Source organism: Pogoniulus pusillus, chromosome Z (assembly GCF_015220805.1).
Source record: "Pogoniulus pusillus isolate bPogPus1 chromosome Z, bPogPus1.pri, whole genome shotgun sequence".
Classification (NCBI taxonomy): domain Eukaryota; kingdom Metazoa; phylum Chordata; class Aves; order Piciformes; family Lybiidae; genus Pogoniulus; species Pogoniulus pusillus.
The window spans coordinates 32,553,544-32,685,391 of record NC_087309.1 but is presented as its reverse complement, the minus strand read 5'-3'; the positions used below and the strand labels follow the sequence as shown (position 1 = coordinate 32,685,391).

Here is a 131,848-nt window from a genome sequence, read left to right as displayed (position 1 = left end):
GTAGGAAAAAAAAATAGAGAGGCAAAAGCCCATTTTGAACTGAGACTGGCCACTGCTGTTAAGGAGAATAACAAATGTTTCTGTAAGTATATTAATGGCAAGAGAAGGGGCAAGGACAAACTCCACTCTTTATTAGATAGAGAGGGGAATATAATGACAAAGGATGAGGAAAAGGCAGAGGTGCTTAACATCTTCTTTGCCTCAATCTTCAATAGTGGGACAGGTTGTCTCCAGGACAGCTGGACTCCTGAAGTGGCAGATGGAGTCAGAGACCAATATAGTCCCTCTCTAATTCACGAGGAAGAAGAGACCTGCTGAGCCACTTGAACCCTCACAGGTTCATGGGCCTGGATGGGATCCACCCTAGGGTGCTGAGAGAGCTGGCAGATGAGCTGGCCAAGCCACTCTCCATCATTTATCAACAGTCCTGGCTCACTGGAGAGATCCCTGAAGACTGGAAGCTGGCCAATGTGATACCCATCCACAAGAAGATTCGGAAGCAGGAACCAGAAAACTACAGAGCTGTCAGCCTGACCTCAGTGCCAGGCAAGGTGATGGAACAGGTCATCTTGAGCACCATCACAAAGCACCTACAGGATGGCCAAGGGATCAGGCCCAGCCAGCATGGGTTTAGGAAGGGCAGGTCCTGCCTCACCAACCTCATCTCCTTTTATGATCAGGTTACCTGCCTGGTGAATGTGGGGCAGGCTGTGGATGTAGTCTACTTGGACTTCAGCAAAGCCTTTGATACTGTCTGCCACAAGAAGCTCCAGGCAAAGCTGGCAGCTCATGGCTTGGACAGATTCACTCTGTGCTGGATGAAGAACTGGCTGGAGGGATGGACCCAGAGAGTGGTGGTGAATGGTGCCACATCCAGTTAACAGCCAGTTACTAGTGGTGTTATGTTATTTTCCTAAAAACCCACCCCCTAAACTATATACAGAAATTAATTTAGTTTTAATTACCAGATTCCGTTCATTTGAGAAAATCTACAGGATACCATAGATAATTTGGCTGGTTTTGGAAGTCAGAAGTTGCAAAAGGCTCAAGTCATCAATGAATAGCATTTCCCACTTAATAATAAAGCTGAGCCAAAATAACTCATGGACAGGCTGACTTGGTCCAGCGGCCTGTGCTCTTGATCTCTCTTCTGATGCCGTATAAGAGTCCTTAAGAAGTACTCAGGTCTGCACAAAAGGTGTTAATAGGTGTAGCAGTCCCTTGGAACAGAGCACCAGGGACTCCTGCTGCAGAATCTATCCAGGCCAGGCAAGGGGGTGGGGGGGGGAGAAGTCTCAGTCAGGCATGAATGCTCAGGCAGGCACAATCCCTAAGGCAGGAACCCCAAGGCGGGAAGTCCCCCAATATTTATACCCTTCCTAGACAAAGAGCAGAGTTACCACTTCCTAGACACGAAGACCACAGCCAATCCCAGCCCGATTCTAAGGCAGGCACTGCATGGAGCACACCTCATGCCGGAAGGGCCCCTTGCTCACCCCCTTCACGCCTGCAGGGCAGGGGGGGAAACAGGTCTTTTGTGCCTTTTCCTCTCCCATTCAAACCACAGAGGGAGAGGAATTTAGGGGTATACAGGACTCCAGAACACCAGTCCCATTCAATATCTTTATTGATGATCTGGACGAGGGCATTGAGTCCAGCATCAGTAGATTTGTAGATGATACCAAGCTAGGAGCAGGTGTGGATCTGTGGAAGGTAGGAGAGTCCTGCAGAGGGACTTAGACAGGCTGGATGGGTGGGCAGAGGCCAATGGGATGAAATTTAACAAGGCCATGTGCAGGGTTCTGCACTTTGTCCACAACAACTCCAAGCAGTGCTTCAAGCTGGAGACAGAGTGGCTGAGAGCAGCCAGGAAGAGAGGAACCTGGCGGTGCTGGTAGACAGTAGGCTGAAGATGATCCAGCAGTGTGCCCAGGTGGACAAGAGAGACAACGGCATTCGGACTTGCATCGGGAATAGTGTGAGTACTGTGCCCAGTTTTGGGCTCCTCAATTCAAGAGAGATGTTGAGATACTGGAACGTGTCCAGAGAAGGGCGACAAGGCTAGTGAAAGGCCTGGAACACAAACCGTATGAGGAGAGGCTCAGGGAGCTGGGGCTGTTTAGCCTGGAGAAGAGAAGGCTCAGGCGAGACCTCATTGCTGTCTACAACTACCTGATGGGAGGCTGTAGTCAGGTGGGGGTTGGTCTCTTCTCACAGGCAACCAGCAATACAACAAGGGGACACAGTCTCTAGTTGTTTTGGGGTAGGTATAGGCTGGATGTGAGGAGGAAGTTCTTCACAGAAAGAGTGATTTGCCACTGGAATGGGCTGCCCAGGGGGGTGGTGGAGTCACTGTCCCTGGAGGTCTTCAAGAAAAGACTGGATGAGGCACTTGGTGCCATGGTCTAGTTGACTGGATAGGGCTGGGTGCTAGGTGTTGTGGAGGCAGGAATTAATGTGTGGCCAAGTCGGGAATTTTTATACAAAAATAGTTATTTTCCCAAAAACCTGCCCCCAAAACTATATATACAAAGACTGGTTTCGTTTAATTAGCAGATTCAGTCGCATGAGAATCATCTACAGGGATACCATCAATAAACTGACTATTTTGGAAGTCAGAAGTTGGAAAAGGCTTTAGCTATTAATTAACAGCGGTTTTCTTACTAATAAAGTTGAGCCAAAATAACTCACAATGAGGCTGGCTTCCTGGTGAGGTTTGTCTCTCTCCTTCTCCTGCAGAAGCTGTCGGAGAGTCATTAAGAGGTATTCAGCTCTTACAAAGGTGTCAATGGGGAAGCAATCCTTTTGAAGCTTTCTATATTCACCTTAGGCGAGCAAGGTGGGGGGGGGGGCTCTCAGGCAGACCCAAACGTCCAGGCATGGACAAAATCCAAGGCGGGAACCCCCAAAGGTGGGAAGCCCCCCAATTTATACCCTTGCTAGACAAAGGGCAGAGTTACCACACCTTAGACGAGAAAGCGCACAGCCAATCCCGGCTTGATCCCAGCGTGAGCACTGCACGGGGCACTCCTCGTGTGGGCAGGAACCCTTTGCTCACCCCCTTCACACCCGCAGGGCAGGCGAGGGTGGGGGGAGAACCAGGCAGCTTTCCTTCTCCCATTCAAGCCATGGAGAAAGAGGAATTTAGGGGTACACAGGACTTCCAGGACACTTGTTTGGACTGGAAGATCTTGGATGTCTCTTACAAACTGGTTGATTCTATGACTCTATGATTCTATGAAGTGTCCCTAATGGTAAAAATGAACCATGACATAAATAAGAAAAATGTCTTGTAATTTTTTTCAGGATGAAACTAAAGTTCAGATCATGTAAGATAACAGAAACTCCAGAAATATCTAATGGGATGTTAAGCAGCAAGAGATAGCTCTTTTGAGAGCTGACAAAGATGAGACTCATTAACTTGCTGTACTTCAAGAACCAGAGAATAAATTCTTTTCCACAAGCAGATCATGATAAAAGCTAATGTCCAATTAATGCTAAGGTGACTAAAGACCAAAACTGCTCAGAAGGATAGAACAACAGTGTTCACCAGTGTTGGCTGGGGACTGACTTACTGGAGAGCAGTGAAGGGGAGAAGGATCTGGGGGTCGTGGTGAATGGAAAGTTGACCATGAGCCAGCAATATGCTCTTGTGGCCAAGGTCAATGCCTTTCTGAGGTGTATTAGAAGGGCTGTGGTTAGTAGGTCAAGAGAGATTCTCCTCCTCCTCTTCTACTCTAGCCTGGTGAGGCCACATATGGAATAGCATGTCCAGTTTTGGGCCCCTTAGTTCAAGGACAGGGAACTCCTTGAGAATGTCCAGCACAGAGCCACAAAAATGATTAAGGGAGTGGAACATCTCTCATACAGGCAGACATTGAGGGAGCTGGGGCTGTTTAGGCTGGAGAAGAGGAGACTGAAAGGTGACCTCATCAATAGATATAAATATGGAAAGGGTGAGTACCAAGGAGGTGTCCCTGCAGAGGGAACTTGACAGGCTGGATGGATGGACAGAGGCTAATGGGATGATTTAACAAGGCCAAGTGCAGGGTTCTGCACTTTGTCCACAACCCCAAGAAGTGCTTCAGGTTGGAGACAGAGTGGCTGGAGAGCAGCCAGGAAGAAAGGGACCTGGGGGTACTGATAGATAGTAGCTGAAGATGAGCCAGCAGTGTGCCCAGGTAGCCAAGAGATCCAATGGCATCCTGGCCTGCATCAGGAACAGTGTGGCCAGTAGGACAAGGGAGGTTATTCTTCCCCTGTACTCAGCACTGGTCAGGCCACACCTTGAATACTGTGTCCAGTTCTGGGCCCCTCAATTCAAGAGAGATGTTGAGGTGCTGGAAAGTGTCCAGAAAAGGGTGACAAAGCTGGTGAGGGGCCTGGAAAACAAGTCCTGTGAGGAGAGGCTGAGGGAGCTGGGGTTGTTTAGCCTGGAGAAGAGGAGGCTCAGGGGTGACCTCATTGCTGTCTACAACTACCTGAAGGGAGGCTGTAGCCAGGTGGGGGTTGATCTTTTTTCCCAGGCAACTGTCATGGAGGGTGGCAAAAGCCCCTGAAAGGTCCCCATGTCATGTAAGATACAGTGTCTCACATTGTAAGCCAACGGCATCCTAAAACCAAAACAATCTTCTGGTCCCCTGAGAAGTTTCCTCCCTAGGGAAGATAAAAGGTAAACTTTGGCCTTGTTTTCCAGTTTTCGGCCTTGGTTCTCATGCACACTGACCACCTGCTGATGGGCCGAACTTTGGATGGTCCTACAGGTTGTCTTGGTAAGAATTGTCCAATTATACAGGTTGATTATAACTCTGTACCAATTTGTAAAAATATTGTAAAAATAGTCAGAGCTGGTGAGCACAGCTCTTTGGAACATTATAAAATGGTGTGTCTGCCTGGATCGTGTGTGCGCTGCCGCTACTGTACCCTGCGGACCACCAACCTACCAGCTACCAAGCCAGCTGCCTGCCTGCAGCCCGTTCCGACCGATCGACCTGCTCCAGCACGCTCACCTGCTTCGCCCTCAGCCCGGCGTAAGACTGCTGACACCCGATCTTTGGAGGCTAAGGGCCTGCTTGGACCCGATCCTGGCCGGGGAAAAGGGAGAACGCCCTAGTGGTGCTCCGAAACCCTGTTAAGCTGCTGACTGTGAGTAGACTGATGAACTCTAGAAATCAAGACTGAGCAACTTCAAAGACTCAAAGAACTCTTTAAGAAAATCACAGACTCTCTTTTATTTACCATTTTCTGAAATGTTGCTCTAGCCTCACCAAAGAATTCATGTGGATAACTTAGTTCTCGGGAGGGGAATCTTCACACTTTAGCAATAAATCACTTGGTCTTTGCAAGCCAGCCTCGCTTCTTTTCCCCATGAATTTCCCGAGAAACTGCGTTCCACAACAGCAACCAGCAACAGAACAAACGGACACAGTCTCAAGTTGTGCCAGGGGAAGTATAGGCTGGATGTTAGGAGGAAGTTCTTCCCCAGGAGAGTGATTTGCCATTGGAGTGGGATGCCCAGGGAGGTGGTAGAGTCTCTGTCCCTGGAGGTGTTCAAACAAAGCCTGGATGAGGCACTTAGTGCCATGGTCTAGTTGATTGAACAGGGCTGGGTGATAGGTTGGACTGGATGATCTTGGAGGTCTCCTCCAACCTGGTTGATTCTATAATGAGAATGGAGCCAGGCTCTTCTTGGTGATGTCCAAATGAAAGGACAAAGGGCAATAGGTGCAAGTTGAGGCATAGGAAGTTCCATGGAAACGTGAGGAACAATCTTTTCGCAATGAGGATGGCAGAACACTGGAATAGGCTGCCCAGGGCAGTTGTGGATTCTCCCTCTCTGGAGATATTGAAGACCTACCTGGATGCATTTCTGTGTGATCTGCTATAGGTGATCCTGCTCTGGCAGGGGGGTTGGACTGGATGATCTTCTGAGGTTCTTTCCAGACCCTTATCTTCTGTCTGTGATGGTTTCGGTGTTCTCCGCCCCCACACACCTTGGAAATCACCCAGACTAGACTCAGCCAGCTCTGGAAATTGAATGAAGCTTATTATTTACAGCTAGCACAATATACAAGCAGACATTTACAGTATATACAGTTATATACAAAAATATACAAGGTAAAAGGTAATACAGAAACACAGCTCCCCTCCCAGAAACCTGAGTGCCCAGGAGGGGCTCTCAACCACCCCTGCACCTTCTCCCACCCCTCTCCTCTTACCCCAAGGTAGAATGGAAGGTCAGCCAGGGGGTTAGGAAGCAAGTGGATTAATCAGAGAGATGGTAGGTGAGGTTAGAGAGAAATGCATCCCACAGCCTGGACAGAGAGTGACTCCCCTATCTATGTTTATACTCTTGCTCCTATCTCAGCAAGCCTATGAGTGAAGTAAACATCACCATTATTTCCCTTTCACAGCCTGTAGTCTAGTTCTTCTCACCAAAACACTCTAGTTAGCTTCAAACTAGCACACTTTGATTCTGTGTGATTCTGTGATAGTGACATACTCTAAGAGAGGATGAAGGAAAAAACAGCAGGGCCCAATCCAAACAGATTTTATCACTGCACTGGTAGCTGAGTTTGCCCTAAGTGTAGCTATGTAGTATGTGAAGAGTGGAAAGCCCAATGATGCAACGTTTCATTACTTTGACTAATGAACTTTGATTTAATTGATCATCTGTGTCTTATACTAGAGGACCTTTCTGCAGTAGCCTGCAGTGTACTTCCACTCACAGCAATAACTGTTGTAATTTTATCCCCAGTCACAAAAGAAATTCGTGTTCTGTAATGCCTCTTTGAACCAAATACTTAGGATTTTATAGCTTTATCTCCTATAGGGAAGGATAAAAAGATGGAACTGACTAATGATATTCCACTAGCACTTACTTAACAATGCATTTAGGTTGGATGTTAGGAACAAGTTCTTTACCATGAGGATGGTGGAACACTGTTACACTTTGCTGAGGGAAGTAGCTGAGGCCCCATCCCTAAAGATATTCAAAGTTAGCTTCAACAAGGCTCTGAGCAAGCTGATCTAATGGAGGATGTCCCTGATCACTGTAATGGTTTTAATTAGATGACTTTTGGAGATTCCTTTAAATCAAAACCATTCATGATGTACCAAGTATCATTCCCTTTATTATTTCTAGAAACAAAGGCTTTGCCCAAAACCCTTGATGAAGACTTTATTTTTCTTTTTCTTGGAGATATCACAATGGCTTCTGTACTTGTGTTTTAGGTTTTTTTTCTGCCTTCCTATATCTCTCTGACAGTGTCATCACTCCTCCCATAGGTGCATGCACAAAGCTTCCACCTATATTCTAGATCTGCTTTCACTTTTCATTCCCCAAGCTATAAAATCTAGACATCTAGTCGATGTGCTCAAATCTTCTCCCTCGAGTAGAGATGTGAACATGATTTATCCAGCAGTCTAATCATGGTGGGGATTTTTTCCCTCTGCTTTTGTTTTTTGTTTGGTTTCTTTTTTTAAAATAAAGTGTGGGGTTGGGTGGTTTTTTTTGTTGTTTTTTTTTTTTGCATTTATTTCCAAAGCTACTGTATTACAATTATTAGTTACATATAACTTGACTGGTGAGAGCAATGGAGAGTTTTAGTTATTTTAACAGCTTGAACATTCATCCTCCTTTCACAATAAACAGAATAACTTTATCTATGTGACAAAGTAGTGGTTAAACATTTTTGTACTTCTGCATAGATATTCAATAACGATAATGGATTTGACATTAAATAATGACTATGTTGAAAGAATTTTTAGAAGACAGAATTCAAAATTACATCAATACAGAAATCTTCTAAAATCCAGTGTGAAATTCAGCTTGACAGACAGCAAGCACCAAAGCATGGTTAAGCAACTATTATATGCCAGGTGGCAGAAAATGTCCCAGGGGCTACAGATACACCACAAATTTTAAACTGTGTTTTATATTAACACTGCACTGTTTTACAGAAGATACAAAAAGTAGAATATTCTGCTCCAGAGTGATCAGTAAACTCTCAGATGAAGCACCGCCTGATTTATCATGCATTAAAGGAGAGGTAGACACATTTCAGAGCAGGAACCACTGTAATGTGGCAGAGAAACGCTTATTTTGGAAGGCTTAAGTAAGTTTCAGAGAATTACAGAATATATCTGGTTGGCAGAAACATCATAGATCACCCAGTCCAACCCTTGACCCAGAATTGAGGAGTCAACATTAAACCATGTCCCTAAGCACCAGCCCATACACTGCCTGAACTCCTCCAGGGATGGTGACTCCAGCACTGGCCTGGGCAGACCATTCCAATGTTTGATAACCTTTGCGGTGAAGAAATATTTCTTAACATCCAGCCCAAATCTCCCTCAGTGCAGCTTACAACCATTTCCTCTAGTCCTGTCACTCGCCACCATGCAGCAGAGGCAGGCCTCTCTTTGCTCCAACCTCCCCTCAGATAGCTACAGAGACTGATAAGGTCTCTCCTCAGCCTCCTCTTCTCCAGACTGAAGAATCCCAGCTGATTTACACACTCCTCATAGGCCAGGTGCTCTAGGCCTTTCACAAGCCTTGCTGCCTTTCTCTGGACACACTCCAGCACCTCAATGTCACAGAATCACACAATCACAGAATGTTAGGAGCTGGAAGGGATTTCAAAAGATCATCCAGTCCAACCCCCCTGCCAGAGCAGGATCACCTACACCAGACCACACAGGAACATGTCCAGGCAGGCTACAAGTATCTCCAGAGCAGGAGACTCCACAGCTGCCCTGAGCAGACTGTTCCAGTCACCCTTACACTGAAAAAAATGTTCCTCTGTTTCCATGGAACTTCCTATGCTTCAACTTTCACCCGTTGCCCCTTGTCCTGCAATTTGGTATCACCAAGAAGAGCCTGGCTCCATCCTCTTGGTGCTCACCCTTTCCACATTCCAGGTCACCTCTCAGTCTCCTCTTCTCCAAGCTAAAGAGACCCACCTCCCTCAGTGTCTCCTTGTAAGAGAGATACACTCCCTTAATCATCTTTGTGGTTCTGTGCTGGACTCTCTCAAGCAGTTCTATGTCCCTCTTGAACTGAGGAGCCCAGAACTGGACACAGTGCTCCAGATGTGGCCTCATCAGGACAGAGTAGAGGGGCAGGAGAACCTCTCTCAGCGTTCTAGCCACATCCCTTTTAATTTATCCCAGAATGGCATTGGCCCTCCTGACCAGAAGAGCACATTACTGGCTCATGGTCAACCTCCCATCGACTAGGACCCCAAGATCCTTTTTCCATTCACTGCTTTCCAACAGGTCAGTCTCCAATTTATTCACTGCCTTCCAACAGGTCAGTCTCCAACTTATACTGATCTTGCCTTGTTCTTTCCCAGGTGCAATATTTTATCTACACTTGCCCTTGTTGAACTTCATTAAATTTCTCCCTGCTCAACCCTCCAGCCTGTCCAAGTCTCATTGAATGGCAGCACATTCTGGTGTGGCAGCCACTGCACCCAGTTTGGTGTCATCATCAAACTTGTTGACAGTGCAGTTGGTGCTCTCATCCAGGTCATTGATGCATATATTGAACAGAGCTGGGGTCAGTGCTGACCTCTGTGGGACTCCACTAGTCACAGGCCTCCAACTAAACTCCATCCCATTGACCACAACTCTCTGACTTCCTCCTTTCAACCAATTCCAGTCCACCTCACTATCTGACCATGCAGATCACACTGCTTCAGTTTAGCCAGAAGGATGCTGTGTAAAACAGTCATTCCTATAGCAATACTTGAGGTGAGGCCTCACCCATATCCTGCTGGCCACAGTGTTTCTAATACAGGTCTGGATGCCATTGGCTTTCTTGGCCACCCGTGCAGCTAATCTCAGTGCATGGGACTTGACTGTATGTCACCTTGAATTCCTTTTCAGCCTCCTATAGACATGAAATTGCACACCGCAAATTTACAAAAAACAAAGGTAATGCAAAATATTACAAACCAGTATTTTAGCCATAGGTCCACTGCTTATATTCTGTCAGCTGATGGTTCTTATGGTATTGAATTTTAACTTCTAAACTTGTATGTGGCTTCAGAGTTGGTAAAGTAAGAGACCCCCTCTTTCTCTGTCATGCTCCACAGCTATGATTTCTATCAGTGGAAATAGCTTAAAATACATTAAATGGATCTGTCTCCTGCTATAGTCCAGATAGCTCTAATGTCTTAATGCTTTAGGTAAGGTGCCAGGTTCATTTATTTTGACATTCACTGAGGTGGGCATATGTGCTAGACTGGAGTGAATTGACTTTTCTTGCCTTCAGTGGGGACTCTATGACTTTTCTGGCTGCTATAAAGAGGCCTTTTATAACTATAATGGCTGAAGCATATATTTATTTGGTGTTGGGAGAGTTTCATTCACTAGGTATGTATAGTTGAGTTCCTGAGAAGCACACTTTATCATATAAAATCTGAATAAATACATATTAAAAGTAGGCCAGTGTTCTGCAGTAATTGAATTTTGCTGCATGTTTTTTAAGGAGATTTGGTCAGCCTTGGAGCACATGGAGTATGAGAACGAATTCCTTACTGTTTAAGAGCTACACACACACGTAGTCTTTGCTAATGAAGGTTATATGGAATTTTCAGAAAAAGAGCAATCTCAAGCTGGTTAAAAGTGGTGGTTAAAAGTGACCTCATGTCAAAAAAAAAAAAAAATTGAACTCATAAACTATAATCCAGAAATGTGATTGTTACCACCTTGTTTCCCTGTCTCTTTAGCTGAAATAAGAGATTGGTTAGTTAATTACCAACAAGAATGAGTGTTATTCTAGGCTACTATCCTCATCTTCATGCAGAAGACTAATCATTCAATCAGAATGATAAATGTCCATTAACTACTGTAAAATCACACCACACATTATTTGGTATAGGACCTCTATATGAAGCTTGTATGAATTTATTCTGATCAGCTTTAATCTACTATCATATTAATTCATAATGTTTGGAAAAGTATTACGAAGCTCTGGAAAACAAGTTCACTAAACAATGTCACACAGTCATTACTGAAGTATAATGAAACCCAAAGTGCTAAGAAAAGACTTACAGTCATAATGAAAGCAAAAGTTGCCATTTTCCTCACCAAAGAAACTACCACAAATACACCAAGCTCTTTTTTATTATCCAAAAATCTTTCTTGGTCGCTAATGAGAATTTTTATTTTAGTTTATTTGATTCTTTTTGGCTGTGACATTAGGACCCAGCCAGGGAAGATGCAGGAACAAGGGCTCTGACATGCTGCTTTAAACATCCATGGACACTGGGTCCTTTTAACCAACTCTACGAGTTCAGCATTTTTGGAAGACTGGTAGGGCAGGACATCTGAGAGGATCCCTACCCTCTGGAGAAACATTTTTCCTGGAAAACATCTGGATGTGTTTGTGAGCTGAGCTAGATTGTATGGTCCTGCTCTGGCAAGGGGGTTAGACTGGATGATCTCTTTGGGTCCCTTCTAGCCCCTGACATCCTACAATCCTGTGAATGCTCTAGCTCTAATATACTTGTCTGCTTCCTGTCTTGTATTCTTCCCAGTCTGTAGGAAGAACCAGAGCATGTAACACACATGAGCTGCTCTGACAACAGAGGTTAGTGAAAGATGATGCTGTGGCCTGCCCCTAGTTATCACAAGCAGGGGAAAAGAAACTTCAGGGGATGCATGAAGAGCCCCCTTATACAGTAAGTGATATACAACTTCTTTTTTCATGTAACTTGGTCTCCTGAATTGAAAGTTGATTTAAAAGTGATAGCTTGTTTCATTTAAGATCAGTCTGTGAGACAGTAGAAAATGTTCCAGAAATAATGAGTCAAAAGATGTCCCTGAGGTAATGCTACCTTCTTACATTTCTAAATCTTATTTTTCAAAAACTGCTTGAGTAGATTGCTGATTTGTTCCAGGAAAACAAAAATGAGCACTGCATCTAAGAGGCTGGTGTCACACTTATTTTCTGGTTTTAGGCATAGTTCTTTTTTATCATTGTTTTCCACTCAGTACAGCACAATATTTTAGCCCTAATCAAGCACATTGTTCCATCAGCTGACTTTCCTGAGGCTACCTTTTTTAGTTTACTCAGTGGCTGAGCAGTTTGTTAAAAAGCAAGCACATCGTGAATCACTGGGTAGGAAGTTTTACTTCTTAAGCACAACACAGCCAGCTAGCTCCAGCTTTCCCTGTAGACCAGAGACTCAGGAACACTGTCAAGATATGACATTTTTGTCACATTTACTCTTAAAATGTCAGTTCATGCTCAGATTTGAACACAGGCAAAGGGATGGGAGTTTGCTGGCCTTTTTCTTTCTCTGTCTCTGTTTGATGTGAAATTACGCATTAATACATACAGCAGCATGACATTTCAAGATGAAATATTTTTCAGCAGCATAAAAAGCAGGAAAGGTCTGAAAAGTGTCATAATTTTCCAAACTTGTCAATAGAGTGCACAGTACATCTAATATAAGACTTTGCCTTGTGCATTTGTCTTGATACAAGAAGCACTTCGTCCTCAGGGGACCTGCTTGGTATGTTCTAGCCCCTTTTGCCTAGAGATGAATCAGTGCTTTTAAAGGAGAGCACAGAGACTGCTTTCTGAGGCTTAGGTCTTACTTTGTTCTTGGGTGCAACTCAACTCACAGAAAGCATCATTCACATGCACAGACACTCACTGGCCCAGGTTTATGATTAATCCCACCGCAGTGTGCTCATACATGTGTAACAAAAATGGTCCCTTTGTGGAACTTGATGGCCTTAAACAAGGAAACAGTATATTCAGACTTTTTTTTTTTTTTTTAACCACTAGGTAAAAAGTTCAAATTCAGCCCAAACTGAAGGATGACTCAAGTTTCATATTTTGACTTTCTGAAAATTTTCTTTAAAAACAGTATATGTAAGAGAGTATATGTGTAAAGGAAAGAAAAGTGATTGCAGGCAATGAGGAGGCAAAGAAAGAAATGGTTCAAGAATTCATAATGCATTTGTACTTCCATTTGTAAGAGCACATAAAATGTCACTTGAATTTAGCATGCAATTTTTCCTTGCCTCCTTGATGTCTTCTGGGAACGCTTCCTTTAGTACCTTAATTTTATTTTCTCTAAACTTAAAAATGTATAGGCAACAGCGATTGCCTAATCTGGTCCAGTTACAATATGGTATGGTGCAGATTTATTATATTGTGACAATACATTAGGAATAAAGGCTTCAGGGAAGCAGTAAATCAGGGATTCAATAATTCTCCAGGTGCTACACAGAGAGTCTAGTAGAGTATCCACAGCACTCCTTTCCAACTACTGATCTACATAGAGCAGGCTATTCTTCCCATTCCTGGCCAGGAGTTGAGCACAGCAAATTTAAACTGCTGGTAAACTCCCAGCCCCACCCCACTCTTTTCTCCTTTCCCTGCCTCTTGAAGGGTTCTGTTTTACCCCTGATGGATTTGGAGTGCTTCCGGAGCACACTGCATCTCCTCCCTGTCCAAAGGAGGTTGCAAAGTGTGCTTTGCAGCTCAGCCCTAGGATGGTGCTGTAAGGTGGGGCAAGATCAGTTCCACATCTCACATGCAAGCTTGGATAATCAGATGCTCAAAGGTGTCAGAAATTCAAAGACACTGCACTGGAACTGAAGTTATTAGTGGAGGAACCAACAGCAAGACAACTGTGATAGCTTTACTGTATGAAGCATTCTACTGATAAATTCAGCATTCAAAAACTGCTAAAGTTTGAAAATCGTAGCATATGTTTCTGACAAATGAAAATAATTGCTATATTGTGACTGCCATGCCTGGCACCCCTCCCACAAATAACTGTGGGTTTATACATCATGTTTTTAATTAGGATGCTGAAGGCAAATGGGTAATGCAAGGATTTCAGTGAAGATACACATGCTTGTTCATCTTCACCAATCATTTTTCATATTGTGAATTTTCTTTGCTAAGATAATTATTGCTGTGATTGATAACCTCCTAAACTAAGATCAGAGGTGCTGGCTCTTGAAAGAGAGAAGAATAAAACAATGACAGTGACAACTCACACTTTGCTTGCATTTGTGACCACATAAAGTCGCATTGAGAAAGAGTAAGAAAAGAAGCAGCATTGTAGAATAGAAAATAACTATATTAGATTTTGTGTGGAAAGCACTAGGAATCATGAAGCAAATGCTTTGCTAGTTTTTTTTTTTAGTGTCAGTAGAAAGTCTTTAATTTTGCTGAAGCTGTAGTAGCCGCTCAGATTTTTTCACTGGGAGACAAGATGCTTTACTCACAGAAAAACTTACTGCTAAGCAGGACTAACAAAGACTTCTGAGTTTAATTTGTGTTCCCTAAAAATAGCAGGTTGAATTTTATTTCGTTGCCCACAGAGCTTCTATAAATTCAGTGGAATGCCCCAGAAAGACATCGATTTATTATCTGAGCACAAAGTAATTCTGTCAGTTTAGCGTCTGTTTTTCAAGACATGCAGACATTGACTTGTAATAGTTTGGCAGAAGACTTAGGTTTGTTTCTTATCAACCCTATTTAGTACCTCATTATGACAGCATCAGTTTAGGTAACAAGTTGTAAGAATCATGGCCATATTCAATTGCTGTTGAAATCAGAGGACGGTTTGCGCCTGGAAAGACTGTAGATCTGAATCCTCTGATTAGCGTCTCATAAGCATGCGTAGTTAAGCCAGTCTCTGTGTCTGATAAATGCATCCTCACTCCTGTGTGAATAACAAACTGATTTTATCAGAATTCCTGTGCCAGAAAAGTTATTAATACTGTTTCTAAAATAATAATAACCATCTTTACTTCTAACACTTTTTGTTCTGGGACCCTCTGAAAGGAAATCTCTCCTTTTGTCTTGGGTGGCAATTCTTGCCTACTGGTGGTGGATTGGATCTCATGTGACTCCTTTCTGGGTTCAGCTGAGATGAAGTGCTAAAAAAAAGCAGGGATGCTACTATGTCTATTTGATCCTGCAATGTTGACCTGATAATTGCGTGCTATTCACCTATTCGCAGCTGGCAGGAAAAAACAGTGGCCTTGAGGCCATTGCAGATACTCCATTGTGCACTTACAGCCAAATCTGATGCTTGGCTACTCTAGGATTACGGCAAAAGATGAAAGGGGAAAAAAATACTACATGAGGAAAGCTGTTATAATACTTTCTAAATGCAGGGTAACTTTCTCTCTGGAATATAATCTATACAATTATTATGTACATAATAAAGGCTTTATCAAAAGCTTTCAGATTTTCCACTGACTTTAGAAATTTCTGGAGGACCATTATCTGTAATTATTAGGATGTCTAAAAAAACATTAATAAGAAGCACTTGCAAGTGTCTACAAAAACTGTGTACTATTCAGGTACCTTTAAAGAACTTCCAGTAGGTACAAGGATAAAACTTCAGAAGTCTGAAGACTGTTGTAAGAGAGGTCATAGCCTTAAAGCAATGGCAAGGCTGTATTTCTCTCCTAAAGAGAAGCAGGTGAAGATCAGAAGAGATCAAAGGTTGTAACTAAGTGACCAACCAACTTGTTATCTACTCAGGCTTCTAAATTGTTTGTAGTTACTCCTTGACCTTTCAGCTGTGCAAAGAAACTTTCATTTTTTTATCTATCAAGGGTCTGGGTACTCAGCCTTTTTCTCAATTAAAGATCAATTCTCCTAAGTTTCATAGATATACAACCTTCAGCAATTTTTTTCCTCTTTTAAATAGCAGGGGTTGAAAATAACATTCTATCATTACATTGTTAGCCACATTTGACCTATCAAAATGCATTAAGGAAGTATAAATTAAAAAATCACCATCTCTCTCCTGTATCTACAGCAACCTGAAAGAAAATGATTAATAGCAAAATGTAAGAGTTAAGGCTCCCAAAATGCAAGAAGTGGCATGATTACATTCCATAGTTTAAATTAGAAATAACTTCTCTGAATACATAAGCAATCAGACAACCATTTATGTCCTGCTTGGAAACTGAAGCTTCAGTAATTGCAGTGGAATCATACATAAAAGGAAAACTTCCTCCAAAAAGCCTAGCTTACAAAAAAAAAAAATCTTAATATTTTGTCATAGTGTTTTCCACATCAGAGCTCTGCTCATGGCTAAATCATCATGGAGAAACACACATATATTTAAACACAGAAAGGATACACTCTTAGTCTAAAAACAGAGCCATAGAAAAACCACTAGGCTGAATACTGATTATTCATATGAATCATTAGTCAAACAGAGGTGAGAATCAAAAATATATGAGTTACTATTTCTATTTATAACATTCAAGTTTGCATGACATTTCTAAGGGCCTTTTTGTCACACCCTGTTGCTCCATGTTGTTACAAATAGAGAGGAAAACTTGATCAAAGGAAAGCCTGTGTTGCTAGGACTCACCTAGTAAACATCCAGTCTCTCTTTTCCTTTCAGTCATATCCTTTTTACACTAAACAAACCTGGGGTGATTCTTGTGTTTTTGCCATTTAGGTCATTACATGATTTCCACTGGACGATGCACCAAAATAAAGACAAACACAGAATAAGAGATTCATTCAGGTTGGAATAGCCTTTTAAGATTATTGAGTTCAACTATAAATCTACACATCTTTTAAATACCTCAAGGGATAGTGACTCCACCACTTCCCTAAACATCCTGTCCTAGAGCCTGACAGCCCCTTCAGTGAAGAAATGTTTTCTAGCATCCAGTCTAAACCTTTTCTGGCACAACTTGAGGCTATTGATTCTGTGGTTCCTACCACCTGTTACTTGGGAACAGGGTCTGATACTGATAGCTCCTTTCAGGTAGTTGTAGAGAGGAATAGGGCTTCCCCTCAGCCTTCTTTTCTCCAGACTGAACAAATAGTTCCCTCAGCCACTCCTCATAAGATCTGTTCTAGAGCCTTCATCAGCTTTTATTTGCTGATATTTGCTATTATTTGGATGTGCTCCAGCACCAGCATGGGATGGACATTCAGCAAGAAAACACAGAAAGCCCCTCAAAAGAAAAAGAAAGAAAAAGAAAGAAAAAGAAAAAGAAGAAAAATAAATGTATGTATATATATATATATATATATATATATATACACACACATTAAAAAAAAGAAAGAAAAACAAAAGAGAGAAAGAGGGAAAAAAGAAAATCAAGAGAAAAAGAAAATGAAGGCACACATTTTACTACACTGGGATTTCACCCATAATTTATACATCTACATTTTATAATCATTTTACAAGTCTGTTTCATATTCATGTGAAAAATGATTTTTTATGACAAGTTATACAATGTGAACATTGCAGTATCTAAACTGTAGAAAAAACTGGGTTAAAAATAATAGGCATGTTGCTAAGCCATGTCAGCAATGAAGGTGGTTTTTAACCTGAATCTTAAAGGAGTACAGTTATTTTCTTCTTATAAGTTTACAGAGTATGATTTATTCTCCACTTACTCGCTTTTGCCATAGTCAGTTATTCTCCTGTTACAAATCGCACACAGTTTATCTAGGAATCTGGGAGAATTTAGACAACAAAAAAGCACTCTGAGGAAAGACAGAAGTGTTAGAAATGTTGAACTCACAATAACAACAAAATACTCAAGTCAGACTTCTATTACCTCTTCATTCACTCCTATGCCAGTGTTGTTGTCTTTCTAAATAAACAATGGTGCATCTCTAATGCCCAAATGCAGCAAACAATTTCCTATTTAACAAAGCTCCTTTGAGTTCATGCTTCATATATATGCCCTTAACAAAATGAATCTTAAAACAAACCTTCTGTGGCTCCCACCTTGCCCATCTTACTGTTCTGCTACCCTCTGCTGGCTTTCTTTCCTCTGTCACATCAAAGAGAAGCTACTTAGTTTTGCTTTGAAAGTCTTTCACAAGGCAGTTTTCAGAAACAGCATTTTGGGCTGGGAAAAGGGGAGAGAGTGAAGTCAGTAAGGTGGCACTGGCTTCTGCCTCTGTTGGCATGATCAAGGATTTTCAGCTAAATCACCAGTTTGGGTAAGTTTTCTTTTAAATCCAGAATTCTCAGGAATACAAATGTACTCAGCCTTCCAATGCAGTGCATATTTACTGAGTTTGATGCTTAAAGATAGTCATTATGTCCATATTTCTGACCTCTAGGGTAAAAATATTAAAATCTTCCACACGTTACCACATCATTTGGATGAGTGCTCCATGTTTCCTTGATTTCCACATTTCTCTGAGTCATCTTTGTCCCACTCATAATTTGTATGGATGTCAGGTGAAAAATAAAAAAAAAAAAAAACACTACATCTCATAGCAAATTAGATAAATTTGACAGCAAACAGACTTTCTATTGCAAAACTACAAGGGAAAAATATAGTTTGCAGCTGCAAATACATCACACTTGAAATCACAGGTAAAATCGTTTCTTTACAGTGTGTGGCTCTTCTCAGAAAATTGTGTTTAGCCTGAAGACTCTCATTATTGAGAAGAGTTGTAAATTGGAGAGAGGTCAGTGCAAAGCCACTGATATGATTAAAGTGGGCTGGAGGCATTGACTTATGAAGAAAGATGAAAAGATCTAAATAAACATGGCCTGGCTGTGGAATGCTTAAAAGGCATCAAGATAACCATTAACAAATAGCTGAAGGATATGAAAGCTAAGCAGAGAAAAGAGATATCTCAGGCACCATAAAGGAGAATAGCTAAAAATAATGAGATGAAAATTAAGAAAGGAAAATCTAATCCAAGTGTCTAGATAAACTCCTTTAAGAGGAATGCATCACTCCATGGAGCACTCCCCTGGGTACAATGGAAGTCCTACTGGCTGAAATAAGTACAATTGGACAGACAAAACTGAAGCGATTGTAACCGACTTTAATTCTGGCTTCACAGAGAGGTAGGCCAAGATGTACAAGTGGATCTTTATTGCTTTTAATAGCTCTGAATAATTGCTGAAGTATCTTAGTTATTAATGCATTTCCCTTGTGAATGAAACTGCCCACATCTCACAGAAAAAGTATGGTCTATGAACAGCATGGTTTCAGAAGGTAAAAACTCTGCAAAGCTCTTGCACCACTCCTTCAGAAATGCTCACATGTTATGCAGTGCCCTGGAAATGGTGTTCCATCAAATGTACCAGACCTACACGGTGTGCCCTGCATGTTTATGTCAATTGAGAACAAAATGGTGAAGCAAACCTGATGTTTTCTGAGTTTGATATAGTTATGCCTCAGTTACCTCTTCTTAGTGGTGGCCAGCGATAGGACAAGGGGCAAGGGCAGAAAACAACACATGAGGTTACATTTAAACATAAGGAGAAACTTATTTACTTTGGGGATGACAGAGCACTGGAACAGGCTGCCCAGAGAGGTTGTGAAGTCTCTTTCTCTGGACACCTTCAAAACCCACCTGGACATGTTCCTGTGCAACCTGATCTAGACATACCTGATTCAGCAAGTGAACCGGACTAGATGATCTCCAGAGGTCACTTCCAACTCCCACCATAATGTGATTCTGTGATACTGCTGCAGTGATTGTCAAAAGTGTTGTGTTCATTGCAGGTGACCATGCCACAGAATAGCCATGTAGTTCTGACTCGGTTTAAATTTGAAAACCTCAAATATTATTAGTCTGCACACAATCTGATTGACTCATTAGGGCTACCAGACATGGAGTAATTGTGGACAAATCTTAAAACTTCCTAAATTTTCATGAGCAACAGACATGTCTAGAAAAATCTTGAAGCCAACACGAAAATCTGAGCCAGGATGACTTTTATTGCCTCTCCTTCCACTTAGTCCCAGTAGGATGTGAAACATAAATAGGCCCTGTTCCGTGTTCCAGGGAGCAGTCCTAACTTCATGCTGGTGAAGCAGGAAAAAATATCTCTGCCTTTCAGTTGTCATGTTTTCAGATGCAGTCACCAACATCTCTAGCTGCAACATTTTTTTATCCCTTTGGGAGACTCCATGTACTTTAAAGGATTCAACTCTAACCTGATGTGATTGATAGGCTGATGGTGCAGGGCCCCCCAGTGACCACTGGAACGGTGGTCAGTCCACGCAGTACCTAGATAAAGATAACTGCCTAAACTGATGTCTGCAAATACAGCAATGAGAATCAAACACTTGGAACTGACAGGCATGCATGACAACCAAAGAACTGTGCACTGTCTGTGCAGCAGTCTTAGATGTGGAACAGCAACATGACTTTTACTCTATTCACACTTGAATAAGCTAAGCTTTCTCCTGTACATATCTGATTTACCTCAATTGTGATGTGTTATTATCATTTCTCTTGTGGTTCTGGGCTGCATTCCCACTTACCTACTCTTTATTACTCATCTACTTGATGTGGCTGATGCCACACCACTTGCTTGCTGTGTGCTATGTGTACTGTCACAGCTCCGAGTCAATTGCCATGATTACAGGCACAACTACACTGCGAGCCTGTCCATGTCTTCCAAAAAAACGATTAAAATGCTAGTTTTGCATCAATTAGCTAAACAGTCATTCTTCCTTGCATAAGAGATCCACTATCCTGAACAAAACATTCATGATTTCAGGTCAAACTTGCACTCTGAAGAATTGCCTCATCTGCAGTAAGCCTACCTGGCAGGAGGAAACTAACATTTAGAAGTAAAACTCTATTACTCACCAATATTGCTCAGACACACATCTTTCCTTTTCACCACCTACCTAGGATTTAGTCTTGGGGAAAAAAAAAATCCATACTAAAAACATAAGAAATAATGACAAAGACTTTCAAGGAGAGGTAAGTTCCCTGGTAAGTAAGTAACACATTTAAATTGAACTTCATATTTTTTTCTCAGTCTGCATATATGAAGATACTATTTCTGCAATTGTATTATATACATGTAACATAAGTTTTGGTAAAACACCTATAAAAATGCTCCTGTCTGAATATTTGTACATAAAATTTCACATATAATACTTTTTTTGTGTGTGTGTGAAGGCTTATTATTTTCTATTCTGTGGCTGGACATATTAATTAGAAGCAGAAATACAGAGTTGTTATTTCTTCTTAAAGTAAATTCTTTATTGTAGTGTTCCTTAGAAATCTTAAGCATCACATCTTAAGCATGACTATGGATACACATGCTCCCAAAGAAAGGCAGGTTCTCCACTCCTTCTCAAAGCAGCTTTCACCAATTTGAGGAAGATCATATTGAGTTACAGGAAAAAAATGTGCAGGTCCATGTGTTACCTGAAACTTTGCAATTATTGATGTTTTAAAGAGTGGACTTGTCACTTGTCACCTGAAAGCGCTCTGTGTGGTTGGGTGCACTGCCTAATCAAGAAAGACTGATGTCAATGTCCCAACATGTTATACCTGCCCCCCTGGTGAAAGTGTAGCCTCCATTTTCCACATGTTCCATCCTCTGGTGGTAATTTGAATATAAAATTGAATTTAAAAATGCAAGATAATGAATAGAAGAATAAAGAAAGAGAAAACCTTCTTCCTATTAGTTTGTTGATAGGAAGTCTCTGAAAGTGGGATTGATGCTTAGGCTGTATGCCAGGCATTTCTTGTGTGAATTCTGTCTTTGCTCTTGAGCTCCCTAACGTGGAGGCAAAGACTGCAGATAGCTCCTTCTCATCACTCAGGTTTCACCGATGTCACCTGTAGACAGCTTGTGCTTTGCAATCAAACACATTCAAGCCATAGAAAAGGCAAGTTTCTAAACTGAAGAAACACAAGAATAATGGCAATTTTCACCAGTAGCACGGGTGCTACTGGAGGTACCACTGAAGCGCACAGGAGATTGTGACCTCAGGAAGCAGTTAACATTGATAGCAGCAAAGTATGAACTGTAACCTCAAAGCCCAGTTATTTATATCTAGGTGTCAGCAAAGCCTGGGCAGACTCACTTCTTTCTGGACTCCTGGTCTTTGAGATCTAGAGTCCCAAGCCATTGAGTCTTCTTGTGGTGCTGGGTGGTGCTTTGAGGGCTGCCATTAGCAGTCCTTGGTGTGAATCTTGGAGCCATTAACTGTGTTTCCTCAGCCCTGACTTGTTCAGGTAGCTGAGCACTGCAAGGATGCGCCTGTGGGGAAATGTCTCCCCAGGGTGGCCATTGTGGGGTTGCTGACTGGGCTCATGGTGCTGGGAGGGTGTCCTTGAGGAGCTTGGGCATTTCTTCTGGTCCTCCCCAGGACAGGGCATGACAATGACTTCTCTCTTTTGCAGTGAGGAGAAGCAGCTGCTTGTCCTAGAAAGCAAACATGTCCTCAGAGATAGAGTGGAGCTGCCCCGTCGGCCGAGATGTGGAGGACGACACTGCTTATGCCATGCCCTGTTGCCATCAGTTCTGCCTGGGCTGCATTCTGCGGTGGGCCAAGAGGAATGCGTCGTGCCCCCTGTGCAGGCAGCCTCTTAGGAACATCGTGTACTCCATGCAGTCGGATGAAGACTTTCTGGAGATGGCTCTTCCAGACATTGCACATCCATCAAATGATGGCTATGGGGGTGTGGAGGAGCTTGTGGAGGTGGTACCTGTAACTTATGTGGGTGGCTTTCAAACAATTTGTGGGCAAGTATCTTCCAAGACTGCAGGGCCTACCTTGAGCCCATGCTCACCTGGGTGGGTGAGGTGCTCAACCAGGCCCAGTGGTGGAACGTGGCTTCAGTACAAAGCAACATCATATTGAGTCTGTGCCAGTATGGGCTGAATGAACAGGCCTTGGTCCAAGGCCTGCAGCCCATCCTGCAAGATCAAACAGCAACATTCATGTGCTGGCTGATTCAAGTTGTCATAAATAGGTGCCACGAGATGATGCTGTGGGAGATGGAGCTCCTGGACTCCAATGCTTCTGAGGAGCTGGAGGAACAGCCCATCGAGAACCCTGGCCACACCACCTTCCAAGGAGAGACTCTTGTTCTCAACCCCAACAGAAAAGAAGGGGTTTTCCCATGAGGAGCCAGGAAAGGTGGGGCAGAACAACCCTCAACATTTGGCCAGAATAGAGACTGCCCACAAAGGGCACACCGCTGCCATCGAAAGACGAAGGCTAGAGGCTCCCAGGCCTCTTCAGCCAACAAGAGGACATGTCATGGCCACCACCAGGATGAAACCAGGGCAGTGACATGTGCGGGCTCCAAAGCATACTTGCCAGCAATTGTCAGAAACTTAGGGATAAAGGTTTTGTCGGTTAGATTAGTGATGTACGCTGGGATAGTTATGTAAGTTGCGTTATGTCAGCTTTGTATATTTAGGTTAGTTACGTGACTTAGGTTAGTTATGTCAGATAGGTCAGTCATGAAAGTAGCGAATAAAACTGTGGAAAAACTGCCAAAAACATTTACTCTGTCATTACAAGCAGGGCAGCTGCTGCTTTTAGGGGCTGCCATTCGCAGCTCTTGCTGCGTATCCCTAAGCCATTCAATGTGCTTCTCCAGCCCTGCCCGGTTCAGGCAGCTGGGTGCTGCCAGGAAGTGTCTGCAGCTGCAGAGGGGAGCAGTGTGGGGAAAGGCCTCCTCAGGGTGACCATGGGGAGGGTGATGGGACTCAGGAAGTCAGTAGGTTGCCCTCCTTCCGGAGCCTGGCAATTTCTTATGGCCCTCCCCAGGACAGCGAACAACCATGACCTCCCTCATTTTGCAGTGTTTGACACCAGTGAGGGCGAGGAACTGCTTGTCCCAGGCTCTCACCAACCTGCCACAGCAACCAAGCATGTCCTCAGAGACAGAGTGGAGCTGCCCCAACTGCCATGATGCAGAGGACAACGTTGCCTACGCCATGCCCTGTGATGCTCCCCTGTTCCCTCCGGGCTGTGTTTTGCGGTGGGCCAAGAGGAAAGTGTCGTGCCCCCTGTGCAGGCAGCCTGTCAAGAGCATCATGCACTCTGTGCACTCTGACAAAGACTTTCTGGAGATGGCCCCTCCAGACCCCACGGATCCATCAAATGACAGCCATGAGGATGAGCAGGAGGCTCCAGTGGACCTGGAGTACTTCTGGGTAAACCTCTCCTGAGACTCTGTGCAGTGCCTCTAACCGTGCTGACCTGCCTGGAAGAGACACTCAGCCAGGTCCTGTATTTTCAGGTGTCCCTTATGAAATATGAGGTGACATCAGCTTGAGGAAGTGGCCTTGATCCGGGACCAGCTCTGTTTTGTGCATGATCAAACTGCTGAAACTTGCACCTCACTCTTGAATCATACTCACTGTGAGCCAGTGCAAAGACTTGCTCCTGTGGCAGATCCTGTTCCTGGGGACCCATGCTGCCAAGAATCAGGAGCACATTAGTGCAGACATCCATGCCCCTGCCACATTTGGAGAGGAGACTCCGACCTGAAATACCAGCTGGCAGAATGTGTTGTCCCCTTATGAACTGAGTCACTGGTTAGGAAGAACCCTCTGCATCTGGCCATGGAAGAGGCTGTCCATGGAAAAGGCCCTGTCTCCTCGCAGTGAGGAAGGCCTGAGACTCCGAGGCCTTTTAGCCCACAAGCAGCCATGCTGTGGGCAGCACAAAGATGCTCCAAGACCCAGCGAAGATGGTGCTGGGACAGCAGCTGAGGCATGGGCTGGTGGCAGTTTGAGCCAGCTGTTAGTGACTTTCTTAAGGAAGAAGGAAATAAAGCTATGAAAACTGCTAGAAATGCTACTGTCTCTCATTAGAAGCAGGGCAGCCGGTAATATGTGCCCTGTTAATGGCAGCTAGGGCCACAGTATCTCATCTAAAACTGCAGGCCTCCTCTTCAAATGAAGACAAATCATGGACACAGAAATTAACAAAGTCATGGAGGGACATGGTAGCTGTCTCTCTTTGGTAAGAATTAGGGTATTTCTTATAATTCAGTCTCTGCCCCTCCTGTTACTTCACTGAAGATAGTGGACAGATCACAAAACTTTTCCCCTTAAAAAGCATTTTTGATTTTGAGTGGCACTTGGACCCAGACCCTCAGAGGTACACAGAAAGTTAACCTGCAGTTCTCAGTTATGCCCTTACAAAAGCTTGAGCTATGTGAACTGTCCAGACTCAAGTGTTCAGCCTATTTCAGATTGAGAACTTTAAACTGAATCTCCCACATGCTGCTACCCTCTAATATACCACCAGACTTCCCTGTCTTTAAAATGAACGATTATCTTGATTTGACTCTTGAAATGTTTAGGTTACTTTGCTTGTTACACACTACATTTATCTAGTTATATTTTTAGAAACAATGATGTAGGTTAAACTATATCCTCCTAACTATAGACAGTGAGTCTTTGTGCTACAATTAGATAGATGATGACTCATTTTTTCATAGGGTATCCATTTTGGAAGGAACACACTTCAAATGCAGAACTGCATAGCCAAAATGGAAAGTGGAAGATGGCAATCTGCCACTCAAATTAAAAAAAAATCCCTTATCTGTTATATATTGAAGTCGTTAACTATTTTACAGCTATAAAATGTATGTTAAAATGTCCCAGTGTGCTCCTAGGAGGGTCATGATTTGTTGGTGCCTGAGAGGCCAGCACAGTGCAGTTTGATAGGTGTTTAGGTCAGGATGAAATACAACACCTGTGCTCACACTAAAGAGCTGGTACCAGTTCTGGTTGATTTACCAAATGAAGATCTATTCAGAAAGTTTTGGGTTGACAGATAAATAGTCCATCCAAGGTTTTTCAGTGCTAGGGCATCCAAGAGATTGACCCATTTATGGCACTTTGTGAACCTACAGGCATTTTAATCAGCTTTACTGGCATTTTTACAAACCAAGTCTGCCTTCAGTGTCTCAGATAGTAAGATCTGTACACACCTTCAAAGCAAAATCCAAGAAGAGGAAAGAAGAGAGAAAATACAGTGCACTGCAGATTTCCCAGTGAGATGAAATTATGCAGAATGAAGGCATCCCCAAGTCAAAGGCAGAAAAAAAAAGTAATGAGACTCTGCAAATACCAACAATTAATTAAAAATTGGTATGTTCAATATAGATGCAGATTTAAATGTTTGGTCCTGCTGCACCTATGTTCACAAAGTCGATGCCTATCAGCCTATCTGATCAGATTCCCAGCTATGTCCCTGTCATCTGTCTCATAAATGTGGTACTCTGAATGAAAGGTAGAAAGATTTGAAAATGTAAAGCATTGCTCAAACTAGGAACTGCATGACTTAACATTTAGCTGTAAGTAACTGACAGTATGTATAGAGTATCTGTTGCTATAGTAGAGTGTGCTCATGAAATGAAGGTCTGTCTCTCTACTCTTGCAGGAACTGGACTGATAATAAGATGATTCTTTTAATGACACAGGGTCATTCGCCATCGTACTGGAGCATCAATCTATTGCTGAAAGAGGAATTTATCAGTGGCAGAAGATAGACTTGCTTTGCTTTTTTTTTTTTTAATTAAGAATTTCAAAGTAGAGATGAGGCTTAATCTTATTTCCTAAGCTCTCTGTGAATAACAACAGAGAGAGGGCTTTCAGCATCTCTGTTTCCATTTGGAATTACTGGTATATGACCTGTAACTAAACTCAAATGCTTACTCCTGGAAAAAGCCACATCAAGTCCAGAGTATTAAATACATCAGTTAAACTAGAAGAGTTAGGAAAAAGGGAGAAAAAAGTCAGCTTAGCTGAGATCTTGATTTTTGTTTTAGGGACTCACGGATTCTGTATTACTTCATCTCCCTTATGCAATGGTCATCTGAAAACCTGACAGATGAGGACACTGTGATCTCCACTGATAAAGATGTGTACTGGTTTGGGCTGGGATTCAGTTAATTTTCTGTATGGTTTGTAAAAAGCTTATGTATGGCTCTACGTTTTGGATTTGTGATAAAAACAGCATTGGTGACACAAGGATGTTTTGGATATTGATGAACATGCTTACACAGCTGTGTTGGATTGACCCTGGCTGGATGTCAGCTACCTTCCAAGCTGCTCTATCACTCCCCTCCTCAGCAGGATAGTGTGGTGGAGAAAATAAGATGTTAAAATCCAATTTTCTGGGTCAAGATAGAGGAAAGGAAGCAAAGGAAAACAGAATATTTATTTGGTACCTCCCATCAGCAGGCAACATCCGCCCACTTCCCAGGAATTAGGGCATCAGTGCACATAATGGTTGCTTCAGAAGAAAACATTGTAAGTTGTGACTGTTCCCTGGTTCCTCCTCCTTTTGCTTAACTGCTGAGCAGATGTACAGGGCATAGTATACCCCTCTGACCAGCCTGGGTCATCTGTCCTCTTTCACTTCCTAAGATCTTGCCCACTCTCAGGCTACTGGTGACTAACTTAGGAGCTATCTCATATCACAGAACATCATGCTTAGCAATGAAAGCTGGAAGGGAGGATGAGGAATGAGGAACATTCAAAGTTATGGTACTTATCTTCCCGAGTAACCATTATATGTGATGGAGCCCTGCTCTCCTAGAGATGGCTGAACCACCTGCCTGTCAATAGGAACTACTGAATTAATTCCTTGTTTCCCCTAACTTGCATGTACATCCTTTGTTTTACCTCTCAAATTGTCCGTATGTCAGCTCACAAGTTTTCTCACACTCAGCAAGTGGCTGAGCTGGGCTAAGCTGCTGGCCAAGGTTAAACCATGACAGAGGTTAAACAAGAAAAATTCCAGACAGACTCTAGCTATGCTCCAGTTGTTAGCACATCAGTATCACCTATTGACCATGTTCCTCTGAGTCTCATCATCCAACCCATTTTTATCTGTCTCACTGTTCATCCATACCATCATGGCCTAACTTGGATGCGAGAACAGTGGCAGCAGTAAGTGCCTTGCTCTAGCCTAGGTGTAGGACACCCATCATTCTCCCCTCATCCACAAGCCAATGATTTCTTCCTACAAGGCCATGAGGCCAGTCAGGTGTGATTTACCCCTGGTAAACTCACATTAAGAGCTCCCAGTGACCTTCTCTATATGCACAAAAATATGTTGAATAGTTTTCCCAGGAACTGAAGCAAGTGACCAACACAGTTTCTGAGATCACTCTAACTGCCTTTTTGGAAGACATATACAACATCTGATTTTCTTTAGTCATGGAGGACCTCTGTGTATCTCCGAGAACCTCTCACCCTACAATGACAGTTGGAGAGGAATAACTCCATGCATGAGTATAGGGTAGGGGTTGCCCTGCTGGAAACAACTCTGTGGAGAAGGATCTGGGAGACCTAGTGGACAAGTTGTCAAAGAGCCAGCACTGTAATCTTGTGGCCAAGCAGGTCAATAGCATTCTAGAGTGCATTAGGGGACAAACTCCACTCTTTATTAGATGGAGAGGGGAATATAGTGACAAAGGATGAGGAAAAGGCAGAGGTGCTTAACACCTTCAGGCATAGCCAGCATGAGTTTAGGAAGAGCAAGTCCTGCCTCACCAACCTCATCTCCTTTTATGATCACACCTTCAGTACTGTGTCCAGTTCTGGGCTCCTCAATTCAAGAAAGATGTTGAGGTGCTGGAACATGTCCAGAGAAGGGCAACAAAGCTGGTGAGGGGCCTGGAACACAAATCCTATGAGGAGAGGTTGAGGGAGCTGGGGTTGTTTAGCCTGGAGAAGAGGAGGCTCAGGGGTGATCTTATTACTGTCTACAACTACCTGAAGGGGCATTGTAGCCAGGTGGGGGGTGGCCTCTTCTCCCAGGCAACCAGCAATAGAACAAGGGGACACAGTCTCAAGTTGTGCCAGGGTAGGTATAGGCTGGATATTAGGAAGAAGTTCTTCACAGAGAGAGTGATTTCCCATTGGAATGGGCTGCCCAGGGAGGTGGTGGAGGCACCGTCCCTGGGGGTCTTCAAGGAAAGACTGGATGAGGCACTTAATGCCATGGTCTAGTTGACTGGATAGGGCTGGGTGATAGGTTGGACTGGATGATCTTGGAGGTCTCTTCCAACCTGGTTAATTCTATGATACTTTGCTCTATGATCAGGTTACCTGTCTGATGAATGTAGGGCAGGCTGTGGATGTAGTCTACTTGGACTTCAGCAAGGCCTTTGACACTATCTGCCACAAGAAGCTCCTAGCCAAGCTGGCAGCTCATGGTTTGGACAGATTCACTGTGTGCCACATCAAGAACTGGCTGGATGGCAGAGCCCAGAGAGTGGTGGTGAATGGTGCCACATCCAGTTGGCAGCCAGTCACTAGTGGTGTTCCCTAAGGATCAGTGCTTGGCCCAGTCCTGTTCAATGTCTTTATTGATGATATGGACAAGGAGATTGAGTCCAGCATCAGTAAGTTTGCAGATGACACCAAGCTAGGAGCAGGTGTGGATCTGTTGGAAGGTAGGAGAGCCCTGCAGAGGGACCTGGACAGGCTGGATAGGTGGGCAGAGGCCAATGGGATGAGATTGAACAAGGCCAAGTGCAGGGTTCTGCACTTTGGCCACAACAACCCCAAGCAGCGCTATAGGCTGGGGACTGAGTGGCTGGGGAGCAGCCAGGAGGAAAGGGACCTGGGGGTACTGATAGATAGTAAGCTGAAGATGAGCCAGCAGTGTGTCCAGGTGGCCAGAAGAGCAAATGGCATCCCGACCTGCATCAGGAACAGCATGGCCAGTAGGACAAGGGAGGTTATTCTTCCCCTGTACTCAGCACTGGTCAGGCCACACCTTGAGTACTGTGTCCAGTTCTGGGCTCCTCAATTCAAGGGAGATGTTGAGGTGCTGGAATGTGTCCAGAGAAGGGTGACAAAGCTGGTGAGGGGCCTGGAACACAAATCCTATGAGGAGAGGTTGAGGGAGCTGGGGTTGTTTAGCCTGGAGAAGAGGAGGCTCAGGGGTGATCTTATTACTGTCTACAACTACCTGAAGGGGCATTGTAGCCAGGTGGGGGTGGCCTCTTCTCCCAGGCAACCAGCAATAGAACAAGGGGACACAGTCTCAAGTTGTGCCAGGGTAGGTATAGGCTGAATGTTAGGAGGAAGTTCTTCATAGAGAGAGTGACTGGCATTGGAATGGGCTGCCCAGGGAGGTGGTGGAGGCACCGTCCCTGGGGGTCTTCAAGAAAAGACTGGATAAGGCACTTAGTGCCATAGTCTAGTTGACTGGACAGGTCTAGGTGATAGGTTGGACTGGATGATCTTGGAGGTCTCTTCCAACCTGGTTGATTCTATGATTCTATGATTAAAAGGAGTGTGAACTGCAGGTCAAGGAAGGTTCTCTCCTACACCTCTACTCTGCCCTAGTGAGGCCACATCTGAAGTATCATGTTCAGTTCTGGGCTTCCAATTTCAATAGAGATAAGGAAGCACTAGAGAAAGGCCATCAGATACTACAAAGATGCTGAGTGGACTAAAGCATCTTTCTCATGATGAAGGGCTGAGAGGCCTGGGTCTTTAGCATGGAGAACTGAGAACTGATATTATCAAAGCTTATCAATATCTAAAGGGCAGAGATCAAGAGGATGAGGCCTCACTCTTTTCAATGGTGCTCAGTATATTACAAGGGGCAATGGACACAAACTGAAACACACAAAGTTCCATCAGAATACAAGAAAGAACTTCTTTCCTGTGAGAGTGATAGGGCACCAGAAGCATCTGCCCAGAGACTTTCAAAACCCACCTGGATGTAATCCTATGCAACCTGTTCTGAATGACTGCTTTAGCAGGGGCATTGAAATAGATCATCTCCAGATGCCCCTTCCAAATCCTATCATTCTGTGACTGTGACACTGATCAGCTCTTAGCCTTCTCAGGTGTAGTCCACTCATCTCATTGGCCCATGAGTGAGGCTGTCTCCAGCCACCTCAACTTGATGTTCTCTCAGTGTTGATTATTTCTGTCCTTGATTCACCTTTCTAAGTGCAGAGGTCTGCATGGAGAGCACTGAGGTCATGGCAGCACTTACTACCTTTGCCTTCTGTGACTGCCATCACATCAAATCAATTAACATCTCAATCACAGCACGAATAACTTGGCTACAAAACAAATGGGACCACAGCAAATTTATTTCTCCCATACAATCAAAGATGAATAGTAATTAAAATACTTCTTAATTAAAGGAATAATGATTTTGGAATGGAAACATACCCACTAAGACCACTAAATGGAGAAGATACAGATCTCAATACATTCTGAACCATTTTTATCTTCAGTTCACTGTATTTTGCAACATCTGGGCAGATGTTCCTTTACTGTTGTCTTTACGTATTTGCCATACATCTTCTGAGCTGTGATTGCTCGCACAAATTTTTTTGGAACTGACAGCTGGGTTGCTGCATATGAAGCTGAGCAATCAACCAGTTCTGACCAAATGAAAGCCATACTTAAGCAGCACAGCTGGAGCATGCATCTCCAGCATGCTGGTGTTGGAAGCTTCATCAGGTCAAGAGAATTTTGACCTTTCTGTTCAGATCTTGATTAAATAATGAGTTTATAAAAACTGGGGTCTTGAAGGGAACATATGAATTAGATTTTCTAATGCAAAAACCCCTCAGCATTCATCAAATGCTATTTACATTTCCTGAAATATTTTCCTGTAAAAGTTCAGTCATACTATTCACAGTCTTTCACCTTTTTTCCTAGTTCATGGATACAGAGTAAGCATTAACTTTCACTTCAAGTGAAGCAATATTAGCACTGTACCTATTTAGTTAATGAACATTTAGGACAGTTAATTTACAGAACATATAGCTTTTAAAAAAAATATTCAATTTTAAAATGAACTTTTTTTGCTTGTTTTTTGAAATGTAACATCATTTTTCCACCCTCATTGTTTCTTCCACTGTAACATTTAAATCTGATTTGCAATGTCCCTTTTATAAACTGAGAACAATGCTTTTTTTTCCCCCATAGAAAATCCGCCTCCATATACATCAGCCTAGTTACCTCGTTATATCACTTGACTTTTCTATCAACTTTTCAACGTTGTAAACATTTTCGGACTTACAGGCTAGCAACACTTTTAATGTTATCTTGGCATGACAAATTCAAAGTAATTGAATTTGCTACAGCTGACAGTTAGCATGATCCTGCATTTGCCACGATGTGTCAGCACTAACTTATCTGCCCAAGAGAGCTTCTGATCTTCAGATTACAATAGCTGCTTCTTCTTAGTGATACAAATGCCTTCCACGCAGAACCTACCATGTATTATCCTATAAACACTTATAAATACTAATTCCATCCTTTTTTTTAAGGGCACAAAACTGCTTGCTTAAAATATGTAATGGTATAACAAACCCCTCTTGATGTTCGCAGAAGTGTGGAAGGACTCAGATTGGAAGGGACCTTAAAGAATGTTAATACTTCAGTCATTTTGAAACATCAAAGAAACATTTTGCCTCTAGCATTTGCCACTTGTTATGTAAACTTGCATATTCTTGCCCCTTCTTGACCTCCTCCCTGCCCCCAGCTTTTTATCAGTTATCTTCATGCAGGTCTCTGGCATCTGACAGCCCGGCAAGGAGATATACACTGCCACTACTCCATGAGGTCTTCTAAAGAATATCAAGTACACTGTGATGATGCAAAACAAAATTGGAAAGACTCTGATGAGCTTCTACTTTTTTTTTCCAATTGGAACACTGAGATCCATAGAGAAACTTCATCTGCATATTAGTTCAGAAAGAAAGTATACATCTTCACAAATAAAAACCAGGTCACTGAAAATCACCAAATTAGGAGAAACAGCAGAAAGCAACCTTCTCTCCCCCTCCAACCCACAAAGAAACGTGCAGTGAAAGGAATTTGTGTAAGATAAAGCGTTCCCAACTCTGCCTTGTGTGGGGTCTGGCAGGGAGAGAGCATGAGCTGAGTGGTTTGCAGCCTTTTTTTTTAGGGGCAATGGCTTTATACTATAGCAGGGTAGATTTAGATCAGACATTAGGAGGGTGGTCACAGGATCACAGGATGTTAGGGGTTGGAAAAGACCTCTGTAGATCTTTGGGTCCAATATCTTTGACACAGTAGGACCACAATCTAGCACAGGTCACACAGGAGTGCGTCCAGATGGTTCTTGAAATTCTCCAGAGGAGGAGACTCCACAACCTCTCTAGGCAGCCTGTTCCAGTGCTGTGACCCTTACAGTAAAGCTCTCATGTTGAGACAGAACTTTCTGTGCTGTAGTATATATCCACTGCCTCTTGTCCTACCACAGGGTGCAAGTGACAAGAGTCTGTCCCCTCCCCCTTGGCACCCAGCCCTCAGGTATTTATAAACAATGATTAGATGCCCTCTCACTCTTCTCCTCTCCAGACTGAATAGCCCCGAGTCTCTCAGTCTTTTCTGATAAGGCAGTGCTCCAGTTCCTTAATAATCCTTGTAGACCTCTGTGAGACTCTCTCAAGTAGATCCCTGTCCCTCTTGAACTGGGGAGCCCAGAATTGCATGCAATATTCCAGACGAGGCCTCACTAGGGAAGAGTAGAGGGGGAGGAGAGTCTCAATCTGATAGATGTACTCTTCTTAATGCACTCCAGGATCCCATTGGTCTTCCTGGCCACAAGGGCACATTGCTGTCCCATGAATAACTTGTTGCCCACCAAGACTCTCAGTTTCTTCTCCACAGGACTGCTCTCTAGCAGATCACTTCCTAACCTGTACTGGTGCAGTTTATTATTTCTTCGTAGGACCACTGGAATGGGTTGCACAGACAAGTTGTGGTCACCTCATCCCTAGAAGTGTTTAAGACCAAGCTGGATGAGGCTTTAAGCAACACAGTCTCATGGGAGGTGTTCCTACCTATGGGGCTTGGCACCAGATGATCTTTAAGGCCCCTTCCGACCCAACTCTCTTCCAAATCTATGAATCCAGAAATGCAAGCAACACTCAATATCTGGGTTTTGGTCATTTGTGCAGTGAAGACAGAGCAAGTCTAAAGCTACAACTAGCTGAGGTGGACTCAGTTCCCATTGACTGTATGGTTTCCACCTCTCATTCTCATCAATACCTATTAGGCTGTCAGAGATACATGAATTTAAGGGAAAGAACAAAGCTTCTCCTGGCCAGGTAAGAAATGCTCAAGATTACAGACAGTCAGCTCCACTGTAATGAAATGCTTCTTAATGATACAGGAGGGAACAGTTTGCACTTTGCCGCTACAATAAGAAACAATTACTTCCAAATGTAGGTTTTATCTTCAGTATGTAAGTATACAAGTCTGCCATACCTCTTCTCAGCAGCATTACTCCTCCTCTTGCTAGCACAGGTCTCAAAGTATTTATTGCCTTTCAATGACCAGCAGGCTGGACTTGATGACTGACAGTTTCCTGGGAGGCAGCTTTGAGCGGCCAAGAAGCCCATGAAGGCTGGACACTGTTCAAGAGGGAACTCTTTAAGGCACAGAAACATGCTGTCCCCGTGTGTCGAAAGATGAGTCAGCAGGGGAGAAGATCATCTTGGCTGAATAGAGAAGTATGGTTGCTGCTTAGGGAGAAAAGGAGAGTCTGGTTATTGGAAGAATGGGCGAACAACTCAGGAGGACTACAAGATTGTTAGGAGGCTATGCAGGGAGAAAAACAGAAGGGCCAAAACCCAGCTGGAAATTAATTTGGCTTCATCTGTTAAACAGAACAGGAAATGCTTCTACAAATACACTGGCAACAGAGAGAGGACTAAGGAGAATAATGTCCTTTATTGGATGCAGTGAGGAGCATAATGGTCAAGGATGAGGAAAAAGATGAGGTTCCCCACATCTTCTTTGTCTCAGTCTGTAGTAGTGACACCAGTTGTTTGCTGGATATCCAGACCCCTGAGCTAGAAGATAAGGACAGGGAACAGAACGAACCCCCAGTAGTCCAAAAGAAGATGGTTAGTGACCTGCTGCATCACTTAACACATATAGGATGATATCCACCAGAAGATACTGAGAGAGCTGGAGGATACGTCTAGAGAAAAAGTCTTAGGAGCAAGGGCTGAAGGAACTGGGATTGTTTAGGAGGCTGCTTTCCTCAACTTCATGAAAGTAGGCTGTAGTGAGGTGGGGGTCAGATGGTTTCTTCCCTCTAGTATCAGGTGACAGGAAGAGAGTAAATGGCCTAAAGTTGTGACATGGGCACCTGTTTCTTTATGGACATAGGTTGCCCAGGGAGTTGGTGGAGTCATCATCCCTGAAAGAGTTCAAGAAACATGTTGATATGGCACTTCAGGACATGCTTCAATAGCAATGGTGGTGTTAGATCAATGGTTGGACTCAATGTTCTTAGGAGGTCTTTTCCAAATAAAACTATTCCATTTTTCCATAATATTGTATGTCTTTTCCAACATAAAAGATTCTATGGTTCTACTCTGTGAGTGTTTTCCAAGGAATTGACTGTGTATAGAAATATATCTTTAAGTCTTTGTCCATATCATATCCTTAGGTACCTTGCCAATTTCCCAGGTAATGTGCTACACCCAATAATTATATTAAGATATTGACTAAAACACATACTAAGAAATAGCCCCAAAACAAGCATTCAGTAATAGTTACCACAGTAAACATCACATACCTTACATCTAAATACTGTAACATTCAGCCTTGTTATCAAGGAGGATAGACAATCCTCACTAATACTCTAAAAATCAGTGTAAGTGATATTTCTCATTATTCTTTGGTTTGACATACTTTTTTAATTCTGGAAAAGGCTTTATTAAGCTGAATATCCTTTACTTTTTATGAGATATTTACTACTGTAAGAAGAGCAGGAGGGGAACTGTATTCCCTGAAATTCCAAACAGTGCGCATAGAGTTAACAGGAAAAGAGGGACTGCAGAGAGCTCTAGCAGGAAGGGAGCTGACTCTCCCTTTCATGTGGACAACAATGTCATCAGTCAAATGTCAGGTCATTCTGATTTCCCTGCTTCAAGCAAAGTCAGGCATTTACCAAGTGAAAGGCTAATCTTTCATATTAGGCAAACCTCATCTGTTTCTTTTAACAATACTGTATTTTCCCATGTGCATTATTTAAAAAAGAATGAAACAAAACAAAACAAAGCAATTAAAAAAAAAACACACACCAAAAACCATATTCTTCAAAAAAAATAAAAGAGAGACTGACTTATAAGCAGATGCCATTTTGAAGTACTCCAGGCTGATGCACACTCCAGCAGCTCCATCCACTCATCTCCTGACAATACCAGAAGTGCAGGAAGGAATTGCAGAGTCCTGAGCAGGCAGCATCATAGTGGCATTACAGTTTTTAGCCTTTCTGAATGATCTTTACAAAACCCTGGAGGACCACTTTGGCTTCTACCAGCACCACTTCACTACTGCCTGCCAACACTGGCAGGTGAGTCTCAAAGGTCAGAATAGTGGGGATGGACAGCAAAATGGGCTTCCTATATCATTGTGTCATTTGTTTTCTTTTCATTTCACTTAGCATCCCTCAGCCCTCCTGAGAGAGCAGGAAGAAGTCTAAGCTCTCTCCATTGCTCCATCTTCTGGGGTTTTATACTGTGGCCACAACTGCTCTGCACATTCAATAATGCAAAATTTTCCACCTGTTTCAAGCTGTCTTCATAAGAAAAATCCTCTTATGTCTCAAATAATGTATTTTGTGCTTTAATCTTTAATTAAGACACAATGACCTTAATATATAGATTTTCTCTCACTTTTATTTATTATATTGCTAAGGGAGTTAATAGTTGTTCAAGCTTTAAGCACTATTTTTATGTTATAAAAGGTAGAGAATAAATAAACATAAAACTAGCTGTCATCTCTCACCTTAAAACCAAATAAAAGACAGTCAATATCAAGCCTATATACCCATATTTCCTAAAATGCTGGAATTTGTGAAGCATTAAAATTCCTGAAGCATTAAGCACAGAAATAAAGTTAATGCATCTTTATGTGTAACAGTAATACTGCAATCTCAGTATCATTCTATGTATTTTCCCTAATATAACCTGATCTCTTCCTTGCTTCTCTGACCACCATGGCACATTGAGCAGATGTTCTTACTGAGCTTTTCCCTGCAAGGCACAGGTCTTTCTCCAGAGTGATTACAGCTAATTTATAACCCATCAAGGTATATGAAAAATTCAGACGGTTCATCCCAGTGATAAGAGAGCTTCCAAAAGCAATGCCTTTGGAATTCATCTGAGAACAGAACTGGGATTATCTGATATTTCAGTACCATGTTGCCAGCAGCTGTTTAATATTTTCATATATGCCATTTGCCCTCACAAGAGCAGCAGGCTTACACTCTGCTGGTCTAATTACAGAGTTCCATTTTGCTTTTCTTTTAATTTATCAAGGTCAGTCATTCTCCCACAAGATTCGTTCAATCTCTTGCTAAACTGATGTCACTTCAGCACAGACAGAAACTTAAATGATGCCATTTAAAGCTGATAGCTCTGCAACTAAGTTATAAGTAATTTTTAAGAAAGAAAGAAACCAAAATATTAATGTTAAATCACAGACAAATGTTAACTTACAAGAAAAAAATAAGTCAAATCACAGGAAGAATAATGTTGGAAACTAAAGCATATGCCATAGGATTCTTTTAGATCCATAAAACTTTTTTTAAAAGAAAAAAAATGTATCTATGAAATACAGTTATCTTCATGATAACAGTCCAGAAGCATTTAGTCTGCAGAAATATATATATATATATATATATAAAAATATATAAAAAATATATATATATATATATCTACATGATTCCTGTTAATTACTTCTGTACTGCTGTTATCAGTGAATCAGTATATCGAAGAAGAACCTCCAGAAATGGTTTCAGAAGAGCTGCTGAGCACGTGACACCCCAAATTCAGAGTCTGGAAGATGGGAGATAACTGGTAGGCAGCAATGCACAGTCTCAGAAGAACTCAGCAGACTTGGAAAAGATTTCCTGGTCAATAGATTTACCATTATCTTGTGTAGTGGGAAAAGAGGTTGAGACTGTTTTTTTTTCAATAAAAGATGAAGTAGCACATAGCCTCCTGTGAAAAAAACATGGCCTCAATTCACACAGCTTTCATATCCCACATCCACTCAACAGTTTTGTGGCTGGTGCTTTTGTCCAAGCTGCAGGTTAAAACAATTCAGCTTCCTCCTGTGCCTGTGAGAAACAAACCACTGGGCTGTAACTGGAGCTCTGCCCTTCTGTCCATATCCATTCTATGCTGCATAAATAAATAAACATCCACTACGACAAACACCAGCACTCAGATGTTTCACCTGAATACTAGGTGAGTCAGACGAAGTTCTTCCCACTTCAATTGGAAAACAGGGAGAGATTCACACCTGACTGTGTGCTGTGCATCCAATTTTATCAATGCACTAGGCTTCTTCTGACACTGTAACACTTCTCTTTTCAACAAAACACTTAAACAGTCAGTGAGAACAGAGAAGTGACTGTGTCAGAGATGGTGAGAGCACTTGCCTCAGAGGTGTGAAAGCTTAATTATTTATTCAAAGCAGCAGAGTTTCAATGGGAGATTTCAGTGGGAGACTGCCTCTTTCCTCTCTCCAAAGCACCCTATAGATATTCATCAGAAACGCAGGTCCATGTCATTCAGTAAACAAACGAACTCCATGTAAGAGCAGTTGCTCTAACCCAGCAGCATTTGGGTCATAAATGGCATCTCTATCTGTTCGCTCTAATCCACACTTAATTTAGGTTTTTTATTTATCTATTTGTTTATGTGGTTAATGTTTGTACTTATTTTGGGAGGATGGCGCTGTTTTCTCCAGGAAAAAAATGTGACAGATTATGGTTTCGTTCACAATTATTTTTTGCTCACTTACTCATCTCAGAAGTTTAATCCTGCCCCTGCTCATCCCTCTGACATGAAACCAGCAAAATTAGCTTCATATTTATGTCATAATTAAAATCTGCTAACATACCTGCTATGAAATTCACACTCAAAAAAATACTTTTAAACTGACACAGAGTAGCCAAATAAGACAGTTTTAAAACTTCATGTTAGCTACATGAAGCAGATGAACCATGCAGGACAACTGGCTAATGCTGTAAATTCAGCTGACAAAGAAACAGATAAAATTGGAACCAGTATGAAAACTGTTCAGAATAATTGCAAAGCAAAATTCCAGGAACAGCAGAAATGGTCACGGATACCTATGAAAATCGTCAATGTACAAAAACATTAAGTACCAGTTTTTGACTGCAAAATACAAGAAGTACTCCTATTCAATTTGGACGCAAAATGTTAGTAATGTGGCAGTGAATATCTGTGTGCTCTGTAAATCCAGTAATGCTCATCCTGAAAACAAAACAAAACAAGACAAACAACCTTCATTTCTTTCTGGAAAACTTCTGCACTGTATCAGAAGTGGACTTTATTACTTTGAAGTGAAATCAGCACAGAAATAACCCAAGAGAGTGATGGGAAAAGATTAAGACTGGTGATCCAGAAAGACATATATTTGAAGTGAACATATGACCTAAGAGGGAGTAACTACTTAAAGGAACAAAATAGAGAGATTGTAGGAAAATCATTCTGATTGATAGAGAAATGCATCAGGTTGCTCACTACTACTTCTCAGCATGCCCTTCAGGGTGAACCTGTCAGCATCCAAAATTGGAAAAGCCTTAAATGTTATTGTCTGAAGTTTGCTGTTTAACACAAAGCAGTCTTAACTGCAGCTTGGCATTTCTCACAGGACATGGAAGCATTTCAGGCACTGGTATAACACACTTGTTATAGGGAAATTATGCACCTTGTTCAGTTTTACATCCTCACAAATGCTGTCTGCACATAGTACATAACCATGTCATCGACAGGTGCTGCACTATCTGCACTGTCTCAGAACACACTCAGAAGTTGGAAATCTTAATACAGTTGCATCTGAAGTATAATTACCTCCACAACTTAGAGACTGCTTATACATTATTTTGACAATGACCAACGACCAGCTTAACTAGCAACAACTACTTACTACTAGCTCAATGAACTTCCCACCCTGCTGCAGTATGGCTGTACCTTCATGGCTATTGATACTCTCAAGTTCAGAAAGCAGAACAAAATCTTACTCCCTGCAGACGCAGACCTCCAGCTTTCAGTGAGAGACACTCATTTGCTTCGTTCTCCCTTTTGAATTTTTTCACAAATTATAATTGCATAAGAATTAATTCCACCCATGTCCATCAAAATGAAGTCACAGAACTGAAACATAACAATATCTTACCAGGCTCTAAGAAAACTCATCTTCAGACAAAGTTTATCTGCTGAGAAAATAACACTCACATTAGGAAGTTTGTACTGGCTTTCAGCTGCAGCATCCAGCCCTCTTTATATCTTTGTTTTTAAAATCAAGTAACTCTTCATTTCTTACCTATAGTCCATAAATTTCATGTAGCATATGGTCAACATCAGGTTATTTCAGAAAATCAAGTATTTTTCAACATGCAGAGATAGCAGTTAGTAGATAGATATATAGAGATGGAGATATATACATAGAGATATATGAACTAATGGGTGAAATAGGTAGAAATTTACTGTAACGCTCATTTAAGGCCACATATCAGAAACTTTATTCAGACTGAGATTGCCTAATTGTGTGAAACCACGAAGTTAATTTGCTTCTGAAGAAAGGTCTCTGGCATCACCACTATTTTGAGCATTTGAATGTATGTATCCAGAGACAAACATAGATCTCACCCCAAAACGTATCAGTCTAATCTTAACCATCTTGTACCAATTGCTCTTTCTGTCTTAAAACTCTGGAACCAAAATTACACCTTTTAATAAATTTAGGTTGCAAAATATTTATTGGATATTTTAAAATAATAACAGCAGTTTGCTCATCAACCTAAAAAACCCCATCGTATGAATAGGGGATATTCTGTTCAGGATTAGATGCCAAGTACAAGATCCAACTCAACACTGTTTAATCCAAAATTAAAATACAGGTTAAATGGAGGTAGCTAAACTCAAAACCCAATGACCTAGATACCTAGTTCTACTTTCTCATACCACTATGCCTGAAATGATGCCTTTCTGGCACACCACACAACACGTAACTACATCTATTTAAGGTACGTTTCACTAGTTCTGTGTTCTCAGGTTTCTACCTGGCAGCAGAATCAGCTGCATTGCACTTTACTGTGAATCAGCACAGAACTATAAATAGATAGGTATCTTTTGGGTATATTCTACTTTACACCTTTCTAAGAACACTGTAAAAGAAGTTAAGTAGCTTCATAAGTACAGATTTATTTTGAATGAAGAAATAATGACAAAAATCTGAAGAAAATGCAGAGATTTTAGATCATGTGTGTAAAGCTATTGATTTTTTTACCAGTTGGGGTCTGACCTAACCATAATCTTCAGTAATCCTGCTGCACCCAATACCTTATAAACACCTCTTAAATGATATGATTTTCTGTCTTTCTAAAATAGAAATTAATAAACAACTTACTTCGTAACCCAGAGATTTTTTTTTTTCATTAAGACTCTTTCCTTATAATTATTAGTATCTGAAAACTGCCACCAAGATCAGGAGGTACTCTGCCTTAGGAACAAAGGAGAAATCATTTTATGATTTATTATTTGTTATTATATTAAAGAAAGATGGAGAATACAAAGCTCAATATCTACCTAATTCTTTTGAACTGAGTTTCTGTCAATTGCACAGATGCCTTAATCTGCATGGCCCAAAAGTCTGCTGTTACAAAGAAAATAACATTTCTCAAAATACTTTTAAGATAATATTGCCTTCAGTGTTCATCCTTGTTCTAAGAATTTACTGTGACCCCTGAATTTTTTTCACTTCTGGGAAGGATAATTCCTATAACAAATTCAGTAATGTCAGGCACCCACAGAAAATATTCAGAGCAGTGAAAAACATACAGTTTCATCTTTGTTGGTATTATCCAAAGAAAAAAAAAAGTATAAAGATTTAGATTAAATGATAGCAATAGCTTCATCTGAGAACTAATGTATGACACAGAAAAGGACTGAAGTTTACTTTATGGACTGGCATGTTTGAAAGAATTTTTCACAGGTGACAACAGAAATAAAGTCAGATTTTAAAAAAAAGGATACGAACTGCCCAGGGAGGTGGTGGAGGCACCGTCCCTGGGGGTGTTCAAGAAAAGACTGGATGAGGCACATGGTGCCATGGTCTAGTTGACTGGATAGGGCTGGGTGATAGGATGGACTGGATGATCTTGGAGGTCTCTTCCAACCTGGATGATTCTATGATTCTATGGCTCTATATTATACACATACATTATTTTTGAAGGCATAAGAGAAACAACACCCCCCCCCAAAAAAAAAAAAAGAAAAAAAAAGTCTTCTTAAGTATTTTATGAATGCAAAATATTTGTGAATCTATGAAAATATCACTACAATTATCCAGTGATTTTTTTTTAATATAAAATAGTGTAAGACAAACTTCTTACTTTTTTCTTAAATCTAAGAAATTATAGGTTATCCTAGCTGGTCAATTATTTGCCTACTGCTTGTGCGGAATGGATAGTGGACATGCTTGAAAAGAGCAAAGGTTGTGAAGATGTGAAACCCTTTTCAAATACCCTGAATCTTCTTTATAGATCAGGGTAAGTGTCCATGTGCCTGGAGCTGTGCAGAGTTATATCACAAACTGTTTTAAATCCCCTATACAAATTCTATTTATTCTGTTCTTCAGCTGGCAAGGCTTCATCAGATCTGTTTTGGGGTTTTTTTTACTGTTTTTTAATGTCTTTAGCTCAGCTTCCCTTCTAGCTCCTCTGGCAAGAGTAATGCACCTTTCTAATCAGATGTATTCTCATTCTGACAAGGCTATATTTGCATTTATTGCAAAAGCATGGAGGAAAGCTGGGCTTTCATAGGCTGCGATACCACAGTATCGGGGGGTAACAAGAGACGGGGCTAAGGCCTGATTCAAGCCAATCCAAATCCCAATCTGAATCCCATCCAAATACAATCCCTTTATTGCACCCCGACCATGGGGTTATGTACTTTTTTTATCAGAAGGCTACACAGGAAGGTTACAACTCATCTCAGACTCCAATTGGTTACATACACCTGTGTTAGGACTGCGTTAGGATCACACACTACTTGGCATAGGCATTCTTCATGTTCTCTCAACAACACCTATATTGTGTCTGGCAATTCTAAGTCAGCAGAGATAGGCAAAACCCACAGACTCCAGTCTTACACTTGTTTACATTTGCTGTATCAGTCTCTAAGATCATTCCAACCCTTTCTCAGCACTTACTGAACTCTCTTCTCTCCATAGCTGGACAATAGCTGCACCACAGTGAGACAATTCTATAAAATCACTGCATTTAATATTACTATATCCAACACTGGGCTAAACTGAAAAGACTGCTACCTTGCAAGGCTTGACTTTCAGTAATGTGTCATAGCTGACAACTATAAAACTTCAGCATTACAAAATTTTTTGGCCCTCTTTCTTGTATGAATGGTTTCTTAGATTAAAACTCAGAATTTAGGGCAGGTAAAGTTAATTTTAACCCTGGTGAATAAGATTTTTCTCAAATTTAAATTGTTTTCCTTAAATAACCATTCTAATTTCAAAAGGAAAAACCCTTTAAATCTGATCTCTTTAAGACTCACTATCTACACTCAGAAAACATATTTCCATATGAAAAGCTAAATCAACATTTTCTTATTATATTGATTTTCCACTTAAGAGTAACTGCAAAGACTTTCAGTCCTCCTACAAAGAAAAAAGGATGAAAGTTATCATATTTTCATAATATGATTAATATTTTCCACATTTAATCATCCAAAAAATTAAAAATAACAGTTTACAACATTTAAAATCAGTTTGAGGATACACTCCAGCACAGAAATGCCACACTTATAAATATTTAAAATGATTATGTTCTTGGCAGTAATACCTTATTGTGCTTATATGTGTAAAACATTTACACTGACAGAGATTCCACTTTAAAACCTCCACTCAGACAGGAATCAAAAGATAGTGACATAAGTGACTGGATCTTGTCACAAATTAGATGAGGTTTTTGTCCCTCGTAGTAATTCCTCCCAAGGTAAGTAAACAGCAAATTAGAAAAAACTACACCCAGCTTTCCATCTTGGATTAGCAGTAGGTACAGCTATTTTAAAGAGGCCCTGTACAGAGGACCTGTAAAATTATCTGTGTGGGCATATACATAGTGAAATAATGAGTACTAATCCCAGCATTTTCAAAAAAACACTATGAGAATCATATATACATGTAAAAATACTGCTATTTAAAAAAGAGTATTCTATTAAAACAAAACAGCAGGCCAGAAAACTTCCTGTAGAAAACGACAGAACAGACTCAAAAGACAAAGTGAGTGATTTCTTTGTAAAGAATCATGCAATCCATAACTTTCCAATAGCACCACAAATAACTTCCAGAGACTGCTGTGCATGACAGAGGATACTGAATTGCCTGAAAAGCTCAACAAGTCACTATTATACTATTACCCCAGAACTGTTACTGTTGTCTTCACAAACTGCCTCAAGACAATTATTTAAAAACAAGAAACAAATGGCTGACACATTTTTCTCTTTCACCATCTCATAAATATCTATCAAATTGTTCAGAGGAATTATCCCTCAATGGCTAGGACACAAAAATCTTAATAGACTGAAGACAATAATCAGAAGTAGAGCCTTTTAAAGTGTGCAAATAGTGAAACCTCTCAAATAGTCCTATCTCTCATAATTTTCAAATATTAACATGCCTCATTTGAGGCACATCCCATAAGAAATCATTAAGTGGTACTTAAGTAAGAAAACAATATTGAAGGTTTGCAGAATTAGAAGACATTCTACCTATTATTGAAGCTGGGGAGCTACAATCAAGTTGATCTCTATTACAAATAAACTAAGGAGAATTGACAGAACATGAATTTAAGCCTAAATACCAACAATGTCAGGCTGTCAGCAAATGAAATATATTAACTGAAAACTGTTGCATTTGATTTAAGGCCCTATCATGCAAAATGGGAAAAGAGGTCACCTCGGACCTTCAGGGATTGTGTTCTCACAGAAATTTTAATTTGTTCACAACCCCTGGGAAGCAAAAATAATGAATTGCCTTGCTCAGAGATGTAAAAGTGTACCAGTCACACACTGACAGTATTACAGTTCATATTACCTCATCCACTTACAGAAAATACTTGGCTAAATCAGCAATAATAATTGGGACTAGATAGTATGCTCCTTTACTCAAGAAATCCCACTTCAATTGAACTGCCTATATAAGCAAGTGTTAATAGTTTTCCAGAGTAAATGGTACATGCCCATCTCTTGTTCCAGTGAAATGCAGAAGGAATAGGGTTTGTATGTTCTAATACAATAGCCTCTTACATAGCACCGAAGTTGCAAAGTGGAGTGAGGCATACATTCTTCAAAGGAGGACTCTCAGGGTCAGCTACCGACAGAAACTTGTAAACTCACATATCTGAGCCTGTGAAGTTTTGGATGATGAAAACATTCACCCATCCAAACCTCAGGCTACATGTTCCAGGCAATGAGATGTGCAAATAAAAAGTGACCTAAAACTGTGCAAGTGTCAGTCATATATATTTCTAGGCCAGCTGGCTTGGAGTGTGAGCAAGCCAGCTTGAAGGCTTAGTTCTACACCTCTGGATAGCAGCGTGGTCTTTTGCCCTGGTGTCCACAGGCAAACACAGTGTGCAGTATCCATCATGTCTTTGATAGCCAAGTGGCTACAGATGCTGATCCTGCATAGGCTTCATAGATTCACAGTAATTTTTCAGAAGTGTTGTTATTTAACTACAATTCCCCACATTTCTAAATGTCTCAGAAAGCACTAGTGTAAGGCAAATACGCTGCAAAGATGCATCTTCTACAGAACAATCCCAGCCTGGAGGCACAGGTCAGAACTAGACACCAGTTACCCAAGCCCACTAGTGTGCTGTCTACCTGCAAACGAGACACGTTAAAATACAGTACTGGAAAGCTAAACTATCTTTTTTTTTTTTATGTTGGTACAACTGCTGATCAAAAGCTGTACTGAGATCCCTCAGTAGATGTTCTGGAGACCAGCCAAAATCTTCTCTTCAGTACTTCAATCCTGGTAATTTGGGAGGACACAAAACAGCTAAAAGCTGTTGCCAGGAACTTGGACTACTGAGTAGTTCAGTAATAAAAAAGTGGGTTTTTTTCCAGTCTGAATGGCTTGAAAGATGACAGTGCAATCAGGAATGGTGCTTCAGTTCAGCAACATTATTGTTGACATTGGTCCAGCACTGAGTGAAAACTACCTTAATTTTCCATGTGAGGAGGCCACTCCTTGTACTACTTTTAGATCTGAAAACAGCACAACTGCCTGAAATGATGTCTTTCATGAAACTAGATATTAAATACCAGTCATGTTCATATGAATTGACAAAATGTTATTTATTCTTTGTGAGGGCCTATTAATGATCATATCATTCTGCCATGATATACTCACCATACACAGATTTTCCAACAGTCACAGTGGACATTCACTGTCCATTTCTGAGAGTTGACTGACATTGCAGTCATATTTACTACCTTTAACAAATTAGTGTGATAAAAGCAAATCAGGTAAAGCATACAAACTGATGATTTAATCTTAATTACAATCTGAAAAAAATCGGCATTTAAGACAATTCAAGTTGGCAGCTTAAAAACTTATCTGCTAATGAATTTGCAGTTTGAAGATTACCACAAGTGTTTTCCTTATTTCCTATTACATATTTCAAGGGTTGCTTTTCTTCCAACAGAATAAACCTACTTATTTCTGGGGTGTGCAGTGCATGAATGTTTGTGAGGCATTTGAGATCTGTAAGAAGTACAATGTAAGTGCAAAGCGTTTTGCTAACTTGTATGCTGATAGGAGAAAAGACTTTTTTGCTTCTGCTTATACAAAAAATTACAATCGTTCTTCTTGTCTGCTTTCTTTCTTCCTTCTTTGCTTCTTGATCACACTCTATTTTCATCTAACCAATTCATCTTCAGGGTCTCCCAGGAAAATAGAAATATAATTAAGAATAGAATGTGTAGAGCTTACAGAAGACAAGAAGAAAAAAAAAATAACCAACCTGGTGTGTTGGAGAGGCACAACTACTTGTGCAGTATTAACATTAAAAGAGTTCTCAGGAAGGCCTGGAGCTGGCCTAACTTTATAATAAGTCAAATCAAACTCCAAGGCAGAGATAACACAGATCAGAAGACAAAATCAATGAATATTCTGGAGGGAAATGTGGAAAGATTGTGTGATGAAGTGCTAAGTCAAAAATGTATTTATATGAAAATGATTCTCTTGATATTATCAGACAAAATGAACACCATGCAAATTCCTTTTACAGAGCTCATACATCTATCTCCAGAGAAACTGATGTTAAAAGTGATACAATCTGCATTTTTTTTTCACCAGTTTTTTTGGGGGCTCCATTTCTTAAGCAACAGAAATGAGAATTATCATTAAAATGAGAAGGATGATGTAGTCAGGAGTACTGAACAGCTAAAAACGTCCATAATTTAAACTCATTAAAACCTGGCAATTAGTCTGAAGAAACAATCTCACACTGTGAAAAGCCTAACTTATGAAAAGAAAGACAAAAACTTGTTCTGTGAGAAGCGATAAATAATCTCAGATGGAAAGCTGGCTGTTCAGTTGGCATAAAAGAATTTCCTTCATTTCCAGTTGGAAAAATGTTTTAGTACGTTGTCTTTTGATTATAATCTCAAGTTTTATGAGTGTTGTTCATTTTCTCCCTATGTTTATATTTCTCTTCAGTGTTTTTTACATTTTTTTCAGTAAAAATTTTTAATACGTAGGGTTTGTTTTAAATGAGCATGTTCCACTGCCTTTTTTTTCCTCCTGTAGGCTTCAACAGTTTTCTGCTGGTGAGCCATAGTGTCCATTATGTTCAAGTTTCCAAACAGAGGAAGTGCATAACTCACATTTTTCACTGTATTATTAGCTTTTACCTTACACCTTCTTCCTCAGTGGAATCAAGTCTGCTTCACTTTTGCTGTCAAACAGATTCCTTAGCAGTTTTTTCCTTTTCTGGCTTAAGACTGAACACCTCACTGTATGCGAATATATTATCAAAAGATAATCACTGTTAAGCTAAAACTGCAGAGTTACAACGGCTGGCTTTGAACTCAATGAGAATTGAGGACAATAGCTCAGGTAAACAGAACATTTTTCTAAGCACACCAAGATCACATAAATCTTGTCAGGTTACTCCACTGAGTATTTTAGCACAGCATTAGCTACCAGTGCCCTGGAGTTTCAGCTAGCTGTTTATTATTCTCTAAAGAAAGTGATTCACCGTTATTAGGAGTGTCTGGGAAAAGAATATCATTGTCACATGAACTAAAAGGTGAGCAAATGACCGCAAATGAAAATCACGGTGAGTGGCAGAAAACAGAACTCAGGGAGAGTCTGAAAGTGGTAGTGTCTGCAGTGCCTTTGGGACCAGTGACATTTGGCAGATCCATTACTGATCAGGAAGATAGGTGTAAGAAGAATGATACTGAAATCTGAAGACTGAAAATAAAGGAGCACTAAGAACAAAAAACAGTTGCAAAACGGACGACATGTTTCTTGCAGGAATCATCTTCTTGCAGGAATCATCTTCTTGCAGGAAAATGTGGCTGGCAGTGCTTGCTAACACCTGATTTCCTAGCAAAGCCTAACATGGACAACATTGCAACACTGAGTAACTCAAATTTTTATATTGGTTGTGTACGTTTATGGTTGCAACCCCTACTCCCTCCCCCCAAAAGAATAAACAGAAACCACCTACCATGATTTGAAAACTTCTAAGAATTTCTGAACAGGTACAGGACTTTTACAAGGTCTAAAAGCAGGTTAACTCAAGAACTGATCAGCCCAAAAATCAAGCAAACTTAGGAAGTGAGAAATCTGTTAAAAACAAACCAAACAAAAATTCAAACTCTTCCTCTCTTCCTCTTTTGGTACATCTGGAAGTACATGTTTTAGCTGCTATCTTCCCAGAATGCTCCTCCTCAAATCTTGAAAAACAGTCAATTTTAAGTGGTACCATTAGGAATTTGCAAGTTCTTTTCAGAAGGAGATCAGTGTAGCATTAAGCACAACATTAACTTTTGTAGAAAATGCCATCTTTGTGAATACCTTTTAAAGGACATTTTAAAATCTTTGTTACAATGATACTGACCATTCATTTTCTGAGTTGCCAGCATGGTCTGAGGTGCTAGGAATAACAGTCAGAAGGTCTATGAAGATGCCTGTCATGACAGCAAAAGCAAACATAACATCCATTCATCTTATTTGGGCTGAGTTTAAGCAAATAGCTTTCATTCTGCAAGCTTTCATGGTCAGATACTAGGGGAATATAATCTAAACTATGCTTAGAAGAAAGGCAATGCAACATCCTTCATTACTGTTATAGATAAGATCATGCATTTACTTTCCAAAGATGATGAACGTGCATGGAGCGTTGATCTGCATATGGAACCGCTCTTCGGCTAGCTCTAAAACCCTCTACAGTATTTATACAGAAATATCCCTATCAAGATACGCAGGCTAGACCTCCAGATGTGATAGAACAATATGAAATCACTTTTTTTTTAAACCTTTGCCAAGTGCTAATAAGGTTAAGTACCTTTGAGACAGCACATTGTAGCTCATACTGTGTTATGCAGAGACCTCATTATCGTGACCATCTTCTTAAGTAAAGCTTATTATTAACATATGCTTATTTTAAACCTACATCTTTGCTCAATGGGATAATAACACCTTGCTAGAAACTAATATGTGGAACCAGTCACAGTGCCTCAAAACAATGCTCATCTAGCCCAGCATGTTGCTCACCAGTATCCCAGCAGTGAGGGCCTGAAAGACGACAGTGAAAAAGACAGCAAGGAAAATATGAGTCTTCCACTGATGTACGTCTTGATATCCAGCAACCAGCAGCTACAGGACTTCCTCAGCCACAGATTGCTTCTGAGTTAATACTCCAAACTTCTATCTATGCATTAACCTGTAAAGCTCCTAAATCCAGTATGTAACATTGCATGTATATTTCTGAATTTTAAAATACTAGAATTTTATTAACTAATTTGCTGTTATTTCCATTTGTTTCCAATATATGTACTGAGCTAATTTTTATTCATCAAAAAAAAACAGAAAAAAAAAAAAAAAAAGAAAAAAAAAAAAAAAAAAAAAAAAAAAAAAAAAACCACGAACCCAGACTACCTTAATTTTGTACCCACTCAGGGACTTCCCTAACAATAGAGCTGGAAAGAATTTCCACAAGCCATTGTTTTCTTCCCAATTTCCCAATCATTTGCCAAAAAGTAGGCATTCTGCTCATGCTGCTTGTGGGCTTTATTCAACATCCCAGCATTCTTTTCATACACTTTCAGGCGCAGAGAGATGGAACATTCCAGCCCTGCCTGCCCCACTGTCACTGCAAGTGCAACTAGTGGTAATACTTAACATCATTCTATTATCAAGTCTCCAAATGCCATAACATGCCAGAAAGCACTTTTAAGATATACTAGAAGTCTCTATATCCTAGAATGTTGTGTGTTTGACTCTCTAATTGCCTGCACCTGATATTTTAATTGCAAAACACAGTGAAAATCCACACAGGTTCACTTGACAGGGCATTTTGTCTGATTTGTTTTTTCGTTTACTACAGTTATTAAGCAAAACCAGGGTCTCTTAAGGACTCACTGACACAAACCTCACACCACAGGTATTAAACTGGGGAGCAGCGGTGTAAATGAAAGGGAGTCTACCACCCTCCGGCAGCTAGCACCATCTAATCACAGCAGCTTTCCCCAGACACTCAAGGCGCTTCCCAATTTCCCAGGCTGTCGTCCAATGCCATAAGTGGCACGGCATTGTACAGCTTCCAAAGTGTATACATGGAGGAGAAAAAAAAATAGGGGGGGGGGGGGGGGGGGGGGGGAAAGGCGGAAAGAACTGTGCGCACTGAGCAGCCCAGCGAACAACCAAACGCCCTACCAATAAAACAAAACAAACGAAAGGGGCAGAACACGAACAAACAGAGAGGCCTCAGGACAGAGATATTAACGATGTATTAGCAACGGTAGGTGAAAACCTTGGCGGATGCCTGTTCCAGGCCACTCTCGCACTGCTGTGCGGAGCGGAGGAACCGCGGAAACCGGTGCCTCGCCCTGCGTCGCCGCACGCGAAGCGCCAGCAAAGCCAGACTGGATGGGCTGCTGAGGGGATGCCCGAGACTGCTTCTCTAAACCCCACCAGCCTGCTAGGGCAGCCACGGCACGGTGGAGAGGGACAGGCAGGGAGAAACAGAGGCTATGAGACCCGCGAACAACACAGCGAAACCGCTAAACGACCACCCAGGCGGCTCGTTCCTTACACCGTACCGTACGCCAAGCGCCCCCCGCCCCTCACGACCACTCGCGGGGACGTATCCCTCCGCGCTGTCGCCTGGAGGCGCGGCTCGGGCGGGAAGGTGGCGAGCCCGCGGCCCGCCGGAGGTGTGTTTTCGCGCCGTGCCCCATCAAAGACCCCTCTGTTATTGAAATATGAAGCCGTTTCCTCCCCGGCGGAGGCCGCTGGCTGGAGGCGGGAATCGGCGGGCGGTACGGTCACCCGCCGCCCTGAAGAAACGTCTCTTTGTTCGGGCGGGAAGGGCCGGGCCGGGCCCGCCTCAGGCTGGGCTGCACTGCCTCCCGCCCTACCCGTGCTTTTCGGAGACACCCCCTGACAGCTCTAACCGCGGGCCCGAGGGCAGCTGGCAGCGCTGTCCGGGCGCTTGGGTGCCCCAGTGCGAAGGGTGCGCGGGTGCCGCCGTCCTTGGTTGCCGCCTGCTCTCGGGGCTGGGCCTGGATGAGATGCCGAAAGGGATCCGGCCTTTAACCTTAGCTCTGCGGCCCTGACACCCCAAACGCCTCGCTTGTGGCCACCTGTACACGGTTGTTTTATGTTGCCCCTCTCTTCGCACTTTATTAATTAATAGTAACCACAAACCAATACGTTGATATTTCTGTACAGACCTGTGTTTATTTGGTTGGTTGGTTGGTTGGTTAATTAGGTTTTTTTTTGTTGTTGTTTTGGGGGTTTTTTTGTGGTTTTTTTTTGGGGGGGGGCGTGTTTGTTTTTGGGGGTTTTATTGTGGTGGTGTTTTGTTGTGGGTTTTTGGCGGTCGGTGGTTAGTTGGTTGTTTTTTTAATCCAATGGGATCTGTGAATTGGCCGATGAACAGTAGTGCATGACCCCTGGTTGGGGACTCTGGTAAAACCGATGTCTTTAGATGTGCTTTTACACCAGGATGTGCTTGGCTCTGGCATTTCCTGACCGGGTAGGATTGATGAGCTGCATTCTCTTTTGATGGTGCAGGCTGAGAGTTTGACGTCAACAATGATAAAAGCTTAGTAGGGTCCAGGCTGAAAAACGATGTTGAAGAGTTTCAGTGGATGTGTGTGTGTGGCACATTGTTCTGTTTAGCATTGGAGGAAGAGGGGGAAAAAGTGATGAAATGAATCTGCTCAAGTTGCCTGGGTTACCTGTGTTTTCTAATCTACCGGAGTTTAGAGGTTGAGGATTTAGGCAAGCATTACCTACCACTGTAATGAGATCAGGCGTTAAGAAACCCCATAGATTTTTCAAGTGGAGAAATGGCTACTACACCTGCTTAACATTCAGATAATATAGTTTGGGCCACAGTTTGCTGACCTGTAGTATGTCAACAAGTCTTGGATATTTTTATTTTGTTTGGGTTTTTTTTATTTTATTTTATTTTTTTTATTTTCCATCTATTGTTGCTTCACTTACAGTTTTGGGTTGTTTGTTTTAAATAACAAGATACATTTAGAGATACATCAAGGGCAGAAGGTTTGTACGCAGTTGTAAAAAACAAGGGTTTGTGTGTGTGTGTTTTTCATGCCGTAGGACATAAGGGGTTAAATCCAGGTCTTGTGCAGATTTTAGCAACCTCCTTTGGGGTTCTGTGTATCCTGATGTGAAATGCACCATAATCTGTCTGGTTTTGATGCTGGGATTGCTCGTTGACCCAAGGTGTTGCTTAGAAATTGCATAAAGACCTGTGGCCAACAGTTGCCTGAATTAAGGGTTTTGTAATGCCAGCACCGTGAGCAGGGTGTGTTCTGCATTTAGGGTGTAATAAGAGAAGCTGAACTTGTTTACTGGATTAATAATTCAATTGGAAGTTGAGAATAAAACAAAAACACAACAGGATCCTGTTAGGTCCAGCTGTTTCCACCCTGCTACACACGCCTTGCCTTTCATACATCACTTTCTCTCTCCCAGAAACCACATTCCCACCCTCAGAGTTAATAGTTGGGGTGAGGGGGTTTGGGGGTGTGTGTAAATAAGGAGCAGAGGCTGGGAGTGACCAGAGGCAAGTGGTCGAAAGTATCATGCTTCTCGTGTTATCACACCCCCTAAATCCCTAAATTCAATGATCCCTTCACGAGGAACACTCCTTTTTTTTTTTTTTTTTTTTTTTTTTTAGCAGCTCGGGACTTGTACTGGTCGGGAGGCGCTTTTTTAGGTGCAGATCTGGGAGGGTTGGCCCAAAGGGGCGAGGACAGGGACCTACAGGGACAGGGCAGTGTGCTGGGACAGGGTGGGTGGATGTGGGTGTGTGTAAGAGAGAAACCGCTTGTGTGGTTTTATTTTTTCCTCTCATTCCTGGGGTCTGAATGGAAAGCACGTTGAGCTGTAATTAAGACATCTTGGAGGCGTACTTAACTCATGACGTGTTGCTTTTCTTTTCCTCTCGGTGAGAAAGTGGCTCTCTCTTCCCTGAATCAGGTCCTCTGCCACCCAGAGCCACTCGGGACATAGGCATACACGCGCACACGCTGACTTAAGGTGAGCACCAAAAACTTCCTCCGCACTTCGCTGTCCTCTCTTTTAAACTGCTGGAGAGTTCTGAGAGCATCTCAACTCGGGAACTCTGCATAAGGTAAAAAAAAAAATAAATAAAAAATTTAAAAAATTAAAAATCGAACTTATGGGAAAGATTTTTGCTCATTAATTTCTGTAAGTCAGATGGGAATCCAGTAATCAGTGTCTGTGGCATCAGTTCCAGGGTTGCACTGAAGGAATTTTCAAGCGATCTAATTTGGCAGCTGAGAAGAGGGGGGGTGAGGGCAAAAGACTGATTGAAACTGGCTAACTTCAATGTGTTTAAGTGCTCTGTGTTACCAAAGGAGAGATCAAATTGCAACTGCGGATTCTGTCTGAAAGACAAAAGTTGTATACTTCTGTTCTGTGGCTTCCTCCTATGAGATTATACATTTTACATATTTGTTTTTCTTGAGGGGTTTCTCCATCCAGTCAGATGCTTTTAGAAGTTTTTGGGATGGAGGAAAAGGAGGATGGTAAACTGAGTAAGAGTTTCAAGGACTGGAAGTAGATTTGCATAGAGTTCTCCCTATGAGCTAGAAGGAAACAAATTTTGATAAGATGTGGGTAAAATACATAGTGATGTCATATTTGGCCATTTATTGTCAGAGAAAGGCTGATTAACATTTGGCATAGGTTTCTTTATTGTTTCTATTCACCGTGAAAGCTAGGATTCCACAGTACTTTGAATGTGTAGCTGCACATTAGTTGATCCATGGCTATAGCTATCATTTTACTGGCTCTTCATATGTTTTGCAGAGTCCAATAAAGGTGTCATTCAAAATATTTTTCATAGCAAAACAGGTCGTGTGGTCGATTAGATATGAAGGGTTGGGCAGCTTTTGCATATTTGAATTAAGGAGGTTTAATGCTATTTGTGTATCTTTAGAAGGGGGATTCATTACTGCAGGGCTTTTTTAGGGTAGAAAATGTTGACGTATTTGTTGTTATGTGATGTCATGCAGCTGATGGAAGCCCTCAGCTGACTGAGAACCTGACATTTGTAAATCAAAATCATGTAGGTTAACAGCTAAGAATTTGTATTAATGGCTATCAAGACTGCTTTAGTGCCTGAATGTGGAAGGAAGTGATGTGGAAAGATTCCTATCATTAGGAATATGCATGATGTAGTAGTTGAAAACGTAGATGCAATGTGGCTGTGTAACTATGGATACACACCCTCTCAATACACACCATTTCTAGAGACACTACTTTCAGCACGTGCAGAAATGTTTCATAAACAGAATAATTATTGTCAGCTCCCACGGAGCTCCATGGAACCAGTAGTCAGCAGCTTCATGCCAAGGCATGTCACACAGAATGTCAAATCCTCATGCTACAAAGAGCTCACACTTCCTTGAGTTTTCACATCTAATGGAGGCAGATCTTCAATTCCCATAAAGCACAGCTTAGTGGAGTTGCTATGAATACATTGAGACTCCAATCCATATGTACTTACCTGTGTCACATTTAGTGCCAAGGGGAAAGAGAAGAAGAAAGAGTGCAGGAAGGAAAAGGAAGAGAAAGAAAAAAAAAAGAAAGATTTTTTATTTATACTATTTGACATAACACTTTAAGCAAAATGGGGAAAATAATTTTGTAGAGGGTACTTTTTTCAAGTTATAAAAAAAAATGTCAGTATAACAATCAAGACACTTCTGGTCTGCACTGAAATTGTGCCAGAAGGTCTGTCTTCCTAATAAGATTCTGGAATGTATAAGCAGATTCCAATAAGAAAGACTAAAAAACCATGTGACATTATAAAGGGAAGTATTATCCACAGCAACGCCCTCTTCAGAGACATGACTGACAGTCTAGTTCATAGCAAAGCATACTTTCATTATAAGCCTAGCAGGTTCAGTTTCTTCTCATTTTCAGTTAGGAAGGTTAAAATAACTAGCAGCTATTTAAAAAAAAGGCAACAACTCTGAAGTGGTATAAAAGCTTGGGGCTAGGGGCTGAGAGGTCTCAAAAGGGTAGAGTGTTTCTGTTGCATGCTGCACTCAATTTTTACAGGTTGTAAAAGGCTAAGAGCATTTTCTACTACAGATCCCCATCCTTTCTGATTTTCTGCTGATATGTGACCAAAAGAAACGTTTTTGTTTGCTGTTTGTCAAGTTTGAAGCCAAAAGAACTGTTATCACTACTTACTTGGTTAAGCAAGTCACTCAACCTCCTTGCTCTTCAATGAAATTCTGGAAGTAATATTGACCAACCAAAACATGTTTTGAGCTCTTCAAGTAAAGAATGACTTTGCAGTTGCTTATATTAAAATACATGCAGAGTTTTCCAATTCACTGCAAGGATTAAAGTGTGAGATCTGGAATTAGTATTTTCTACTCTTCATTTGCCTTTGCATTGAAGCAGTACTTAAGCTATGCTTGGAAGTTGCCTTTCTTTTTAATTGTAAAACTAACATTACTTAAAACTACCTAAAAATTAAAAGTTGGAAAAAAATAATTTTCTTACGACTAGCTGCCTCTGTCGCTTGTGAGCAAGTATTAGACGTTCTGTCTGTTCCGTCAGTAACTGTAGCATACAGTACTGCGCTTGAAAAGGTATCTTGTAACTTGTCAGTAACAAAATGTTCTTTGGGTTAAAAAAAAGTCTGAATATACTTAGGATTTCAATCAGTGGTGTTTAAGGAGGATTAGAGGAAACAGCTGGCTAAACAAATATTAGGTGTAGAGTGGATGCAGTGGTATCAATTAATAATGCAGCTCTTTATCTGGCGTATGAATGGGAGGTTTTGTGGCGATAAGGCGACCTAAACGTGGTCAGCGTCTGCCATCTAGTGGATGTTGCAAAGTCTGTCAACATTTTTTTCTTTTTAATCAGAACATCTAACTAATCTAGGTGTAATTTAGCTGTAAGTGGTTAGTTTTATTCACTTTTACCATTAAAAGCTGTCCTCTAGCTTTTTTATTTTTTAAACAGTTTTTTTAAGATTCTTTCTGCTTTTTAAGGGCCTAATAGATACGATAAAAATCAGTTCAGCTTTTATTTAATGTAATTTGCCACTAATACCTTTTTCCAAAGACTTGTTAAATCATGCAGGAACATATAGCAACAAATTAACACTTAGTTTAACATGCTGAATTGTTACTGTAAAGGGAAGAGATTTCTGTACAAATATTGTGGCAGAAGCTATGTTCACCTGTCAGGATTTCAAAGCACCTTCGAAAACTTTTTATCATACAGGATGTGCTTTTGATAAACTACCTTTTGTTTTGTTCCTGAATATTTTGTCAATGATAGGTATAGACAAAGAAAATATCAAATTATTTCTGAAGGCTATAAAAGGTCATAAACCCTTTCCATCTTCTTTTTCTGTACATGTTATTTATCTCTGCCTTCCTCAGACCCTACGCATGCTTGTCGCTTGGACTGTCCTGTCTCTTTATTAGAGAAAAGAAAATTGCTTTTTTTGGTCCACTAGATTGTTTATTCAGTAGTGGATATTAAGGTGCTGTCAATTCTCATAAGTGTGGATCCTGTGAAATGGCACGGTTTTAAGCAGGCACACATCAGTCTGGGTATACTTTATGACTGTTTTTATGCCATGTAACCAGCTTGCATGCTTTTACTTGTTGGTTTTTTTTTTTTATTTCAATGTCATCACATCTTCTACTGCAGTCAGCTCCTAGGCAGCTAAACCCGGTGATGGATCTCTGATCCTGCATTTTTCAAGTAAGTGCCACAGTGGCTACTGGAGCAAAGAAGAATTAAAATACTCAGCAAAGTCAAACTCCCTGTGCTTCACTTCCTCCTGATTTTCATCACTGTCGGAACAGTAAATCAAATGGCAACATCACACTTAACAGAACAAGCAGTTTCCGTGTCCTTCTCATTCACTTAACTTTCAAAATATTTTCTGATTCTTTTTAATTAGTACAACAGAATGGAAATCTTGAACTTGTTCAATGGTTCTGAAAACAAACATTTAAAACATGTATTAAGAGGTCACAGAGCAGTACTCTACAGCAGCTACTCAAAACTTTTCTGAGAGTTGTATGGAATGCTAGCATAGAAGACTGTGAACATGGTGCATGAGTTAATGGCTAAATTGAGAAGGAAATCTGCCTTTCCAGCAGGCATGCAAAGTCTAGAAATTTAAAGTCTAGGAAGGTGAAATACCACAACAGCAAATAGATCTAATTTGAGGCTATTCTTCATAGGTGGCTACATTTCATTTTGACTCTACTTGACCTGGTACTGTGAATCACAAGAGCTGCTAGTGGAATCAAATCTAAACTGTGTTATTGAGTCTTTGAGACTCTTTCCTGGGACAAGGCCTTCTACTGATGTCACTGGAACACAGAATCACTACCATTTCCTAAATCAGGGTACATCAAATACTACTGCAGAATCTACATCATTAATTTTCTGGCATAACATAAGTGAAATCATGAGACCAGAGGAGTGTCCCTAGATATATGACACTTGCTTCAAAAAATGTCATCTTGGCATTTGTCTAATAGCAGAAAGCCATTATCTTGAGACAGGTTTCCATTAATAATACCTCCTAATTACTTTAAATGCTTGAAGCTTGGAAGAAACATATGGGCAATGAAGACAGGTTAGATTAGAAATGTGTTTGACAGAAATCTAAGTAAAAAACAAATGTTTCAAACAACTCCCAGGAAAAAAAAAGAAAATATAAAGATAAAATTACTTAAAGGTAGTTAAAATTTGGTTGCAGTCACTTTTGGTGTGTACTGTTGCAAGTGGATGCCTTGAGTTTGGTTGGTTGATTAGTTTTCATATCATATCATGTTAATTTGCTTCTTATCTCATGGTACCTGGTAATTCACCTAAAGTGTGTCCGTCACTAGGTGAGTTATGCCATAAGGTATACTTACATCTGTTGTGATAAGCAATTCTTTACATTCAGAAATCCTTTCCCATGATATCTCTGCATATCAAGAAGAAGCAGGCTGTATGTGTCTGTATACGTGTATACATAAACACATGCACACACACATGTATATGCTTACATGCTCTGTTAGAATGTGTATTTTATTTTTTGGAGACTTGAAATTCGATTCTGTAATATGGCACACTGCTGTTGATTTGTAGTTTTAGCATACTATTACCCTCCATTGTTTTAAAACTGGTGATTCATTGTTATGCTACTTAGGGGCTATCACTGCTTAGCCCATCATATAGACAAAAGGCATGTAACAATACCATTACACTGTGAGATTCTGGCCCAGCAAAACAATGTACAAGCAACTTTACTTACATTAGTGATTCAATGAAATCAATAGAAACTCAGAAAGGGTTCAGTGAATAAAACTTGTCATCTGTTTGCAGAATGGAATCCATAATAGCACACATGGCTGATCAAAGAACAGTACATAAAGCTCCTAACCTGAAAGTTTGTTTAGCTTTATACTCATAAGTACCACAGTGATGTCAATAAAGTGTTAAGTATAGCTGCCTATTTACAAAGACTAGAGGAATCAAACCCTGTGCTTGTAGAGTCTCTGTAGAAGTAGCTGTTTATGCAGGAGAAAAGTCTTTCACAGCTAAAATGATTTCCTAAGTTCTCCAACTGCAACTGAGTAATTGTTCATCTATTTATTGATATTTGAGAAGATGCATTATACACCAAAAAATATGCAGCAGTTTGGTTTGTTTGGTTGGTTCGGTTTGGTTTGTTGTTTTTTTTTCTTTCTTTCAAGCAGAAGGAAAGCCCAGCTCTGAGTCACATACAAAATTACTGTCTGGAAATAGGAAAGCACCTTGCAAATTTTCCTGTTTTATAACATCTGGGAAACCTTTATAGTGTGGCGGTCAATCAATATATTTGTAAGAACCGTATCAGAGAAAAATGATGATACATACAATAGGCGTGGCAGTTCTCTTACTGCAATTGCAGTGTTAACGTGTTGCAGCAGATCATAACAGTGCTGCCACCTTCTGATACCTCCTGCTCATTGCCTAAAGTAATTTGCTCCCGTGTTCTATCACCTGAGGTGCTCTACATACATTAGTGAAGCTCTGTGTTTTTAATTTCTTGCATAACCTGAGAGATTAACGAGCACATTGTTATTTTCAGATAAACAATGCTTCCAGATTTCCAAACGTGTGAAGCAAAATGTCATGTTCTGCTGCATCTGTGTAACTCGTTTTCTAAATAGCTTTGGTCATGTAGATTTAAAATAGGTGTGCAAAATGTAATTCAGGCTTTGTTAGCAAGTCTAACAGACAGGCAGATTCATTATTTGTTTTGAGTTTTGTTTAGATATTGTGTATTTATTGTTTGGTTAGTTGTTTGGAGCACATTTTCATGTTGTATTAAAATAAACTGTGGTTTAACTCAATGATCTTAAAGGTCTTTTCTGACCTAAATTATTCTAAGAACTGTATTAATGCAGTGTCTGTGTACTTGTCTGGTTTCTTATGTGGTTTGTTGGGTCATATATATTATGTCATGCTGTTTTGATGTACTTTTGGGAGTTAACGGTCATCTTTGTAAGCCGAGAATCAATGAGAGACAGTAAAGATGCTGCTCTCTCAAACATTATCTGGATTTTGCCCAGCTGAAACAGTGAACTCAACTGTTATTGTTGATAAAGACAACAACAGACTACTGGCTATTTACTCTCAAATATTGATTGAAAGGCTTGTTAAAACAGATTATAATCTGGGCACATGACATTACTTATTTATTGTCTCAGATTTTATTGCAAAAGAGAAGAGGCACAGAAGTCAATAGGTTTTCTTTAGCTTTTACTAAAGGAGTGGTCTGTCAGCACATTTAAACACCAGAGTGAGAGACACTTGTTTACCCAGTCACTGGTGCCTAGCATGGCACACTGCACACTGTTCTGCCTTGAAGGCACCTGGTCTGTTACACCCAACACATAAGGCAGCACATAGTACAAGACAGATAGAAGCACTTGGCTGCTGCAGGAGTCATAAGTCTTTCAACTCAGCTCCTCTGCTCCTGTAAACCATGTGCCAGAGAAAAAAGAGTTAACATTGCAGATGTGTAACATGCTGGTCTTGTTCTGACAACATAAAATATAAAAAGCAGAGAAGAGCAGGTAGAAGTTGAATGTCCGTACAGGAGGTGATGGAGCTTTTCAATTAAACAATGTCCTGGGAAATCCAGCAGGAAAAAATGATAATTTTTTAACCAAGAATCTCTCAGAATAACACAAATAATAAAACATTTGTTGATGCCTCTTAATGGCTTCCTTTAATACCAGCATCTGGTCTTGTAGCCAATGAATGGGTTCTTGCATTCAGTTTCCAGACATTTCATTCTGTTTTCCCTCATGAGCAGGCTAAAAGAAGCATGCAGTTATTACATTTTTTCCGAAGCAACTTCCATATCTGATTTCCTCCACATTTTAATGTATGTTCTGCTCTGATCAGATGAAAAAATAAGAAAAAAAAATGTCAAATATAGTGGAGCATTCTCCAGTATGATGGAAGAAAGATAGTGGCATGTATAACATCTTCATAAGCAAGTTGGGAAGATGGCATCTTGATAAAGCAAGTGTGACATGTTTTCAGAACTGGTTTGGAAATCAAATGGCTCACTGTGAAAACAAGCATATATCAAATGAAATTTTGCCAAGACTAGTCAGCTTTGGTAGTCCTCAATATTTTCATTAGTAACTTGGATAATGGAATAGAAAATATGCATAAGTTTTTTTTTTTTTTAAATGCAAAATGGGTAGAGAGTGAGATATTTAGAAAGCTGTGCTCTGAAGTTAAAATGTTCCTGCCTAAAAGGAGAAAAAAATATGGGGAAAAAAAGTTTTTTAAAGAAGCAAAATGTGCTAAACTGAGGCAAATGAGTGAGGTTTAAGGTCTTATTCTAACTTGTACTGGTGCCAGGTACTGCATTTTGACATCTATATAGACAGATATAGAAAGTCATAATGGAAGTAATAAAAATGATAGTTTAGGAAGCATGGCTTGGAGGAACCAACTGAAAGACCTAAGACCTAACCTAATCTAGCATGAACATGAGTACAGTCAAAACCAGGCATCGTAATAGTCATAGAATCATATAATTGTTTTGGCTGGAAAAGACCTCTAAGTTTATCGTAAAATGGTGCTACAAGAGTGATGTGAATCATCTGCTTCCTATGTCCATAGCAGAGAAAAAGAGAAGTATTGGAGGCATATTGCAGGAAGAAAAACTGAAGAATTTCTAAAAGATGAGAAAGCTCAGACATAGTTTGCCTGGAAAGCTTATGAAATCCCTTTTTTCAGTTTTCAATGCCATGTGAGACAAAATGGACAGAAGTATGAAGATGAGGGCTCCTTTTGGTTCTTTGTTGGACTTTTCACAGTTCTCTATTGAACAACTTTTCACAGTTCTGTCGAATTAGGTAGTTCTGTTTGGGAGAAATACTTCTGAAAAAATATTACTTGCTTCAACATCTGAACAAACATAACAGCATTTAACAAAATCTAAAGAGTTTAACAAGTTTTCACAGTTTTCGACTCATGAAGATAACTCTTTGATTTTAAATGTGGTAATGTCATTACATGATCTTTGTAGATACAGTTGAGTCCAGCGTGGCTTCAGATCTATCTTATATGGGTAAAGGAAGCTTGAGAACTGCTCATTTTTAGCCATGTACTGCAGCTTCACCTGTGCGTATCGCTATACTGAGTGATTCATTTAAGGTACAAAGTTAATAGAAAGTTTAGAGTTGGTGTTTTTCAAGAAGTATCAAGCAGCAAAAAATATGCAGAGAATTTAAGATTATGTCACTTGAACAGAACACTGCCACAGAGTAACGATCTTCTATCAGAAAATTAAAGCTACCACATTTATAAAAACACTGGAATTGTTAAGAGAAAGCACAAACATTTATTTGCAGACCAAGAGATATAGATCCTGTCAGGTCATGTTGTGAAGGTGACTCATGTTTGGTGCATCCAATGATTGATGCAGAGTCTATTATTTTATCTAAGGAATGTTGGTTCAGGATGGCACAATTACTGAACTGCTGCAATTTGTTTGGACTTTAGCCTTCTCCTGGCATCATACTGGGGGATTGTGACTTTTTATTTCTAGCTAGCTATGAGTTTCATCAAGTCTATATTTATTTATGTGATTTGTAGTGTGCAAAAAAAATCTCAGAAAAGAGACTTCCTTCTGTAGACAATGATTTTCAGGGTTTCTTTTTTTAAATTTATTTTATTACTCCGGAGTTGATGCTTTTTTATGATATATTAGTGCTAACTGTCCACTTTATATTGAATTTGTCACATAAAAGTTAGGAAGAATCTTACAGGTGTAGTATGATCATGAAGAACACATAGCAAAGGGCAAGAGCTCACTCTAAAAATACACATCTAAGGAGAGGGAGAAGGAGGTCTCCAGTGTAAAAGCACAGTCTTTGACTTCTTTTGACACCAAATAGCTAATTTAATGTATTTCTTATATCAGGCTTGAATATGCAGTAATCTGTGACACAAAGTCATTAGAAAGCCAGTGAATGTTGGGTTTCTGTCTTTTGAGTCCACAAAAATGCCACCTGTGGGCTATTTTGGCAATGGAGTCACAGTCACGTTGTATCTACTTCAGGAAAATTTATACATAGTCTTTGTAGTCTGGAGAAAACAAGAAGCAGGAAGACTCTTTTTGCAGTTAAAGGTTTGCAAGTTCAATTACTGTGCAATGTGCAAATAAATATGAGCAGAAGGAAAAATTATGCAGTCTGTTGCTCAACAGCTGCATCTTTTTATTCCCATGTTTGCAGGATGCATTTTGTCATTTTAGGAAGTCTTGCAGATCTGAAAAACAAAATTCAAAAGGCAGTTCTGGTTCTCTACAGGTACCTAAGCCCTTTCTAGACTTCAGTAAGGCAATATAGAACAAAGGAAATACATTTGTGCTTACCTCAAGGAAAATTTTATTCGTAATTCTCTGTCATGGAATTTTAAATATGGCAGATGGTCTAGAAAGCAGAACAGTTTATGCTTTCAATTCTTGTAACATTTAATGGGTTTATTAGGTCATCAATTTTAAAGTCATAATGTTAGATGTCTTGACTTTGACTAGAGGAAGTATTTGGCCTTTGTGCTTACAATGGAAAGCTTAAATATATGAACTGCAGAAGTAAATTAGAATCCTTACTACGTGACATGGTCTAGCAATTCTCTGTATATCACTGCTCTCAGTGAGACCAGAAAGAGCGTTTTTATCTCAGTAGTGTACAGTGTCAGGAACAGGAAGCAGAGGGTCCTCATAGATATACAACAAAACTGTGAGAATGATTGAACTCTGAAACAGATTGTCCTGAGTGGGTAGAAACATAGAATCGTAGAATCAACCAGGTTGGAAGAGAACTCCAAGATCATCCAGTCCAACCTATCACCCAGCTCTATCCAGTCAACTAGATCATGGCACTAAGTGCCTCATCAAGGCATTTCTTGAATACTTTCAAGGACGGTGACTCCACCCCTCTCTGGGCAGCCCATTCCAATGGCAAATCACTCTCTCTGTGAAGAACTTCCTCCTAACATCCAGCCTATATCTGCCCAAAAACAACTTGAGACTGTGTCCCCTTGTTCTATTGCTGGTTGCCTGGGAGAAGAGACCAACCCCCACCTGGCTACAACCTCCCTTCAGGTAGTTGTAGACAGCAATGAGGTCCCCCCTGAGCCTCCTCCTCTCCAGGCTGAACAACCCCAGCTCCCTCAGCCTCTCCTCACAGGGTTTGTGTTCCAGCCCCCTCACCAGCTTTATTGCCCTTCTCTGGACATGTTCCAGCACCTCAACATCTCTCTTGAATTGAGGACCCCAGACTGGACACAGGACTCAAGGTGTGGCCTGACCAGTGCTGAGTACAGGGGAAGAATAACCTCCCTCATCCTACTAGCCACAGTGTTCCTGGTAGAGGCTAGGATGCCATTGGCTGTCTTGGCCACCTGGGCACACTGGTGCCTCATCTGCAGCCTACTCTCTACCAGCACCCCCAGGTCCCTTTCTTCCTGGCTGCTCTCCAGCCACTCTGTCCTCAGCCTGTAGCGCTGCTTGGGGTTGTGGCCAAAGTGCAGAACCCTGCACTTGGCCTTGTTAAATCTCATCCCACTGGCCTCTGCCCACCCATCCAGCCTGTCTAGGTCCCTCTGCAGGACTCTCCTACCTTCCAACAGATCAACACCTGCTCCTAGCTTGGTATCATCTGCAAACCTACTGATGCTGGACTCAATGCCCTCATCCAGATCATCAATAAAGATGTTGCACAGGACTGGTCCCGGCACTGACCCCTGGGGCACACCACTAGTGAGTGGCTGCCAACTGGATGTGGCACCATTCACCACCACTCTCTGGGCTCTGCCATCCAGCCAGTTCTTGACCCTGCACAGAGTGAATCTGTCCAAGCCATGAACTGCCAGCTTGGCCAGGAGCTTGCTGTGGCAGACAGTGTCAAAGGCTTTGCTGAAGTCCAGGTAGACTACATCCACAGCCTTCCCCACATTCACCAGGCAGGTAACCTGATCATAAAAGGAGATCAGGTTGGTGAGGCAGGACCTGCCCTTCCTAAACCCATGCTGGCTGGGCCTGATCCCTTGGCCATCCTGTAGGTCCTTCGTGATGGCACTCAAGATGACCTGTTCCATGACCTTGCCTGGCACTGAGGTCAGGCTGACAGATCTGTAGTTTTCTGGTTCCATCTCTATTTTTGGAGGCAATCCAAATGAAACAAGATGTAAATCTAAGCAACTTACTCTACCTGGCCCTACTGTGAATAAAGAAGTTGGACAAGTGGTCCCCAGAGGCCTCTTCCAACCTCAGCTAATCATAGACCCTTTGACTTCTACAATCACATTTGCTCATCTGGTCTCATAGCACTGAAAGAGAGAGACAGTCATTGATTGTAGCTGAAAAGGGTCATGGGTCCTTTCTTGGCCACATGGATATACAAAAGCTCAAGAAGGACAAAATATCACAAAATTAGGCCAAACCTCCATTCTAACAATATTTTCCCGATGCCATTCAGGGAAAGAGGGAGAAGGACAAAAGTTGTGGGAAAGAAAGGAAATAGCAAAATTGCAATATTGATTTTCCTTAAACAAGAGTAGAGGGATGTGAGGTGAAGGCTTGCTCTTCCTATGCATGGTAACTATTGCTGTTAAATGATGGACAGTCCTCTTAAGACTGAATTTAGCTGAATCTAGAGAAGGAAGCAAAGAAAGACAGCGTACAGAATATGTGAGGCTTATTTACATCATGTTTCCCAGTTGCCTCTCCAATTTCCTATGATGCAGATCTTAATTGCTCTTGGCTTTGACCTTTAATGCACTACTGTAGCACTAAAGTGATCAGCATCTGTACACTGACTCAGGAAGCTATGGGTATTTCATGCTTGATTCAGTGCTATAAGAGCCTTTTGAAGTGTTATCTTTCATCTCAAAATTACTTCAAATGTACTCCATACAGTGTATTGCTTGGATGATGAGGAATGAGCCAACAGATTTGCCTATGATGCTGACCTTTGCTTTCCTCTCTCTGAAATAAAATTGCAGTAGAGGATAGCCAAAGGTCCACAGCCACTAATTAGACCATTGGAGAAGATTTAGTGCTTGCAATATCCTTCTAATACAGTTTATCATTTTCCTGATTACAAGTCAGGCAGCTTTATTGAAAATCTGAAGACCAGCACCTTACTGCTTATGTCTCCCTGCCACAGAGACTGAGAATTTCTCTGTGCGTATTGGAGTGCTCACAAAGGACTGACAGGGAATCATCATTGCCATCTTAACTCCTTGCTGTTTGAAGGGAATAACTACGGTTGCAGTACTAGCAGGGAGGTTGCAAAACACTATAAGTTTGAGATTCAGACATCTGAAAACAGATATTGTTACCTTTTAATTATGTATTCCTTACAGTAGGGAAGAAATTATTACTGAGGAGTTAAGACTGTAAAGATATTTTACAATTGTTTGAGAAGCATAGTTCCAGTTCCATACTCAGGCTTAAATCCCTCTGTGTTCTCGAATAAGTTAGGAGCTCCTAGTCCTTTATTTCTTCATCTATGAATATACAGGTATGCATGTAGGCAACCTCATCATATTATCTGGTAGTCATAAAATGTGTCTGTGCAGCAAGTACAGTCAAGCAAGAAATATTAAAACCTCCATCTCAGTGCCATATATATTTCTGACATTATACCCAAAAGTGTTTATCTGCCTTCATGCAAGCCAGCCTAATCCTGGCCATCTCTAATAGCTTTTATAAGGATTACAATGAAGAAAATTCAGAGGAAATGTACGTCTATGTCATCAAGCATTGCTCAGCTGATATCACATCATTGTTTTTAGGCTGAACTCATGGTTCCAAAGGGGTTTCTGTGCTTTGGTGCAACAGCAAGTCACAGCAAGCTAGTCATTGAGCCTAAAACAATTCCTCTACAAGATGGAATAATTGTTGGCATTTGTATTGCATCCTCTACAGTACTTCAGTACTAAAGTACTTCTTTAGTACTACAGTACTGTAGTACAGCACAGTACAGTGCTACAGTACTAAAGAGCCTGGATGTTAAATACTGCAAGAAACTAAGAGAATGAAAATGAGTGTAGGTAAGGAAAAGTATTTATGATTCTGTGATTCTACGATTTAGGTAGTCTGAGAGTACTGTATATTAAAAAGAAAAAAAAAGGCAGGCAAAACCACAAAAACCCTCAAACTATCCAAAACAAACCTCTCACAACTGCTAACCAATCAAAAACATTCTGTTCCAGAAAATTCTTGATTGACTTCAAGAACAAAATACAATAAACTACAGAGAAAATATGTGAAAACAATAACAGCAGGGGAAAAAATAATCATACAGCTTGTCACTCATTTAGGTGATCAATGTTAAAACTGAAAAAAACTCCACATTTAATAGAAATACATATAACAGAAACTATATATGGAAACTTGTGCAGCTTTTTTATGCAAGTAACCCCTCATTATTCACCTTGTTTAAGATGCACTGTATGTGAATTCAGTACATTTACACTACAAAGATATAACTGTGGAAGTAGAAGGCAAATATAAGTCTGGTCAAAGTGCTTTGAGCAATGAGGTTATTGTTCCACATGAAATAGAAAAAAAAAAAAAAAAAAGTCAGTTCTGGCTTGCACTTTGTTGCAAATATTCATCTAGCTTTCCATTGTTTACTTTTCCAAAGGTTAATAGAGCAGCCTGAAAAATGTCAAATAAATACAGTAAAGATTGCATATGCTAATGTCTTCTGGTTCATTAACTCAGAGACCAGTAATAGTCCTTCTGATTTTCTGACTACTCCTTTTAAAGTGTGTATAGCTTCTGAAATTATTAATTTAATTAATGATAAATTTGTGGGAATAGTTTTGTGTATGTCTTACTGCCTATTCAAAGCATCGTCTGTCATGTCAATATCTCCTGTGTTCCATCCTAGCTCATTGGGTTAGATGAAATACTACTGCTGTATAGGTTTTATTCCTGCAAATGCTGAAGGATTCAATTATCAGAGTACGTGACTGTCTCTGTCAAGGCATTGGAAGATGGCTTATTCAAGATTGAGAAGGCTAAACTTAAGAAGCCAAGCTTTCTGTTGCACCGGTAAATCCTCATCTAGCAATGCCAGTTCTTAGTCAATGGCAGGCTACAAACCCCACACTGAGCATTAGCCTTGGGCAGGACTGTGTCACCAATCTTTCCTCCAACAGTGTTCCCTTTGCAAAGCCTCTTTGGCGAACAATGCCATCAATCTGACGAGCTAACTCGCAACCCTTGGACTGACTCTCAGCCAGCATGTCAATCCGTACTCTGCTGATATTCTTATTGTATTTTGTGGGTATGTGTGTAGTAAACATACTACAAACTGCTCAGATTTTGGTTCCTGGCATCTTAATTATAAAGCACAAGGGGGGAACTGTATATTTTCATTACAAAGAGTACAATTCAGACCTTTTCTTGGTCAGGCATCTTTTGCCATAAGGAAAGGATGAGAGATAGCCAGACCTGGAACAGATAACAGAAGAAAGGTCTGGAGGCATCTTTCCTGGCTATTGGATGGAAAGCAGCAATAGGGAGAGCAACTGCTGTGCCTGGGTAGGTTCAGCTGCAGTAACATCCACTCACTTTCTTGAGTGAGACAGCATCACCTTAGGTTCTGGTATAGGTAAACAGTGAGATCATGTCCATTCCACTAGACCTAGCAACTACTTGTTTGCACAAGCTGACCTGAGCCACCTTTGGTAGTATATATATAAAGAGTCATGACTCTTTAACCTCTGCAACAGAAGTGCATCTCATATCACCCATGTTAAATCTAATTCTTCTTTTTATTCAGCCCAGTCAGTGCAGCATGTCATATGAGTCTTTATTTCAGGGCACCAGGGCACCATTTTGTACACAGTTCGGTGCACTCCCAAGGTACTGTGATATTAAAACTGGATTCTGTACACCATGCTCACATTTTAAGCTGAGCATTTACTGCATAAGAAGTTACCAGGATTTTAGAGAATTTAGAGTGAGATTTTGACACATGAGAGAGCACATATATGATCTTGAAATTTCAGGAAAGGCAACATGAGCTTAGTCGTACAGTAGCAAATGGTGCCTAGTCCTGTCCCCACTGTAGGTAGATATGATGCCTGTCATAGCTATGTGGCAGAAGTGGCACATGGAAAGACCAGCAGTTTATTCCTTATCTCTCAGCAGCTTGTACATGACCATCCACCTATTTGCAGTAATTGGCTTAGGCAAAATAGCTGAGTATTTCTGCTAAAGACATTACACATCAAAGCAGTAATTATGGTGCATTTGTATAGTGATTGCTACACTTCGACAGTGTATTTTTACTTCCTGGAAACAAGCAGAAGCTGTGGTCCCCTCAGAGGACCTCAGCTGAGAGAGGTACTACTCTCGGCAGAATACTGCAGGCTCAGGTAGAAACCATGGAACTACTTGCCACAAAATCATTCAGAAGGTTTTCTTCAGAACCATTACAATAATACTTGGTTCTTACATGAGTAAGAAGTCCCTGTATCTGAAGTTATATTACAAAGATAACTATCACTAAGTCACTTGGTAAAAGTGGAGATGAAGTTCATTTATTTTAATAGAAACTTATACTTGGAATGCATTTAACAGTTTCAAGGCAAGGAGAAATCTTAGGGATTTTGCTTGTTTATACATATCCATTATGCAGAGAATCCTAAGTACACAAATATTTACAGATAGTAACAAACCCCCATTTAGATTGTCTATGCAACAGTTGCCTCTTGTGCGCTCATCAAAGATGTTGTACAGAAATACCATGAGACTCAGGTAACAGAACAGTAAAGAGCACTTTGCCAAAGAAAACCCCAACCATTTTCAGGTCAGAATATTGCCTCACCTACCTTGCACTGATGAAAATGATTACTGAATTTATAGCATATTACTACAGTGAGCTATGGATCTCTCTTGTGAAATTAATTGATTTGGATAGAATCACAGTTTACTGACAAAGTGAAGGTGCTTAACAGCCACAAAAGTTCGAAGTGAACATAGAGATGTTGGATATTAAATTAAAGACTACTGGACCATAGTCCTGGGTGTTCTTTCTTGCTAGGATTTACTGCTTATGCCATAGCCCAGCGAGGAGGTGCACTGCATTGCTCACTGAGCAGCAACTGGGAGGCCCTTCTCTGCATGCACATCTTTTATTTCCTATTTGAATAATATTATGGAAAAACATTCTCACAAACATTTATTAAAAGCTAAATAAATAGTAAATACTGGAAGCAATGAAGAATTATGGGAAAAAAAACAAAACAGTGAAGGTACAAATACTGTTTCTGAATTCAGAGCACACAATGAAAGGCTGTGTTGTGGTCAAGGTGCTATATTTAGCTTGTATGTTCAGAGTTTGCACTAGAAATGAATTTATAATGGAAAGTATGTTGAGTTAGGAGTGTGCCAGTATCTTTCTTCCAACAAAATCTAATTTGAGACATTTAAGCAGAGGTGTTTGAAGTAGAGGGCTAGTGCTGAAGGTTTTTTTGGCTTTTCTTATGACTAACTTGAAATCCTTCGTAAAATATGTATGCCAGTCTTTTTAGAGTGAAATTGAAGGGAATTTCTCAGTTCTTAAATAGCATCTGGCTTTGACATCCCAGTTTGTAAAATAGAGGTCACCTACTAATTCGCACAGTAACTGTAAGAAATGGTGCACAGCAACAGCACATTCTGAGTGCTTTCTCTGATTTAGTTTTCTCCCTTTGCTATCACACAGCGCAGCTCCCCAGAGGTGCAATCTGTTACAACCGCCCCTCTAAGTTGTGCTGGGGGAAGTGTAGGCTGGATGTTAGGAGGAAGTTCTTGCCAGAGAGAGTAATTTGCCATTGGAATGGGCTGCCCAGGGAGGTGGTGGAGGCACCATCCCTGGAGGTGTTCAAGAAAAGACTGGATGAGGCAATTGATGCCATGGTCTAGTTGACTGGATAGGGCTGGGTGCTAGGTTGAGCTGGATGATCTTGGAGGTCTCTTCCAACTTGGTTGATTCTATGATTCTATTCTATGATTCTCTGTTTTACACAGACAGAGCTGCTGGCTGACAATGTATGGGTATGAATGTTAGGCTCCACTCAGTCTGTGCTCCTGTTCCCTGTTTGTTTCAACCTGCAGTCCTTCCTGCAAAACTACTCCCCTTACTGTGCTTACTGCCAAGCCTAGACGCCAGTCTGCTTTTCTTAGCGTAACATTTGTGCTGTTAGAGCTGCGTTACAGCTGAGGAAAAGCTGTCCTGCCTTGGGTGATGACCCATTGTTTTGGGTTCAAATGCAAGTTCCCAGAGACTCTTATAAATTTGGTAGACCCAATGACAATTTATAGAATTTATAGAGTTTATAGAGTGCCCTCCCCTCCTCCCCCTCCTTTCCCCAAAAGACAGGGAGAGAGATAAAAGGTAGGGACACCCCAATAAATCAATCTCACTCGATTTGGAAGTTAAAAAGGAAAAGTTTAACAATAACTTAGAAAAAAAGGGATTGGAGGTAGGGGAGTTTACAAAGGATAAGGAAGGGAAAAACAGCAAAATACAAAACAGGGATGGATACAACCCGAGTAGTGTGATGGTGTCTCTGCCTCGTGGCTGGTATACAGTATCAGTGTGTGTGTGCGGTCATGAACGCAGGTAGTGAGCAAGAGGGCGAAAAGAGGAAGAGACAGGAGAACTCCTGTCTTTTATACCACAGGAAGTGGGGGGAGTGGGCTAACCATCACCTGGAGTGTGGCCCACCCCTGAGGAGGGGCCAAGACCCCTAGGGTCAGGTTCAGGGTCACTCCCCCAGGAGTGTTAACCCTATACATTCCACCCCTTGGTTAGACCACTTCCACCTTCCTAAGAACAGTCTTCTTCTCCAAAGATGGGAAAAGTGTCCATGGGTTAAGAGTTCGTGAAGTCCTTCTTGGTCCCCGGCTGTATCCCAAGGCGATGTGCTCCTCTGGTCCGGTGCAGGTTGCTGAGATGTGAGCAGGGCAGGAACGGAAGAAAAGTCAGTGAATCAGGAACAGTTCTTGTTGGTACTCAGGAAAAGAGTCTTTTCCCTCTGCGAAGAAAACATCAGGAACAGTCTCTCTTGGTGTCTGGCATCAGGGGAACAGGTGTAGATGAGCTGGCTGTAGACATCCTCTGGAGGGAAATCAGGAACAGTCTCTCACTGCAGGGCATCAGTGACGAATCAGATGCAGGGTTCTGGTTGGACGCCGTGGTGTGATGCGATGTTGTAGGACTCTGGATAGCTGCTGCTGTCATGTAGGTTCTGTTGGACGCCGTGTAGTGGTGAGGGTATAACTACAAAAACAACTTGTAACCCCTTATGAACTATGATACAAGTATTGCACAACTATGATACAAGTATTGCACAACTATGATACAACTATTATACAACTATAATACAAGATAACCTGAAAGTATCTGGAACACATGGAATCAACTCTGAGATTTCAAAACCTTTTCAGCTAAAGAGAGGTTTCTCTGAGGGACACACTCGATAACACCAGTTTCCATCATCACCCAGTATGTGTGACCAGGACCCTCTGCAGATACCACCCCTTTGATAGGTTTTCCCCCACCAGAGGCAGGAGCAACCCACACAGTCTTTCCCAGTAGATTCCTTTCACAGACTACAGGAACTCCATCTCCCTCAACTGTGGGCAGTAGGGCAGACTGAGCAGGACCAGCTCTGTTAACTGATCCCCTGCTGTTCACCAGCCAAGTGGCTTCTGCAAGGTGCTTCTCCCAGTTTCTGAGAGTTCCACCTCCCATAGCCTTCAGGGTGGTTTTCAGCAGGCCATTGTGTCGCTCAATCTTTCCTGCAGCTTGTGGGTAGTATGGGATGTGATAAACCCATTCTATCCCATGCTCTTTTGCCCAGTTGCTTACAAGGTGGTTCTTGAAATGGGTCCCATTGTCTGACTCAATCCTCTCTGGGGTTCCGTGTCTCCACAGGATGTGGCTCTGCAGGCCCAGAATGGTGTTACGGGCAGTAGCATGAGGTACTGGGTAGGTTTCCAGCCACCCCGTGCTTCCCTCCACCATGGTTAACACATACTGCTTGCCACTACGAGACCGAGGCAGAGTGATGTAATCAATCTGCCAGGCCTCCCCATACCTGTACTTTGACCACCTTCCCCCATACCACAAAGGCTTCATGCGCTTGGCTTGCTTTATGGTGGCACAGATGTCACATTCATGGATAACCTGAGTTATGGCCTCCATGGATATGTCCACGGACCTGTCTCGGGCCCATTGGTATGTGGCATCTCTTCCTTGGTGACCAGAAGAGTCATGTGCCCACCGAGCTAAGAACAGTTCACCTTTGTGCTTCCAGTCCAGGTCAATCTGGCAGATGTGGGCAGCCTGGTCAGCTTGGTGGTTATGCTGCTGTTCTTCAGTGGCTCTACTCTTTGGGATGTGAGCACTGATGTGTCGGATTTTAACTGGCAGTTTGTCCAGGCGTGCAGAAATGTCTTGCCAGAGATCAGCAGCCCAAATAGGCTTCCCTTTTCTCTGCCAATCATTTCTCTTCCACTCCTTCAGCCACCCCCATAAGGCATTTGCTACCATCCATGAGTCAGTGTAGATGTATAGCATTGGCCACTGCTCTCGTTCTGCAATGTCCAGGGCCAGCTGGATGGCTTTCACCTCAGCATACTGGCTGGATTCGCCTTCTCCATCTCTTGCCTCTGCAACCCTGCGTGTAGGGTTCCAGACGGCAGCCTTCCATCTTCGCTTGCTGCCTACCAGGCGGCAGGATCCATCTGTGAAGAGAGCATATGCCTTTTCCTCCTCAGGAAGGTCACTGTATGGGGGGGCTTCCTCGGCACGGGTCACTGTCTTCTCTTCTGCTGGCTTTCCAAAATCAGTGCCCTCTGGCCAGTTGGTGATGACCTCTACAATGCCTGGACGCTCGAGAGTCCCCATCCTAGCCCTCTGAGTTATCAGAGCCATCCACTTACTCCAAGTGGCATCTGTGGCATGGTGCGGAGTCGAACCCTTCCCTTTAAACATCCAAGTCAGGACCGGAAGCCTTGGAGCTAAAAGGAGTGGTGACTCCGTCCCAATCACCTCAGAGGCAGCTCTGACTCCCTCATAGGCAGCTAGGATTTCTTTCTCTGTGGGGGTATACTTGCTCTCTGAGCCTTTGTACGCCTTGCTCCAGAACCCGAGTGGGCGGCCTCTTGTCTCATCAGGAGCTTTCTGCCATAGGCTCCAGCTAGGACCATTCTCACTGGCTGCTGTGTAGAGAATGTTCTTAATCTCTGGGCCGGTTCGAACTGGTCCCAAGGCCATGGCATGGACCACCTCTCGTTTGATCTGGTCAAATGCCACCTGCTGCTCAGGTCCCCACTCAAAGTTATTCCTCTTTCTTGTAACGTCAAAGAGGGGTTTCACAATTTGACTGTACCCGGGAATGTGCATCTTCCAAAAGCCCACAAACCCCAGAAAGGATTGTGTCTCCTTCCGGTTAGTGGGTTCCACCATAGTGGCCACTTTATTCACCACATCCATAGGGATGTGGCGTCGGCCATCCTGCCATCGAACTCCCAGGAACTGGATCTCTCTGGCAGGCCCTTTCACTTTGCTTCTCTTAATGGCAAAACCAGCATCCAACAGGATATTAATGATCTTCTCACCCTTCTGGAAGACCTCCTCTGCTGTCTCACCCCATACAATGATGTCATCGATGTACTGCAGATGTTCCGGAGCTCCACCCTTCTCCAGTGCAGTCTGGATGATGCTGTGGCAGATTGTAGGGCTGTGCTTCCACCCTTGAGGCAGTCTGTTCCAGTGGTACTGGACTCCTCTCCAGGTGAAGGCAAACTGCGGCCTACATTCTTCTGCAATGGGGATGGAGAAGAAGGCATTAGCAATGTCAATTGTGGCATACCATTTGGCCTCCTTTGTTTCCAGTTCATACTGCAGCTCCAACATGTCAGGCACGGCTGCGCTGATTGGAGGAGTCACTTCATTCAGGCCTCGGAAATCCACCGTGAGTCTCCACTCCCCAGTCTCCTTCCGCACTGGCCATATCGGGCTGTTGAAGGGCGAGTGGCTCTTGCTGATGACAAGCTGCTGCTCCAGGCGGCGAATCAGCTGCTGTATGGGTAGCAGGGAGTCTCTGTTGGTGCGGTATTGCCTGCGATGAACTACACGAGAAGCAATAGGTAACTTGACATCTTCCACCTTGTGGGTACCAACCACGGAAGGGTCATCTGACAAGCCAGGCATGATAGACAGCTGCTCTTTGTCTGCAGTCTCTACAGCTGCTATGCCAAAAGCCCACTTGTTTCCCTTCGGATCTTTAAAGTACCCTTCCCGGAGAAAGTCGATCCCCAGGATGCAAGGTGCATCAGGGCCAGTTACTATGGAGTGCTTCTCCCACACATTCCCGGTGAGGCTTATCTCAGCCTGCAGCACAGTCAACTCCTGAGACCCCCCTGTGACTCCTGCAATTGTAACAGTATCTGTCCCCCTGTGGCTGGAGGGGATCAGAGTGCATTGGGCACCGGTGTCTACCAACGCTCTGTACTTCTCGGCTTCAGAAGTGCCAGGCCATTTCACAAACACGTCCCAATATACTCTGTTATCCCTGGCCTCCGCCTGGCTGGAGACAGGGCACCTCTAATTCTGAGCAGTGTGGCTGCATGAGGCACATGGGCCTGAGTTACTGGCTTCACCACCCCTTGAGCGAGAGCGCTGCCTGTGGGACACTGGGGCAACCCCTCTTCTGGAGGAGTTATTCCCTGTGTTTGTCCCCTGCAGTCCCCTTACCCTGGCCCATAGAGCTGAGGTGGGCTGGCCATGCCATCTATCCATGTTTTCCCCATGGTCACACAGTGTTCTCCAGAGTGACCCCCTGTGTGTACCCTGTCTGCTCTGGGCTGGTCTCCTGCGGGGAGGAGGAGGAGCACGGCGGCGTGTGTTCCTTACAGCTGAGACTTGCACCCATTCTGAAGGTGAAGAGCAGTCATCCTCTGCCTTCTGCATTTCAGAGAAAGAGGCTTTCAGCTCGTTCATTTCTTGGGTGAGGGTCTCTACAGTGGCAATTAAGGTTTTCCTCGACAAACTGTCTTCAAACTGTCTTAGGTCATTCACAAACTCCCTGATTGTGGGAAGGTTGTTGGGGTCTCTGCCCAGCAGCAGTGCTCCCAATGTGGGGGCATATGTGGAAGGGGCACACTGAGTCAGTTTCTTTAAGAGGGCTGGCTTCATGCGGACATCATCAGGGTCCGAGGGCCTCTGGTCGGCTCCATAAATTATCTCTTGAACCGCCATTTGCCTCAGGTATGAGATACCCTGTTCCATATCTGTCCATCTAAGGGGATGGAAAATCATGTCATCCTTAGTCGGGTACCTGTACCTCACAGCTATCAGAAGCCTGGCCCAAAGTGAGTGGGTACCATCGAGCCTTCCCAGCTCCTTATCCACACCTCCATCCCTCGACAAGGATCCCAGCTGTTTCGCCTCCCTGTGATCTAGGTCCACTGTTTCTGCTCCTGCATCCCAGCATTTCAAAAGCCAGGCTAAAAGGGACTGTCCGTTTGCCCTTGCATACTCCTGCCTTATGTGCCTGATTTCCTTTCTGGGCGTGGAGCTGATAAGGATCACTCCATTATCAGGTCCATTTCCAGCTGGTTGCTGTTGCTGGGGGGTGCTGGTTCCCGAAGAGGTCCCTTGCCCTGGATCGGCATCTGCGGGAGGGTTTTGATTTGATCTTGCTGGCCGCGTGGTTATTGGCGCTAGGTGAAGGGGGCTGGGCTGAGGGGGCAGGGTCCGGGGGGCTGCCCTGGGCGGGACCGGAGGCGGAGTTCGGGGCGGAGCCGCGCTAGGGGCGGTCTGCCCTGTCGCCCATCCCCCGCAGTTGCAGCTGGGGCAGTGAGGACCACCCCTCCCCCTAAGCACCCTAATGGCGGCGCCCACTCGATATTTCCACGTGTCCCAGTTCACCGCTATCTTATTAATTCCCAAACCCAAATTTACACACAGTGAAATAACAGCTATCCAGTACCATTTTTCCCCCAAAATATCTGGAGCTTCTGTGCTCCAATGCATATACTCAGATTGATTCCATGTTCCAGAAACATTTCTAAACACAGTGATATTACTAACAGAATTCAGGAAATAGGCATAGACTCGGGCAGGCAAATGCTTAGAATATTCCCAGAGCATATCAATGACAATCCAGAAGACATGGTAACTTATAAACTTTAACAGCCAGCCCCACAACAGCCATGCAAAAGCGTTAATGATTAAGACTTTCAGAATATCCATTTTTTAACTTCCAAATCTTCTCTGAAAGAATTCTTTCTACCTAGCCCCACGTTGAGACGCCAAATAAATTGTTTTGGGTTCAAATGCAAGTTCCCAGAGACTCTTATAAATTTGGTAGACCCAATGACAATTTATAGAATTTATAGAGTTTATAGAGTGCCCTCCCCTCCTCCCCCTCCTTTCCCCAAAAGACAGGGAGAGAGATAAAAGGTAGGGACACCCCAATAAATCAATCTCACTCGATTTGGAAGTTAAAAAGGAAAAGTTTAACAATAACTTAGAAAAAAAGGGATTGGAGGTAGGGGAGTTTACAAAGGATAAGGAAGGGAAAAACAGCAAAATACAAAACAGGGATGGATACAACCCGAGTAGTGTGATGGTGTCTCTGCCTCGTGGCTGGTATACAGTATCAGTGTGTGTGTGCGGTCATGAACGCAGGTAGTGAGCAAGAGGGCGAAAAGAGGAAGAGACAGGAGAACTCCTGTCTTTTATACCACAGGAAGTGGGGGGAGTGGGCTAACCATCACCTGGAGTGTGGCCCACCCCTGAGGAGGGGCCAAGACCCCTAGGGTCAGGTTCAGGGTCACTCCCCCAGGAGTGTTAACCCTATACACCCATGTAAAGCTCACCTAGAATGGAGTTCCAAACAGATGCTCAGCCCGAAAGTGTATGTCTCCTTTCCTCCTGCTCCTCACACACATTCCTGGCGGGAGAAAAAACAAAACAAACAAACAAACAAACACTTGTTTTGTTCACGCCATTGATCTCCTCTTCCCATAGAAGAGAAAGTATTGCATTTCTTTAATTGTTTATCCCTGCAGCACATCTGAGAAACTGTGACTCCCTGAGAGTAAAGTACCTCTGATAGCTAATGGCAGGAATTGCTCCATCTTGACACCAACACAGATCAAAGCTAAATGCTGCAAGTTAATCTAGAAGTACAAGGAAAAATGGTCCTTACTCTACATTTATGTGAAACAGATCCATGAGTACACCTCAAAGATGTGTCATGCAAGTTTTAAATTGAAATAGCAAGGTTCAAAGGCATTAGTTCTGTGTAATGTAATCTTTTAGTGGCACATTGGAGGTGTGAAACTGTTAAATGCAGGCTTTATATGCTTGCTTTTATGTCTGTGTCAGATTTAGTTAGAGCAATGACCTGTTGGTTTTTTAAATAGATTCTACGATTTCAACATTACCAGTGAGACTGAATTGTTGAAAAGCTTATTTAATATATTTATGCTTTTCAGGATATTTCCTTTCAAGGCTCATGAAAACACTTTTAAAGTAGTATCCATTCCTTAAACTGATCAAAAGACAAGAGGATTTCATAAGATTATTATTAAGTGTCATCCAATTAAACTATGTTTTTTAAACGTCTGCTAATTTCAGTGACATTTTCTTTACTACTTTTTGCTGTAGTACAAGCTATGGTCCCTAAAACAAGTAAGCCTTCTCCCCTTGGAAGTGCAGTTCCTCTGAGAATGTTAAAATACATGTACATGAATAACCTATTTTGGAAACAAATTAGCCATTACACAAGGATAAAGGATTAATGGGAGGTTACATCTAGGACTTGCTCAAGTCCATCCTGTGAATTTCCAGTCCCAGGGAACAGCAAGTTAGAATCATAGAAGTCATAGAATCAACCAGGTTGGAAGAGACCTCCAAGATCATCCAGTCCAACCTAGCACCCAGCCCTAGCCAGTCAACTAGACCATGGCACTAAGTGGTCTTGAACACCTCCAGGGATGGTGCCTCCACCACCTCCCTGGGCAGCCCATTCCAATGCCAATCACTCTCTCTGGCAAGAACTTCCTCCTAACATCCAGCCTAGACCTACCTCGGCACAACTTGAGACTGTGTCCCCTTGTTCTATTGCTGGTTGCCTGGGAGAAGAGACCAACCCCCACCTGGCTACAACCTCCCTTCAGGTAGTTAATGGGTTATGAACGAGTGTTCACTTCCTGCATGAGATCCATAACTGCATAAGTAGGTTTTTTGTTGTTTTTTTTCAGAGCAGATAATAATGTGTCTTAATTATTAATTGTAGAATCATAGAATGGTCAGGTTGGAAGGCCATCTAGTCCAACCTCCTCTGCAGTAAGCAGGGATATCCTCAACTAGATCAGGTTGCCCAGAGCCCTGTCAAGCCTCAGGGATGGGCCCCCAACTACCTCCTCAGTAAGCCTGCTACAGTGTTCAACCACTCTCATAGTAAAGCACCTGTTCTCTCATTTGAAGTCATTGCCCCCTCATCCTGTCCCTGCAGACCTTTGTAAACAGTTTCTCTCCATCCTTCTTGTAGGCCCTCTTCAGGTACTGGAAGACTATTAGGTCTCCCTGAGTCCTCCTATTCACCCAGCTCCCTCACCCTATTTTGTAGCAGAGGTGATCCAAATCACTGATCTTTTTCGTGGCCCTTCTCTAGACCTGATCCATCAGGTCCATGTCCTTCCTATATTGAGGGCTCCAGACCTGGATGTAGTACTCCAGGTAAGGTCTCACCAGAGCAAAGTTGGAGAATCACCTCTGTGGATCTGCTGGCAATGCATCTTTTTGATGCAGCCCAGGATGTGATTGGCCTTCTGGACTGCAAGCTCACACTGTCTGCTCCTGTCTAGTTTCTCATCCATCAGCAGCCCCAAGTCTTTTTCCACAGGGCTGCTTTCTATCACCTCATCCCCCAGCCTGTATTGAAAGGATTGTTCAGGCCTAGGTGCAGAACCCTGCACTTGATCCTGTTGAATCTCATGAGGTTCACCTGGGCCCACATTGCCAGCTTGTCTAGAACCCTCTGGATGACATCTCTTCCCTCTAGCTTATTTGCAACACCACTCAGCTTGGTGTCATCTGCAAATGTGCTGATGGTGTGCTCAATCCCACTGTCAATATCATTGATAAAAATATTACAGGTCCTAGTATGAGCCCTTGAGGGAGACCACTAGTAGTGCTTTGAGAGTGAAAAGGAAATTATTTTATTGAAGATTTTTTGTTTGATGCTTTATCTCCTTGATTTGTTTCCTTGTTGTGCCCCGAGTCAGTTATTGACTGTCTCTCTGTATCACTGATGCAGTTGCACAAGTGTAAGAATCCTGTGCTTCCTATAATAGAGTTCACTTTGCCCACTACCTCATATCAGTTATGCTTTTGGAGGGTTTTTCTTTCTGCCTCTTACAGCTATGCCCTGTGAGCATTGCTTTATCTATCTAGATCAGTGAAACTTCTCTAGTGTAGATTAAATTTAATTAGGGATTAATATAGCTTCTAATCTTTTGTTTGGCAGCCCTCAGACATGGAGGTGGAAGTCTTAGGTTTATTTTATGGAGTTCTTTGTACAGATAGGTTTCGGTGTTTGGGGCTTTTTTTTAACCACTATTTCACTCTTTAAAACCCCTGCCCTGGTAAAACAACCTAGAAAACGGCATCAAATAGAATGCAAACCCTGACACTGGTGCATTTGGCCGTCTAGGAAAGAAATTTTGAAACTACTGGTAAGTGAGAGGTCTTAGAGAATATCCTATGCCCTTTGTGCTCTGCAGTTTATGCAGCTTGGGAAATTTCTACAAGGCACTGAGGTGAAAGCTGGCTTAGGTAGAAGGCAGAATCTCCATTAATTTCTTCTTTGAATCCATTTGAAAATCACTACCCTAACTTCTAAAACCAGTAGGGAAATGGCAATCCTTCCTGATGCTTGGCACAAATCTCTTGAGATCTCTACAGATACCTAAGTCAGCTCATAGAAGTCATAGAATCAACCAGGTTGAAAGACACCTCCAAGATCATCTAGTCCAACCTAGCACCCAGCCCTATCCAGTCAGCTAGACCATGGCACTAAGTGCCTCATCCAGTCTTTTCTTGAAGACCTCCAGGGACAGTGCCTCCACCACCTCCCTGGGCAGCCCATTCCAATGGCAAATCACTCTCTCTGGCAAGAACTTCCTCCTAATATCCAGTCCAGACCTATCCTGGCACAACTTGAGACTGTGTCCCCTTGTTCTGTTGCTGGTTGCCTGGGAGAAGAGGCCACCCCCCACCTGGCTACAATGTCTCTTCAGGTAGTTGTAGACAGCAATGAGGTCACCCCTGAGCCTCCTCTTCTCCAGGCTAAACAGGCCCAGCTCCCTCAGCCTCTCCTCACAGGGTTTGTGTTCCAGGCCCCTCACCAGCTTTGTTGCCCTTCTCTGGACATGTTCCAGCACCTCAACACCTTTCTTGAATTGAGGAGCCCAGAACTGGACACAGGACTCAAGGTGTGGCCTGACCAGTGCTGAGTACAGGGGAAGAATAACCTCCCTCATCCTACTAGCCACAGTGTTCCTGATGCAGGCCAGGATGCCATTAGCTCTCTTGGCCACCTGGGCACACTGGTGCCTCATCTGCAGCCTACTATCTACCAGCACCCCCAGGTCCCTTTCCTCCTGGCTGCTCTCCAGACACACTGTCTCCAGCCTGTAGTGCTGCTTCGGGTTGTTGTGGACGAAGTGCAGAACCCTGTACTTGGCCTTGTTAAATCTCATCCCATTGGCCTCTGCCCACCCATACAGCCTGTCTGGGTCCCTCTGCAGGGCTCTCCTACCTTCCAACAGATCCACACCTGCTCCTAGCTTGGTATCATCTGCAAATTTACTGATGCTGGACTCAATCCCCTCGTCCAGATCATCAATAAAGACATTGAACAGGACTGGGCCCAGCACAGATCCTTGGGGAACACCACTAGTGAGTGGCTGCCAACTGCATGTGGCACCATTCACCACCACTCTCTGGGCTCTGCCATCCAGCCAGTTCTTAATCCAGCACAGGTGATGTTACATGTGGTGTGGAGAAAAACTATGATTATTCCATAGTACAGACTGTGGAGCATATGAGAAGAAATAATCAGAAATGCCAGTTTTTCTGGGGCTGTGCTTAGTAGATCCTCCTATTTTCTCCATTTCCTTGTGGAATCATGTAGGATAGTGGTAATAACTCCTGCCATTAGCACACCAAAGAGAAAAACAATTCCATTTTTCCACTACCAGCACTTTGAGGCAGGGAGTCTCCAGGGAGACAATTTTGGAGAAGAGCAATGCATTGTTTCCATTGCTTTTCAGTTCCTCACCCCAGGCTACAGTTTTAACAACTTTATTAGCAATGTGTGGAGCTTAACCATGAAGATTTTCTGTTGTCTTCACAAGCATTTTGTCACTCTAGTCTGGAGCAAGTATTTGGTGTAAAAGTGTTAGTGAATCTTCACAGTATCACAGTATCACAGTATCAACAAGGTTGGAAGAGACCTCACAGATCATCAAGTCCAACCCTTTACCACAGTGCCCAAGGCTAGACCATGGCACCAAGTGCCACGTCCAACCTTGCCTTGAACTGCCCCAGGGACGACGACTCCACCACCTCCCCAGGCAGCCCATTCCAGTGTCCAATGACTCTCTCAGTGAAGAACTTTCTCCTCACCTCCAGCCTAAATCTCCCCTGGCGCAGCCTGAGGCTGTGTCCTCTCATTCTGGCGCTGGCCACCTGAGAGAAGAGAGCAACCTCCTCCTGGCCACAACCACCCTTCAGGTAGTTGTAGACAGCAATAAGGTCACCCCTGAGCCTCCTCTTCTCCAGGCTAAACAATCCCAGCTCCCTCAGCCTCTCCTCATAGGGCTTGTGCTCAAGGCCTCTCACCAGCCTCGTCGCCCTTCTCTGGACACGCTCAAGCATCTCAATGTCCTTCCTAAACTGGGGGGCCCAGAACTGAACACAGTGCTCAAGGTGAGGTCTGACCAGTGCAGAGTACAGGGGTAGAATGACCTCCCTGCTCCTGCTGACCACACCATTCCTGATGCAGGCCAGGATGCCACTGGCTCTTTTGGCCACCTGGGCACACTGCTGGCTCATGTTCAGGCGGGTATCAATCAGTACCCCCAGATCCCTCTGTGTTTGGCTGCTCTCCAGCCACTCCGACCCCAGCCTGTATTTCTGCATGGGGTTGTTGTGGCCAAAGTGAAGCACCCTGCACTTGGAGCTATTGAACGCCAAATCTTTGGGAACTGGGAAAAAAAGCATGAGAAAGGCTGTAATGTGGCAAGGCAAAATTAAACCTTGCCCAGTGTCCAAGGATCCTCTGCAATTGTTTAAGGAAAGAATATATATTCTAAAAAGTGGGGAAGAAATAGTTCAGACCTTCTCTGGCTTGTTTTTCTAACAGCTCTGTAAGAGATCCCTTTCTATGGCATAGGGCAGGATCATAGGGTTCCCACCATCCTTCACAGTGTGACAAACCCCACCTTGTAAGCACAGCTCCACTTCAGGTGTAGGATGTGGATTGGGAAAAACTGTTTGGAGGATATTCAAAAACTTGCCAAGTGCTATTCAGAACTGGGAACTAAGTTTGTAAATCTCAAACAGCCTGTATAATGCTGAGGACATTAAAGCACAAACAGAAAGCCATGCATTTATTCTGGATGACTATGGAAATGCTGATCCCCGTAATTAACTTGTAATTGCTTCCAAAAAGGTATGTGAATTCGGTCTGTTTGCCATTTATTTGACCTGAATATCCTACTTGTGTATCTTTGAAACACCATTTGTTTTCAGCATAATACAGATCAATACAGTTTCCTTGTTAACTGAGTTTTCCAGTTCAGATACTGTCAGGAAGGTTTTTTGTTATGTCTGTGTTTTGTTTTGTTTTGTTTGTTTGTCTGTTTGTTTTTCTGAAATTTGCACAGATTTCTTTACCTGAAGCACTGACCAAGAGCCATCAGATATTGCTGCTGCCAAAGTAAATGTCAGAACAATTCAGTTAAACAGAAACATTGATTTTTTTTTAATGACTTCCATTTTATTTCAGCAACTCAAAACCTTTCCTTAGGCTTTTATTATCACAGCTGCTATCTTTGTGTACGCTAAACTCATCTGTGTGATGTCTATTGCTTTATTCACATTCTTTTTCTTAGTATATGCTCATTGTTACTGATTTTTGTAGTGCAGAGTATTAATTTTTAATGGATGTAGATTCTTCAGTCACACCTTCCTACAACTAAATGCATCTGAATCTAAAATCTGATATGTTCATTAAAAAGGTGCATTAACCTATATATTCTGCAAGCTGTTTTGCTAATTGAAGAGAGGTTTATTTGCTGTGGTACATTCTGCATTGTGATTTTATTGCAGATTATTCAGTTATTCTTAATTCTGCATTTTACAGTTCCTGAAATTTACTGAAGCCATTATACTATTTGGTGAGAAGTATGAAGAACAAGTCTTAGGAGGGGTGACTGAGGGGGCTGGGGTTGTTTAGTCTAGAGAAAGCTGAAGTGAGATCTTACTGCACTCTATAACTTCTTAAAAGGAGGTTGTAAGTGAGGTGGTTGTTAGTCTTTTCTCTTGAGTAACTAGCAATAGGATGAGAGGAAATGGCCTGAAATTGTGCCAGGGTAGGTTTAGGTTGGATATTAGAAAAAAAATTTACTGAAAGATTGGTCAGGCATTGGAACGAGAAAGTAGTGGAGTCATCATCCCTGTAAGTGTTAAAAAAACTCATAGATGTGTTACTGTTTTCCTTACATTTTGTACAACACCACTGCAGCAGACTGCAAAAGTCAGGCCATTAAGGCAGCCAGCCACATGTGTGTCCATTTTATTTGCAGATATTTAATGATCTATATCAGGGACTACAGCATTAGGGAACTACAGGAGTCAGATTATTAAAAGTCATAGTATTAGAAGTTACTTTGAGATATCTTTCTTAGGTTCCAATGATGCAAAAAACTCTTTGGTATCAGTGCTGAGTATCAGTGAGATCATGTTTGTTAGTTGCATGTAGAGCAGTAGGAAGCCCTGTCTGGGTATTTTTTGTTATATCATGAATAGCAGTAGCTGAGTGAGTTCAGACCTGTTATAAAGGAGATAAATTAATTCTGCTTCAAATAGGAACCGATTGACACTACTTAATCAAGGCCTTTGCCAAAGCGTTGGTGTAAAAGGGAAAAAAACTGGTCTTAACCTGGTCTCCTTCTGTCCGTGCTCCCCGTTTTCCTAGGCAGTTTTTCATAGAGCAGTCAAGTTCTGGTTTAGAACTCTGGTTTTTTTTATTCCCTGCTAAAATGTCTTTAAGAAGACTGATTTTTTTTTTTTTCACAGCTTAAAATCACTTAATTTCCAGTTTAAACTTGTTTAGAGCCCCACTTGTTCAGTTTGTAAGTTTTAACTGAAAAGTTCTTTTCCATCTCTGGCATTTACTCTGGCAATTATGACCTTGCTGGACTAACCAAGACAAGCTCTTTTAGTCTCCTTCTATAAACCAGTTTTTCTTTTCATATACTTGCTCCAGTAAACCCTTGTCTTCATTTACCTCATTTTAAATTATGGCATATTCATCCCATGGGACCAGGGATGCACGCAGTATATCTGAAAGTTGTTGCCAGTGTTACAAAATTGGAAGAGATATTGCCAAGATGATGGTGATATGAAATGGTCAGTCCAGTTCTGCTATGCTGTCTGATAGCTCCATTTAGTAAAACTTCAGTTTCTATTGCAGCACTCATGAAGGCCATCTAGATAACCATCCACTTAGTCTTGTGCTGTGTGCTGTTTCTTCTTCATGCTGACAACGCCATCAACATTTTTTCAACCACAGATTAAATTGATATGTGTCGACTCGATCTGTGACAAATCTAGCCCTGATGTTGCTCCTTGAATTCATCTGGCAATGCCTTGTAGCAAAATTTTGGGGTTTAGCACAACTATTATATCATCTTATCTCCTTATATTAGTTTCTTCCTTCTTTATCACAAATAATAGTTTCCCCCTGTTGAGTCACAGCCAATGCTTTGATACTTTCCTGAAAACTAAGCAGGGTAACAGGATTAAGTTCTTAGTCACAGAACTAGTGTGGTGTGATCTATCTGTAGCAAAGCTTCTCTATTTCACAGGCACAACATTTGCTTTTCACTTGTCACAAAGAACTGTTCCAGCTTCCCAGATGTCTTCCTTAAAGACTGTCTGTTTACAGCTTTGGTTTTCAATTTGTTATCTTCCTTTTTGAACCCACTACATTCTTTTTCCTATTTCTTTCTAGTGCTGCTGCTTACTAACTTGGTTCAAAGTGCAGAACAGCAATCACTATTTGCTAGTATTTGCCAACTGTTAGAGTTTGGACCTTTGGCAGGGGGATGGAGGGGTGGGGGTGGGGGTGGGAAAGATGACCAATGTTTAACATCTTTCTCCCATCTCATTGATGGAAGATGTCAGTGCAAATCTCTGTTATCCTTGCTGCAGACCACCACCAACAACAACAAATTAATAAATGAGTCATGCACTTTTTGGATTCACAATTAAAAAAGCTTTCCAACCATAGTTTCAATTCATGGCATTCACAACATTGTTGATTGTTTTGTAAACTAAATAAATTAAAAAAAAAAAGTCTATGCATAATACTGAAGTGGCTTTGTTTAGCAGTAAATTGGAAGCGTTGCCTTTATTTAGATAAATTCTCTTACAAACATCCACATTCTTAAAAATGTTTATTATTTGTTTTCAATATAATTTAACTAACAAGAAGTTAACTAAACAACTATATGACTCATGTGTTTTTCAAGTGCTTTCAGGATTAAGATACTGCAATGAAAAGAACTTCTAAGAAATATTTCACAAAAGTAGGACAAAACTTGGTACAAGTAGACATCTGTATGTTTATCTGTATACATATGGTCAGCTATCACAAGATGCTTCTGTACATGAAAGTGTGTAGTGTTTGTAGGTGGTGCCCCTATGAAGTCCACTTCTGTTCCAGGTACCTATGTATTTCATTGCAGCAATGTCAAAGTTCCTTCTGTCTGTAAATATATTCTCTTCCACAATACACTCAGCAACGGAAAATACTGTTATGCTTGTCACAGATAGTAAGCTAAGATAACAAAAAACTAATCCTCTCCCTACTTCCACACAACCCAAGGTCCCACATGAAGGGTAGAGAAGGTAGACTTGAGCTCATGTCCCTCAAAAGCTGAATTCCTGTCATCACCTCTAGACCCTCCTTCTCTTTAGAATAACTGATCTCACTAGAAAGTATGTTTTGCTATTGATTGATGATTAATTAGATTTTAAAATTGTTGAAAGAATTGTGCTTTTGCAAGTGATCTCCATATGGCTTTCATCTAGCTGCACCCACAGCTAATGCTTTGTGACCAAACAGCCAAAGAAATCTTAAGTCTTGTTGCAGCAAGCAGCAGATGTTTGATGAAAACAGTGAAGTTGTTAAAGGAAAGTGTTTACCTTTAGCAGTGATTTGGTGGGGACTTACACTGGCAATGTGTATCAGCAAGTTAAATGATATGCAGATAATTATATCACTGTTATAATTTCTTTAGCAAGTTAAATGACTTCTTAAAGTCATTCTCAATGACATTGAGAGTGCAGACAGTGTAACTCTCAGACCACAAAAAAGAGGGAGGACAGGACTGAGCACTCATGGTTGGCTGGACAAGGAGTCCTGTTTTATGCTTTGCACCAGGATCCATGCCAAAAATGGTATATTGCTAGCAGTTCCTTACAGTAGGCTAGCACCAGGCTCCTGCTCAGTGAGTCTGGCAGTGCATCTGTTCTCTCACATAGTGGCATCCTTCAAGAGTGTGACAGCACTGTTAATGTTTTTAATTTTTACTTTTATGTTGCTAGTACAGTCAGATTATCTGGGGAAAAGAAATGATAACTGAATTATGTGTCAGACAGTCAGAATAGAGATACTGCATCTCCCTCAGATAAAGAAGATCTGGCCTATTTGCGTATCTCAAGGAACTATCATTGCATGGACTCTTTCCTACCTTTACCATTCCAATAACTTTCACAATATATCCTAATAAAAAAGTATGTTTCAGTTGTGCTTAGATCATTTTGCTTGAATGACTTAGTAAAAGGTTTGAATAAAAGTTTTGAATGCTGTTTACAATGACACAGAATTTCTACATGGAGTATCACCATTTGATTTTTCTGGCTTCTTTGCATTTCTTCCTTTTTATCACATTTCCAGAATTTTCTTTGTCCTCACAGGTTAGTTCTGCTTGGTGTTTGTTTTTTGTCATGTTGGGGTTTATTTATTTGATTGGTTTGTTGTTGTTTTGTTTGGGTTTTGTTTGTTTGATTGTTTGGTGGTATTTTTTGTTTGGTTTTGGTTGAGGTTTTTTAAATGTGTAGTAACACTTTTTCCATCAAGTCTACACTTGTACTTAGTGGAAATTGGAGAAGACTTAGTTTGTGTAAATATATCTTCTAAGTCTGCTTCTAAATATTGTCACTTTTTAGGTGTGTGAGTACAAGAGGACTCTGTTGGGAGACAAGGTATGAATAGTAGGATAGATGAGCAGCCACTCATCACAGAAAACTATGAAATAAGACTGGTATTTAGAAAATAACAAACCTGTTCAACATCTTTATTGATGATCTGAATGAGGGACTCGAAGCTAGGAGCAGGTGTTGATCTGTTGGAAGCTAGAAGAGCCCTGCAGAGGGACCTAGACAGGCTGGAAGGGTGGGCAGAGGCCAATGGGATGAAATTTAACAAGGCAAAGTGCAGGATTCTGCACTTTGGCCACAACAACCCGAAGCAGCGCTACAGGCTGGGGACTGAGTGGCTGGAGAGCAGCCAGGAGGAAAGGGACCTGGGGGTGCTGGTAGATAGTAGGCTGCAGATGAGGCAGCAGTGTGCCCAGGTGGCCAAGAGAGCCAATGGCATCCCGGCCTCTACCAGGAACAGTGTGGCCAGTAGGATGAGGGAAGTTATTCTTCCCCTGTACTCGGCACTGGTCAGGCCACACCTTGAGTCCTGTGTCCAATCTGGGGTCCTCAATTCAAGAAAGATGTTGAGGTGCTGGAACGTGTCCAGAGAAGGGCAACAAAGCTGGTGAGGGGGCTGGAACACAAACCCTGTGAGGAGAGGCTGAGGGAGCTGGGGTTGTTTAGCCTGGAGAAGAGGAGGCTCAGGGTCATTGCTGTCTACAACTACCTGAAGGGAGGTTGTAGCCAGGTGGGGTTGGTCTCTTCTCCCAGGCAACCAGCAACAGAACAAGGGGACACAGTCTCAAGTTGTGCCAGGATAGGTCTGGACTGGATATTAGGAGGAAGTTCTTGCCAGAGAGAGTGATTTGCCATTGGAATGGGCTGCCCAGGGAGGTGGTGGAGTCACCATCCCTGGAGGTGTTCCAGAAAAGACTGGATGAAGCACTTAGTGCCATGGTCTAGTTGACTGGATAGGGCTGGGTGCTAGGTTGGACTGGATGATCTTGGAGATCTCTTCCAACCTGGTTGATTCTATGACTTCTATGACTTCTAGAATTGGTATTTGGAAGAAGAAGTGTTATAAACAAATCATAAGAACAGTTTGTGTGAACCTGACTTAATGACATATCAAATATGAGACTTTTTTTAATGAACCAAGGAAGACAGGCACCTAATTTTCATTCACCTATGATAAGGGAACAGAGCACTAGAAACTTAATGCACTTGCGTCCCTGTAAAAATCCAAGCATTCGAAAAACAATTGGCATAACTGGAAGCATCAACAAGATGAAGATAAGAGAGGCTGAAGGCACTCTGGCAGAGCTTCCCAAATTAAATGGCCTTGCAGAAGTTATGCAGGCAACTAGAAAGTATAGCTGCAACCAAGAAAGCATCCTGAAGAAATATAGGTAATAACAAGGACCTTGAAAGCTGGAAAGCCATCTCTCAGGTTGGATTGCCAATTTGTTCTGAAGATTACTGATGTGTGGAGATTGCAGTAAGCACTTTCTGTAAATACTTTTTCCCCAAAGGAAGGGACTAAAAAGAAGTGGGTTTGCTTTATAAAGCAAAAAGTCCAGTTACCTTTCAACGACATCATGTTAGATGTCATTGCCATGCTTCAAGCAAAACCATCCAAATTCCTGAACTAAGGAGCATATACATTTATGTAGTCCATTCTAAAGAACAAGAAAGAATCCTATCCAAAGCACTGACTGACCAGTATTCCATCAGTGATAGGCCTTGATTGCAGCACGTTTGTCTCACCCAGTTTGCATTTAACCTAAAGTTCCAAATTTTCTAACTTCTAGTCTTAAAACCAAATGTGACCTTGGCCATACTCTATGAATGATGCCAAAGTATTGTCACTGATGTTACCCTCTGTGTCTGGAACAAATTTTATATCTAACATAGGACAGATACTTCAAGTGCAGTCTTCTCTTTATCCCTGCAGGCAGTTTATCAGTGTTCTTCCCAGGGAATTAATAAACTCCAGGAGATTCCAGATGTCTTTGAATGATCATGCTGCTTTTCCACTGAATAGTTCTGCCTATGGTTAAGTAACTACTATGACAACCTGTTCTCCAGACATTGACCGTCTGGCACTTTAGATGGCCTCAAGACTCACAGTCACAGAGATTTCCAAATTGCTTTAACTAATGAAGTAGCATAGGAGGAGGCCTTGGAAAGCTTGCTCTAATTCATTTCAGTAGAGCATGTAAACATTATCATTCTTGTGCTATCGTATGTTCTTTTTTCTTGACATGGCAAAATTTTCCATGGTAGAAAGAGTTAGCTTGGGAATTAGTCTACTGAATCTGACTTGCCTTAATTCTGTCTGCCTAGGGGGCATTTTCTTCAAGAAGAACCTTTCTTCTTAGCAAAACAAGTAAAAAGAAGAATCAAGCCTAGATGGTGTAAGGGCATGTCAGGTCAAGAAGTGGATATTCATTTGGCTTTACTGAGTTCCTGATTTTACTGAGTTTCTGTTGTATCCTGGAACTGAGTATTTTGCTGTTGCCTTTGGGGGATGGAAGATCTATGAAGACTATAAATACTTATAGGAAGCTAGGTTCCCTTCAAGAGTAAGGCTGACTTTGCTTTTCCCTACTTTAGATGCCCACTTTGGTATCAGACATCTAAAATAAGCATGTCAATGCTACTAAGTTGAGTCAGAACACTCACCCTCCTTCTGCAGTCAATAGAGAGATCAGTATTTGTTTCTTTAAGTGCTGCTTACTGTGCCAAGTGGGAAGCTGTCTAGAGATAGATAAAAGTAATGCTAATTATGAGAGGGACTGAATCCTCACTTGTAAGGACCCCCTGAGTCATATCTGCACTTCAGACACCTCTGTCCTTAGCTGTTCCTTTAATTCTGAGTGCTGAGTCGTCAAACGAGCAAATTTGCATCTGTAGCTCGTTTACAAAACAGCCTTTTGTCACACCACTCAGCCAAAGAGGCTGTGCAAAGTATGCCCTGCGCCTCTCGAGAGGTTACATTGCAGAGAGAGGAAGATATTCAATGACAAAAATGAAGAGACGAAAGGCATCCTAGGTCAACTAAACACATCTGCTTTCCAGTGGCCACACTGATAAGGTATAAATTGACTGTAACAATAGCTTGGATTCTTAAGTGAAATGTAAGCATTTTACATACAGGCACACTAACTTAGATGTCCACAGGACCTCAATTCCATCCTTATGGCTTGATTCACTTGCCTACATGTAGATGTCTATGCACTTATATATAAGCTGTGGTCTTTAGGGCTGGTCATTTGGTACCAGAAATCTGTCTCACCAGCTAGATGGAATTATTCTGCTCCAACTTCACAGTTTTAAGAAAGGATGTCAGAAGAGTGTGAGTACTGTCTAGACTGGTCTTCATCTTGTTCTATTATCTGCCAGCAGTGTCTGAGGATGAGAGACTCTCAGTTACTGCAGCTGACACCCTCTCTCTGAAAATGCATAAATTCTGTTTTATTAATAGGCACTTCTCTACTGTTTAACACCAGTTCCCAGATGGAACAGAGCTGCACAGACAGGGAGCTTATAAAGGCTTATATTATTCAGCAGATTTCTGCATTGATGGGTGAATAGTCTCCCTAAATTATACAGACTTATTTTACTGATTCTGTTACCTGATTTAGATATCATTCATTTCTGCCTCTACTTGCTAGGTCTCCCTGCATTAAATACAGAAAAAAAATCACAGAAGGGGAGAAGCTTTTATGAAGAAGCCTCCTATGTCTGCTCTAGGAGGTTGGTTTTTATTTTTCCCCTGCCCCTGTACACTGGTACCTCATCATCTTCTTCCAAAGGTATCTACTTTTGGCCTTCTCTCCTCCTAGTGCTTCCTTGAATCATGAAATTGTTACACATATGAGAGGATGACATAGTATATTCCTGCAATACCATCTTCTGTAAGGTTTCTATGAATAACTGGTAATCACAGTCCCACAAGATCCAAAGCAGCAAGGATACTCCCACAAAAGCAGACAGATTTTTGCATGAATTAGGCACATTCCAGCTATCTCACCAGGATGACATTGTCAGTAGCTGTATCATAGGAGATGGTGGTTGTATTACCATATGCTCTTGAGCCACTGTGAGTTTAGGCTTCCATGTGTCTTCTCAGGCAAAAAAGAATTTGATGTAGGGCATCATGTCTTAATATAAGACAGGACTGCTATGAACAAAAGAATTTCCCAGCATTTTAACTACTCTCAGAGAAAGAATACTGAGCGAGGTGGACTTTTGTGGGTGCTCTCATGCTCTGTATCTACAAAGGTTTTGGTGTAGTAATTGAGAAATATTATTTGATTAAAAACATATATTGGTATTTAACATTATTTTTCACTGTTCTAGTATTTGGAGAAACACATGTCTCTTGTGCTGAGAAAGTACCTGAAGGCATACTTTTAAGTTTCAAAATCTTATATTAAAATACAAATACATTAAAATACAAATTATCTGGGTATGTATGATCAAATGGTGATCAATATCAGTGCTTCAAATTATGTCCAAGAACCAACAGTTCTTGAGAATTTAAAAACTGAATGTGCAGTCACCTTGACCACTTTCCTGAGTTTTGAGGTCTCCCTTTAAAAACTACTTTTCAGCTTTGTATCCTTGTCCAGGAAGATAGTAGATTCATAAACTGCAGCAATTGAAACTAGTGTGAATTTCTTTAGTATGACTAATCATTAACATTTCTTACTGAAAATTCACTTTCTTCCAGCCAAGGTTTTATTAATTTTAATATGAAAACATTCACACCTATCACTTCTCCCTTGAGGTCTTTCTAGGCTGCTGCAGAAATGTGGTCTGTCTTCTGTTACTTTGGCTAGAGTTGAGGATGTGAATTCCTCTGGCTAATTGCTTTTTGGACAACCTACAAAACACCAAGGGTCTGTTTCTTGGCCAGGTAGCATATCTTTGCACCTCTCTGGCTCCATGACACAGCTCCCACCAAGGGGAATCCCAGGAGGGGAGTGAACGAGGTTGGGGTATTTCTGACTTTTGATACCCACATTTTCTCAGCTGCTGCTGTGCATGGCAATAAAAGGGAGCAGCTGTAAAACTGCTCAAATTTTAATGGAGGGTTGAAATGACTCCTGATAGGATGCTTCTGCCCAGATAGAACTTTACTGTCAGTTAATTGTCCTTAAGGATGAAGCGTTTGGTCACTTAAGCAAAGATGATCTTGGAGGTCATTGGACTCGATCTTGGAGGTCTTTTCAAATGTTAATGGTTCTATGATTTGCAATAGATTCCTTTTCTAAAATGCTGACCAGGCATTTAGTCACCCAGGAAGTAATTTTTTTTAATTTCTTGTTAATTTTGTGCAGTCTGACAAACCTACCTTAGAATTTTATCAGACTCATGCTGTTTGTATCAGTGGTCCTCAACACATGAGGAACTTGTCTATGACAACTAGGGAAAACCAGAAATGCAGCCTATTAACAAAGCTAAAGTAACCATTTGGGGTATATCCCTTCCAAAATTATGTTGATTTGTAGCTGTAATATTGACTTTGCACTGTGTCTATGACGTGGCTGTTAGCTGCATCCAGAAGACTGAGGATATCATGACCAGCCTGCCTCTCATCCTGCTTGTGCATTGCTGTCACATAAGCTCTCCAGAATAATGTAATATTTGCCAGAAGATACAGGCAAATATCTCTAAAAAGGTACATCCTGCTCCCTGAGTACATAAGGCTAGCCCTGAAACTTGTTCTGACAATCATTGTTTGGTCATTTAACATAGAGGAGTTTCCTTGTCATATTAAGAAGACCATCACAAGGAAGGGAACATGTGTGTTCTCCATCACAAGGTACATCTTTGTTACTCTGCAACAGTCTCAGTTCTTCCGCATACAGTTTAGTGAAGGATAGAGATTCTGTCTCCAGAAGAGATAATGCTGCCTGCCATCTAGTTATGCAACTGTTTCTTTTCACTAGTGCCATGTTGAAATCAGGTTTGCGACAAGAGGTAGAGGTGAAATGTTAATGAGCAGTTAAGGTGCACCCAGAGCAGGTCTGTAAAGAGCCCATGTGGACTTCAATTCCATGCCCTGGGTTCAGGGCATTTTGCATCCAAAGTATCTTCTAAGCTGTTGGCTGAGATGTGAATGCTTCCATAAACTCTGCCTTCAAAATCAAAGCTTCTTTATTAACCAGACTATTTCTAAAGCAGTAACACTCTCAGGAATAAAAAGAATAGTTATCTGTTATTAGTCAAGAGACAAAGAAACCAAACCTCAAACCTGAAGCATTTTTCACTCTTAGAGGAAGTACATCAGGTGCCTGGTCTGGGATTTGTGAGACAAAGGGCAGTGTGCTTTTGCATAGATATGCACTGCTCTCCAAAGCAACCAGGCTGGCAGTCCCACTGTGCTGGATTAATACCCAGCTGCACTTGAGTGACCCTTCGATTACCCCAGGCTTGGGCTGATGTGCTCTACAGGGAGCCACATCTGCCCTTGCTCCCTGAAATGGAGGTCATCAGACTGCCAGGCTTTCCAGGAAAGAGGGAGTGGCTGGAGAGTCGTGAGTTACTGAGCATGGACCACCTGGAAAATAGTGCGCAGTGAGCATTTGTCTACCTCTAGACACTCCACAGTAAGGGATGCTGAACTGCCTTTCAACTCCCACCCATACACACTGAAGAAATGGAAAGGCAGGCAAGTAATATGCATATTCTGTTATGAAAAACGTCAATTGTATTTTTGCATTTTAGTCTGCAATAGGGGTTAGTGCAATATTTGATTCAAAACTTTACAAATACATAGTTGTTTGAGTCTGGGGATAGAGAGTATTTGTCAAAGCTCAGACTCAGCTTCTGGCAGAGAGTACTCTGCAACTTTGATATATTTGTAGCTCTGAGAGAGAAAAAAATCGGGGGAAAAAATCTGCATTAGGGAGAAAGCATGTTAGTAATGCTGCCACTATTGGATAACTGGGGAGGGGAATCCCAGTATCTGGAAAGGCAAAGTTGAGAAATTGATATATTTTATTTTAAGAAGTCAGGTTGAGAAAAATTATAGCCATAAACACATAGCAGCATGAACCCTCTACATAAAACCTCTTGTGGTTTATGCCTCCTTTTCTATTTCAGGTCTTCATTTGCCTAATTACTACTCAGAGGCTGGCAGAGATTTTCCCTGCAGCGCTCAGCTCTGCTGACTGCAGAGACCCTACCTGGCACACTAAGTTAGTGCGTCAGCATTCTAGGTAGAAATGAATGAAAAATCAATCAGGGCAACTGCAGTGGTAGCATATACAACTCTAACCTACTTTGTGCATGATTTTGAACATTTCATTGTGTTTTTAGGCATCTTTTAAAATGGTAAGTGGATCTGAAATAAAACATATGTTTTTATTCAGCCTAGGAAATGTTTTGTCATCTTTACTGCTTAGCTCAAGCAAACTTACCACCCTGACTGCTTAGTCTTGATTGAAATGCCAAAACCTATGAGAAGATGGTTTTAATCTTGAAAATCTATCACCAGCAGATTGCATCATGCAGTGGATAAAGATATAGTGACAGCTTTGATTGTTTCAACTGTATTTTCAGACCAGAGTAGGTCTGGAACAGCAGAAGCAAACTAGAACCTTTTTTTGAAACACAGGTATTGCTTACATGTGGTTTCAAGGAGTTTGGTTTATGGACATTTGTATGTGTGTGATTTTTTTTTTTTCATGGTGTATCTCTGCATGGACAGAGTTAAATATAGATTGGTATTTTCATTTAATGAGACTCCTTAATAAAAAAGTCCAGTCTTCATGCCTGAAAAATTAGGAGCTGCTGTAACTTTTTCAGCTGAGTGGGTTAAATATGTTATAGATTCTTCATAAGACCATTGCTGAAACAAGTTGTGCAGTGCAACACTGTAAAGGTTTCCAAAAATTCACAAGCCTCTCTGTATGTGGTGCCCTTACAGTGAAGAAGATTCTTTTGACTACAAAGATGAACAGTCTACTTTTTCTGGTGCTGATTTCTGTCTGCTGGGCTGAACCTCACTCTGACAACTCAACTCTGGATCATGAAAGAATTATTCACATTCAAGGTAAGGAAATACATGAGAAAATACCAATATCTTCAGATTACTGAGGCTAACAGAATAATATGCTTAATGATCCTTAATTTTTCATTCTATTGCACTGTTCTTTAAATACTACTATTACTGACAAATAAATGCTGCTGCAGTATTATTACTCCTAAAGGAAGTAAAAAACTGCAAGTGGCCCTTAGTCACAGCCTTGCAAATGATAGTGAGTGAAGTACAGCAGGATTTAAGGAGAAAAAGAAAAAGGCATCCTGAAGTAATAAGCAACCACAGGGGTTTAAAGTACCTTTATTGTGGACTATATTTGATCTTAAGAAGACTGCCACACATGTTTCTTCACATTACAGAAGATTATTGCTGTTTATTATTTTAAAAGATTCAGAAGATCTGAGCTCATAATTGAGCAATTTAAACCAGGGGGGAGGGGAAAAATAAAGGGGGAAAAAAAAAAAAAAAAAGAAAAAAAGGAAATACCTTACCCCAAAACGAATGTGTCTTTCTTCATACCTTTAACTCACACTAAGTATTTGGCTGGCCTTCTGCATAATCCTTTTTTTAGTTCATGCTTGAATCCTAGAGCTTGTAGCTGTAGCAGGATTTGAGTCTGCAGTACAATGCAGCTTTTTTTTTTCAGTCCCAGCTTCAGTCAGTGAGGGTCATTCTGTATAAGAAACACAGGAAATACATGCAGTAAGGACAGGCAGAAGTAACAAGGATTTTCTTGCTTTCATTTATGTGCCCTTGAGGTTGGCTAAAATTAATCTTGCTAAATTAAGAAATATATAATTATTTTTCTCTTTCGTTTAATTTTCTATTCCTTTCATCAACAACTTTTGTTATTTGAGTCAGTATGTAAATAAGAATCACCAAGTTAGTACAAGTTACTAAGAAAGCCTGAATATTTAGAACTTCAGAGGAGAGTCACAGAACTTGAATGTACCCTGCACCTATTAAAACAGTCATTCAGATTTTCAAGGTCAAGTAAGGAATAACAGATAGCTGGTTTGACTCTAGGGAAATTCACAGGATGAAGATCAAACAAATGCATTACATAAAAACAAAAATATATCACTGTTGTGAGATGACCATTCATTTCCCAGGGTGAATTTCAAAGTTGACACCAACGTCTAGTAAACATACAGTATGCCTTTTCTTGTGTACTGCAGTTTTTTTCGCTCTGAATTTAATGTATTTGGAAGATGTAGGTACTGGAAATAATTAAACCACATCAATTATTATTTCTTTTTTCTCCTGTTCTGTGTATGTTAAACTTCCTTAGTCAGCAGTTTAGCATAATTTGCAAGTCATACATGTCAAGTATATGTATGGTGCAGTCTGCAAGTGCTAAGCATTTCAAAGCTGATAAAAGCTTCAAGATGGATCATTCTCCCTATCCATGAAAGCTCATCTGCACCTCAAGAGTTTATTCTGTCAAGGACTAGCTGATGTTTAAAGGTCCCTGCCAAACCTAGCCATTCAGTGATTCAGAGAAAGCTAAATAATACTCTGTGATGAGCTTCATACATCAGCTGCTTCAGGCAATGAAACATACAGGCCACAAACTGAAAAGAATAAAATTGCTTGCAACTTGTTATTTTTACTGTGAATCTTTTTTTGTTTGTTTATCTCTACATTGTGGAATCCCATCAGGGTTGGGATTCTTCTCTGCCCAGTGCTGCACAAACATGCACAGTGATGTATACCTGAGAGTGAGTGGGAAATCAGGGAAGTCTGTGGAACATATGTGTTATAGCCTCATGAAAAGAGTATTTTTTATTACATTAAGGAATGTAGGATCTTCTTCCACAGCTGATATCCAAGAGGTGTGTAGCAAAACTTGTCCTGAATGCTTTGGAATGTCTTGGAATTACAAAAGGTGAGGACAGAAGTCGTGTAGCACAAATCTGAAAGAGATCTCCTGAGGCAATGGTCTTAACTCTTCTGTTTCCCCTTCTTTACCTTAGGCAATCTCCTGTAGGCTTAGTTTAATTAAAACAAACAAACAAACAAAAAAACCACAACAAAACCAACAAACAACGCAAAATCCTAAACAAAACTGTTTCACATCTCACCTCTAATTCTCCATGTTTATTCACAGACATTTACAACCCTGTGTTTCTCCTAGTGTTGTTTCTTTTCTTCAAATAACAATTCTTCTTACTCAATGTTTGTACTAAATCTTTAACACAATAACAATATATCTTCACAGCTATAATTTGAAGAATATTTTCCAAACTCTTCTCTAAGTGAATAAATTGATATTGTTATTCATCCACGAGTCATCCGTACACCGGTTCTTGTTTGAGTTCATGTATCTTGCATGTTCCCAGCCAGGATTTTATTGCAAATCAGGTCTTGAGACTTGGCATTAGTATTTTTGTTTTCTATCTACAAATGCTTTGTTTTTCGGACCTCAGATCAAGTTTGTACTCTTCCCAGTCTTGCTGCAGTGCTGATTGATATTCTATATTGACAGACAATATTTATGAGTCTTTCTCTCTCGTTACCACTACAATTAATTATACAAAGTTTATGCCAATAATTTTTCATACTAGGCCTTAAAAATCTGGATTATGTATTTAGTACTAAATGTTACCATACTTTTTCCACCCTTCTTTCTTCAAACATTCTAAATATCCATTCACTTCCCTTCAGTGATGATGAACATGCCATCTGAAAATTTTATTAATTCAACAGTCAGATTTACTTTATCATGTAAAATTAGCACAAGTATTAAAGAGTCTCAAAAATTACACTGGAGGCCTTTTCCTGAGCTAATCATCTATGTTTTAGCCCAACCAGCTGCAGTCTCATCTGTATCTACTTCTTACAAACTTAGCAAGGTTTCTGCCAAAACACCTGTTTTCTCCATCCTAATTTCATATATTTCCTGTGTCCATCGCTTCCCTGGACACCAACCAATTGATACATCCCATTTCCCTGACCTTACACAGTTATTTCTGTAATATATTTTATAGCAAATTAATCTGACACCCTTTAGTAAGTAGCTACTGCATTTCATGCCTTTTAGTTATTTGACTTACTCCATATCTACTCTTCAACAATTTTTCTTCAGTTCTAAAGTCCTATTGGCGTCAGACTGTTAATGGTTAAATTACTTTCCTTACATGCATTTGTTACTTTGCTGTTGTCCAGAAACACATGGTATCATTATTAAACTGGCAGATGAACCACTATCTCTGCTGTAGAGTTTTCTACCCTTTTCCTTGAACAGACTCATTTCATATCAATGCACTCATCTACTTTAAATATCATACTTCCAGAGTATCAAAAACAACATGACTAAAAAGAGAGGATTTGTCAATAGAAAACTTGGACGATTTCTCTATTGTCTTCTATCTTTGTAGTCACTCCATGTTACAAAATGAACCTGTGCCCATGTAAAAGACTCTTTTTTTTCCACTTCTATAGTAAGGTCTTTTACGGTCCTTCCTGACATACTTTCTAACCCTGCTCCGTTTTGTCCTCACTGTCATTTATTTCTTAACAACCTGTTAAAGCACTAGTGTAGACCACTTCATACCCTTTATCTTTCATCTGGCCTTGCTAAAGGGCGGCCACCTATTAATACTGTATTACAGTATGATGGCTTCTGAATACTTTAACAACTCTGTGAGGGACCAGGGGATCTGCTGGGCCTCCAGTAGTGTAAAAAACCCTTCCATCTCTCTCAGACTAACCAGAATTAATGGTATTTGATATGTTATATTGTTCCTTGATTTTACTGACAGGCCAATGCTTTTTATTAACACAGAGTTCTTTCCTTAACCCTCTTGAAACTGTGGATTTGTCTAGCTTTACAAAACAATTGCCAAACTATTTATCTTTCCAATAGGCATAGTTATGTTCTTTCATAAATACTGTCATTTTTCTCAAAAATGAGTTGTTGATTTCACTAATATCTCTGTTTCTGATGTTAGTTTCCACTCTAGCTCCTCATTTTCCCCTCCTTGGTTAACAGAGTGAACCTGTCATTCCCTATCTTCTCTCAATTTTTCTGCTTGTTTCCCCTTACCTGTTCCTCTCCTCTCCATCTGTGAATAAAATGTATAAAATAACTAATGTTCCATTTTACCTTTTCTTTGACTTTATTTCCATTCCTGGAAACCACGGTGGATTTCATGCTTTTAGTCAGGCTGCTCTCTTACCCCAGACTACTTGACTGTATCACTGTTGTCTGTGGTAGTGTGTTTGCATGCAAAAGTCATTCCAATTTAAATTTTGTGGACAAAGTCAAATGAGAGAGATATATTTAAATAGAATGTCTTGACTCCAGTACCCCAGTAAACGTTAAGTGCCTTAAGGGATACGAATTTCATTCCTTAGGAAAAATCGTCAACCTAAATGTAATCATCTGGTGCGTGTGAAAATCGTGCAAGAGTATACCCTAGCCACATAAGTGTCCACAACAAGAAAGAAATACTGCTCTAAACATATCACTGTAATTGAAGGGTCATATTTTTCTCTGGAGTCAAGATCCGCAGGTCACAGGGCTCTGTGACCCATGAGAAGAAGATGATTCTTTTCAGTGCTCACCTTTGTGTATCTCTAATCTATTCATAGTGCTAGTTGCTGACCAATTATTCAAAGTGGCGGAGTACCCTTCAGAGATAAGAACATTCTTCCGTGCTTAGCTGTTCTGCAAAATAAACGAAATTGACTAAAGCCATTACAGTAATTGCTAAGTTAATTAAGGGTGATAGAAGGTTTTAACATATGCCTCGAATTTGTTCAGCTTTTAGAAATATAGTAAGAAAGGACAGGAAAAAGAACACAAAGGATCAACCCTTAACTTTTTCACTTTTCCTTGAATATAAATTGATTGATTTTATGCAGGATTTCTTTACCTTTCAGATATAATAATACACCCATTAGCCTGTCAATGCCCCTGCACAGATTTATTTAAGCATACCAAGAAATACATCAACATGGAGTGAACAGAAAACTTTCTAGTATCACCTGTTTAAAAAACCCAAACACTGATAATTCATTTTAGTTACAGACCACTTCCTTTTCTTCAAAACAGGAGAGAAAGAAGCTATGTAGACTTGCTGGACAAGACAAAGCAATGATAAGAAATTACGTGGACTACTAGCTTGACCTCTCACACTAATTTGCGTAGTCCAAGGTCTCATGCTTTTCCACTTTCCTTTTGACTTTCTTTGGTCCACCTTTCTGCATTTGTCCATTTAGAGTAACGTTCTTTATTATTTCTTTTCATTCTCTTCCATTAATCTTTTCCACTTGAAATTTCTTACTTGTTTTGTTGCATTTCTGAACAGTTTAGGTTATTTTATGACCCATTTTGAGACATTCCTATGACTGAGCAGCTTCTTCTGCACCAACACAACTTGCTTTCCACTTCAGAGCATGACATATTGCAGCTGTATTGTAATTAAAAGAGCAAAGAGCTCTTGTTGGTGTGTTGATTTCATTAAAGGCATTCAGGACTGTATATTCTGAAGTGAAATCATAGAATCATAGAATGTCATGATGTGCTGGAAGGGACCTCAAAAGATCATCTAGTCTAGTATATTTAGGTTGTAAAGTATCATTGCGGAAGCAAAAGGAATCGTGCTGAACATACATTTAAATGAGTGATTTACCTTTAATTGCTACATCAGCATTATATATATATATATATATATATATATATATATATATATATATATATAATTAGAAGTAATGGAAGAATTAGAATTGCTCCTCAACAGTTGTCTGTGTGATATCTTGTTTTTTTCAAACAGTCACTGTGCCACCCATAGGATGTTCTCTGTGCAGAAGACATGTAGAAATAACTATCATGATTTCTGTTCTAATCTGCACTACGAGACCTAACATTCATGCAATTCCTCTGTCTGTATTGAATTAAACACATACTTACATTTTATTTAAGGCAAGAAGTGGCAGTATTTTAGAAAAGATGAAATTTCTTACTTCCTTGATGGTTTTATGTGATGTTAGGTCTCCTAGAATCCTAAACTTGAGTTTATATGCCCCCTTTAACAGTTGCTCTGATATTTTCTGCAGGTTGAGTAGATGAGATCAGCTGACAAATGTTTTCCCCCAATCTTGTTTCCTTTGCACTGGAGGGAGGTTTCTTAGCAACCATAAATGGGTGTTTTTATTCGTACTGTCATTTGGAACTATACATCTGAACTTAACCAAGACTTATCCAGCATCTCTATTACCTATATTATCTCTAGTTGTATGTAAAAACTTACAAGTAACATGTAGAGAGTATTTCATCCTGTCAGTTTAGAGGTAGGAACATATGGATTGCTGCTTTTATTTTATTCCTCACAAAAGAAATAGGATTGTATTAATGTTTGGGCTAAATAAGGACAGGTTTTCTTACCTTTACAGATGATATATGTAAGTTTTCAGGATTCTCTTTCCAAAAGCTAAAGAGGCAGTTAGTTGAAATATGGCAGGAAATATACATGGAAAAGTGTGTGCACAGTTCTTGCATGTGCTTTTCCCTTTAGATTCTCAGAGTAATGCACACATATATGTGTATATCAGTAATGCACTTCTGTACACATTATACCGAGAAGGAATTATTTTTATCATATAAATTACATTTCAGTTTTAAATAAGCATAGCAGGATAACAAAACATTGCACTGCTATAGAAGGAATGAGGCTATTTTGGCATGAGAATTGTGCTCAAGATCCTGTTAGCACTACAGGAAAGCAACTTTCACTACAGGAAAACTTAATCTCTGAGTTCATTTAAATTAGGATAACATGTGGTGTTATTGACCTAATGACTTACTAACAACGTGGAACATTTTGACAATACATGGGTTTAGCTGACAAAACACATCTATGATTTGATCCCTGACTTTTTTCCCCCCCTCTGAAATTCTATTTTTTTTTTTTCTTCCACTATTGCTTTCAAGGGTAGTCCATTAAAATATGAAAATAATCAATTTTTCTAGCCATGTCAGCATGAGCTTCTGGATAGCTCTGATGGCTCAAGTGAATAAAGCTCTTTGCCAAGGGTCATGGTGTGACTCATCTCTGCCCCACACTATGTTCCTGGCCTCCCAAACTTGGCTTGACATTATTCTTGATGGCAAAAGGCTGTTAAAATTAAAAACCAAACCAAAACCTCAACCCAAGCCCAAAACCCCAAACAAGCAAAACATACACCTGCCCCACACCATCCCCCCCAAAAAAAAGACACATAAAAGCCAAGCAACCAAAACCACCCAAAGGATACCAAGACATCATTTTTCCTGATGAGATACAGTAAAATTGACCCTACTATCAAATTTCTACGTCAGTTTTCATTTGTGGCAGGCAGTCTTGCCCAATGGTTTGGAAAAGCAGTTCCCAGAATGTGTTATCCTGCACAGATTCTGCAACTTGGACAAACTCATTTTTAACTTACATAACTGGTTTTGGATTATGTTGCCTTCGTCATCCATCTAATTGCTCCAAGAGAATTAACAAAAGGCCATAGCCTGTCAGAATTGATAGTAATGGAACAGGAGTGGAAAAAAATGTGGCAAATTAGTCACCAATAGTATCTGGTTCTCTATTAACAGCTAAGCTTCTGCCAGTGTTACAGGCAAAAGATGCCTGGAAGAGGAAAGCCCTACCAACCCAACCTGTCCCATCTCATTTCTGACCTTGGAACTGAGACCAGAACCAGTAACTACACTAATGGCAGCTCTGGTCCCAGCAGAAGGAACAGGTGGCTGTTGCCTAGCACATTCTTTGCCTTTAGCCCACTGTCTGAGGCTCTCTTGTGGCTATATGTCTGTCTTGTCTCCATCAAAGATCCAACGTGTCCTGTTGCAGGCAGATGTTGTATGACGAATTATCTTGGGTTTGCAGAGATGATAGTTGTTTGGCTGTTCTCCAGTGGTTCTTCTGAAGGAAGTAGTTCTAGGGATGAAGAAGGACTTTGCAATAACATTCATATGTCCCATGTTTTCACTTGCTCTCATATATATATTTCTGCCATTTAGATGTGACAGCAGACCTGTCAGAAATCTCACGAGGGAAGTAGCCAGAGATCTACTTTGACAGGCCTTTAAAGCAATATTTACCCTGTCTTCCTTGGTGAGATCACCGTTTCCCAACAGATCATTGCTTATCGTGCTAAGGTAACCCAGGAAGCAGGATTCATTCCTTATTTAAGCTGGCTCCCACAACAGTAGTCTAGTATGCTGCATCGAGTGCTAAACACGTAAATGAAGGAATTCCGATTTACTCTGTGCCTGGGTATTTTTTTCTTTGTTATAAGGTTTTCCTTCTGGGATATTCTTTCTCTACTGACTCCAAAAAAGCCAAGAGATTCATTTTCCCATCATCTTCACAAAAATATGCAGTTTGGTGAATTTGGCCCTAGTTTTCAGTGGCTGCTGCATAATAAAGACTCTTGGCCTCGTGACAAACCCTAGCCATCCCACTTCTAATTCTGAGTCCATGTTGCCTACATGTCTTCTAGCCCCAAAAGAAACTATGAGGCACCCCTCAACCTGATATATGCTCTTCTTTGAAAGTCAGAGATTTTTTCCTTCCTCCGCTTCTAGGTCTGGGAATAGAAGAAGGAACACAATTTTCTACCCTACCGTCTTGCCAGAGAGAAGGGCACATCATATCTTTCTGCAAAAAACAATTGGGGTTTAGGAAACTTGAGGGTGAACACATATTTCAAGTGCAGTGTCTCCCTTTGAACCTCCAGTGACGTAGAAGATGTTCCAGGCTGAGAAAAGCAATCCTTTTCTTTCTTTTCCCAGCCTGCCATCTCCTCTGCTCTTTACACTTATTCAGATAATGGCTGCTGCAATGAGCCAAAGAAGCTGGGAAGGAGCCAGGAGAGAGGTACACTGCCACATTAGGATGCTAACGCTGGAGTCAGAGGTGACACTGCTCTGGGCAATTCTCCAGGCCCTGCTGGCACAGACTAGCTGTTGTTAGAAAGAGCAAGTGTTAGCAGCCTGAGTCAGACTCTCCCTCCTGCCCCAGTCCTTTCTGCTAATATTTATTAACTTGACTATTTCAGTATTTAAGACCCAACATAGTTGAGCTCTGATTCAGATTTCTTGGTAATAACCACCCCAAAGCATAACATTTCTCCTCCCAACATGGACAGCAGTCTGTGGAACATCTTTGTCCATGAAGGAAACAGGGAAATTTGCAGACAAACCATCCTGGCTGCCAACACTTTCCATGGTGCCTTGCCTCAGATCACCTCTCTCCTTGGATCCTCTACTCTGAAAAGGGAAAGCTGGGTTACTGGAGCATCTCTGAGCCTTTGCTTACCTTCTGGGGAGAAAGGCAGTGACAAAACAAAACCATTGCTAGGGAGCTGCAAGTGAACAAGGTAGGAAGATCTCTCCATGTAGAACAATTTGCTGCTCTCCAGCTTCTTCGCTTCTGAGGAACCTGATGACCTCTGACCATTCTGTCCCATGGAGGTAACAGCAGTGATCTTGACACAGCATCTCCTAACATAGAACCACACATTTGGGTATCTGTGTTTTCTTAAATAGATGCACATTTGCATTCAGAAAGCTTATCTTTGCAATTACCACTTCTGAACATGCTTGCATAATCATAAAATGCTGTATACCCCGGTGTCTCTGCTGCTACTTGGTGTAGGCAGCGTGGTCAGGTAGGAAAGTCAAGCTGAAACTGCATTTTAGGTGAATATATCATTTAGCCACAGACCTGTCAACAAGACTCAGAAGCCTAGGACTGTCTGGAGACATTTATGAGCTACAAATCCTAACATCTCTCTGTAACTGCCATTGGCTGTGGACACGCCACATGTTTTTGCAGTGCTATGAACAGACAGCTGGCCAGGTGGAATACATCCTGGTGAGCTCATCACTGAAACCTTGTCTTCTAGTCCACCTCCATCTGCATCATAGAATGGTTCATGTTGGAAAGGACCTCCAAAAGTTATCTAGCTCAAGCCACTCTGCAGTAAGCAGAGACATCCTCCACTAAATCTTGCCCAGAGACCTGTTGAGCCTTACCTTGATTATCTCTTGGAATGGAGCCTCAGCCACTTCACTGAGCAACTTTTTCCAGTGTCCCACCTCCCTCATGGTAAAGAGCTCGTTCCTAAGATCTAATTTAAATCTGCTCTTCTCTAGTTTGAAACCATCACCCTGTATCCTATCACTACAGGCCTCTCCATCCTTCTCTTAAGCCCCCTTCAGGTAATGGAAGGTGACTATTAGGTCTCACTGAAGCCTTCCTTTCTCTAGTCTGCACAACCACAACTCCCTCTGCTTGTCTTCATAGCAGAAGTGTTCCAACCTCCTGATCATTTTCATGTCCCTCTTCTGGACCTGCTCCATCAGTCTTTCACTCCTTCAGTCATCCATACCTCTCTGCAGATGATCACATATTTGCATGCATTTCTGTGGTTATGTTTTATCAATCCAGAACCATCCCCATGAAAGCTAGCAGAAAATTACTGTTAGGCTTCATAGGGTCAGCTTCTCAACAGTGTTTACCTCTTTTAGCCTTGGCTCTTGCCAAAGAGACAAACTGAGTGGTGAGAGTTGAAGTCACATTTCTAAGCTGTTAAATTGACATAGAGAACTACAAAGTTTTCCTTTGGAATCTGTTATGTTGAGTGAGGCTGGTAACTCTTTCCCAGCAAGCAGAGTGCTAGAAATTCATTGCCAATTTTAGTGGGTGTCTCAGTGATAGAAGACAGCAGTATCACCAAAGTGCTGAGTTTCCTAAATCAGTTTTGCAAGCTATGCATGAGAAGAGAGGCATAGAAGTACTGAGAGAAGGAGATATTCTTGCATTTGGTTACATCTGCTGGCAGCCACCATGAAATCTGTTTTATTTTGGCTTTCCCCAAGGCACCACAGCCTGTCCAAAAAGCCCCAGAGACTTAAGGCTGGAAAGAACACCTGCTCAAGCTGACTGACATAATGATTTCACACAGCAACATCAGCTGTAGTAAGCTGCTAGAAAGAAAAGAGAGTAAAGAATTTGAGGTGAGGGTGAGGAGAGGAGCCAAGCAGTTAAATATGGGCTTGGGTGAAAAATAAGATCGAAATGTCAAAGAAAAAACAGTGATGACTTTGAAGGAGATAAGGAAGTCACATGGAAAAAAATAAAAACGCAGACTGAGATGAGCAAAGAAGTGGTCAGGAAAGGGCCAGATTTTACATTTGAAGATAAATTGGACTGGCTTACTTTGGTGGAAATACACCAGAAGAGGAATTCAAAGTGAAAAGTTAGAATAAAATGTGAATGGAAAATGGGACACTTTAGAATGATGCTGACACTTTTCATGTCAGTATAAATTGTGCTGTTCGATAGAGTAATGTTTTTTCTGGTTTGTAAGTCTGGGTCACTGCATCCCAGATCATGAGGGGCTTTGTGTACTGCCACCTCAATAAACAGAGGTGGTACATAAAAATTGAATTACCAAATCAAAATGCAGCATTGATAGATAGCTCCTGAACAACCTGAAAGGAGATATGAAGTGTTTATGTGAAGTCTTTTATGGGTGACGGCAGTCACTCACCAGCTATACAACTCTGTAAACAGATTTTTACAACTGTCTTCATGACCATGGAGTACATAGGGTGGCCTAAGCCTATATGGGGAGACAGTGCTGCAAACCAGTCTGCCTCTTGCTTGGCTGGGAGTGTGCACATACAAACATGCTTGCAGCTAAGTAAATGACTGTATAAAATTGGCTTATACATCCCACTGCTGCAGAGCTACAAAATTATTTTGGGGGAATGTGCATTGCATTCGAATTTTTCACACAGAATGTTAAAAGTATTATAAAATCAAAAATTATAAGACCTAGGATCACACACACCAGAAATGCCACAATCTGACATGAACAATATCCTGAACAAGGGTCTGGCATCTCATTTTGGGGTAGGATAACTCTCATCAGGGCAGTAGATAAGGCAGTGCTTTGATTGCTTGTAAAATTATAGGTAAATACCCCTGTAATGTTACTAGTAAAATTTTCAGTGACATTAAAACCAGCATACCCAAGAATAAGATCACCCCAGGACCAGAAAATGGTTGTGAGTTTAGCTTTAGCCTTCTTATAAGCTACATTAAGAAAGAAATAAACAATTTGGGCTTTGATCCAATTGTATGCAAGAAAACAGAAAACAGGCCACATAGTAGCCTCCACCAAGTAAAATAGCTGCTTCATTAGCTTCATTCTGATTCCCAGAGTTAATTCACAATCACTCCAAATGAATTTGCCCCACGTTGGGTGCCAAATAAAAGTATGTGATGGTTTGGGTGTTCCCTGCCCCCCCACACTTTAGAAATCACCCAGACTAGTCTCAGCCGGCTCTGGGAATATAAATGAAGCTGTTTATTTACAGCTAGCACGATATACAAGCAGATATTTACAGTATATACAGAAATATACAAGGTAAAAGTAATACAGAAACACAACTCCCCTCCCAGAAACCTGAATCCCCAGGAGGGGCTCTCAACCACCCCTGCACCTTCCCCCTGCCCCTCTCAACCTTACCCCAGTCCTAAAGAAGAATAGAGGTTCAGCCAAGAGGTTAAGAAGCAAAGGTGAGTAGAAAGTGAGTTTAGGGAGATCCAGTTCAGTCAGAAGCTCAAGGCAGAGTGCAACAAAAAAATGGTGAGAGTGTTATCTAATGTTTTCATTTCTTCTTCAGCAAGACTCTGAGAGGAGCAGACATCACCATTGTTTTCCTTTCACAGCCTGTGATCTAGTTCTTCTCACTAAAACATTCTAGCTAGCTTCAAACTAGCAGAGGAATGATCCTGCAGGCCTGATGTGTAATGCAGCTGATGGTTGTCACAGCATTGATTGCATCCATTCTGTAAAAGGCAGACAGCAGAGTAATCCTTGGTTTTGTTTTTCTTCTTGAACCCTCACAGAAAATGGACCCCGTCTACTTGTGGTAGCAGAGCAAGCTAAAATCTTCTCACACCGGGGTGGCAATGTCACACTGCCATGTAAATTTTACCATGAACACACGTCAACAGCTGGCTCAGGAACCCACAAAATCCGTGTCAAGTGGACCAAACTCACCTCAGATTACCTCAAAGAAGTGGACGTCTTTGTTGCAATGGGACACCACAGAAAGAGCTATGGAAACTACCAGGGCAGAGTGTCTCTGAGAGGAAGCAGTGAGAATGATGCCTCTCTTATAATCACAAACATAATACTGGAGGATTATGGGAGATACAAGTGTGAGGTGATTGAAGGATTAGAGGATGACACAGCAGTGGTAGCTCTGAATTTGGAAGGTAAGTAACACCTGAATGATACTTAAATTGTGCCATATTAAGGTACACCTGCTTCTTCCTCCTAATTCTGCTGATATTGTATGATCAGTGATAACAGCAAGCTGAGAAGTGGAATTCACTTTGCTCTGGGGATATTGGCCCAACAGCTTATGACAGCACTTTGCTAGCCTATGGCATATTAATTTTCCAGTCAGACCCGGGATGGGAGGAACCACAAATCACAGAATCACAGAAACATTCAGGTTGGAAAGGACCCCGAGGATCACCAAGTTCAACTGATAACCCTACTCTACAAGGTTCACCCTAAACCATATCCCCAAGCACCACATTCAAATGACTTCTAAACTAATCAAAGGTTGTTGACTCAACCACCTGCCTGGGCAGCCTATTCCAATGCCTGACAGCTCCTTTTGTGAAAAAAGTCTTTCCTAGTGTCCAGTCTAAACCTACCCAGTCACAGCTTGAGGCCATTCCCTCTTGTTCTACCACTGTTTGCCTGTGAGAAGACACCAGCACCAACCTCTGCACAATGTCCTTTCAGGTAGCTGTAGACAGTGATGAGGTCTCCCCTCAGCCTCCTCTTTTTCAAACTAAACAGCCCCAGCTCCTTCAGTTGCTCTTCATAAGATTGATTCTCTAGGTCCTTCACCAGCTTTGTTGCCCTCTGCACTCGCTTCAGTACCTCCACAACCCTCCTGTAGTGAGGTGCCCAAAGACCTGACTAAAATGACCAAAGATGTATGAAGAGCTCCATATGTTTTTAATTTGCTCCTATCAGTTTACAGCATATTTTTACTGTAGACTTAGGCAAAATTATGTTAAATATTCCTCTAATGGACATTTTACAGAACTTTGGGGCACTTAAGATTATTGCTCAAATACAAATCTTCTTACAGAGAGGAAACATGTTAAACTAGTTTTCTGGTGAGAATGGTTTTGTTTTTTTCCAGTCTTATAATCACAGAAAATAGATTTCTATATTGCCAGCCAAGACAACTCCTACGTGGAGTCTGCAGTCATTTCCCTCAGCAATACCATTGAAAACAGTAAAGTACTAAGCATTAGAAAAATTAGTGAGAGAGGCTTAGAGAGGAATAAAAATTCATCTTTCTTTACTTGCATGTCATTCAGATACATTTTATGAGATCAAATGTACTTACATTAGCATTTGGCTTTTTTTTATTCCCTAAAGCACTGCACTGAATTCAGCAGTAAACTAAAAGTTGCAAGGCAATGTCTTCATTACCCTTCTATTTAGCAGCAAGTGTGCACCTGAGAGAACTTTAGAGAAGCCACATTATCTCTGAGGGAAAATAGTTAGGAAGAAAAGAGAAAAGAAGAAAATCATATCCCTGACTCTTGCATCTGTAAAGAGGTGAAATATATGACTCTTTCATCAATGGTTATTGTACATTATAGTTACCTTGCACAGTAAGACTGGCTGAGTGCTTCTGGGAGCCAAATAGATATCATAGGTTTAGCTTATTTCTTTACATTTATTTTTCCATTCCTGGTTGGAGACTGCTAAAACCTTCCATGTCTGAGTGCAGAAAAGCCCTGCACAGTTTCCATGTCAGCGGGATAGTCAATTGAAGTTGTTTCACCTCATATAATGTGTCTTTTATAAGAATGTACACTGTTCTTTTCAAACTTAGGAGATAAAGAGAACTAAACACATATTTGTCCAGCTTAAGTTGTCTAAAACAGTTTTGAGAGAAGACAGAAGTGAGTAGGAGGAAAAAGCATTTTACTTTATTCTCCTCTGCTAGCCAAGGGCTCTGGTGTGTTCAATCTTCTCTTCACTCAGGCAGACTCCGCACTGGCTACTCATTGCAGCTGCTGAAGGGTGAGCAGATTCTGCTTGGCATGTTCAGCTTTCCAGAGGTGAAAGCAAGGCTAGATGGATCCCTGTGTGATCTGGTATAGGCAATCCTGCTATGGCAGGGGATTGGGCTGGATGATCTTTCGAGATCACCCTAACATGGTGACTCTGATTCTGTGAAGACTGGTCGGCTGCTCGGGCGGCAGCAATGGACCCTGTGACTGAGGTGGACAGCCCCAGGGGACAAGACTGGTTCTCCTCACATGGCGTTTTCCAGACAGTAAGAATGTAAATAAAGATGCAGTAAGTGCAGCTTATACTGCATGTGAGAAACAGCAAGGGCCCATTAATTCCAGCCAGAAACATACAGCATGTCTTCAGCTGTGTTTGACCTAAGCATGTCTCTTTTCCATTTGTTCTGTTGTGTGCACAGTCCTGTAGCCCACTCCTGGTTTCTCTGGATGCTCAATAACTTGATACTATTTTTCTGCTGGTCTCCCTATATCCATCCTAAGGACGTATCTCTACCCAGCTTCTAGTTATTCCAGATAAATAACTATAGATCATATTCCCAACATATACTGAATTTTACATCCTGTGCTTTACAGTATTATTGTATCTTTCCTAATGTAAAAAGGTCAGAGACAGTGTAAAATCTTTCCAGTGTTCATCATATTGCACATCTAGACCAGATACTTGTCTGATGCCACTTAGTATTGTTCCTCTGAGGCAAAAGTTCATTAGGTTTCTACTATTAAAAGCAAGAGGATTCCAGTACAAATGCTTCCTGCTGTGCCAGGAGTGCTTGGGGAAGGGGAGATGCTGATGATCAGGAAGCTTTGCCTGAAGCTTGCTACAAATACTTGTGCACATCCAAAAATCTGCATTCAAAGGAAAATTTTTGGTTAGAATCATAGAATCCAACAGGTTGGAAGAGACCTCTAAGATCATCCAGTCCAACCTATCACCCAGACCTATCCAGTCAACCATACTAGAATAGTCTAGTCAACTTGATACTAGGATAAGAAAGGAATAAGAAATTGTTTCCTTACTGCATATCATAATAAAAGTGAGAAAGCTTTTCTAGCTTTTTTTTTTTTTTTTTTTTTTTTTTTTTTTTTTTTTTTTTTGCTATGACTGTTACATGACAAAGCTCCAGCCCTTTGGAGACAAAGTCTGGGTCTCACCTCCTGGTAAATACTGTCCCCTGTAACATACCTCTGTGACTCTAAATGATGTCTCACTCTGAAGTATGCCAATTCCAGCCAGTCCTTTACAATAGCACCACTCTCCTTCCTACATTCCCCCAAAATAAGCAAATCAATGAGTATGAGAGCAGTCATATTTTGTCAGCCATGTATGTTCTTACATCCTTCTCATTGAGTCTCTGCTCATGAGGAAGTTTATGTATATTAATTAGTGTCTATCTGTCAGGCAGAAAACAGGTGTGAGACTCTTCATTTCTGATGTCACAAAGCCATGTTTCCTAAGCTGACAGGAAAATTTTGCTTGTGAAAACTGGTAGTAAGGTGTAACCTTTCCAGTGAAATAAGACTGCAGGGTTCTGCACTTTGGCCACAACAACCCCAAGCAGCACTACAGGCTGAGGACAGAGTGGCTGGAGAGCAGCCAGGAAGAAAGAGACCTGGGGGTACTGATAGATAGTAGGCTGCAGATGAGCCAGCAGTGTGCCCAGGTGGCCAAGAGAGACAATGGCATCCTGGCCTGCATCAGAAACACTGTGGCCAGTAGGACAAGGCAAGTTATTCTTCCCCTGTACTCAGCACTGGTCAGGCCACACCTTGAGTGCTGTGTCCAGTTCTGGGCTCCTGAATTCAGGAGAGATGTTGAGGTGCTGGAACGTGTCCAGAGAAGGGCAATAAAGCTGGTGAGGGGCCTGGAACACAAACCCTGTGAGGAGAGGCTGAGGGAGCTGGGGTTGTTTAGCCTGGAGAAGAGAAGGCTCAGGGGGGACCTCATTGCTGTCTACAACTACCTGAAGGGAGGTTGTAGGCAGGTGGGGGTTGGCCTCTTCTGCCAGACAACCAGCAATAGAACAAGGGGACACAGTCTGAAGTTGTGCCAGGGTAGGTCTAGGCTGGGTGTTAGGAGGAGGTGTTCAAGAAAAGCCTGGATGAGGCACTTAGTGCCATGGTCTAGTTGACTGGATAGGTCTAGGTGCTAGGTTGGACTGGATGATCTTGGAGGTCTCTTCCAAGCTGGTTGATTCTATGATTCTAAGATTCTAGTGTATCTATCAGTCAGTCCTGCCTGTGGCAACTAAATCCAACAGTTATGGATTTAAGTTACACTGAAGTTTGCTAATTAAAATTATAATGATTAAAATGAACTTATACCTGCACTGGATACATACAATTGATGGAACATATTTCTCTGATCCTCCTGCCCCTATTTTTTTCATCTCACCAGCAGCTTCATGTAACATTGTCCTTAACTGCTGTTTCTTGTATTTGAGAAATGCCTAACAGAACAAAGGAAAAAAGCAAGTCAGTGTTTGGACAGAAATAAGAATATATCAGCCCATTCCAACGTGCTACATGTGTTACAAATAGTAAGGTTAATCTCACAGTGGGAAGGATTTGCATCAATAGCCTGATGTCCTAAGGTGGTGGCCCGAAGGATGTTAGTTGGCCGCAATACAAAAGCATTTACATCCAGGAATGCCCACAAGCAGTGCAAAACAGCTGATTGCTGCAACATGAGCTCACTGTAGAAAGGGTATAGCTTTAGATAGGTGAAAGCATGTCAGTGTCTCAGTATGAAAATAGTTGACCTCTACCTCAATGGACCTTTTTTTTTCATCTCCAAATGTGGTAATATTTTGTCTTATTAGACTTAAAGTCCACATGGGATTGTCATTAAGTAAACCGTTGGCCACTTTTAGCCTTGAAATAAGCAACAATGTATTGGATTCAATCTGTGTTTGTTACACACCTGGCATGTCTTTGGTATGTTTTCTTCATGCTTCGTGCAGATCTGCACTATTTTCCTCTTGTAGCAGCCTGGGACTAGGATTCATTGCAGTATTTCATGACCACCAGCTTTAAGAACTATTTCGTCATGTCATAATTAACATCTAGTTTGTGGTACAAGGGCTGGTCTAGGGCCAAAAGTGTTGGGCTGGGCATGGTGGCTACAAGTAATGTCAACTATTACATAGAGTGTAATACTTTTAATGTTGGTCATGTCATCAAAGCCATTTTCTCACTGAAGTGGGTTTCCCGTCCTGCTACACATGAAGTATGGATCATGAGTTTTACACTCTTGTTTGAGTATTTTGAGAGCCAAAAGCTTACCAAATTAGATCTCTTACACCAAGTAGATGTTTTGCCCAAGTCATAGGCAGAGGAAGAATTCTCTGCTTACATTAAATTTTCTTTCTGTTGGTGTTTTACTCTTCTACACTAAATTTTGCTTAAATTAGTTCTTTACAATTTTGCTTTCCTATGAACACTGGGCAGAGTAATGACTCTCACTGCATCACGTTTGTGTGCTTCAGCTTCCCAGGGACATGAAGGCTCCAGCACAGGCCGTTGGCTATACTCAGGCATAGATTCTGTGTGCTATTCCTTCGTGAGATTCACAGGCCAGGTGACCAAAAAAAAAAAAAAAAAAAAAAAAAAGTGGAACAACTTTAAACCCTCCAAAGGCAGACTTTCATTCAATTAGATTTTTTTTTTTTTTTTTTAAGTTTCTATCTTCAGGGAGAGGTGATAATGGAAAACATTAATTTTACAATACATAATTACTTCAAGCATTCAACAGTACCGAAAATATGCAGAACTAGATAAAGCCATTCAAAACCTCAGTAGAAAGCTGCTAGGCAGCAGACAACTCTTCGGGTATCACCACATAGACAAAAAAATATTAAAATCAGGTTTTATGACCTTACTTAAAATTATGTTAGCCTTTATGTCTTACAATACAATTGCCTCTTTCATAAGCGCACCTTAGAGTTAAAAACAGGTCAAACAGATCCCTAAGCTTCATATGAACAAATTCTTCCAAATTTTCACAGCAATCTCATAATTTGTTCTTAAGGTGGACATAAGTAGATGAAATCAATATGAAGCCAACTCTCAAAAGCAGGAGAAACCACATTTACCCAACCATTGTAGGTCATATTTGTTCATTCCGTGTGTTGCTGTGTTTCCAAACACACCCAAAAAAAGCCCTGTTTTAAATATCCTTTGCACGACAATGTTGTATGCTCTACTATAAAATTGATTTTATAAGACACACTATTTCTGGGCCCCTAGAAGACAGCAAAAAGGTATTGCAAAAGACTACAGGAATCAGTGAAGACTAAGTCATGACAGACTAATGTAATTCCTTCTGCGGCAGGGTAATAGATCCTTGCAGACAAAGCTATATTTGCAAGTGCTGTGAGAAAGGTACTTGAAAGGTGCAGGTGAACTAAAACATTCAAAAGACAGCAACAAAAAATTATCTGGAAACTATGACTGGAAGGAAAATGTAAAAGAATTAGACTAATTGGCCTAAGAAAAGCAAGGAAAGACAACAGTCTCTAAGTTTTGGTAAAGTCTGTAGAAAAATTAGGGGAATGATCTGCTCCCAGGGCAGGTGAATTTGGTTTGTATGCCTGTATTTGTCAGGAGTAAGAAATCCCACTGACACCTTTCTTACAGAATGTCATGGGCTGGAGGGACTTCATCTCAAGCTTCAGTTTAATTTTTAGGGAGATGGATGCCTGCTGACAGCTAGTGGCCCACCTATGGACCGTGCTGAATGATCAGATATCTGACAGTTCTGACAGGCAGAGAAACGGAGATAGAATCTCAAAGAAAATGAAAGTATTGACACTTTTAACAGAATTTTAGAAGTGTAGCATGGAAAATTTTGCCATTGAGTGTATGAACAGCATAAAACTGTATCCTACAGTACAGTACATAGCAAATCCTACTGTTACCCTGTGTTTACACTGACTACAAGAAAACTCACTTTTCTGTTTGTGCTCAGAAGTCAGGGAAGTCAATTTCTTTACTCTGACTGTAAAAAGACACTTTTTTTCCGAGAGTCAAGAGAAATATGTCAAGACAAATTTGTATTATTTTGCTCTGTGTGTAAATAATCTCAAAGCTGCTAATTGTGTATGGTGCTGTCTTAATAGACACCCATAGATTATTACAGGAGTTGAGCTTCCTACGGTTATTTCCTCAGCTTGTGGTCTTGGGTAACCATCATGGCTCCTTGCACTAGCAATATGTAGTGACTTGAGTAAATGCAAAGCACTAGCACTGAATTTTATCTGCAGATAAACCTTTGAAATACAAATGTCTTACAGAGAACACACCAGTACTATCTTTTCAGCACTCCCTAAAACCCACAGTAACTTGAAGAAGAGCTGTACATTCCCAGAATTGAATGTGATGTCATTCATGGAAGTACAGGTGTGCCTATGGGTAGGATATGTTACACATCCAGTCCTTATGTTCTGATGAGAACTGGATAAATAACATCCAAACTTTCTGAACTGTGATTGCGCTGCCAAAGGTGCATACACCCTCCCCTTCCTTTTCACTAGCCTATTTGTTCTCCATTGAATGATGTCTCAGGTTCTCCCTCTCTTGCTCTCAGGAAAGGAGGCTTTTTCCCTGGGCATAGGGCCTATTGCAGAGAACTGAGTGTCTTCACACACTGTGAAGTCTGTGTTGCAAATTAACATGCCCAAGAGTGGCTCAACTGATTCCTTAGGGTAGAAAACTGAGTCATTAAACTCAGATTAAGGCTCCTCATCTTATTCCTGCCAAAAACTAACAAGATTTTAACAATCTGAGGCTGGAAGTTTATACCTTCCTTCTCTTCTTTTTTTTTTTTTTTTTTTTTAAATGAATTTGTTAATGTTTGGAACAAAGTGTTTTGTCTAGTGGTAAAACACAGGGCTGGAGTCAGGAGTTTAGATTCAGTCTGTAGTTTGGGAACAACAACAAGCCTCAGGATAGCTTTTGTCCATTCAAGAACAGATGGGACGGATTATCTTTTGAATGGTTATAAGATCCAAGAGTCAGGAAGATGGTTTGCAATTAACTGAAGTTCAGTACTGCTAAATTGCAACAAAGATTAACTGTATGATCTAGCTATGAATTTCAGCTATGTTTGATAGGAAATGAAGAAGAAAAAAAAATTAACAAAGATGCAAGATAATGTAAAGCTATACAAAACACACACCCAGTCAGTTTTTCTCCACAAAGTCACCCCCATCTGCAGGATGAAATTAATGCTAATCAGTTTCAGGCTTGTACTGCAGATGAACTCAAACAAAAATCAGCTTCTATGCAGTCTACTTCAATACAGCCCAAAGCTAGTATTACAATTTTGTGCATATTTATGTTATTAAAACATTATGCCTCAAATAGGTTTGTAACAAATTTACATACATATTTAACCCCTTTTCATAAAGGAATTTTAGAAACCATAAGGACTCAGACCTTTTTAGATGCATATAAACGTTGCTCAGTTTTTAGATGGAAGTTGAGATCTTGATTAAAAATACCCTAATGATTTTAGGAGAGATTTTTTGCTTGTATATGCAAATCAGACATATGTACTGGGCAAGAAGTTGCTTGTCTGGGGAAGTGTAGTTCTGGAAAAATAATGAATATTGGATTTCCAATAAAGTCATAAAGCCTGGACTTGCCTGACATCTATTATGGTTTTTATTATATTCAGAGATATTTCTATCACTAGCACTGAAGGGCAATTGCTGGTTTTGTTGTTATGCTGGGTTTTCTTTGTTTGTTTGTTTGTTTGTTTGTTTGTTTTGGTTTTGGTTTGTTTTGGGATGGGTTTTTTGGGATGAAGGTGAGGAAGGAAAAACAGCAATCCAGAAAAATACAAAACCTCTACAACTTCTTGTTTATGAAGTTTCGTTTAACAGCACATGTTGTGTTACATGAGTTTCACGCTTTTTAGCTCAGAATAGTTAATAACTGAAAAGCTCCTTCACAAAGGGTATTCAAAAGGAAAGTACCTCAGCAGACTCTTTAGCTAATTGCTGGAGAGCAAAATATTGTTTATTATTAGCCTGCCAAGTTTACATTTGCATGCTTTATTTTCTTGGACCAAGTCACTAAGGTTTAGTAATAACAAAGATTTTGTCTAACAAAAATAACGCTTTTTGGATGATAGGTGGGTGAGAGAGGCAAGAGAAAGGAAGGTGATGTTAAGATACTGGTGGAATAGACATTGAAGTGTATTTGAATGTTTGGAAAGAGGAAAGGCCCCATTGCGTGGTGACAGTCTTGCATGAACATAGTTTAACTTCTCTATCCTATGCTAGTCTGCCACAGAGACAAGGAACTTGTTACAGGATGTTTATAGCAGTGTACTTCTTTTTGGCTCATCTCCTGTGTTATCTTGTCTCCCATCCTGCATCCTACAGCACTTAATTCTACAGAGATGTTAGAGAACAAAAAATCTGAGATGGATCTCCTCTGATACTGTTTTATTTCAGCTTATTATGAGACTGGACTAAAGCCAGCTATAAAATGTAGATCTGGGTTAAGTTTCTAAACCCTGCCAAAGTCTAGGGTGGTCTGGTCCAAACTTTTCTTTCAAGTCCCTCTCTTCTCTTTAATCACAGCCACATGAGGAGGTGGCTCTTCAGCATTTTCTGAAACATCTTTAATGTTTCAGGAAGTAACCTTTAACTACACATCTTTTGCTTAAAGCAAAAAGATACTGTGGAAAAAATCTGGCAGATAAAGGTAATGACTGATTAAATCTTGCTGCTGAAACAACTCTGAAGGTATTCTCATGTTTCCTATCTCCACTTGCATGTTCTCTGATATGAAGAAGGTCTCTTTGCCATACCTGTTTTTAGTGGCTCATCATTGATGAGCAACAGACAGGGCTCTGGCCTGGCCCCCAGGTGTGTAAGGTAGCACTTAGGAACTCTCTTCACAGTAGCTCTCCAGAAAGTGTCCTTTGATTAAGCCAGCAGTGCTTTTGGCAGTCATACTGGTAGCAATTCAAGGTGGTGTCTCATATGGCTTCCTTCACTCCTGAGTTGCTGCATATTGTGTACTACACGGCTCACCATTTGCAGCTGGAGTAGTCTGTCTACTACTCAAGAGACTATGCTCCCTGATGCCCTCTCTAAGGAGCCCTTCCTCCTTGAGTGGTGAAAAATCACCCCAAACCACCTGGAAAGTAGCAGAAAATTGTCCCTAAAGACACACGTGGCTTCGCTTGTTTCATTTCCCTATAGATTTCTTTCTTTAAGGTCCTAGGATACTAATTCCTTCTACCAGTTTTGTCTTGAAATGTGATTACTGAGCCAGGCATGAAATACCTTCCCAGTCCTAGGATAATATGAAACAAACAAACAAAGAAATTACTGTCTTGAACCTCTCAGGAAATCTTGGCAAGGTCCCATGTGAAGGACAACCTGATCTCCTTTTATGATCAGGTTACCTGCCTGGTGAATGTGGGGCAGTCTGTGGATGTAGCTAACCTGGACTTCAGCAGAGTCTTTGACACCATCTGCCATAACAAGCTCCTGGCATAGCTGGCAGCTCATGGTTTGGACAGATTCACTCTGTGCTGGGTCAACTTGCAACTGGCTGGAAGGCTGGGCCCAGAGAGTGGTGGTGAATGGTGCCACATGCAGTTGGCAGCCAGTCACTAGTGGTGTGCCCCAAGGGCCAGTGCTGGGCCCAGTCCTGTTCAATGTCTTTGTTGATGATCTGGACCAGGGGATTGAGTCCAGCATCAGTAAGTTTGCAGATGACACCAAGCTAGGAGCAGGTGTTGATGTGTTGGAGGGTAGGAGAGCCCTGCAGAGGGACCTGGACAGGCTGGATGGGTGGGCAGAGGCCAATGAGAAATTGATCTTACAGCTGATAAGTTTTTTGATTAAAAATGTGTATCTGCAAAATTTCAGCCAGCTCTATTCATCTTTAAACGCTTTCAGAGCGCATGAGGGTGAGATCACAGCAGGGACAGCAAAACTGCAGATGAGAGCAATGTGCAGACCTGGCACAGTTCCCAGTGGGAAAGAGATAAGGTTTTGGGGAGAGGAGCTGGCTAGCAAAGGCTGTAGTCTCATCCCCTTCTCAAACTTAATGGCTGGTGTGCTGACAGTGCATTTTTCATTAGAATTAACACAACGTATTCTGACGCACACTATGGAGTTAACCTTTATTTCTCCTTCTGATGGCTTTAAATGTTGTTTGCTGTCTGCTCATTCAATGTCCATTAACTCACCCACTTTGTACCACTTCAGGTGTGGTATTCCCTTACTCTCCACATCTGGGTCGTTACAACTTGAATTTCCATGAGGCTCAGCGAGCGTGCCTGGACCAAGACTCTGTTATCGCCTCCTTTGACCAGCTCTATGATGCCTGGAGGTCAGGGCTGGATTGGTGCAATGCCGGCTGGCTCAGCGACGGCTCCGTGCAGTACCCCATCACCAAGCCCAGGGAGCCCTGCGGAGGGAAGAACACAGTGCCTGGGGTCAGGAATTATGGCTTCTGGGATAAAGAGAGAAGCCGATATGATGTTTTCTGCTTTACTTCAAACTTCAATGGTAAGAGTCTTCTTCTGCCCTACCTTGTAACTGGCTGTTTCTGCACTTAGGAAAGAACTTCTGTTAGTGGAAAATCACATTGATTTGTCAAAGCTTCTATAATGCTTAGGAAATGGTACTGTTGAATTTGCAAGGGCACAGAGTAAAACTGTCTTTGCCATATGTTCATGTAGTTCACATTTTTACAACTTGTGTTGGCAGAAGTATATAATGTCTCTGCTTTCACCCCACTGAAATTTACATGTACTCTTCTAATGTTAATATATGCCCAGTTTATTTAGGTTGAAGTGAGGAAGAAACCTGCTGTTCATTAACTGAGCTTTCTTGTTTAATTCAATTATAATTATGACAGTTTACAACTTACATATTTCACCAAAACAAAATTTTGATTACTACTTCATCTATGCTGCTGTGTCAACCAGTTCCTGCTCATGTTCCAGGTCTAATAGAACCAATACTTTCTTATCAGCAAAGCTATTTCTGGCTTTTGTGCCTAATGATTTCGATTCCTTATCTTAGTACACTGCCACAACTCTTTTCATTTTTGCCCTGAGCTTCATCTGGTCGAAACGTTATTTAATCCACTGCAGGCTTCTTTTGCTAATTGTAGATGTTACTTTAGATATGAAATTATGTGATCTCAGCTTGCTAGCATTTCATGTTAGTGGCTGAAAAGGATTTAGAAAGCATGGCTGTGAATAAGAGAAGTGCTGCAAGTGAACATGTGTATAAGGAGTGTACAATCCTCCACAGCATCATACTTGTGGATAACTCCTACTTAACATCACATGTGTTTGGCTGTCAGCCCACCCAGACCAAGGAGCACGGCCTTTTTAGTTTATGCACAGATTGCTTACCCACAATGAAGCATTTTTGTTCTACAGCAGACCAAAAAATAAACATAATCCTCACTCTCAGAAGATATGCTTTAGTGCTAAGTCTGCTCCACCCTCTCAGAAAAAACCCAAATCCTCAAACCAACAATAGCAACTCAGTCTGGAAGCCATCTTAAACAAAATGTTAGATGATTTTTATCATGCTGTATCATTCCATGAAATACTGGCTCTTCTTTACCCTTGATTTATCCAAGGTGAAATCCTACATGAACTCATCTGTCACATGTAGATTTAACCCTACACTGTAGAAATAACACTAAGGAATAAAATAAACAAGGAAAAAATAATTACAATATGACAACTGCACTATTTATGATGTTCAAAGGGCAAATATTTGTGACTACTGTTCACTAATCACCACTCTTCTCCTCACTAGCAGCTGAAGAGCATTCCTTAAGGAATGATAAAAGTAATTTTTAGGAGAAAAAATTGCTATTGACAGATAATTTTTTTTTGTGTGAATTGATACAGTTAGAGAAAGAAGGAGGAAAGGCAGTGAAGTAAGGTGAGAATAAGGTATACAGTAGTAGAGAAGCAAGAGACAAGCCACTAGAATGAATCTCAAACTTGGCGAGTCTATTAAACCAGTCTGCAAGACAGAATACTACACAGCAATAGGGTGATATATAGAGCTGCATATCATCTTCTTCATCTTCCCTACAGCTCAGTGCTGTGTAAGTATCTCAAGGTGTTAGCAGAAAATCTGGACTTCTGCTTGTCTCAGCATCCATTTCCTTAACCAATAATTCACCAGTTACATTATCCTCACACATCTCTGCTGTGCTCTCTACTGTTGATGTCCCAAGCTTACCTTAACATCCACAATAAACCCAGTCAGTGTCCCAAAATGCCAACTTCCTATTTTCAGCCCAACACCTCAGATAGCTTATGTATGCTTAAGAGCATATGTTAGCTTTCTCACTGTAAAGGGAAAAGCTTATAATAACCCATTTTGCCACCAGGTTGCAGTTGCCTGAGATAGTGGCTACAAGCAAAGTGCTATTTCTGCAACAACCAATATTGATTCTCTCAGCTCAGGAACAGCCAAGGAAAATGAGAAGTGGTTAAGACACCACGCATTTCCAGTGGTAACAGTGACTGCTGGAGTCTCCTGACAGTATAAAACAGAGAAGCCTTCAACTTTATGTAAGGGAGATGGAAAAATGCCAGGGGCCCCAGGATCAGGGGAATATAAGGCAAGCTCAACAGAAAAATAAATCTCAAAGACTGTCAGTTGTGGGAGCTGCTATGAAGAGAGTAAGTGACGTTTAGATTTCTGGGTTCTTTTTACAGAAAGAAATATCCTCAAAACATTGCGATCTCAGGGATTACTACTGAAAAAAATGGAAACAAAAAAAAAAAAAAGAGGACTTAATTTTATGTAGTTCAGCAGTTAAAGCTAAAATTTATTGTCTAAAATACATGCAAACATTGCATTTCACCTGAAAAATAAATAAAGGTTGGAAACAGCAAAATTATATTCAACTATTAAGGTGAAAAATGAAAGTGTAGTTGTCAGTGCAATGAGTTCAAACCCAGATTCAACATTCAGCTCTGGAACTGCTGAATCTCCCATCTGTGCTGAGCTGAATACAGCAAAAAATTACTGGTAAAAAGAAGAGAAGGATTTATATAATTAATCAAGAATTCCACATGCATTCCCAGCACCTGCTCAGGGAAGTTGTTTTAGCAACATTTGTTTGCAATGCAATCTAAAATAATCTTAGTACTTTATGAAATTACCCTCTGCAGTGTCTTTTCTTAGGCTGGTGTAAGTGTAATGCTTGAACATTTTGTTCTGCTTCTGTAATTGCTTCATACTAAAATCTTTCCATTGGCTCTTAGAAGAGCTGCTCATGTTTTGTGTCTGTGCAGGCAAAGCCAAAATTGTGGAAAAGATTCATACACTCTGTAAATAGTAGTACCAGCTCTTTACCAGTTGATGAGAATATATAGTGATGCGTTTCATAAAACAATGCAAAGAGTAACATTAGCATGATGTTATCCATTAAATCCATCAAAATATTGTGAAATAACATTTTTTTTTTCTGCCTGTATAAACTCTTGGATGGCAACATGCTTCCCCACCTGCTTTTACATTCTTCATGTTGATAAAGGCTATTGACCATGAATATACATAAGTGGGAAGTAACTAACTTAAATTTGGGAATTCTACCTTGGAATTTCCTGATGCCTGAGGGCCAAGATCTGCTCCTTCACAGCCAGTTTCTCCTCTGCTTCTCCTTCAGAGTAGAAGCTGCTTTAGAAAAGTTTAAGGTTCCTGACCTGTGTAGTGGTATAACCTGCCATGATCCAAAGGTTTGCAAAGACTGCAGAACACCCTAGTTTCTCTCCTTGCCCTGACCTAAGGTATGGGATGCTCATCTTCTGTATGTTTCCTCTTGAATGTCAGTCTAGGCTTCTGCACACCAGTTCAGGAGAACAAATGCAGCCTCCCTCACCGAGCCCAGAAGGCGTAGGACAATGAATCACACTTTCTGCTCATTAAATTGCATTTTGTTAAATACTTTGCACACAGAACCACAGTGCATAATTGATTTGTTATCAGGTCTAGAAGTATGAAATAAAAATCTCATGTTAACAAAGTTAAAATGCAAAGAGTAAATTTTAGGGATCATGTTAAAAGTGTGGCTGGGAACCACCTGTTAGTTCCAGTAATGCATGTGATAAGCTCCCCTCCTCCACCAGGTAAATGGGAGAAAAGTATAGAAAAATTGTCTCTGCATAAGGCACACTGCCTGCTCGCTTGGCCATTTCAGAGTATCTTATCACTGGAAGCATGTAACTGTTGCTCCAAAGGGAGAAACAAACCCAATCCCAAAAAATTACATACTCTCTTTGAAAGAGTTGGCTTCTGAGTCATTGAAGTCACTGCTGATAGCAAAGTTAATTACTGAAGGTGATTGCTGGACTTGAAAAAAATGTATCAGGACCTTATGATTAAAGAAATAGAATCTCACTTTGCACCAATTTTTTACATGCTCTTAAATTTTGAGGAGCAATGCCTTTGTGTCAGTTTAGTACTGCTGTAAGATGCACTGAACTGAGTGTGCTCAGCAGATGGTAGGGTCTACATGTTGTGCAAGCTACAGATATACCCCAAGCACTGCTGAGAGTGCCTTTTATGGCCATATTAAACCACAAATTAGAGCAGTTTTACGGAGTAAAACAACTTAACTGATTTCTGTGGCCTTAAGCTTTTCAGCATGTGTGTGGATGGTTGACTGCAAAAACAGTCGTGTGTTTCTGCTGCTTATGCTGCCACCCACCAAGCAGAACTCACTCCTTGGTTGTCCCTACTCAGTACTGAAGCCAGGAAGCTGAGAGAGAAGCTGCCCCAACACCCTGGTAAACTGTGGGGAGTAGTCTTAGGGCTGAGCCCAACTGCTTAAATGCTTGGTAACTGGCTGTGCATGGAGGCATCCTCTCTCAGCTCTCTAAGGAACCCTCTGTCAAAGACACTGCATCAACATTATGCAGAGAACTGCCAATAGGCTGATACTGCCTTTCTGTGCTTCTGAAGATGCTGGCCCACTGTCTAGTACACCCAGCTGCAGTGTGAAAATTTACTAATAAATATCAACATTTAGAGCTGTGCTTGGTAAAATCTCCAAGGGTGGTGCATCTCTCAAAATCCCACAGTCACAAAGTATGATATCTAGCTCAAGTACTCAAGTTCTCCTCTTGAAGCTGTTTTGTTGCATACTAAAGATTAAAATGGCTATTATAAATGGGATTTGATTAGGTTTGCATAAAGCTTTTGCCCCACAATTTGGCTGTGAGAAGTCAAATCAAGCATGCTTATCCTCTGTAGGAGTGACCCAGGCACCAGATATTAATGAGAGACTGTTAATGCCTCCCTCTCCTTCCACATCAATTAATACTGAAAAATGAAGAACCTCTCTAACTGATTAGCAGGGGAAAACCAGCAAATCTCTACTGAGTTTATTAACAGAATTTTATTTAATCAGGCATTCAGGTTACATACTGCACCCTTTTGGGGCTTGCTATTAAAGTTCTTCTATTTAAGGAATGGGCAGAGAACAGCAGTTTTTATTGTTGATGTCATATGTCAAAAGCCTGACCTTACTGCAAATCCCTAGGAAATTACATTCCATTGACATATGGTTTGAAGAGTAACTAATAGGCTAGGTGAAGTTTACATACTATCAGTCCAAATCCCTGCTCCCCTAAGTCTGAAATCATGTTTGCTTTGGGGAGACCTCTTAATAACATAGCAGTAACAGGTTTCCACTTAATAAACATGCTCTTTATCAATACCTTGTAAGTGCTCTCAGTGGAGTTAAGCAAGCATTTTACAAAGGGGTAGATTATCTCCTCTCAACAGTTTTCCTGTGGAAATACTGTAAATATTTGCTCCGATAGCAATGATATTTTTGAAGTTTCTTGTTCACCATGGCTCCAATGTAAATGCCTTTTTCCTTTTTTCCTTCTTCTATTTTTTTTTTTAATGTTCTTGCCATGGTATACAATTTCCAACCTTTGCACAAAGTTAATTCAATTACCTTTATATTGTCATCTGACCTGACATTTCTTTCACTTAAGCAAAGGCTGTGTTTTTTTTCACAGAGATCTGGAGCTGACATAACTCTTTATCTTACTCACTACTTTTTCTTCACCAAGAAATTCACCTGAAACTCAGAAGAACTTTGTTGCCTGGGTTGTTGTTGTTGTTGTTGTTGTTGTTCTTTGTGGGTTTTTTTAATGAGGAATAAAAAAAGGATGTTATCCTGGAGTACATCCTAAATTAAGGATCTGTTCTGAAGGTAAAAGCTCCCCACATGAATGCATTCCTTTGTCTTTCAGCTGACTTGCCTGTTGCAGAACAGTCAGAACAAAAAGTTGTACATTTATTTGGAAATTATTGTTCCTTCAAATTAACACTATTCCTCTCCAACCCATTTCTACCTCACACTTGGTTAATTGCCAGATCAGTGATGAAAAATCACCCAAGGTATAATGAATGAAAGGCTTACAATGAATCTATAATTCCTTGATAAATTAAATTAATGTTAGTATTATTGCTGCCTATGGGTTAGTATGGATTCCTGGGGTAGCTCCTTCCTGGGGTTTACTTGCTGGCATGTGTTTTCATTACTGTGAGAGGAAGGCACATTTTTCTTATCAGCACTATCAGTTCAATGCTGTCTTATGGTGAGGATATATCCTTTGATGCCTAAAGAGAAACAGAGCTCCAGAACTGCTGCGCGTGGTTTTGACACCACTAATGAAGACCTAAGACATGCATGGTTTTGATCTACCACAGGCTCAAATTCTGCTTCAGAGAAGCTGTGCAATGTCTTGGCTTTCTCACAAGAAAAGAAGAAAAAAGAAAATAAAAAATGTGCTTGTACTTAATCAGAAACAAGTTCACTGCCTTGTCAGAGAGTAAAGCTGCATGCGTTACCCCCAGCCACCCTCATCCAAATGCTATCAAAGGCCAGACGTTGCTATGCCATGCTTCTGAGAAGAAAACTTGTAAGAGTTTTAAGGTAATTCTGGGAGCATAATGAAGAAGTGCCCTGCTTTGGCTGTGTAGCTGACTTCCCTTCTCTCACAGTAGTCTGAAGCAGTTTGAGATGTGAGATCTGCTTTGCCCAATATTTTCACAGGGTTCCTCAGATGTTCTCTGAGTTGACATTGGCACCATGTTGGTAAATGCATCTGACACTGTAAAGTTAGATGTAGAACAGCAGACCTGCACTGAATCCCAGGGTATTTTCCATCATCACTTTGCCCTGATCCTCTTATTTTTTTGTCTCTTAGGATGAAAATGCATTGAATTTAAGTGGTTGTGGGTGCCATACCATACCAAAGTTAGCACAAATAAACACAGAACTTTCTCTACACGGTTTTGTTTGGCTTTTGTTAGTCCTGATATTTATCAACTCATCATATTGAAGAAAAAAAAAAAAAAGGTATTTTTAAAAGCTTGATGTTCACAATTGCACTATTCCAGATCAACCATTTGATATGGCTGCAGTAGAGAATCTCCATTTCTCCTCAAAATTCACTGTTCTCACATCAACTTGGACCATGATGATAATGACCTCTTTTTCCTTCTTTCTCTTACCAGGTCGTTTTTACTACCTAATTCACCCAACCAAGCTGACCTACGACGAAGCCGTTCAGGCGTGCTTGAAGGATGGAGCTCAGATTGCTAAAGTTGGCCAGATATTTGCTGCCTGGAAGCTCCTGGGGTACGACCGCTGTGATGCCGGCTGGCTGGCTGACGGCAGTGTCCGCTACCCCATCTCCAGGCCAAGGAAACGCTGCAGTCCTAATGAAGCAGCAGTTCGCTTTGTAGGCTTCCCTGATAAAAAGCACAAGCTGTATGGTGTCTACTGTTTCAGAGCATACAACTGAAAATACCTAGAGCACGAAAGTTTAAAATTCATTAAGAACATGTGAAAGATTTCTTTTTGATATGAACTCATGCAAGTTACCAAAACTGTGATAAACCTTTTTTGATTACTGTAAAGTCATTTTCATAAACCCAACCCATTAATTTGTTCTTTTTCTTTGTTTTAGTATTTTTGTAAAATTATCATTCCATAGATATTTTAAATTAATATAATTTAATTGAAGCTCTAGGTAAGGAAGTTTTAGAGCCAAATTCTTTAAGCTACATCATCCCATCACAATATACTTTTCATGAATGGGGCATGCAATAGAGCTTGACGATTGCTAGGGCACAATTAATGGAACGTAAGGCTACTCAAAGCAGAAGCTTTTAAAAGCACAGATTTTACATGTTTGTACCAGTTTGAGAAACTCTGCAAATTGATTATATCAGGAAATATAATGTTTTGAAATAAGATAATATTTTTGTTAAAGGGGATCAGTGAGGTTTTGCAAAGAAAACCTCACAGCAGTGTAGGATAGAAAATGACTGTTTTCACTGGTTTCACATGAGAACAACACAGAGCTTAATAAAAGCAGCTAAAAAAGTCCATAAAAATAGGATTACTTTACAATTTAAAATCATGCCTTTCTGAAAAAATAAACTCCTGGTCCCATGCATAGGAACAAGCACAACTAGTTCTCCTGAACGTTTCAATTGTGTTTTTGTTGTGAATAAACCATTGACAAAGGAATTAATAATTAACTAATGAGGAAACCCTGTTTTCTTCTTAATGCCAATTAGAGATGCCTGAGAAGTGTTGTATTACCTTTGAGTAGCTTTACTGAGTTATTTTTAAACTCTTAAAGGCCATTTGCTAAGCAGCATATAGCATCTACTCAGGGCAGTTGTATAAATGAACTGCTGGACAGAGAAATTGTAAACTTTAGCAGCTTGATTTTACATTAGCCTTTGAAATGTTATTGTCTTAACAAAAGCACATTACAAGATTTAATATTTCTTACCTATTTACACATCTACAAGAAATAAAAAACCCAAGAAAGTTATGAAGTCTTAGATCATGATTATTAACTAAAATCTGAAACCAGCTACTAAGGTTTAGAAGAGGGGGGGGAAAAAAAGCAACAAACGGTCAACACTACTTCCTTACACCTTATTTGTATCTAAAAGGTACATCTCTTTTGTAAGCTAACAAAAAAATATAATATCAATAGCCCTGAATTATTTAGATAACACTCCTGAGAGTTACTGGGGAAAAAAAAAAAAAAAAGGCAAAAAAAAAAGCTTCTTTTCACTAAATCTGTAGTGATCTACTGGGAGATGTTTACCTATATCCACCAGTGTCAGAGATAAACACATGCTGTGTATGGTGCCTAGGATTTTCAGAGCTGCCTAAAGCGTGAGGTCCTTCCTAAATGCCAGTCTGAGGGAATTTGGATTTCTGATGCAAACCTGATTTTGGATGCAGCAATTCTTGGTGCTCATCTTCAGATACCTTAATACAACCATTTTTTTCAGAGAGTGGGTGCTTGAGGCTTTCTGAAAATTTACTCCACTTATGGTGTCTCAACCTGGTTACCAAAAAAAAAAAAAAAAAAAGAGAGAGGCTACTGATTAAAAATATCTTGGTCTTGAGTAATCTCTTAGGAATTTCTTGTCATTCTTTATCTGGTACTGATTCTACCACTTGAAAATGGAGACTTTTTTTTTCCTATTCTATGCTTGCTAACTATGAAGATTTCAGAGGACCAATATTTGTATTACTGAAAGTTTTATAGCTTCCCATTGTTTCCGTATCTAAATGAGATTCAGCGGTATTTATCCAAGTAGGACACAACTGATATGCTTCTATGAATGGTTTGATGTAGTTATTTTCCCATGGACATGAGTAAATAAATCTCTTTCCCAGAGTAGTTGTGGTCCTGTTTTAAAACTCTGTGAAGAAACCAGGAACAGTATATGTTAAGACTGTAATGGAAAGATACCACGGTGTAAGAGATATTGGAGCTTGTTCCCATCAAACTTATAGTCAAGTTTCCATTCTTATGGGGATATTTGCATCCACTGTGGATATTTGCTCATACTATATGGATGAAGCAATCTTGGTGCCAAACCCACCCCCTCTCCCCAAGCCCCCTCTTTTTAATCCACTAGGAATTGGATTTTCTTGAAACCCTATCACTTAGCTATAAATAGAGACTTACTACAGGTCAAGCCCCCAAATCCATGCAATCTTTTCTGAACAGCTAATTTTTAAGTTGGTGTCCATTTCACACATTTTCTCAGACCTTTTATGAAACCTTTAGAGAAAAAATGGAAATGGAAAGACAAATGGAAAATATCTGTACAGGATAAGGAATGGGGTATGCAAGATTGGACCACAACCAAGGTGAATATATGTATTATTCCCCCAATCCAGCCTTCAGAAACATGGGGGAAAAAAAGGTGCAGATTATTTCATGGTCTATTCTGAAGCTTGGACAAGGAGGTTGTGGGGTGGGAAAAGCTGTAGGGAATATCTCAGTTGTTATGCCAGCTAGATCCAGAGTTGCTGTAAAGATGGAAGCCTTTTAAGCAACTGACTTTATCCTCCACAAAGATCTGCTAGATTTGGAGGAGGCCACATGGTTTTCCTATTGCACAGAGGTGAAGAGACCCTCATGATTTTTTTTTTTTTTAACCTCTCCAGGGAAACCCTTCACAGGGTTTCACCCAGACACATCTCTTTTTTTTTGCAGGACTGGGGATTATATTTTGCCTGCATAAAAAATGTACACATCCAACCCACTCGTGGGGCTGGCTAAAGTGCCCTCACTGCTAGACCAAAGGCACTGCGGGAAAGGTGAATTCAGCCTTTCACCAACTTTGCAACGCTCTGGAGATGGCTGGTCAGGTCCTAAATCACAGCAATCTCAGGCTTGCTGTAGCTTATGCCTTCTGTGTCCATATCCCTGGGCTGCCACTGTGAGAGCCCAGGTGTAGCATCCCCCCAACCCACCCCTGCTTCGTGCATCACTGGAACTCCGGGACGGTGACTGAGCAGGCTCTGCACCACCCAGGTGATCCTTCAGCTGTGGGGAAAGCTCCTAGGCTCCCAGCT

General features: G+C 41.2%; 1 protein-coding gene across 3 annotated transcripts; it reads left to right on the top strand.

The window, feature by feature from the left end:
- Nucleotides 1–53,605: 53,605 nt before the first annotated feature.
- On the top strand, nucleotides 53,606–130,007 carry HAPLN1 (hyaluronan and proteoglycan link protein 1). Of its 3 annotated transcripts, none has more exons than XM_064140465.1 (5): nucleotides 53,606–53,633; nucleotides 96,648–96,773; nucleotides 109,682–110,053; nucleotides 121,144–121,446; nucleotides 128,461–130,007. In XM_064140465.1, exons 2-5 carry the CDS (start codon nucleotides 96,674–96,676, stop codon nucleotides 128,748–128,750), a joined length of 1,065 nt encoding a protein of 354 aa, XP_063996535.1. In that variant the 5' UTR covers nucleotides 53,606–53,633; nucleotides 96,648–96,673; the 3' UTR covers nucleotides 128,751–130,007. The 3 variants fall into 3 exon arrangements, with proteins under 3 accessions (XP_063996535.1, XP_063996533.1, XP_063996534.1); XM_064140463.1 differs by lacking the exon at nucleotides 53,606–53,633 and adding an exon at nucleotides 95,320–95,387; XM_064140464.1 differs by lacking the exon at nucleotides 53,606–53,633 and adding an exon at nucleotides 95,969–96,052.
- Nucleotides 130,008–131,848: the final 1,841 nt, after the last annotated feature.

Coding starts and splice junctions, on each gene's coding strand:
- HAPLN1 (XM_064140465.1), top strand. CDS start 96,674: ATGAACAGTCTACTTTTTCTGGTGCTGATTTCTGTCTGCTGGGCTGAA. Junction 96,774..109,681: donor AAGAATTATTCACATTCAAG/GTAAGGAAATAC, acceptor GAACCCTCACAG/AAAATGGACCCCGTCTACTT. Junction 121,447..128,460: donor CTTTACTTCAAACTTCAATG/GTAAGAGTCTTC, acceptor TTCTCTTACCAG/GTCGTTTTTACTACCTAATT.